Raw genomic sequence first — 138632 nt, forward strand, 5'->3', positions numbered from 1 at the left:
TAGGAACTAAGGCAGAATTCATACAATGAGAACCTATTTGTAAATTGTTCAGCACTATGCCTGGCAAATAGCAGACATTATATAAATGCTGATTCACTTCCCCTTCTCAGCTGTATTGTCATTCACCCATGGTTTTGCCAAAACTAAAAACTCAAGGTCCAGCTTCTCTTCTGATTTCACATTCTAATTCTGAGCCCTTATTGCCCAAACTCTCTTGTTAGAAGTGATCACTGTGAAACTGCCCCTTCCTAACTAAGGCTTAGAGGTACAGTAGCTTGTTGACTTACAAGAAGCTAAATTAGGGTCTCAAGTTAGGTCTCTTCTAAATCTAGTCCATTTTATACTATAATACTATTTGAACCTCATGGTACTAGGAATGGTCTTTTGTTTGGAATGTTTTTCCTTTTATAGTCCAGAAGAAAATGAACACATTGATCTTTACAATGTAAGGCAAGGTTTAGTCCTGACTCTACTCACACAGGGGAAACTGACAGGAATGCTTCCAATACTTTCTGCCTGAGAAGTACAACCACTGCCTATATAATCAATTCAGTTCTAGGATAGTGATTAATTCAATAAGCACCTAACATGTGAGAAGTCCTTTGGTAGAAAAGAGAAATGTCCCACCTTCCAGGGGCATATATCATGTATCTATAGTATAAACATCAATACAAAGTCTCTCTAGAGTGCTAATTTTGAGGGAGCAGTGGCTCAAAGAAGATCAGGAAAGATTGCTCATAGGAGGTAGTACTTGAGCTGTGCTTTAAAAGGGTGAAGAAGAAGGGAATAAGCATATAATATTTACATGCTTTGCAAAATCTCATCTGATGCTCACAATTCTAAACAAAGAAGTCCACTACTGAAAAAAGAAAAACTTGATGTTTTTCTTTAATCATCTTCTAAGAAAAAATTGCAGGCCCCTCTGTATTTAGTTAAATACTGCTGATTACTTCTCTGAATTAATATTTTCCCATCTGCTAATCATACAATAAGACCTGCAAGTTTCTATTTACACAGGTGAATATGTTTACTTTTCTCTTATGCTTTGACTTGGAAGGCTCTGGGTGAGCCATTTGCACAGTGGCAGTAAATTCTGCATTTACCCACAAAATCCTGAGCACTCAGTTTACAAAAGAAAGCACTTTCTCTTTCTCTTCCCCCCAGACTTAGCCTTCAGAGAGCATTCTTTGAGTCTTAACTATCAGTGCCTCTATTAATTCTTGTTGCTATTTGGCAAGACAAACAGTAGTGAGGTTTTCACTTCTGACCTATATCAGCTTATAAATCTTTTTTTCCTCTTTATGTGTTCATGTGACTCTTCCCACTATTAAAGAGAAAATTCTGGCTTAAGGCTGTACAGAATTCATTAAACTTAATGTGGTTAGGATTTCATTAACTCTCTGAAATGATAAGGTTCATATTTAAATTAGTGACACAAATCAAGGGTACCCAATTTCCTAGAACTATGGTTACTACTTGCTGAGGCCTTTCCCTTTTTGGCTACTCCCATCTCACCAATGCTAACTTTCCAAAGAGTGGACCTGCTGGGCACTCAGTCAGCTCCTCATCTCATACAGGTTGGCAAGTACTATGGGACAGCAGGTGGCTAAGTTATTCTTAGGTGTCTGCATCACAAGTTTAAATAGAACAGTGTTTTTAAACAACTAATGAATTCTTAGCATTTCCCTCCTACGTGCCTATTCCAAATTATAAAGACATCTGTATTTAACTGGAGAAATTCCTATCAGCCTTTTATTCCCCTCATTTTCAACTACACACATATTCTAATACTTCTAGGATTTGATATTTTCTTGGGGGAAGAGATATATTCCCATCACTGATGCTTATCAAAACCCTCTAAGCTTTAGTACTGTCTTTAAAAGATGAGACTCACCACACTAGAGGCCAACCTCTGAGTGATGACCCTCTCTGCAAGGCTGTCTTTGGACAAAAGACCCTAAAGATTATAGATCCTCAAAGTCTTCAGGACTTGGATGGCAATGTCTTTGAGAACACAGTCTCAGCTCTATGCCAATCCCAGCCCAAGGCCAGGATATAGGCTTGGAGTAAATACAGTTTGAGTGGAAGAGGCACACCTACCTGTAAATAAAGAGATGAGTTGGAGCCGTGAGACATTTTCTGCACCATGCCATCTTTTTGTAAAATGCATTCCTCCAAGTGAATCACATTGGGATGCTGGCTCTTGATACTGCTAAGGGCCCAGAATTCACGAAGAGCTAGCTCAACATTCTCAGGGGCATGGCATCGAATTTTCTTCACAGCTACTCGAGCAGAGGTCTTTCTGATGACTGCTTCATATACCACACCATAACTGCCTCGGCCAACCTCCCGTATTAGGTCGTACTTTGGCTGGCTACTCACCATCTTCAATGTCAAGGTTTCTGGAAAAAATCAACAGAGTTCTCATGAACTCAACATTTTCAGCCAGCTTTTCTTTTCTTTATTTAATCATAATATATAATCATACTATTATGTTTAAAAATATCAACATGCAGAAAATAAGAAAATATGTTTATATGGCATGTGTTTACAAAATACTTCATATATCATCTACATATTTTATCCTCACCAAATCTCTGAGTTTTAGCATTGTCATCACCATTTTATAGAAGGAGAAACTTTGGCCCAAAAAGGGATAAGTGGCTTGTCTAAGGTCACAGAACTAGTGTTAGTGTACCCAAGGCTCCAGAGTTCAAATTCATTGCTCTTTCTATAAATCTGAGGATACAGATTCATAGCAGCAAAAAAGAATACTAGTTAAGTACTGAGTAACATTAAGCTTAATTACTAATTGCCAAAAAAATAACTATTTCTTAAGACTCCTAAAAAGAATAATAATAGCTTACATTTCTAAAATGAAAAGTACTTTGAATAATTTTATTTGCTTTTCTAAAAACTTTCTAAGTATCATTATCCCCATTTTACAGATGAAGAAACTCGGGGTCAGAAACATGAAATGACTTGTCCAAGATATACAATAATAACTGGTGAAGCTGGGACACTGATCCAGTACTGTTTCTACTACACCATCTATTACTCAAGGAAGCTGTAATTTACTCCCTTGTTTCCCTCCCTCCTCTCCAAACCAGAAGTGTTAGAAGCACAATTAACTTTTGCTTCAGGGTCTGAAAGTGAAACTGACTATTCCAGGCATTGAAATTCAATTGTTTTCATTGTCCAGGAACAAAGATAGTAACTATGGAGTAGTCAATTTGATTTTCAGTTTTTCTTATATTTCTGGTGTAAGTCCTGCGCTTTAAAAAAAAAAAAAGAAAGAAAGAAAGAAAGAAAGAAAGAAAGAAAGAAAGAAAGAAAGAAAGAAAGAAAGAAAGAAAGAAAGAAAGAAAGAAAAGAAAAAGAAAATCTGCTTCTAAGAGAGGAGTGAGAGCCATTCCCCTATTCCCCTTTAAACTAAAAGTTGGCAACATGGGATCAATTCAAAATGAGAGGCTATAATAAATCTTTGGAATACTACTTGACCAATAATCTGAAGGCAAAAGCAGGAATTTGCCATTGAGATTCTTATGTGATGAAATAAGGAAAATACTATTTAAAAAATTAATTGCAGAAGTTACCAACAAACTTTAGGAACAGATGATGAGCAAATAAGTAACATAGATTTATACTTTCTCTGTTTAGCCTGTAGATACTTCACAGGAGATAACCCGTCATTGGAGAAAGGGCTCTAGGCCAATGTAGTTGTCCTAATTCACTATTTGCTATGTGATCTAAATTACTTTGTACCTCAGTTTCCTCATTATAAAATGAAGGTTTAAATATTAATGGATGCTAAAGTCCCCCTTCTAATTCAATCATCCTAAAAAATCCTATGAGAGTACTAAACAATCCCTGTAATTCGTATTTGTAATGTAATGTAATTTGAAAAGTGGGTATCAGACGACATGAATGTAAAGAAGATCAAGAAAGAAGCTGGAAATTATTGAGAACAAAGCTAAAATCTCGGAATTTAACTCTTGCCCATACCAATCTGATCTTCCATAAACCCTTCAAATTCTTATTTTTCCTTTCTAATTTAACCCCAAAGTCATCAGATATAGGATTTTCTTCTCATACTATAGTTTCTACTCCTCTTCCTGGATTACCTAGAAATCCACCTAGAACTAGCTTCTCTATTCATATGAAGATGTTAAACAGTCAACAAGCAATCCCCAAACCTTTGTTTGTTGGTATTGCCATGTCAAATGTTAACCTGTTACCCAGAATCATGAAAAGAACTCTGGCTTTGGTTTCAGAAGGGCTGGGTTGCAATTCCTGCTGGGCCACAAACCAGCCAGCAAGTTTCTTCCCTGCTCTGATCTTCAGTTTCTTCTTCTCTACATAGATTTAGAGCTACAAAGAATCTAATCATGTTTACACTTCTACCCAGGATAACAGGATTTAGAGATGTAAAGGACCTTAACCCAATCCTTCATTTTAAAGATGAAGAAACTCAGATTCCAAAAAGTCAAAGTAGCTTCTTCAAGGTGACAAGACAGTACAAATGAAGCCACCAGAATTGAAGTTGAGATATTCTGGAGTTATTTCCACTACACACTACACACACATTGTTAACAGTGAGTGTACAAGCACTTTATTACTACAAAAGGTAGCTGTTAGTATTTAGCATAAAGCTAACCAAGTGTTAAGATTTCTGCAATAAATAGCTATAGAATGCCTACCCACTTTATTATATGGCATCTCTTAATCAGTGCTAATAAACAGTTAACTGTAAAGTGCTATATAAATAGGTTTGTTATTAATCCTCACTTAATGGAATTAAAAAAAAAAACATTTATAACCCATGGTTATAAAATGCTTTCAGACAGTCCTCAAAATATTTATTGTTTACTAAATGCTGTGACCATAACCTAAAATACTCATATTTAACTCTAATTTATTTACCTGATCGTTAATTCAAGACAATTCAAGAATTTGTTATGCACCCAGAATGTGTTAATACAATTAACTATAATGTGCCGTGTGAATATAAGTTTATGATTAATATTCATTTACTGAAATAAAATACAATGGCTATAAAATGTATTCAGTAAGTTGCCAAAACATTTATTAAACTCCTACTATATGCTATCGACCACAATCTAAAATGTCCGTATTAACTGTGAATTGCCTTTATCCGATCATAATTAAGTCAGACAAACATTTATTAAGCACCTGCTATGTGATAATAAGCATTGGTGATACAAAGAAAGGCAAAAGCCAGCCCCCGCCCTCTAGGAGCTAACGAGTCTAATAGGGGAAGACAACATGCAAACAAGTATGTACAAATGAAGTAAAGTCGGGGTAAATGGGGGATCCCTAGCAGAGCGTATGCCCACAGAGGATAAACAGCTTTTACTAGTGTCTCTAGGATCTTCACGACCACCTGGGGCAGGGGGGTGGAGACAGGGTGCACGCAGGCACTTGGGATCCCCAACTTGCCCACGGAGGCGGTGGGTCCTGGGACTCGGGCTGCTCGGGATCCTGGCGCTGTCCTCGCGCGGCGGCCGCTGGTCAGAGCCTTGCCCAGCCGCCGGACAGGCGGGCAGACACCTGCCCGGACTGAGGACTGCGCTTCCGTACTCCGCCGACTCTGGGCCCCTCTCATTGGCTAACGCGCCCGGCCCTCCCCTCCCCTCCCCCTCATGCAACTCCAGTGACAGGAGGGGAAAGTCTGGGGTCCCGGCGCACCCCAGGGAGCGGGAAGGAGGTGAGAGAGCGTGGATTATCAGAGTTGAGGGAGAGAGCGCGGAGCACTGAATGCCGGGGCCAGCCGGGGGCCTCCGAACCGGGAATGTCAGTGCAAGGAGAACCCTAGGAACATACAGTAGGACTGAGAAATGGTGACGGGCCAGACCGACTCCCGAGTGCTGCTGCCGCCGCCCCCCTTCTAGACAGCCGGGGAAACTGAGGATCAAGGTCACGCGGGCCCCATAGAACCGCGGATGCTTCAGCTGCGGAGGGAGGAGTAGATGCACAGCGCTTCCCGGCCCGAGGCCGCCGGGCTGTCAGGTCCAGCACGGGGTAGGGGAGAGCCAGGGCCCTAGCTTCCCTCAGGCGGGCCGGGCCGGGACCGGGCAATGGGCCGCCTGAGGGGGGCCGGGCCGCCGTCCAGACCCCAGGACGTCCGAGTTCCGCCCAGGTAGGCGGACCCAGGAGGCAGAAGGCAAGGGCTCCCTCCCTAGTCCGAGAGGTTTCTTTACCTCAGGGTCGCCGCCGCCGCCTCTCCTTCTCCCGGGCTCTGCAGGCCGCCATTATCAGGCTCCTCGCGCCGCCGCCGCAGCCAGTCCGAGGCCGGCGCGCGTCCCCGCGTGCGGACACACCCCCTTTCCCAGCTCTAGGACCCAATCTCTCCTGCCCCCCAACCTCCCTCTTCGGCCGCACGAGCGCCTTCCCTCATTGGGTGAGCACATTCCTAGCGGTGTCACTTATTGGTCAGGCGCGCTCCCGGCGCCCTATCCCCGCCTTCCTTCTTCCTTTTGGTTCCAAAGAGCCCTCGCGGCAGTAGCACTCAGCTGGCGCGAGGCTCCGGCTTCCAGCTGGGCCTCGCAACCCGGAGACTGATTCTGTGCACGCGCTGAGGAACGCACCACTCGCGCCCTTCCCCACAGGGGTGGCTGGGCCCGGGCCGGAGGGGAGGAGAGGGAGGACACCCGCGGGGCTTTATCTCCTCATCTGCCCAGTGGCTATTTCCCGCCGGCATCCGGAGCCCAAAGGACCGCCCCTGGAGGACGGTCCGATCCGGGCTCGTCCGGCTCTGTAGCGGCTTGGACTCCGGCCTCATGCAGAACCCCGAGCAGAGCCGTCTCGCCCGTCCCCGCCCGGGCACCTACCGTGCGACTGACTTTTTTTCTGCCTTCACCCCACTTAAATGCCTTTTGCATTTTCCTCTTCGGCAAGGTGCTGGCGCCTGCGGGGCTCTGGAGGAGAGAGCGCCCGGAGAAGGCGCGGCCTGGATCGGGGAGAACCGGCATCCGCCTCGCGGGAGGAGAGCGCCCTTTGTGACTGGGGCACGCTCATACGCGCTTGTTGCCAGAGGCGGCGGCGGGAGGCCGGGGGCTGGGTGCGGGGTGCATTCCGTCTGGGAAAATCCGTTCCCCTGCTTCCCGTTCCTCCCCCGGCGGCGCGTTGGTATCTCCCTTAAAGAAGCAGGGGCCTCATTGTTCTCCCGGCTCAGGGGGCCCGGAGGAACCCTCTGCATTGCAGCGGGACTTCTGGGCTGACCCTGCTAGGCTTCCCTCTTCGCTGGAGCTGCACGTCTCGGGGGCGCCTTCGGGGAATGCAGGCTTGGCTCTGGAGCGGGCATCAGTCAGTCTGTTAACATTTACTAAAAGCCTACTACGTGCCAGGCAACGTGATCCACCCCAACTTTCAGCAGGCTGTATCGCCTACTGTGTGCGGTGACAATGTGCTAGGAATACAAAGAAAAGCAGAAAGCAAGTCGGTTCACCACCTTAGTGAGGGCCAACTTGCAACTATGTTACCAAAGTGAGATAGACTGGGTAATTGGATGATCCTTTGAGAGAAGGCTCCACTGTGAAGAAACATCTGGAAAAATTTCTCGGAGAAGATGGGATTTTAGCTGGGAAGTTGTTCCAACAGTCTTATAAGTCAGGGCCCAGCAAACTTAGCCGATAGCCATTCCGTCAGAAATAAATTGTCAGAGCCAATAGTCATTGTATTAATCACTTGATGAAACCTTTATGGAGCCAATAATCAATCCATTAGCCAATGTCCAACAGTAAGTCATTTCATTACCCAGGAACTAACAGTTAACAAGAGCTGTCAAGTCAATGAGCATTTATTAAGCTCTTACTATGTGTTAGGCACTGTGCTAACCTCTGAAAATAACAAAGACAAAATCAGTCTGCCCTCAAAGAGTTTATGGTATAAGGGGCAAATGACCTGGATACCTTGACATATATACAAAAGCTAGCTATGTTTATGTGGAAATAAAATTTTGGGTAAACTTGGAGGTGATTTCAGAGGGAAGGCCTTAAGGGGGACCAAGAAAAGCTTCTGAGATTTTACCTGAGACTTGAAGGAAGCCAGAGAAGAAAAGAGGATGAGAAGGGAGGAAATTCCAGGCATGAGAGAAAGCCAGAGAAAGTTCAGTTAGGGGGAGGAACTCTTATGGGAGGAACAGCACAGATGAAGTTTGTGTATAGGAGATCAAAATAAGTATAGAAGTGTAAAGTGTAAAATGGCAATCATTCAGTCCTTCAGAAATCAATAATCAATAAACAGAAACCAACATCTTGACTTCTCACAGACCCCAAAAGGTATTCAGTCACCCAAAGTATATAGAGGTCATTTCAAATTTACCTTATATGTTGTCTTATCTCCTCTGTTTGTCTTGTAAAGATATGCTTGTTCCTATTTCTTCCCCCAAGGATGGTTTTGTTTTTTATTTGTGGATTCCAGAATTTAGCTCAATGCCTGGCATCTAGTAAGTTTTTAAATAATTGTTGTTTGATTGATTGACATCAGCCCAAGGGAAATAGATTAAAATTTGCTGTAAGCAACAACAGTTAGCTTCAAAATTCCATTCTGAAGGATTTATGATGAAAAATGCCATCCTTTTTCAGAGAAAGAACCTATGAAATCTGAATGCAGATTGAAGCTTTTTTTTTTTAACTGTCTTTATTATACTTGTTGAGTTGGTTTTTTTGAGTCTTTGGCATGTGGATATACACATATAAAGTATATCAAATTGTCTTCTGAAGGGAGAAGGAAGGGAGGAAAATAATTTGGAACTCAAAATTTTAAAAAATCTTTAAAAGTTTTGTTTACATGTAATTGAGAAAAAAATAAAAATTAAATACTAAAAAACCCAAAAAAAACACAAAACTGCTGTCCTGAGAACTAGAGTTTCTGTTCATGATGAAGTCAGACACTAAAGCCATGCTCAGAGTGTTACCAGCAGTAGGCGGTGGCATAGTGCATAGAGTGCTGGGCCTGAAATCAAGATTTATCTTCTTAAATTCAAATCTAGCTAAGGCGCTAGCTGTGTGATCCTGAGCAAGTCATTTCAGCCTCTGTTTCCTCATCTGTAAAATGAGCTGGAGAAGGAAATAGGCAAACCACTTCAATATCTGCCAAGAAAATCCCAAATGGGATCTTGAAGAGTTGGCAACAAATGAAACAATTGAACATTAAAAATCTCAAATCTATCAAATTAGGTAACATGACAAGAGGAAAATGAGAAGTATTGGAGGGGATATGGGGAAATTGAGACACTAATAGATGTTGGAGGCATTGGAAACTGGTCTAACAATTCTAAAGAACACTTGGAACTATGCCCAAAGGTCCATAAAACTATGTGTATCTTTGATCCAGAAATACTGCTGCTAGGTATGTATCCTTTCGAAAAAAGGGAAAAGGACCTAGTTGTACAAAAAAAAATTTATACCATCTTTTTATAGTAGCAAAGAATTAGAAATTAAGGAGATGCCATCAACTGGGAAATGGCTAAATAAATTGTGGTATGTGATTTTGATAGAATACTATTATGCATAAGAAATGATAAGCATGATAGTTCTTAGAAAAATGTAGGAACTGATACAAAGTCAAGTGAGTAGAAGAGTATCTCACACAGAAATAGCAATCATGTACTGATGATCTGACAGTCAATGTGAAAGACTTGGCTACTCTGATCAACACAATGATCCAAGACAATCCCAAAAAACCTACAATGAAAAATGTTCTCCATCTCCAGAAAGAGAACTGACAAAATCTGAGCACAGATTGAAGCAGACCTTTCACTTTTTCTTGTCTTTTTGTTTTAAACAACATGACTAATATAGAACAATATCTTGTTTGTTTTCTCAAAGGGTAACAGAAATAAAAGAAGGGGAGAATTTGGAACTCATTTATTTTTTAAAATGAATGTTTAAATAAATAAAATTTAAAAATAGAGAAGTGGGGGGTTCTACCAATATAAAATATTACATTCCTTGAACTGAAATAATTTGTATTATTAGTTTTATTGACCTCTTTTACTTTCTCACCAGTAATCTAGAAAGTCTAAGAAAATCAATAAAACTAAAGAAAAAGAAAAGGAGCTAGCTTCTGATGCAGGTCCTCTCAGGTTCAGCTTTCCAGGTGGAGCACATGACTCTAGTTCCAGGTGGGAAAGACCATATCCATTTCTAATCTTGTATGATGACAACTCAGCCTCCTGTTCCTTAGTGGAGTGTAGCTTGCATGAGGCCCCAGGGGCCTTTATCATTTTTCTGTTTATTCTTTCCTGATTTTAGGTGAATGAGTATCCCAAGATGGTCCAGGTTCTTCAGGTCAGTATGAAAAGTCCAGAGTCCTTGGATTTGGATTGGAGTTGGTGGGTTGTGACAGGTGAAGGAGCAGTTGATTATGGAATTAACTGAGCACAAAGTTCAGGGAAGATTGTTTGAAGTGAAACTGAGGTAAAATGTAAATGTCTATTCAGCAATTTCACAAATTTCTTTCTTTATGAACTGATAAAAACATAAATATGATCTTGTCAATATATTGTACCAATGATTTTGCAAATTGGATTGTTGAATACTATTTTGCAAATTGAGTTGGATTCTATTAATTTATACTTGTGAGTTTTTTTTTGTTTTTTTTTTTTTTTTTTTTTTTTTAGTGTTTGACCTTTTTGTGCGTGGGTAAGAACATATTGCATGTCTCATACCTTATTCATATTATGTGTTGAGTACTTTTTTTTTCAATTTCTCCCTTTTGGGGAAATCCTAAACTTGTAAATCATAATCTAAATTACTATAATTAAATCATTCCAGGATGCTGGGAGGAAGAAGGGAGATTTAAGAGACAATGAATGTGAGAAAAGGGAGTGTCTTCCCATCAGAGACCAGGTTGCCCAAACCATATACTTGGTTTGAGAATAGGAAGAAGTTTCATACTCCAGGCCTTATTGGCCCAACTTTAGTACCTTAAAGCTTGATGTATTTCCAGGACAAATGGACAAAGGTTGTACTCAGAATTAAAAAAGAAAAGTCTTGGCTAGTCTCAGGAAATTGCAAAGCTCCATTAATGACCCCAAGCAATAACTAAAAACAAAGTCCTATCTTTTAAATAACCATATTTATTTTTTAATGTTTTAAAAATAGCGATATTTAATAATGATATTTTAATAACAAAATAATGTTTCTTTGCTGTAAGACTTGTAAGACAATAATGTCCAAAGTATTGAGAATGGATATCAGTCACACAGAGGGTTCTGGATAGTGGGTATGAACAAGATGCAACATATAATCGACAGTAAACTTCCAAAAACACACAGGACTAAGAGATACCATTAAGGAAATACATGAAAGGAAAGCCTGATGGACTGGTTAGCTGTCAAGAGTGAGAAATGATAAGTGAACCATTGAAGTGTTCCAATGCCATCTTTGTGATGTCAGGAAAAAGTAAGGAAAGAACTCTAGAATGTTGGGTGGATCCTCTGAGACAAATTTATGGCACAGGAATGGGTTGCCTTCTGCACCACTGGAAGGGACAAGATAAGATCACAGATGCATTTGAATATTTGAATATTTGACATGATAAAAACTGCAGGCTTAGGTGGATATCTTTCCTGGGACTAACAGAGTTTCATAAAAGAATTCCATGACACAGTCAATGTTGAAAGCAATGGGTTCCTTTATTTGGAATATTTATGAAAAAGCTCCCAATGAGTAGGCAATGTTTAAATGGGAACATAGTTAATCAAATGGGAGGTAGGAGCAACAAGGAAATACTAAGCCCACTGATATTCTCACACATCTCCCAATTTCCCTTCATGCTAGTACCTGTCTTTAAGATGATGGCCAATTTATCCTGCATATTTTCTTGCTTGTTATGTAGTTGTTTGTATGTTGTCTCCTCCATTAGCGTGTGAATTCCTTGAGGACTATCTTTTGCCTTTTTTTGTATCCCAGTACTTAGCATATATGGTACCCAACATATAGTGCATTCTTAATAAATGCTTGTTGACGTGACACTGGAGTTGGGAATAGCACTTCCAGAATGGTAAATATGAATGAATAATGATAAAAGACTAAACAAGAATAAACTTTTTACATTCAAATATTGGGGAGAAGATACATGGGTATCTCTGAACTCTATTATTACATAGGATCATAGAGTGATTCTAAATAGACAAGGTTTGAGAGTTATTTTTTTTAAATAACTTTTTATTGATAGAACCCATGCCAGGGTCCTAGATACAATATATGTGTGCAGAACTGAACAGTTCTCTTGTTGCACAGGGAGCATTGGATTCAGAAGGTAGAAATAACCCAGGAAGAAAAACAAAAATGCAAGTAGTTTATATTCATTTCCCAGTGTCCTTTCTCTGGATGTTGCTGCTTCTGTCCATCCTTAATCAATTGAAACTGAGTTAGATCTCTTTGTCGAAGAAATCCACTTCCATCTGAATACATCCTCATCCAGTATCGTTGTTGAGGTATATAATGGTCTCCTGATTCTGCTCATTTCACTTAGCATCAGTTCATGTAAGTCATTTGAGAGTTATTGTATTGTGTCTTCATTAACTTAAGAGAAAAACAGAGAGGGAAAGAGGAATATATTGGCGGATTGGGGAGAGAAAGGAAAATTAGGGTGATATTATCTCATACAACCTGGTGTCCAAATAAATATCTGAGACAAATGGAGGGGGGCAGTTGACATATCAACCTCACTCTTACCTTAACTGGCCTAAGTAGAGAGACAGACAGACAGAGTGAATGCTGGGTTCAGAAATACATTTTGCTCAACAGGGAACTAGGAAGGAAAGGAAAGAAGGAGGAGAGGGAATTAGAGAGAGGAGATTAAGGGAAGGATTAACTCTAAGCAAAATAGCTCTAAGGATGTACCAAAATATTTATAGCTCTTGTTGATGTGGCAAAGAATGGAAATCTGAGAGATTGCCCATAAACTGGAGAATGGCTGAACAAGTTATGCTCTAGGAATGTGATAGAATATTAGGAGAGAATTTCAGAAAACCTGGGAAGACTTGTATAAACTAATTCAAAGTGAAGTAAACAGAACTAGGAGAATTATTTATACAATTATAACAACATGCCAGAAGCAAACAACTTTGAAAGAATTAGGAATTCTGAGCAGTGTTAATGATTCAACCAAAATTCCAGGGGACTATATGCTACCTACCTCCTGAGAAAGAAGAAAGACTCAGTGCAGAATGAAGCATTTTTTAAAGGACATGGTCAATGTAGACATTTATTTTGGTTGACTATAGATGTTTATAAGTCAGCTAGGTCAGCTTGGTGGCACAGGGGATAGAGTGACAAGCCTGCAGGAATTCCTAACTCTTCCTCCTAAATTCAAATCTGGCTTCAGACACTTACTAGCTTTATGACCCTGAGCAAGTCACTTCACCCTATTTGCCTCAGTTTCCTCATCTGTAAAATGAGCTGGAGAAAGAAATGACAAACAACTTCAGTATCTCTGCCAAGAAAACCCCAGTTACTAAAAGTCAAATATGATTGAAAAAATGACAACAACTCCTCTAGGTCACAGAAATCAGATGCAAAATAACCCAATCCAAGACTCCTTTAGCCAACTTTGAGGATTCTCTCCTGGTTCCAAAGTGGGAGTAAGGAGAATCTTCTTTGGATCAGTCTTGTTTTGTTTTGTTTTATTTCAGAGACAAGAGAGAACAACTGAAAACAAAAAAAAAACTTAAGTACCATCAGCCTTCTGTGCCTTGAGTTTTTCATTTGTCAAATAGGTCTAATAACATCTACTTCACAGGCTGCTTGTGAGGCAAGTGCTTTGTCAAGTTTAAACAGTATGGAAATACAATCTATTATTACCACCACAGACAATCTCTTTTCTATCATGAAGTTCACAGTCTAGAATGGAGAGAGACCCAAGCACAGACAGTTTTGGTAGATATGACTATATGATATTTAAGAGGTACAAGCAAATCATTATATGAAGTATGAAGAGAGAAGGTTGTTCCTGATAATAGGGGAACTGACAAAGTCTTTCTGGAGAAACAGAGGAAGTATAGGGACAGAAATCCAGACTTGAGTGAATTGTGGAGTGTATGGAAGAAATAGTAGTCAATAAGACTGGCAACAGACTAGTGACAGATAATGGAAGGCTTTGAATGTCACACAACTATTTACCTAGTTGGCTATAGAAATTTTTGAGCAGAGGATTGACTGACAAAATCTATGCTTAACAATAATAGCTGAGAATTAAATAATACTTTAAGGTTTGCAAAAGGGCTTCACATGCATTTTCTGTCCTCACAATATCTCTGTGAGTAGGTTCTATTGTAATTCCCATTTTATAGATCAGGATTAAAATTGCTAACAAATCTCTATCGTTTGGCAAAAAAAAAAAAAAAAGCTAGATTTGGAATTATAGGACCTAGATTTGAGGACCTCTTTTGCTATGTGATTCTGAGCAATTTACCTGATCTCACTGGGCCGCAGTTTCCTTATCTTTAAAATGGAGAAAGGGCAGGGTTATGCTAGGTGACTTCTAGACTACATTCTAGCTATAAATCTATGGTTCTATGGTAAAGTGATCTTTCCTTCTTCTAATTTCTCATAGTTTTGTCTGGCTCTTTTCTAGACATTGTCACTTTATATATTATCATCCTATTATAGTTATTTTTGGATCGTCTTATCTCCACTTGTTAGTAAGCTCCTTAAAGGCATTTGAGTCACAAGTCCCCAATGCCCAGTCCAATGCTGTCCATGGTAATATTTGTTTTGTTTTTGTTTTTAACAATCTGTTTAATTACATAGAATTGAGCAGGAGTTAAGGAAACCTGCAGCCCTTCTAAGCCAGAGTATGGATAGCTAAATAAATGCATCTTGATGGTGTCCAGCAGGGGGCTCAACCTTTAGTAGCCTGTCCATCATGGACACCATAGTGTCCCATGGTAGACACCGGCATGAGGCAACACTGCCACCTAGTGGCATCCATTAATATAACTATTACTGTAGGAGCTGCCTTAACCAGAAAGACAGGGATAAGATTCTAATTTTGAAATGTGGGTGGGATTCTAGGATTAACACTTCCTAGCTGTGTGACCCTGGGCAAGTAAATTAACCCCAATTGCCTCAGCAAAATATATATATATATATATAAACTTTTCTTCTAAAAATATTATTTAAGCTCCTACTATATACTGGCCATTAAGCTCCAGGAATATAAAAGAGAATTTCTGCCCTGTAATAAACATGTATAATCTAATGGGGAGACAATAAACAAAGCAAGCTACATAGAGGAGAAATAGGAAATATGTATTTTTAAATTGCTAATTATACACCTAACAAACAGCAACTACAGTGAGCAATTCCATGCACATTATTTAACAGAAGATTACACAGGCAACTATTGAATCTATTTTTTAGGACTTACTTTTCATTTTTTTTAATTTTTAAATTTTTTTTAACTTTTCCTTTAAAGCATATAATAATTCCAACATATAATTTTCTTTTCCTTTTTTCCTTTTTTCTTTTTTACTAAAGCTTTTTATTTTTAAAACATACACATGGATAAATTTTCAACATTGACCCTTGTAAAACTTTGTGTTCCAAATTTTCCCCTCCTTCCCCCCACCCTATTCCCTAGATATACAACATATTACTTTCACAGATGTCCTGTCTCTCTATGACTCCTAGAAGAGATTTTAGAGGTCATCCATTCCTACCCCCTTATTTTACAGATAGAACAGTTGAGGTCCTGGTAGGCTGACTTGCTAAAAAATAGTTCCTTGGGAGAGGGAGGAGAGTATCCCCCATAGGAATCTTAAAGCAGATTTTTTTGTCAGGTAATTGAAATTAAATAACTTACCCGGGTCACACATCTAAGACGTGTTAGGTGTCCGAGGTTGAGCTCCTGACTTCAGGGCTGATGCTCTGTCCACTGTGCTAGCTTGATGCCCCTAAATGACTATTTTTGAAGGATGAAAATCCCTTCATGGGAGTTGGACTAGATGCCTTTCTTTTCCATTCTCTAGTTCTGTGATTCTGTAAAGTAACAAAGCCAGGATTCTATCATTTGTCCTCCACTTCAAAAGCCAATGCCCTTTCTATAATATGTCATCAGTCACCATGGTTTATGAACCTCAGGTTACTCACATCAACAAATGGATCAGTTGTAAAGGAGACAAAATTATCCTTAATTCAAGTGAATCCATGGGGAAAAGATCTAATCAGATTCAAAATCAGAAGGCCTGGATTTCAATAAAGATTAGGTGGGACATTGTGAATAGTGAATAAAAGGGGGCTGAATGTAGAGTTAAGGAAACCTAGGTTCAGATTCCACCTCTGATACTTTATGTGACCATCAGCAAGTTGCTTATCCACGTTGAGTTTCGGGATATAAGACTTAGTATCCAAAGGAACGGAAAAATTCCAGTTTTCATAAATGAAGGGAATTCCCAGCCTCACAAATTCCAGAGACTGTCATAGAACCTTGATAAATTGATATAGTGATAGGTCACATCTTGCCTGTGACCATGAACATTGCTGGTCTGAAACTTTCCTTATGTCTGAAATGGGGATAATAATACCAGTTGTACTAATTTCACATAGTTGTTGTGAGATTCACATGCACTGAAAGTCTGGAAAGTCTTCTATAGATCATATTTTTGCTAGGGAGATCGAGCACCAATCAACTTGATGAGATAAGAAGGCATGGACCTTTGGGGACAACCAACGGGTTTTTCTCATTGGAGGTGGATACACTGTTGAGAGGACTCGGGGAACTCCTCCCCAATGTATGGGGCTTCCTCAAAAATGATTGGAAACTGAAATTAGGCAAAGCTGGATTTCTGTAAGAAGGATTCTCCTTCCCTCCTGCCTTCTCCCATTTTTGATGCATAAAAGACAGCTAGCATTATCCTTCTGCTTTTTTCTTTCTCTTGACTTTCCAAACTAGGATCAGCAGAAAGGACCTGCATGGGAGACTGTTGATGGAGGGGATAGAAAAAATCTGTTCCTATGAATACTTTTCCTATCATATACTTAAAAGGAAAAGTAAGGTCATTTTGCAGATGAGGAAATTGAGGCAAACAGGGTTAAGTGATTTGTCCAGGATCACAATGTCTGAGACTGGATTTTACTCAGGTCTTTTGGTCTCCAGGATCTCATTATTATCCCCACTCTATAGATGAGGAAAGTGAGGTAGACAAAAATCAAATGATTTACCCAGGGTTGATTAGCTAGGAAGTATCTTTGAGTCAGCATTTGAATTAAAGACTTTCTGACTCTTTAAGTCTAATGTGTCACCCCGTGGCTGTGACTAGCTGCATACATAGAGGCAGGACTAGAACCTCGCTCCTCCTGACTCTAAGAATGGTCCTTTAACTGCCATGTAGCTTGTGTGTGCATACATGCATGTATGTGTGTCTACATGTATGTGTTACACATGTGTGCATGCATTTTGTGTTTGCATTGTGCGTTTGTGTGTCTGTGTATGTATGTGTGTCTATTTGTATGTGGGTGTATGTCTGTGGGTACTTTTGTATGTATGTGGGGATCTGCATGTATTTGTGCATTAAGTCCCAACTAAATTTTCTTCTTGTACTGAAAGCCTTCCCTAGCCTTTCATCATTCTAGTACCTTCTCTTTTTAAATTATTTCCTCTTTATCTTTTATGTAGATTATTTGTATATTTTTGTTTGCTATTGTCTCCCCTGTCAGATTTGAGCTTCCTGAAGGAAGGGAAGTCTTTGACCTCTTTGCGTCCTCAGGACTTAGGACAGTTCCCTGCATACAGTAGAGACTTAATAAATACTTATTGATTTCTCTTTCTTCTTCATCTTCATCATCCTCCTCTTCTTTCTTGTTCGCATTCTTGTTCTTGCTCTTGTTTTCCTCCTATTCCTCTATCTTCTTTCCACGTTAAGGTTTACAAAATGCTTCCACCACCATTAACCCTTGGGTTAGCTAGAGTACCCATTCCTAGGGTAGAGAGCTCAGATTTCAGGTCCTGGACTCTGCCCTCTCTTTTATTTCCTCAGACTACTAAGGGGACTCAAACAACTGATAGTTGACTTATTAGAGATTCTGAGAGGAACAAGTCTGCTCATGGCCTGGAGCTGTTCTCGTGTGCCCTGGACAATCTTGATTATTATGTCAGGGGATGATGATTTTCCAGGTGTCTCCCTAGGAAGGGTTGAGAATAGATTCAGCAACTGTTTCAAGACACCTTTGTATGTCCCTAAGAGGGCTACCCTTGTTCCAGGGGCTTCTTTATGTCAAAGAGACAAAACCATCTCAGAGCTTCTCAAATGAAGGCTCCCAGACTTGGCCAATGAGCTACCACATTCCTTTCCCCCACTCCCACCCCTACCTCCAAAACACCAAGAAACAAGGTCTCCCATGGACCTTCATCTTGCCCTCGTGCTCCTTCTCTGTGGTGAGTCACACAAAATGGCAAGCCCTCAGGGAGCTATTTAGGGTACTAGTCCTACTTTATCACAATGGCAGGCAGATCACATAGGCATCCCAGCCGGAAAGGCCAGCTTTGTCCAGCTTAACACCTTTCCTTCTAAACTGCTGCCCTTCCAGGCTAGTCAAATAATTTCTAATTTCCCCAATCCTGGAAGTTATTTTGAATTTGAGGGATGTGAAGAAAGTCCAGATGTGATGTGAGATTCTGAGCGGAGTGCGGCATATTTTAATTTTTTCATGTCAATCCATCAATAGGCAAGCATTTATGAGCATCTACAATTCACTAGGCACAATGCTAGGGTCTTCACCCTCATAAAAAGGAGATGATCTCTGCCCTCATGAAGCTTACATTGTAGCAGGGGAACACAAGGAGTATTGGCAGTAATGGCTTGGGAAAGCAGCTTTGGCCTAGGGTAGGGTTCTTAATCTTTATATCCTGAACCCCATTTGGTAGTCCGATGAAACCCATGGACATCTCAGAATGTTTTAAAATGAATAAGATGAAATATGTAGGATTATAAACAAAACTGATTATATTGAAATTGTCATCAAAATATTAGGAATAAAAATCCAGCCATTCACAAATTTCAAGTTAAGAATGTTTAATGGTATCTACTGGGATTATAAATGGAGATATGGGGAAATCAACTGTCACCCACTTTCAAAAAGCAATGTTAATTTTGGTTTGATTTCTCCAACAAGAAGTGAAAAGTGGGAATAAGGGATGGAAAAAGAGAGGAAGCTAATGTTTAAACCCAGAAAAGACAAGAAGCTAACCCAAGATTACATAGCTGGGAGTCAAACCCAGAAAGCTTCCCAAGTTAGGACCCTTTCCAACTCTTTCTGCTCCAGATACTCCCTAATCTTCAATCACCATGAGCACTTCTGCATCTGCTTTCCATTCCTCTGAGCCTTAGCAAGTGGTTTTCATGAATGGCTATGAATGATCATCCTCTGATGATAGATGAACCTCAATACATTGAGTTCACCTGGTTTCTGGATGACGGACACATTGCCCATAATAGGAAGTTATATGATTATAGGGTTAAAATAGGGATGGGCCTATTTAAGGGCTATTTAAAGGCTATCAAATCCTACTTCCTCATTTAATAGGGGGAGGGAATGGAGGCCCAGAAAGCTTAAATGGTTTGCTCAAGGTCACAAAACTAGTAAATGTCTGAAGCAGAATTTGAATCCAGGTCCTCCGGATTTCAAGACCAATACCCAATCTATTGGCTCTCTAGGATGAATGCCATAAAGCCTCAATCACTATTTTCTCCCATCTCCTCCAGGAGCTTGCCCCTTTTGGTCATTCTCTATATGTATCTGTCTCTATTTTTTTGTCTTTGTCTTTCTCTCTTTTCTTTATTCTCTTTCTCTATATATCTCATCAGTCTTTTTTTCCAAGTTGTGTCGGATTCTATGACTGCATTGGGAATTTTCTTGGAAGAGTTATTGGATTTGTCCCATCCTTCTCCAGCTCATTTTACAGAAGAGGAAACTGATTCAAACAGGATAAGTGACTTGTCCAGGATCATATGGCTAACAAGAATCTGAGGCCAGATTTGAACTCAGGAAGATGAGTCTTTCTGACTATAGGTCCAACACTCTTATCTCCTGCCTCAGTCTCTTTCTTACACACATCTGTAACCTGGTAGAATAAAAAGCTTTGGAACTGGAGGACCTGAGTTCAAATCTCATCCCTACCAGTAAGTGACCTTGGACCAATAACTTAATCCCTATGGCCTCAGTTTCCTCATCTATAAAAATTGAGGAGATTGAATTAAGGGTTGTTTAGACTTATTTTAAACCCAATTCTTAATCTCTGATCCTTTGTAGCAATGAGCCAGTCTCTCTGTAACTACCAGCTCCTGTGCCTACAAACCTATACTCCAGGAAAAAAGCAATTTACATTCATTGCCTACACTTTCTCACCTCTCCCTCATTTTCTAATCACTTGAGATTTGGCTTCTGAGTCCCACCACTTGACTGAAATGACTCTCTTTGAGGTTGCCAAACCATTTTTGGGGCCCAAATCTGATGGCCTTTTCTCAGTGCTCAGCCTTAACTGCTCTGTAATTTCTAATACTTTTTATTTATTTATTTAATTTTTTTTTTTAAACACACATTGCTTTATGAATTAAGTTGGGAGAGAAAAATCAGAGTAAAACAAAAAAAAAACCATGGGAGAGATTAAAAAACCAGAAATAAGAATATAATATAGCATGTGTTGATTTACATTCAGTCTCTTTAGCTCCTTCTGGATGCAGGTGACATTTTCTGTCCAAAGTCTATTGAGATTGCTTAGGATCACTGAACCACTGAGAAAAGAACCAAGTCCTTCATAGTTAATTATCACACATTCTTGTTATGTTGTGTACAATGTATTCCTGGTTCTGCTTGTTTTGCTCAGCATGTAATTTCTAACACTACTGACACCCCCAGCTTCCCTGTACTTTCTTCTCCCTTAGCTTTTCTGACAAGAAAAGCTGGGTGTCCTCCCACCTGTCTGACTTGTTCTTCTTAATTTTTTTTTGCTGAATTATCACTCATGTCCTGCTCCACTTGTGTGGAAATCCCCAAAATGCTTTCTTTTTTTCTCCACAGCTTCTCTTTTGATGATCTCATTAGCATTCATAGGTTCAATCTCATCTTTATGGAGATGACTTCCAAAGCTATGAACTCAACTAATCTGTCTCCTGAACTTCAGTCCCACATCACCATTTTATTCTCACAAAAATCTTTACGGTATAATTTATTATTAACCTCATTTTACAAATGAGGAAACTGAGGAAATAGAAGTGGCTTGCCAAGGTAAAGGCATGAGGTATAATAAGGCAGGATTTGAATTCAGGTCTTTTTGACTTCAAGACCAGGACTTTATCCACTGCACACTTTATAGCTACTAGAAAAGAAAGAGAGATCCCATGTCAATAGGAAAGCACATACAGAGGAATCACAGTCTGAATCACACAATTTTATGCTGCAAATACTAGAATAGCCACACACACACACACACACACACACACACACACACACACACAAAAAAAAAGGAATAGCACGAGAAATTCTTATCACAATGGGCCATCAATAAACCCTAGGAACTGGGCTTTGGTGGAGGTCACAGCAAGATGTTTACAGTATTTCTGGAAACTAAAATCAGGAAATGCAACAAGCTGTTGTGTAAAAGACCAGGCAGAGGCAGAGGCAGCGTGGGAAAGGTGCCCATCTTCTTGCTTTTATTCTGTCCTAGTTCCAGGAGATGGGACAGAGTGTCCAGACACTCAAGCCACTGTTGTTTCCTTCAAAAAGAATGAGTTGTGCAGTGGAAAGAGCCCTGATCCAGGAGCCAGATTCACAGAAATTCAGGGTTAGAAGGGTTCTCAGAGGCCTGTGTCTGAGCAGAAATCCTTTCTATTTCTAGTGAACATACAGCATCCATGGGAAGATCACCAGTGAGTCCCTCCCTTTTAAAGCAGCCTGTTCCTTTCTAGGACAACTCTAATTGTTGCTAGAAGTAGTTTATTTGTTTGTTTTCATATCAAGCTTAAATCTGCCAATCTGTAACTCCCTTCCTTTGCTCCTAGGACTAAACCCTGGGGTCAAGCAGAGCAAGCCTAATTCTTCTTTCACAAGCTACTCTTACAAATACATGAAGACAACCAGTCATATTTCCCCAGTCCTTCTCCCTTCTAAATTAAACTTCCTGATTCCTATAAATGATCCTCATGAGCTCTAGGCCTTTCACCATTCTGGTTGTTCTCCTCTGGATGCTTAATCAATCAATCAACAAGCGTTTATTAAGCAGCAATTAAGGGTCAGGCAATGGGCCTATAAAGGCAAAAACAAATAAATGGTCCTTGTTCTCTAGGAGTTTCTATTCTATTCTATTCTACATATTCCAGCTTATAAATAAATGTCTTTTCCTAAAAGACTGAGCACAGCACTCCAGATATGGACAATGTACGATGGAATCTCCTTTATCCTGGACATGGTGCCTCTCAGTACGGCCAAAAATCAAATGACCTTTCCCAGATGTTGGATCACACTGTCCACTCATGTGGAATCACTAAATACCCAGACACTTTTCACTTGAATTGTGGTCTGGCCTTGCCTTCTACATCCTCTTCTCATGCAGCTTGAGGTTTTGAATCCAAGGAGAGGAAGTCTAGCCAAACTGGAGGAATCCCCTTTCCAGCACATGCCCACTCTTTCCCAACTCCACCTTAGTGACTTTGTTTATAATGATTGCCAATGACTGGATCCCATTGCTCGCTTCACCTCCTGATGCAAAAATTCTATGTATCCTTAGAAGCTTATCATCAAAACCATCTCATTTAGACAGCTTTCTCTAATTCCCCCAAACCAGCCTTCCCTAGGGAGGATCACTTCCTCAAGACCTATACTACCCTTCTCTTGTCCACTTTGTCATAATCCATAAAGATGCAAGTAAATGCATTTCTTCAGAATTTTAAGGTCTGATGTCCCAAATGATCAAAAGATATAATCTGTACTCAAAGGACTATAAATTCAATGCATATCCTTTGACCTAACAATACCACTACTAGGCATGAATACTAAAAGAAATTCAAAAGAAAAGGAAAATGATCTATATGTACAAAAATATTCTTAGCAGCTCTCTTCTCAGGGCAAAAATATTGGAAATTGAGAGGATGCAGGATGCTCATCAATTAGAGAATGGCTCAATAAACTGTGACATATGTTTGTGATGGAATACTATTGTTTATAGGAAATGCTCTCAGGATGCTCTTAAAAAAATACAACAATCTGGAAAGTCCTCTATGAACTCAAGCAAAATGAAATGTACTGTATGCAAAGTAATAGCAATGTTCTGGGACGAAGGACTTGTGATGAGAAATCCTATCCATACCCAGAGAAGGAACTGATTGTGTCTGAATATGGATTGAAGCATTCTCTGTTTCTCCCTCTCTCTGTGTCGCTGTCTGTCTGTTTGTCTGTCTGTCTCTCTCTCTCTCTTAAACTTAATTTTTCTTGAGGGTTTTTGGGTGGGAGATCAACTTGACTTTTAAGGAAATGTTCTTCATTGTGTGATTTCTTAATTGGGGATGGAGATAAGGGAGAGAACCTAGAACTTAAAATTTTTAAAAACAAAAAAAATCATGTTTTGAATATAACTAGGGAAAATATTAAATAAATAAAATAAATTTTTAAAAAAGAATTTTAAGGTCTGCAAAACACTTTAACACCAATCCTGTGAGTTGGTATTATAATTGTCACTCCATAAAATCATATCCCTATTTAATATCAGAAGCAGAATTCACTCAAGTCTCTGCTTACTCCAAGCAGGGTTGGTTCTATTATCCCATGCATCACTGGGTACTGCAATTACCTTATTGCTTGGAACACTCCTTGCTAGACTAAATGCCCCCAAAGGGAAGGGAATATATCTTACCTAAACTTTTTGTCTACTCAACCTGCTCTCCTCTACCTCAAAACACAGGACTCTCTACATAGTAGATACCTAATAAATGTCTGTCAAAGTTGAAGGTGAAGATGTCCTTAGGCAATAATATTCTTTCTACATCTACTACTGAGGAATCATTTGGGAGAAAGGAAGGGAAAGGGGAAAAAAAAAAAACTAGAGAAAAGGATTAGATTTGAATTTAAAAGTCGGGCTTTGAGAAGAGCTGGGATGATATGATCAGACAATTGATCAGATTTATCAAGTACCTACTTTGTATTAGGTATTGGGGGATACAAAGAAAGTCGAAAAACTGTCCTCCATGAAATAACTTACAATCTAGTGGGGAAAAGAGAACACATAAAAGGAAGCTAAAAAGCTGGGGAGTTGGGAGCTACTCAGATTGGGCCATGATAAAGAAGTCCAGAGAAATATATGGGAAATGAAGGTGTCTTAAATGGAATTTTGGAAGGAGATTTTCTATCTCTGAGTGATGGAAGGCCTTCAGGAGTAGAGGTTCCAGCTATGAGTTCCAGGCCTTAAGTAGATACAGAATGAAAAGATTCCTAGGACATCAAGAAGTCTCAAAGAATGCAGCCAGGTTAGAAACAAAGAGATAGGACTGAGAGCAATTAGCCGGATCAGACTGAAAAATGAATCTTGGACGTCAACTGGTGGCGATAACAGGGTGCAATATGCAGATACTTAGCAGATCTGCTGCCAGAGCTTAGACAAGTTGCTCACCTTATCTGATTTGGTTTCCTTACCTGCAAAATGAAAAATTTGGAGTGAATGGTCTTTTAAGTTCTCTTCCAGCTCTGACATCCTGAGTTCTAAGGACCTTCCCAGCTCTGACATTCTCTGTTCTAAGGGTCCTCCCAGCACTGACATTCTCTGTTCTAAGACCCTCCCAGCTCTGACATCCTGGGTTCTAAGGGCCCTCCCAGCTCTGACCTCCTGTGTTCTAAGGGCCCTCCCAGCTCTAACCTCCCGTGTTCTAAGGGCCCTCCCAGCTCTAACCTCCCGTGTTCTAAGGGTCCTCCCAGCACTAACATTCCATGTTCTAAGGGCCCTCCCAGCTCTGACATCCTGTGCTCTAAAGGCCCTCCCTGCTCTGACATCCTGGGTTCTAAGGGCCCTCCCAGCACTAACATTCCATGTTCTAAGGGCCCTCCCGGCTCTGACCTCCTGGGTTCTAAGGGCCCTCTCAGCTCTGACCTCCTGGATTCTAAGAGCTCTCCCAGCTCTAACCTCCTGTGTTCTAAGGGCTCTCCCAGCACTGACATTCTCTGTTCTAAGACCCTCCCAGCTCTGACATCCTGGGTTCTAAGGGCCCTCCTAGCAATGACATTCTCTGTTTTAAGGCCTTTCTCAGCTCTGATATTCTGGATTCAAAGTCCTTTTCCAGCTCTGATATTCTGGGTTCTAAAATCCCTTCTAGCTCTGATAGTCTATGTGTTAAGATTCTAATTCTGAAATGATGTCACTTTTTTTAGGAGATGGGGGCAGGGGCACCATGTAGTTGGAGAAGGGAGCTACAGGTCCTCTTTTTAAACAGCAGCTGTGTTTTTCCCAGGCAGGAGCAGATGTTACTGTTACTTGATTCCCTCAGCCCTAGGAACCATGGGAGAGCCAAAGACTGAGCCAGGACCCCCCAGCAATATTGGCCTCTGGCCCTGCACCCCCAGGGGCCATCACGAGGCTCCAGGGAGCCAACAAGCAAGCTAGAGTCTCTCTGGAGCAGCAACTGGGTTCAACACTTCCAGGAAGCCCCCACCCATTGACCTTAACACCGTTCTTGGAAGCTCAAAAAACTGGGGCAGATCACTCATCTGGCAGGTCAGTGCAGAGTTTCTAGATTCTTTGTTTTTTTCCCAACTGGGAATTTTCCCTCAAGACTTTGACCCTTTCCTCTTCCTCTTCAGAGTTTCTAGAGGCCTTCCACTGGGGATTGGAGATTTGGAACTATAATGACACCTCCAAGACTCCTGGCTGTTAGGACAGAATTCCTTTCTTATCAACAGGGGCCGCAGAGCGTAGCTATTAATACCCAGTGGCCCCATTTTTCCTGAGTAGACAGACCCCCTTGCCTTGGATTAAACATTTCCAAAGGAGAACAAAGCAAAGTAAGATCCTCTGTTTAAAATCACAATGAATCCTGGGGAAAAATACTTGTGGGTTCAAGACCCCAGTGTCTGTGACTCTCTGTCTCTGCCTCTGTCTCTCTGTCTCTGCTTCTGTCTCTGTCTCTTTCTCCCCAGCCAAGCAGGGTATATGTGTCATTTCCCAGCAGCAGGAGGTCTGTAATCTTGGCCCCTCCCCAAGCCAGATGCCCTTGAAGCCCTGGGCCTGGGTACAGTGTGAAATTCCTCCCAGAAGCCATGGTCTAGTTAGCTCTATTCCTCATGCAACTTGCTTGAGATTCTTTAAGGATCTAGTACCTGGTCCCCTTTGACTGTCTTGAGAAGATGAATGTACTCATAAGTTCACAAAATTTTGGAACGAGGGAATTCTGGAGGCCATCCAATCCAGCCTATAGGGGGAGGAAACTGAATCCTAAGAAGTGATCTGTCCAGGCTCATAAAGTGAGTTTATGACAGGTCTGGGACCAAAATTTAGTTCTCCTACTTCCAGTTCAGATCAGTGGAAACATTATATCATAAAGTTTGTCAATTCAATTCACAAAGTATTTATTGAATTGACAACATGTGTCAGACATTTTTTTGAACTTTTCTATAATTTCATCTGGATAGGGAAGCCCTTGAAAGGAACTTTCCCTTCCAAAGCAGATCAACTTTCTTTCCCATAGTCAGAGAGCTGCCTGGGCCACTTAAACGTTGTGATTTGTTCCAGGTCACGTAGCCAATGTGTGTCAGAGAGAGGTCTTGAATCTACTCTCCATAAGTCTTACACCAGTTCACCATCCACTAACCCAGGATACCTAAATGGGTATTTTTTTTAAATTTATTTTATAGTACATTCTTTCAAGGAGTTAATGGTTTTTTATAGTAAAAGGACACTTACATATGTGAAATAATCATATATTAATATTGATTTTTTAAAAATCTAGAACAAAGATTTCTTCAGTGTAGGAAAGTCCTCTATATGGAAACTCTCTTTACCAATGCAGTTCAGCAACTGATCTCTAACAGCTTTTGTTTTATTTTATTTTGTCAATTAAGTATTTCTTTCTTTTTCCTCCTATTGTCTCCTTCCCTGCTCCCACTGAAAAGGAAAAGAAAAACAAAACCTTTATAACAGGTATACGTTGTCTGGCAAAACAAATTCCTACATTGGCCATATTTTAAAATGTACATTGAATCCTTCATCTTTGAATCAGGACATCGATCCTCTGGAATCATCATTGGTTGTTGCAATTGATTAGAACTCTTGAGTATTTTAAAGTTGTTTGTCTTTATAAAGTTGTTATTGTATAAATTATTTTCCTGATTCTATTCACTTCATTATGCATCAGTACATATAAGTTTTTTTCAGGTATCTCTGAAATCACTGATTTCATCATTTGTCAAGGTGCAATTGTATTTGATTTATATCCATAAATCATAATTTCTTTATCCATTCCCTAATTAATGGGTACCCCCTTAAATTTCCAGTTCTTTGCCTCTATAAAAAAAGCTACTAGAAATATTTTTGAATATGCAGATGCTTCCTCATCACCTCTTTTAAAAATCTCTTTGATATGGCTGGGTCAAAAGGTATTCACAAGTTAGTAATTGTTCCACATTGCTTTCCAGATTGGCTCAACTAATTCAGCTCTACCAACAGAGAATGTGTATCTTTTATCCCACAATCCCACCAACATTTGTCATTTTCCTTTTATCTTCATCTTTGCTGGATTGGGGGGTATAAGATAGAATTTCATCTATACCTTAGAGTCTTAGAAAGTTGTCTAGAAGCCCCAGTAAGTTAACTTACCCATGATCACACAGCTGTAAATAAAAAAAAAAGGGGGGGGACCCAAGAGTCTCCAACTCCAAGGCTGTCCCTCTCTCCACAGTGACACATTGCCTACCTTCATTAAAAGGAGAAAAACTAAATCTAAATCTTCGAACAAGCAAAGGTCCCAAAGGTGCATGTAACCCTCCCCCCAATCATTATAATTAACAGTCCTCAATCCCATTATACTTTGAGGTTTACAAGGCACTTTTCCCACAACAAATAGAAATGGGAGCTTTGTCACTATCATCTAGATCCTGGGCAAATCACTTTGTCTCTCTTGGCCTCAGTTTCTCCCTCTGAAAATGTGACTTCCAAGGTCTCTCTCAACTCTAAATCAATGATTTTGCATTCACTTCTCCCTGTACACATTGTATCCTCCCAGTAGACTGTAATCTCTTTGAGGGCAAGGACTGGCTTTATTTTTTTCCTTCATATCCCAGCATCACTTCTGCACATACAATTTGGTTCATGGAATTGAAGTGTCTACCCTCAGCTTATTATCAAGCAATTAGAGAGTAATCATAAAACCTTTTAGCTACTAAAATTCTCGTTCAGGACTTTACATATGATTTAACTCAGTATTCCAGGAGAAGAAAGGGCTAGCAGTTTCTGGGAGCCTGGAAAGGATTTCAGTATAGCCCAAGGACAGGCTGGATACTTTACATTCTGAGGACCAGATTAAAATCAGAGAGGCTCATCACCAACAGGTCAACCAGCAAACAAAGAATTGTAAGGCTATATCAGCTCCTGAGGGAGCTGATCCTTTGATCAGCATAAAGGAAATATCCACACCGACCATACCCAGATCCTTGATTCTTAACAACCCCTACACACACTCATACTTATTTGTTTATTCATTTATTTGCCTATTTATTTACACTGGCTGTGTGACCCTGGGTAAGTCACTTAATCTTTTTTGCCTCAGTTTCACCATCTGTAAAAGCTGGAAAAGGAAATGATGAATCATGTATTATTGTTAAGAAAACCCTAAATGGGATCACAGAGTCACATGACTGAAATCTTCAAGAAAAAAATCTGAGCAAACAACATGTATATACATACATATGTATATATGAATGTATGTAAATATATGCATATAATCATTTTAAAGTCTTGAAAATGCTTTCCTATAGATTATTTTATTTGAAACTCACAATAACCCAATGAAGTAGAAACTAAAGGGATTATTGAGCTTATTTTACAAATAAAGCCTGGAGAGAATAAATGAGTTGTTCAATGCCATATAGTTAGTAAGTGTCAAAGGTGGCATTTGAACTCAGGTCTTAACTGATCAGCTTTTCCCCATTCCCTCAAAGCTAAAGATCCGAAGATCTGTAGGTAAGGAGGAAATATGGTCCAGACATCCTTCTAATCCAGCTATGAAGTAGGTATGGTTGGTATCTGTTTGACAAATCTCTCCTTCTCTTGTGGAACTTACTTATATTCCCCCAGAAAGCTTTGAGGACTATAAGTAAAACCTCACAGAGTTATGACATAGTATTAGAGAAGATGAGTAGTGAGCCAGGGAGAGATAAGAAGAAAAGGTGATTTCAATGTTCAGAGGTCTGATGATCGTCCAATTACTGGGCCAAGGAGAAGCCATGACTCTCTCTATTACTCCTAAATTCCATGCCGCAGGGAAGCATCCGTGCTCTTTATAATGCTCCTGGTTCCTACGCCAGCACCCTTCTATGAATGATGCAATATATATATATATAGTACCAGTTGTGTTATGGAGGCAGAGTGGTTAATGGGGAACTGAGCAGCTCTCTCGAGGAGGTACAATGGCAGGTGGAGTGTTTAATTCATTATCCTTGATTTACCTCGCTACTCTATTTTCATTAAATAGTTTTTGCTGACGATTTCACTTGTCATAATAGTTTGGTCTGCATTCGAACACACTGGATGTGGACTCAAGCCAGAGAGGTCAAAAGGAACATGTTGAACCTAGAAGGTGTAGGGCCCCAGAATTGTATTGGGGGCCAGAGGTAATTTGTACTAGGACTATAAGACAGTATATTATAAAGCACTGAATTTGTTCCTTCCAGCTCTAAATCCTGTGAGCTTATTATTACCATAATTCCAGAGAGACTTGTGGTATATAAACAACAGGGCTGTGTTCAGTCAGAAAGGAGAAAAATCAGCATCAACTCCAGTTATCAGAAAAATCTTCTTAGAGGAAATGGGACCTGTAATAATAACACTTTACATTTCTATAGCCTTTTACATATATTTATCCATTCATTCAACCAGCATTTATCTAGTGCCTACTATAGGCCAGGGATTGAACCAGGCATCTGGGATATAGGGGGGGAAATGAGGAGCTTACATTTTCCTGGAGTTTACAACAGACAATGTTTCACTTCTGAAACACTCTGATTCAGCTATCGAAGTTTAAAACTGCACCAAGATTTCTGAAACACCCTACTTAATTTGAAGAAGGAAAGAATATTAACAACAGAAGGGAGGGGTTCTCCAAGAGATCAAACCAAGCCTTAGCAAGGAGAGCATTAAGAGTTGCAAAGTGCTTTAGAAATATTATCTCACTTTATCTTCATAACAGGTAGGTAAGTGTTATTATAATCCCCAGTTTTTACAGATGAAGAACTGAGGCAAACAAAGAATAAATAACTTATCCAGGTTCACATAGCTAGTAATAATAAAAATAGCTAATATTTATGTAATGCTTGCTATGTTCCAGGGACTTTGCTGAACATTTTACAAGTATTATCTCATTTGATATTCATAACAATCTTGTGAGGTAAAGAGTATTATTATTCCCATTTTTCAGATGAGTGAACTGAGAGAAACAGGGGTTAAGTGACTTGCCCAGGGTCACATGCTAGAAAGTGTCTGAGATCAGATTTCAACTCCTATCTTCCCAGACTCCAGGCCCAACACTACATTCACAGCATCACCTAGTTACCTAGAGAGAACATGGATGAAGCACTGAATGAGAAACTGCCATAGAAATGGAAAGTGTTGTTACAATGTCCTGTCTCCTCCAAGAAGTCTTCTCTGATAATTTAAAGGATTCTAAGAGCTATAGGTGAGAAGAAAGTACACGTTCTCTAGAGGGGGGGAATGACTAATATTTTATCTGTCTTACAGATCAGAAAACTAAGGAAGGAAGTTACAACCTGATATAGGTGGGACTACAACTGGGGACTCCCACAACTCTTCATGAAATTCTCCTACTGTCTAGAGCAGTAGTTAAAATCAGCTCACAGATTTCAAAAACACTTTCCTTACAACCACCTTTAGAGTCAGACCCTAACCTTGCTAGTAAAAATGCTTTGAGGGTAGATTATTTTATTTTTGCCTTTATAAACCCAGGGCTTACTTAGCACAGTAATTAACCCAGAGCAGGCGATTGAGAAATACTTATTGAATTGCCTTGTGTCAGAGAGAGTATTATCAAATCCCATGTCATGGAGAAGGGACCTGAAACTCTCCATCCTCTGGGTCTGGGTGGGATTCAAACTCACATCTTCTGGACTCCTAGTGCAGGAGAACCCTTTCCATTGTTGCCTTGCATCTGAATAGTGGTAGTAGTAGTCACTCAACCCTTGTTATCCTCAGTTTCCTCATCTGTAAAATGGGGAAAATAATAATAGTAGTAGGTAGTAGAAAGAGTAGTAGTTGTTGGTAATAGTAGTAGAAACAGGTAGTGATGGTCGTAGTCGTGGTTGAGATCATCATCTAAATCTTCAGGGAAGGCTTCCTGGAAGAGGAGAGAGGATCTAAGCGAGGGCTTGAATAATGAGAAGGACCTGGAAGGGTAGAAGAAAGTTGGGTGTTCCAATGGGGAGGGGGACGGGAACAGGATTGCAAAGATATGAAGGAACAAGTATTCTGCAGAATGCCTCAGGAGATGGACAGAGCCTGTTGGGAAGTACTGGAATGCCCAGAAAAAGCAGGCTCCCCCGTGAGATCAGAAGTGGGATACTCCCCCAACAGCTGAGGAGTTGGGTGAGTGGGTGTAGGGCTGTGGGGCAGGGGGCCAAGCCTCGATAATTCTCCTGTCTGCTCTTGGAATGCTTCCACTCCTCCTCCTCCCTCCTTCTCCCCCTTCTCCTCAAGCAGCAGCCCCATAAACACATGTTAATCTTTCAACGGGATGCTGACACTGAGTCAGGGACTATTTATAGGCCATCCTCCTCTCCTCTCACCTACTTTGCCAGTATTTACCAGGTTTGCTGCTGGCTCATGGCGGGTGACAAACAGTTTATCATGCAACTGCTCCCAGCCACATAAGCAAGTTGTTGGGACATCTTCAGAGGACTCTGGAAGGCTGCCCAGCTCCCCTCCCTCCCCTGGGAGAGGCAGCTTTCATTTTCTATCACAGCTGTCCCTTTAGCATCCTCTAAACACTCCCCTTTTGTCTTGGGCCCAAAGGAGGCTGAAGTTCCCACTTCCAAGCTGCTCTTCCCATTCTCCACTTCCCCTCCACTTTGTACTTCTCCCCTTCACACTCCAGGAGTAGTGAATCAACCATCTAGCCCAGGGACTGGGATCTGAGATGCTGCCTGTTCCTCAGTCTGCTTGCTGATACTTTTCACACTCTGGTGTTGGCTGTGACGGCTCCAGAGACCAAAACACTCACGTTTCTCTGGTCCCTTGTGGACTCAAATCCAGGTCCTTTGATTTCGAATCCTGTATTTTCTCAATGTACTGGGGTGCTTCCCGAATTAAAAGAAAGGGGGCTTCAGGGACTGAGTAGAGGGAGCTCTTGCTCTCATGGAGAACCAGTGTGGATAAAGGAACATTGGACTTAGAAGCTGGAAGACCTGAGTTCCAGAGCTATCTATGACTTAGTAACTTTGTGACTTTGGACAAGTCCCTTCCTTTCTCTGGGCTTCAGTTTCCTCCATTGTAAAATAAGGGGACTTGTACTAAATGGTTCTATTTCTAGCATCTTTATCTCAATAAAGATTTATTAAGTGATTACTAAGTGCAAGACATTGTGCTAATCATGGGGACTCAAAGATAAAAACACAATGATCTCTGTCCACAAGGAGCTTCCATTCTCCTAGAAGGAATTCAGCATGTACACAAGGAAATACACAACAATTTCAAGAGGGTGGAATTGCTAATAATTGGGAGGATCCGGTAAGTTATGATATGGGGATGGGGAGCTCTCTGTTACTTTACTCTCTGTTCTGTTCAATTGTTTTCAATTATATCCCTTTCATGACTATATATGGAGTTTTGGGGGGCAAAGGTACTGGACTGGTTTGCCATTTCCTTCTTCAATTCATTTTACTGATGAGGAAAGTAGGGTTAAATGACTTGAACAGAGTCACATGGCTAGTATATGTCTGAAGCCAGATTTGTACTAAGAATGCTGTCTTCCTGACTCCAAATCTGTCACTTTATCTACTGTGCTATCCAGCTGCCCGTACTAAGCTCTTTTATGAGTTATTTAAATAGTACAGATCTGATTTAAAAAAAAAAAAGTGGGAGGGGAAAAAGGAAGGTCCTGAAGATCCAATTTTGTTTGCTTTCTGGGAGAGTCCGACTATGGTTCAGAGAGAAACTGTATGGGACCCTGTAGGAGAGAGGGATTTCACCAGAATATCGGGGTATTGCCCTGCTTGCAACCCTAAGGTTTAGTTCTCTTCAGAGGGGATAAATGTGTTGATTGCTTCCAGGTTCCTGTGAGTGCTTTTTGTGTTTTCTCTTTATAAACTCCTGTGTTTCTTCAGTGGGGTGAAATAAAGCCTCTACTCAGAATGCATTTGTTACCACGAATACTTATAAGGGATCAATGGTCCTTGTTTATCTTTGTGAAAACCTAGTTTTTAACATAGTTGGAGAATTCCAAGAGGAAATTCTGAATAAAGGTATATGAAGCGTGTGTGTGTGTGTGTGTGTGTGTGTGTGTGTGTGTGTATGTGTGAATACTAAGGGTACCTTTCATCTCTACCATCCTCTGTCCTTTAAGCTTCCTTCTGACTCTGATATTCCCCATGTTCTAAGACCTCTTCCAGCTTCACATTCTACAATGCTATTTTGGACACGTCCAGCCCCCAGTTACCAGTCCGGGGTGGCACCTCTTGGTGTTGAGCTTACAGAAGAGTTGGGGCCGTTCTAAGCAGCTGTTCCCCTTGCTATGGGTCCAGATCCTGAGGCAGCTTCAGTTACCGGGCAGTAACTGCTTTTATTAACACCCTTGGTCTGGCCATGAACTCCCGAGACTAACTTTAATACAGAATCATTTATCTGCAGCTGGAAGGGATTTCAGAAACTGCTTAGTCTTCCTTTTTGATGAGAAACTGAAAAATTATCCATGCATATATTTTGAAAATAAAAAGCTTTCATAAAAAATTGAAAAAGAAACTGAGACTCAGGGAGGTAGTGACTTGCCCAAGATCACCAGGGTAGGTGAAATCAGTCAGAGCTGGAGATCATCCAGGAAGGGTGTACCCCACTAGAAGGAACCTCCCAACACTCAAAAATTCCAAGTTAGCCCAGGAATCCAGGCCTGATACAAAAAGAAAGCTCCCTCCCCCCCAATCTGGTCTACCTGTCGGTGTCCAGCTAGCTGGACAAAAACTTACTGTACTAGCAACTTTGGGGGTAGAGGCCCGCCTGCATCGGGACATCTGAGGCAAGATTTGAATTTTATTCCTGGAGCCCACGCTCTCTTCACTGTACCAAATTACCTCCCTTCCTTCCAGGTTTTAGAACCTCATGGAGGCCCCTTTCTGTTCTACCGTAAGGCACCTTAATGTCAAGTCTACCCCAATGCAAAATTTCCCTCTTCCAGGAAATCCTTACTGGTTGCTCTGGTATTTATGGACTTGGTTGACATTATACTGATGTGCATTTATCTCTATTTAGGTCTAATTTTCCCAACATTTACCTGCAGGATCCCTGGGGGCCTATATTGTGGCATAGATGAGGTCTCTGAAGGCCAGGTTGTGTCTGGTTCCATCAGACAAGGGTCCCCCGAGAGCAGTCTAGTGTCTAAGTCTAAGACTTAGAGTGGTAAGGAACCTTAGAGATCAACTCTCTCACCTTGCAGAAGAGGAAACTGAGGCTCAGAGGAGATAGACAATTTCCCCAAGATCACACAGCTAGTAAGTGGAAGAGCAAGGATTTGACCTGAGATCCAGACTCAATTCCAGCCTGTATTCCACTATATCATAGTTAGCTCCTCCAGTCCCTGACTTCTCCCTTCCCTTCGGATCCCTGTAGCATCCAGACTAGACACCGATTACAAGGAGACTTTCCTATCACTTATCCCTGGGGAACAAATTCTGCCCCCGTGTCATTCCCTCCCCCTCCTACTGTATTTCCAGCAGCTCTTGAATCATATGTCACCCAGGCAGCTCTCATTCCCCTGCCTTCATCACCTGATAATCGGCTAGTGCCTGGCCCTTCCAAGGTTCCAGACTTCCTCCAAGAATGATCCTGTGCTCACAAGAGGGAAGAGGGCTTGAAGTTCAGCTGTCTTCAGCAGACAGGAGACAGCTCTGCCCACGTTCTCTCTCACCGTGTCTCTCTGGCTCGCTACTGAGAACAATAATTGACATTGATATATGGATAATTTTCTTAAGTTTTTCAGAGGTTTTTATATATGTTCTTTTCTTCACCTCATCCAGTGAGCGAGGTCTTAACACTAGTATTATCCCCATTTTATAGAGGAGGAAACAGAGATATTTTTTCTTCACCTCACCTAGTGGGATAGATCTTACCAGTCTTATTATCCCCATTTTATAGATAAAATGTTTGTTTCTCACTCCATCTAATGGGGTAGGTCTTACCAGCCAGTATTATCCCCATTTTATAGATAAAGAAACTGAGGTAAAAGAGGAGATTCTTTGCCTCCATTGCTACCTAGTCTTAACCACTGAATGGGTGTTGCCTCAGTCAGACTGAGAGCTGTTGAAGACCTTAGCTTAAAAAGGCCCAGGTCTCCCACTGCTTCTAGGACCATCTCCAGTCCTCCTGATCTCTCTCTGGCCACTGGACCCCGATGGCTCTGGAAGGGAAAGTGAGGCAGGCGCCCTTGCTCAGCCCTCCCTCACTTCAATCCAATTTTACATGCTTGTCATGGCATCCTCTCCCTGATGTCAGGGTCCTCTTTGAGAAGGAAGGACAAACAAGAACAAACAACAACCACCACTACCTAGGGAGGGAAGTATTACAAGCCAGTATTGGCTCCATTTTATAGATGAGGAAACTGATGACGAAATGATAAGTGATTTGAGGAAGGGAAAAGGAATAAATGTTTATTAAGCACCTACTATTCTCCAGCCTAAGTGTTTTTTGACTTGGCAGAATCACAAAGTTTGATCCCAAGTCTCCCTGATTTCAAAACCATTACTGCCTCAAATCTGTCTAGATGTCTGTTCTTCTTTCCTTTCAACAGTTTGTTAGTTTCATTTATATAGTGTCTTTAAGACAAGCAAAGAACTTTAATATTATCTCATTTAATCTTGACAATAATCCTGGGAAGTAGATGCTATTTGGTCTCGATTTTACAGATAAGGAAACAGAGGTAAATAAGTCTTTCTTTCTGAACCTGTCCCAACATGTCCCTGTTCTGTTTATCTCTGCAATTGCTGTTGTTGTTATTCAGTCATTTCAGCCATGTACAACTCTTCCTTACCCCTCTTGGGGTTTTCTTGGCAGAGATGCTGGAGTGGATTGCCATTTCCTTCTCTGGCTCATTTTGCAGAAGAGGAAACCGAGGCAAAAAGGATTAAGTAATTTGCCCAAGATCACCCAGCTAGTAAGAGGTCAGAACTCAGGAAGAATTCAAGAGTTTTTTATTTTATTTTAAAATAATAATAGTTTGTCAGAACTGAATGCAGATCACAACATAGTAATTCACTTTTTTGTTGTTTGCTTGCTTGCCTTTTGTTTTCTTTCTCATCTTTTTCCTTTCTGATCTGATTTTTCTTGTGCTGCATGATAATATGGAAATATATATATAAGAATTGCACTTGTTTAACCTATATTAGATTGCTTGCTGTCTAGGAGAGGGATCGGGGAAAGAGAGGAGAAAAATTTGGAACACAAGGTTTTGCAAGAGTGAATTAAAAAACTATCTTTGCATATAGTTTGAAAATAAAAAGCAAAAAGGAAGTTTAAATAAAATAATAATGGCTTTTTATTTTTCAAAATACATACAAAGATAGTTTTCAACATTTACAACTTTGCAATACCTTGTGTTCCAAATTTGTCTCTTTCTCTCCCTCTCTCCCCTTCCTCAGATAGCAAGTAATCCAATATAGGTTACACATGTGCAATTCAGGAAAATGAATTTTACTAACTCCAGACCTGGCACTCTGTCTGCTGCACCACCTAGCTAGCTCCTTCTCTAACATAGCCCAAGCCTATATGGAAGGCCATCATTGGATTCTTCCCTGGCAAACTTGAAATTCCTCTCCTGCTCATGGCTGGAGGTCTTAGCAAGGATCGGCTGCTAGGGAAAGCTTCACCCTGGGTTCCTCCCTTTCCAACCTACCAAGGATTATAGATTTAGAGCTGGAAGGGACTTAGCCATTTAATACAACTCTTCTTTACACACTGGGAAACTGAGGGCCAGGATGGTGAAATGCTTTTCCGGAGGCCACACAGATAGCATCAGAGGCAAAATTGGAACCCAAGGGCTATGTGTCCAAAGCTAGAGCTCTTTCCATACTGCTCTAGGCTTTTCTAGATAAGTTTTCCTAGTCAGAGGAAGGCTGAAGGCTTTCCAGATGTCAAAAGGCAGAAGGAACATGGAATGCTCTCTATGAGACTGTACATTGTGGCAGAGCAGTGAGGGACATGTAGCCCAGAGCTACAGACAGGTCAAGGGAGGCATTTCAGGCTGTCTTGGCCTCTTCTCTGCTAATACAGGCTGTTAGGTTAAATATAGTTTGTTTTCTTTCCATCCACTTGTTTTCATTCCTTCATCCCTATGGGGAGGGATGGCAACCCCCCAAGCTCGGGCTAGAGAGGCAGAGAGCCAGGCAGGGCAGCTGGGACGCCATCCAGAGCCCCACCAGGGGAGAAACAGGAAGACAAACCTGGGTCAAAACTTTTCCTCTGGACTGTGGGATTCCCCATGGTGTCTTCCTTTCGGCCTTCTTCCAACTCAACCTGCCATAATTTTATGTCCCCTCTAATCTCCACTGTACAGACTTTCAGTAAAAGGTAAATTACTACAATAGAAAGAACAAAATACAAAATAAATCAAAACAACATATTGTCATTGATAGAAAAGCTCTTAAAACCTAGAATATGAGAGCAAAGAGTGAACTTAGAACATGGAATGTCAGATCGAAGCTTAGAACAGAAAAATATGAAAGCTGGAAGGTGGCTTAGCACATAGAATATCAGATCTGGAAAGGGGCTTAGAATAAGGAATCTCAGAGCTAAAAGGGAACTTAGAACACAGAAGGTCAGAGCTAGAAAGGGCTCAGAACAGAATGTCATAGATGGAAGGGGCTTAGAACATGAAAGGTCAGAACTAAGAGGGAACTCAGAACATGGAAGGTCAACTCTGAACAGAATGTCACAATTGGAAGCAGCTTTAGAACATGGAAGATCAGAGCTAGAAAGGGGCTTAAAAACATGGAATCCCAGAGCTAAAGGGGTATTTAGAACATAGCAGGTCAGAAGTAGAAGGGGACTTAGAACATGGAGTCTCAGAGCTAAAAGGGAACTTAGAGTATGGAAGGTCAACTCAAAACAGAATATCACAGATGGAAGGGGACTTAAAACATAGAAAAGATTAATGTCAAAGAATTATCCATGCATATGTTTTGAAAAAAATTAATAACTTTAATTAAAAAAAAAAGAATGGAAGGTCAGAATTGGAAGAGGCTTTAGATCAGAAAGAAAGAACTAAGAAACAATCTTATGGAGCAACTAGGTGATACAAAGGATAGAGTGCTAGACCTGGAATAAAGAAGACATTCTGTTCACATCCTGCCTCACATGCTTTTTAACTATATTACTCTGCATAAATAACCTATCTCAGTTTCCTTGTCTGTAAAATGCAGATAATAAGAACATCTACTTCCCAGGATTATTGTAAGAATCAGATGAGATAAATATAAAGTTTTGCAAATCTAAAAGTGCTGTATAAATATTAGCTCTTTTAGACCAAAATGTAAGATCTGAGAAACATCTCTGATTATCAAACATTGGAGCTGGAAAGGATCTTATAACTGAAAGCATTAAGAAAGTTGCTAGAAAATAACTGTTTGGACATATTATTGGACATATATTGTATTTAACATATACTTTAACATATTTGACATGTATTGGACTACCTGCCATCTGGGGGAGGGGGTGGAGGGAAGGAGGGGAAAAATTAGAACAGAAGGTTTTGCAATTGTCAATACTGAAAAATTACCCATGCATATATCTTGTAAATAAAAAAAATTTTTAAAAAGTTGCTAGAACTTAGACTATTAGAATGGAAGGAACCTTTGATCTCAGCCCAGTAATGGGATCTTAGAATATAGAATGTTAAAGCTGGAAAAGGCTTCAGAATGGAGAACATTAGTGGCTCCATATTGATTCCAGAATCAAATACAAAATGTTCTGTTTGGCATCCTAAACCCTTCCTAACTAGCCCCCTCCTGCCTTTGAGCCTTCTTATGCCTTTCTTATCAATGGGCACTTCTTAACCCAGAGTCACTGACCTCCTGGCTATTCCACCTTTCAGTTCTAGGCAATTTCTCTGGGTGTATCCCATGCCTACAATGCTTTTCTTTCTTCATTCTGACTATTCACATTCCTGGCTTCCATAAATCCCCCCCCTTTTTTTTTATGGGAAGCCTTCCCTAATCCTTCAATTCCAGTGCCTTCCCTCTGTTAACAAATTCCTATTTATCCTATATATATAGTTTGCTTTGCACAGTTTTGTTTGCATGTTGGCACACACTTTCCATTAGATTGTAAACTCCCTGAGAACAGGGACTGTATTTTTTATCCCTACTTAGCATAGTTCCAGGCACGTAGTAGGCTCTTCATAAATGTTTATTTGAAAGACCAACTTGGGCAACAACAAGATTATATGATGATCAATTCTGATGGACGTGGCTCTCTTCAACAATGAGATGTTCAAACTAGTGCCACTTGTTCAGTGATGAAGAGAGCCATCTACACCCAAAGAGAGGACTGTGGGAACAGAGTGTGGATCACAACATAGCATTTCCACTCTTTCTGTTGATGTTTGCTTGCATTTTGTTTGCTTTTTTTTCTTTCCCAGTTTTTCTTTTTCCTTCTTGATCTGATTTTTCTTGTGCAGTAAGATAACTATATAAATATGTACACATATATTTGGATCTAACATGTATTTCAACATATTTAACATGTATTGGACTACCTGCCAGATAGGGGAGGGTTTGGGGGGAAGGAGGGGAAATTTGGAACAAAAGGTTTTGCAACTGTCAATGTTGAAAAATTACCCACGCATATGCTTTGTAAATAAAAGGCTTTAATTAAAAAGAAAGAAAGAAAGAAAGACCAACTAGCCTAAACAACCCATTTTTTTTCCTAAACAACCCATTTTACAGATAAGGAGACTTACTTGAAAGTGAGAGGAGTTAGTGCACAGTTGGGGTCCACACCCAGAGTCCTCTTTTTACTTTGCTCTCTCTGACTCTGTCTCTGTCTTTGTCTATCTCTCTATCTCTCTGTCTCTGTCTCTCTATCTCTGTCTGTGTCTCTGAATACAGTCTGTCTCTGTCTTTCTCTGTCTCTGTCTTTTTCTGTATCTCTCTGTCTTTATCTTTCTCTATCTTTCTCACTGGCTGTCTCTGTCTCTGTCTGTCTCTGTCTCTGTCTCTGTCTCTGTCTCTCTCTCTCTCTCTCTCTTCCTTCAGAGGTAAAAAGATATTCCTTAATTTTCAGAATATTCACAGCTTCCAAATATACACTAGATTCCATGATCTCCAATATCTTTCTAAGCTCTCAAATTTTTGGATCCTATGACTATAAGGACAGAAGAATTACTATTAATCTATCACTATTCCAGGAGCCATAGAATCCCAATAAAGATAATAAATGACTGTGGTAGACACAGTACCTGCTCTGAAGGAGTTTACATTCTGCAAACGTAAAATAAATGTACACAAAATATATAATATATGCCATATATCACATCTTTTAGATATGGGTACTTCTCTGCACATATTTTGTAGTTCTCTAGAGCACATTAAATTTCTTGGGAAGCAATGTGGTCAAATGGGTAAAGAGATGCCTTAAAGCTGGAAGACACAGTTAAACAAGTCCTATCGCTGACACATCCTGGTTGTGACTGGACTAGTCCCTTCACCTCTCTTCAGAGAAGATGCTAATCTGCATCGGTAGAAGGAGTCTCCTCCCCTGGGATGTCCCTATATACCAATGAAATCACGAGTTCACAAGAGAACATTGAACATGGCAACACCAAAATTATGTAATGATCAACTATGATGGACGTGGCTCTTTTTAATGATGAGGTGATTCAGGCCAATTCCAATAGACTTGAGATGGAGAGAGCCACCTGCATCCAGAAGAAGGACTGAGGGGACTGAATTTTGGATCACAACATATTATTTTCACTCTTTTGTTGTTGTTTGTTTTTTCTTTCTCTTTTTTAAATCTGATTTTTCTTGTGCAGCATGATAAATGTGGAAATCTGTTTAGAAGAATTGAACATGTTTAATCTATATTGGATTACTTGCTGCTTATGGGAGGGAGAAAGAGGGAGGGAGAAGATTTTAAAACACAAGGTTTTGCAAAGGTGAATGTTGAAAACTATCTTTGCTTGTATTTTGAAAATAAAAAGCTATTATCAAAAAAGAAAAGAACAAAAAGAACAAAAAAAAAAGAAATCACAGGTTCAGTCTCTTTGCCTGTTTTCTTACAACATAGTAGATCTACACCTGGCTTTGCCATCCAAATGTCCTGGGTTCAAATCCCATTGTTCTCCAGGAACTCTCAAGTTCTCTCAAGACAATTGCAAATGATGAGAAGTAAATCTTTCACCAGAACTCCTTAAACAATAAAGTCACACATCCAATCTCCCAAAAATCAAAATATATGAGCTCTAAGTGAGTGATCCCTATCAGCCATGGTGAGAACCAGGCAGAAGGTCCCCTCCTCTCTCCAGTGGACTTCTGACCCACTACATGGGGTTCACATCCAGGTCACATGGGCCCTACCCAGTATCAGCTGCCCTGGCCACAGGAATGCCAGATAATGGATCCAGTGACCCAATAATTTGATCCTCTCTGATCAAGATGGATATTCCAAAGAGCATGACACAGAAGCAGGTGACTAATACCCCCAAAATGTGGGAGAAACTGTGACCCTCCTTGTAGACATCCCCTTGGTGGGGGCAGGGAAGGGTAGAGTAAGGTGGGGGAGGAGATCCTTATGAAGAAGAAACAGTTCCTGACTTCCCATTAGAAGACCTCAGTTTGATGGAAGAAGAGGAACCAGACATGTACATATGAATAAGGTCAAAGATGAGTCTTGACTGAGAAAACTGGTGTCAGCCCTGCAGTTTGGTGGAGCCCAAAAGGTGGGAACTCAGTCTCAGCTTTGCTGTTTACAATGGGTAGAAGGGGGAAAAGTCCCCAGATCAGGAGACAGGATCTTAATAGCCTCTAATTCTAGAGCGCAAGAAGGCTCTTAACCCCATAGCCAATCTGGAGGGGACTAACATCAGCAGCATTATTCCCATTTTAAAGATGATGAGACGGAGACAGAAAAAGGTTAAATGGTTTGTCCAGGACCACACTGCTGGTCAATGTCTGGATCTGAACCTGGGTCTCTTGACTGCAAATCTTAACATTTATTCTGTTTCATCATGTGATCAGATTCCTGACTTCTAGTTGCATCACTGCTGCTGACTTGCCTTAGGAACTTATTTCATTTCTCTGGGCTTCCAAGTTCTTTATCTATAAAATGAAGAGAAAATCTGAGATAGTCAGTAAGGTCCTCCCAGCTCTGACCTCCCGGGTTCTAAGAACCCTCCCAGCTCTGACCTCCTGGGTTCTAAGGGCCCTCCCAGCTCTGACCTCCCGGGTTCTAAGGGTCCTCCCAGCTCTGACCTCCTGGGTTCTAAGGGCCCTCCCAGCTCTGACCTCCTGGGTTCTAAGGGCCCTCCCAGCTCTGACCTCCTGGGTTCTAAGGGTCCTCCCAGCTCTGACCTCCTGGGTTCTAAGGGCCTTCCCAGCTCTGACATCCTGGGTTCTAAGGGCCCTCCCAGCTCTGACATCCTGGGTTCTAAGGGTCCTCCCAGCTCTGACATCCTGGGTTCTAAGGCCCCTCCCAGCTCTGACATCCCGGGTTCTAATGGCCCTCCCAGCTCTGACATCCTGGGTTCTAAGGGTCCTCCCAGCTCTGACATCGCGGGTTCTAAGGGCCCTCCCAGCTCTGACATCCTGGGTTCTAAGGGTCCTCCCAGCTCTGACATCCTGGGTTCTAAGGGCCCTCCCAGCTCTGACCTCTTGGGTTCTAAGGGCCCTCCCAGCTCTGACATCCTGGGTTCTAAGGGCCCTCCCAATTCTGACCTCCCCTCCCAGCTCTGACATCCCGGGTTCTAAGGGCCCTCCCAGCTCTGACCTCCTGGGTTCTAAGGGCCCTCCCAGCTCTGATATCCTCAGTTCTAAAAGCCTTCCTGTCTCTGACATTCTGGGTTCTAAGGGCCAAGTGAGTTAGTGCTTAAAGACAAGTCCCTTGCTCCATATTCTCTACCCTACACCATGTGCTACTTGTATGGTGTTTTAGATCAAGGAAGTTAAAGGATGAATCAACATGGCCTGGAAGAGGCTGCCTCAGATGATCTTAATCTCCCTAACCTTCCATGGAGGCGTTCCAGATGAGATTAGATGAGTATCTGTTACAAGTGATACATAGGGGAATTCTCAGCTACACATTTCATGAGACACTCTGAAATCTCAACTTTGAAATTCATAGTATTCTATGAATATGGGCTGGTTGATGCCACATGATCCTAGACCTAGAGCCAAAAGTAACTGCAGAGCCTGTCTGTACCAACGGTCCTTAATGTGGCCCCTCAAAGACTGAAGTAAAGATACATGCGAGTTCTCATTCATGAATGTGCATACATGTATATATGTGTATATACATACATATATATGAAGCACATCTTTATTTTAATATAACTGGTTTCCTTTGTAAATCTGTGTATTCATTCATTTAAGAGACAGGTATCAAAGCTCCATCAGTTGCCAAAAGGGTCTAGGATACACATACAAAAGATCTGGAATCTCTGATCAAGCTCACTCTTATTTTACAGATAAGAGAACTGAGGCACAGAGCAGTGAAGTGATTCGTTCTGGTTCATCTAGCTAGGAAGTTCGAGGTGGAATTTGCTTCCAGGTCTTCTTGATTCTTAATATTTTATCCAGAATGCCATGGCTGGTCCCCAGACTCATGTTCTCGAGGTCACGGGTGGAATTAACCCACTAAGCCGAGCTGCCAAGGAGGTGGGTCACGCCGCCAGTTCATGGTGCAGGTGAGCAGGGCATCTGATTTCCAAGTGAAATCCTGCCTCTGAATGGTCCCCGGACAGCCTGTCCTTGTTTATAACCCCCATCCCCTGAGAACAGCGATTGCTCACTCTGGCATGTGATAAGGCCGTTGCTTTGTGGGGAGGAAACTCAACTCTCCCGAAATCCACCCCTCCTCCCTTCCCTCCTCCCCCCACAGCCCCTTGGCCAATTTGGGCATCGGCGTGCCTGGTCAGTCCCCTCTCAAACCAGCTCATGTGACCCAGGGCTGGCTATAAATAGCCAAGGAACCGTGGACAAAGACAGAATCCCAGAGTTTGAGAAGAGCTCAGAGGAAAGGAGGTCGGTGTTCGGCAAGACAAGGGTCTTCAGCTCTTCAGGCCAGCGCGTGATCTGGAAGCCAGAAGCAGAATGGATTATAAGTCAGGTCTGATCCATGACTCGAACCCCATGGAAAACCTGGAGAAGCAGCTGATCTGCCCCATCTGTCTGGAGATGTTCACCAAGCCCGTGGTCATCCTGCCCTGCCAGCACAACCTGTGCCGAAAATGTGCCAACGATATCTTTCAGGTCAGTGCTCGGAGGGGCCCGAACGGCCCACCTGCCCAGATCCCCTCGCACAGCTGGCCCTGACTCGAGCTAGGCTCTGGGTCAGTGTATTCTTCTCTCAGGGGCAGCCTGGGACACCAGACCGGAGTCAAAGGGCCCAGGATTAGCGTCTCAGCTAGGGCCAGTCACAACTTCTCTGGGACTCAGTTTCCCCCTCTAGAAACCGAAGGAGTTGGACTGCATCATCTCGACAATTCTGTCTCCACCCCATGACCTCCCCTGTCCCTGCCACCTTCTCCACCTCGGCTCCTTCCCCAAAGCCTCCCGTGGGGCCTGGAAGGGGGTGGGGAGACAGTTGGCTGCCCCTGCCCTTCTCCATGACGCAAGGTTTTTTCCCACTAGTGCTGCCCCTAATCCTCTCATCCTCCTCGCTCTTTTGATAAGGTTGTTGACCAATGAGTTCCAAGAGGCAACTATCTTAGTAATCAAAGGGGGGTGAGGAGAGAAGAGAGAGAAACCAGACCCCTCCGGCCAGAGCCAGGGTGGCAGGGGGCCCAGAGCCCTGGGGTGGCAGTGGAGAAGGGGGAGGGGCTGGGCCAGGAGGCAGGTGATCAGGGAGGCAGTGTCTCCCCCAGCTAAGGGAGCACAGCTGTTCCTGAACGGGAGGGGAACCTTTCTCTAGAGAGGGAGGGGGTCTTGGGGTGGATGGATCAGGCGCTAGTCTGGGGGAGAAACCTCCAAATTAGAAGAAGGTAATATTCAGTAGCTGACAGTTATTAAATTCAAAGACACAAATATATTATCTCATTTGAGCTTCAAAACACACGAGGAGATAGGAGTCTAAGCCTGAGAAAGAGCTTGCCCAGGGCCATACAATGAAAAAGTGTCTTGGATGGGATTTATCCTGACTTTCAACAACATCAAAGCAATTTTGGTTGGTGACTCTGTGCTACAGTTGCACCATCTGTGAAATGGGTCCATCCTCATTAGAACTCGGGATCATAGATTTCAACATCTAGAATTAGGAAGGACCTTGTTAAAGCCCAAACCTCTTTTTAAAAATTTACAAATGAGTAAACTGAGGTCCAGGGAACTCAAGGTCATATAAGTTGTAAGCTTCAAAAGTAGGAGTATAAAGTTTCTATTGGTTGATTCCATGGAAGAAGGAGACTAGGAAACAGAGTGAATCTTGGTTGGGGAGTAGCAGAGGAAGGATACTTCTCTGACTCGATTTCTCCTTTATTCGTGGCGTCCACAGGCAGCCAACCCGTACTGGTCCAACCGGGGTGGCTCCATTTCAGGAGGCCGTTTCCGATGTCCTTCCTGCCGCCATGAGGTGATCATGGACAGACACGGGGTATACGGGCTTCAGAGGAACCTGCTGGTGGAGAACATCATTGACATCTATAAACAGGAGTGTTCAAGGTCAGTTCCTCCCGCACGTCCTCTGGGCTGCTGAGTGGAGGCAGAGGGGGAGTCCGTGGAGAGGACGGGGAGAGGTCTCTCTTCTCTCTGGCCAAGCTCTTGGAAGAAGGTTTGGATCCTAGACTCCATCCTGCCTTCTTACCCTCCCATCCTCCCCACAAAACCAGAGCCAGATTCTGCATCTGGCTAACCACCGCCAGAGCTCACTGTCCGTAGCTTCAAAGCCTTGATGGGTCTGATCTAGTAAGGCTTCCCTTGCCAGGAGCCCAAGGAATGGACACCAATTACCTTACACTCAGGCCCTAAGTATGTATGTATATATATAAATATATGATGGAAGAGATGGATGGATGATTGAACCACCTTCTGGGGTGGTGATAATAATACTAATATTATTAGCAATATTAGTAATATTTCATTAAAAGAATACCCAAGATTTACTTCAAAATCCTTTACAAATATTCTCATTTTTATTCTTGTGACAAACCTACGAAGTCGATGCTATTATTATCTCCATTTTATAGATGAGGAAACTGAGGTAGACAGGGTTAAGGATCACACAACTAGGCTGGATTTGAACTCAGACCTTAGAGACACCAGGTCCAACATGCCATCCACTGCACCCCACACTGCCAGTGCTAAAGAGTTTTGGAAAAGGGAAAAAAGATTAAAAAGTGGAGAAGAAATTTTAAAAACTGAAACTTTAGGATGGTGAGACCAATTTTGGGAATCTTCTTCAATGGAAAAAAGTAAGAACAGCCATAATATTGAGTAGTGACAGAATAATAATCAACATTAATTTATCATTATCATTAATTACATTTATCATTAATTTACACATAATTGGCTTTTTTGATCCTCCAGAACAACCTGTGAAGGAAGTAGTATAAGTATTATAGGATCCATTTTGTGGATAAGGAAACTGAGGTTCAGAGAAGGGAAATGGTCTGCTGGAGGTTACCCAGCTAATTGGCAGCTCACTGACCCTCAGGCAGAATTATGTGGTGCTCACTCCAGTGCTGGGGCCCAGAAGCTGTCAGGGAAGTAGCTGTGGTGGCCCATTTTCCTAAGTGCCCCTTCCCCTCCAGCTTCTCATCTAAACTCTTTACCAAGCACCATCAGGTCAGGGGAGCTGATTCAGGGAGCTTCCTAGTAGGACTTCTGTTTTCTGATGTAAAGTAGAGATAAGGAGACAAAGGACAAAAGGAAACAGGGGTTCCTGGAAAGACATTTTAAGAAAAAATACTGCCCCAATTTTTTAGATTATGAGAGGTAGAAGGGGCCTTCAGAATTGGGAGGGGACTTAGAACACAGAATTTCAGAGCTTAGAAGAACTTTACAACAGAGAATGTCAGAACTGGGAGAACCTTTAGAACAGAGAATGTCAGAACTGGGAAAATCAGAATGTCTGAGAGAGACCTTAGAACCCAGAATGTCACAACTGAGAATGGTCTTAGAACCTGGGATGTCAGAGCTGGGAGGGCCTTAGAACCCAGGAGGTCAGAGCTGGGAGGGCCCTTAGAACCCAGGAGGTCAGAGCTGGGAGGGTCCTTAGAACCCAGGAGGTCAGAGCTGGGAGGGCCTTAGAACCCAGGAGGTCAGAGCTGGGAGGGCCCTTAGAACACGGGATGTCAGAGCTGGGAGGAGTCACAGAGTGCTATACTTGAAAGTGGGAGAACCAGCTTCAAATCCTGTCCTTTCCCAGTGGGGTGACTTCTCTGGGCCTGCTTCCTCATCCATAAAATGAGGATAATACCTCCAGTCTCTCCCTTTCAGAGCTATTGTGGGGCTTAAATGAGATAATGTTTGTAAAGAGCTCTGCAAACCTTAAAATGCCGTGTAAATATCCCCTGCTTCATCAGCACAGGCACCTGCACAAACACACTCAGACACAGACACACACACAGAGACAAATACACAAGTGCACACACACACACACACACACATACACACGCACACACGCACACACACAATCAGAACTAGCAACTAAGATCCAGAGGATGATCTCAAACCACAGCATGAGCCAACGGTCCGAGTAGGAAGCCGAGTCTCCTGGCTCTCTCTTTCCACTCAGCCGTACCCCTTCTTGTTAATTATTAGTAATAATAATGTCATACTGCAACAATCAAAAATCAGCCTGCTGATAAGAACTGAAGGGAGGAGAGGTGTCAAACATATGTTTCAACAGCCACACACAGCCCACAACACTCCAGCATGTGGCCCGAACCAAGCTAAAATGTGATTGTGAAATGCTTAACAAAATTAATTAAAAAATTAGAAAGCCGGGTATGGGTTTTTTAGTTAACGTGCAGCTGGCAGACATGCTTATTACAGGTCACTTGACCCCATTTCCATTTGAGCTGATGGTGACATCGAGTCTGACCAGAAGAAAATAAATAAGGTGGGAAAAGAAAGAGGTGGGAAGTGTCTCTTGGTTGAGGAATTATGGCATCAGCCCTGGAAAGGATGTTAGAAGTCATCCAGAGGCCCAGAGAGGTGAAATGAGTTATCTCAGATCACAGGTAGCTCAGCAAGCTGAGACTAGAACCAGGTTTACAACCCAAGCCTGCATCTCGGGGCTGGCTTCTTTTGCTGCATTACACAGACTCAGGACGAAAATTGGAAGAAGGGGTGTATGACAAACACTAAGGGGATCGAGGAAAGGATGAAAGAAGGCGGGAAAGAATTTCGGAGGACCTGCGTTCAAATTTTAGTTCTACTATTTACTGCCTGTGTGAGAAATCCTTTCTCTGCCTCAGTTTCCAAATCTGTAAGATAAGAAGCTCCAACAACTCCATGAAAGTCAGTTGGAATGGTCAAAGAGGGCTTCCTGGAGGGAGGGAGTATCTGAAGCAGGTTTTGAAGGAGAGGAGAGGTATGAATTAGTGGAGAAAAAACAGGTGAAAATTAAGAGTTAAGAAATAGGGAAGGGCAAGCCCTGGTTTAGGAAGGGAATCTTTTCTGGGAAGACCCTTTCCCCACTTCCTCTGCTCATTCAGAATACCATTCCTTTCCTAGCTGTGTGACCCTGGGTAAATAACTTAATCGCTCTGTTTCTCATTTTCATCATCCATAAAATGAGGAGATTGGACTTGATGGCCTCTAATTCCAGCTCTGACTCTAGAACCCTATTTTGAGCCTCCTACATCTAACAAAAACCCCAAACTGGGCTAGCTGCCCTTTTCCCTGGGAACAGGAGCGGGCATTGGCTTATTTGGGATCAGAGTTCTGTTACCAGCCACATGGAGAACATGTTTGTTCCTGGGGCAGAGCTTTGGGGAGGGGATGGGGGTTGGGGGGAATCTCTGAAGTCTCCATTTGCTGCTCGGAGGCCCTGAGGACCAGAGCAGGGAGAGGGGTGGATGAGACTGTTAGCTCTTTCAGGGAGGGGCAGGACCCAGGGAGCGCTCCAATGACCCATGCTGGATTCCCCCCCTCAGCCGGCCCCTGCAGAAGGGTACCCACCCGATGTGTAAGGAGCACGAGGATGAGAAGATCAACATTTATTGCCTGACCTGCGAGGTGCCCACCTGCTCAATGTGCAAGGTGTTTGGGGCCCACAAGGCCTGTGAGGTGGCCCCCCTGCAGAATGTCTTCCAAGGCCAGAAGGTAAGGGAGAGCCTTGGCCGGGACCTGGGGAGGGCTGGCTTTACAATTCATGCTTCATGTTGCTGATTGGAGCTCAGGGGATGTGCTGATTTGGACCTTTCAGGAATAGCCTTGAAGGGACTTCCCGGGACGCTGGGAGAAGCTATCTCCCCCCCACCCCCAAATCTGAGGAGGGAGGCCTGAGGTCACTTGTTATATTTACTGTCACTTGAGAGATGTGGGGTGTGGCTCTAGGGAAAAGCCAGACCCCAAGGGATAGCGCCTCCTGCTTTGCCCCTCTCCCCATAGGCCATCTCAGGTCACAGGGCTATTCCTACAGTAGGGGGTAGAGAGGCTGTTTGCCTTCTAAATTATCTACAAATTCCTCCTCCAAACCTTTCCTACATTCCCCAGGATTTAAGAAAATCCCATTTTCTTATCCTTGGGACAAACTAGGTACAGTGAGGAGGGGGCTGAGAAGGGAGCCTCTACCCACTTTCCGCCAGTGATACCTTCTTTTTCTCTTCCTCTCTTACACAACCTCTCTTGGCCCCTTACATCTTTCCTTGTTATCAATCTTTTTCTCTTCTTTTCTATTCCCCCCCTCCAAATCTAGTCCTGGCTATGCTACTAACTACTCAGGAAGTCATTGTCACAGGATTTCAGAGCTGGAGGAGACCTCCATGGGCCTCAGTTTCCTCATCTGTAAAAATAGAGAGTATGAACTGGTTGGTTTTTGAGGTCCCGTTTAATTCTAAGATTCTGTGTTCTAAAATCCCTTTGAGCTTTTTAATGTTTCATATTATTATTTTTCCTCCTTTTTTAATTCTTAGTTTTAAGAAACAACTCTTTGGCAAAGTGGGAGGGATATAGCTAAGAATGAAGGTGATATAAAAAGCAAAATTTAAAAATAAAAACATCATATACTCCAAGAACTAAATGGCTCTAATCGAATATTCGATGATTCTGTGATTCCCTTTTCAAGCTAAAACCTGCCACTGGTCCCTAGATATAGAGAGATTCCCCAACCCTCCAGGGAAAGGAAAGGGGAGATCTGGAACAGAAATGTCTCTGTTTCTCTTTTCTCATGGGTCAGTAGAGGTTAAATCTATTTTGGTCCTCCTCTATCATTCTTATCCAGACCGAGCTGAGCAACTGCATCTCCATGCTGGTAGCTGGGAACGACAGAGTACAGACGATCATCACCCAGCTGGAAGACTCCTGTAGAGTTACCAAGGTGAGGAATGGGAGAAAGGGCCCAGCCTGGGGAAATTGGAACCACCCACTGTAACCCAACTCTCCCCCCTCCAACTCTAAATAGCCCCTAATGGCTCCTCCAGATGTCATGATTAGAGGCCCAGTGCCCAAGACTGGTGGGGCAGGTATGATGGATGGGAGTTCTGACTGGGAAGGAAAGAAACCATGAGACTTAAAGTTGGAAAAGAAGTCCTTATTTTCCAGATGCAAAAATTGAAACCCAAAATGGTTCAGCAATTTGTTCAAGATTACATAGGTAGTACTTCAAATTTTGGATTGAAACCTAGATCTTCTTTCCAGTCTAATATTCTATGATTTTGTGATTCCTTTCTCTCTGTCTACTGCTTCCTTGGGTATAGTCAGTTCTAGTAATGGTTTTTCTAAATGAAATTAAATTAGCTAACCAAAGGGAAAACAAAACAAAACATTAGTCCAGAAAGAATTTATAAATGATTAAAAAAATTAATATTTCTAGTACACAGATTATTCTCAAAATTAAAAAATACCAACAAATTCCTTTTATGAGATTCAATATAGTACTAATATTAATACTAGGGAAGAATAAAGCAAAGAAAGAGAACCATAGAACAATATCACTAATGAATATTGATTTTTAAAAAAAGTTTAATGAAATCTTTGCAAAACCATCACAGCAATATATATTTTTTTACATTATCCAATAAGAGGAAGCATTGTGGTTAACCAAAAAACTAGAAGACCTGTGGGATCAGGTTAAATTTATATCATAAGAGGCAGCTATGTGGCACTGTGGATAGAGCACCAGCCCTGAAGTCAGGAGGACCTCAGTTCAAATCTGGTCTCTGGCACTTAACACTTCCTTGCTGTGTGACTCTGGGCAAGTCACTTAATTGCCCAATTGCCTCAAAAAATGTTTGTATATCATAGATACAAGGATGGTTCGAAATCAGAGAAACTATTAGCATGATTTATTAAAAACAAAACTACCCCAATGCTTGTTTTTCTGAAATCCACAAGAGTAGAAATCCATATTGGAGAGGGAATTAGATTTTGACCTGTCCTAGAGTTCACACCCTGGATAGCAAGAGCTCTGAGTTAATTGATAGTTAATAATGATTAATTAATTAATAATAAATAGTTTTCAGAACACTTTCCTCAAAAAGCCCATTGGGGTAAGAAAAGTTCTTTCTGGCTATAAATCTAGTATCAAAAGACTATAGAAATGTGAGCTAAAAAGAGACAAAGAATATGTAGCAAGGGATTCTGGAATAAGGGAATCCAGTCCTCCAGAGGAGGTAACCCCGAATCTCTCTCTCTCTTTCTTCAGGAGAATAGCCACCAAGTAAAGGAGGAACTGAGCCAAAAGTTTGATGTTCTGTATGCCATCTTAGATGAGAAGAAGAGTGAGTTGCTACAGAGAATCACTCAGGAGCAAGAGGAGAAGATCAGCTTCATCGAGGCCCTGATACAGCAGTACCGGGAGCAGTTGGAAAAGGCCACCAAACTGGTGGAGACAGCCATCCAATCCATGGATGAGCCAGGAGGAGCCGCCTTCCTGATGGTGAGCAGCTAGACTTTTCAGTATCCCCAGCCAACCCTCCAAAGAATCATAGGATGTCAATGCAATCTTAGCATGTAGAATGGCAGAGAGAGGAGGGATCTTAGAACAAAGAATTCTGAAGCTGGGAGATGCCTAAGAATACAGAATACCAGAAATCCAAGGGAGCTTAGGACATAGAATGTCAGGGGTGGAAGGAACTTAGATACAGAATGTTAGAACTAGGAAGGCCTTTAGAGATTGTGTTGATCCATTCCTCACTGTAAGTCAGAGGAATAAAATGACTAGCTTAAAGTCACACCATGGATAAAGATAAGAACCAGTATGCAAAATCCAGTCTGCCAAGTCTCTACTACAAGGACTTATGTCTTTGAGGGAATCATGGAGGCAGGGGCTAGTCAAACTTCAGGAGTTCCCAACCCATTCCTCCAGGATTTGGTGAGATTAGGGACTTTGTAACAGGGCTTGGGGAGGGTGCCAGGGAAATGATTTTCGACCACAACTATGAGACTGGAAACGTTGTTGGGCAATAATGCCATAGCTGGACCATGGAAACCTAAGTGGCTAGGAAGTCTTTGACTCATGGGTACCCATCTTTGGAGCATCTGAGTGCCCAGTCCAATGGCTGAATCTCTGTCTTCTCTTTTTTCCCCACAGAATGCCAAGCCACTGATCAAAGCGTAAGTAATCTCTGAGGGAGGTAGAAGCTCAGGGGTTTGATGCTCCAATCCCCCAGCAACCTAAAGGGAATTCCCATTTTCTTTATCCTGACCTTTCCTGATGAATTCTGTCCTTGGGAAAGGTTCTGTAACTCTAAGGCCCCGAAATACTTTGCTTCCTTTCCCCTCTCCCCCTATCTCTAACTTTCTGCTTTATCTCCATTATAATCTCTGTGCAATGAAGGGGGAAGGTACTTTCCATAATGGAATGTGCAGAGCTGGGAAGGAAAACTTGTACAAAAAAAAAAGCCTCTGGAAAACAGAATGTCAGAGATTCATAGCACCTTAGAATTTAGAATGTTAAGGCAGAGAGGGGAATCAGTCAATCCTTCAACAATCATGAGGTCTTGAATCCTGCCACAGATTCTTACTAGCAGTTTAATACTGGGCAATCATTTAACCTTTCAACTTCAGTTTCTCTAATTATAAAATGGGAATAATAATGGCACTTATCTCAAAGGATTGTCATATGGACAAAGTACTATGTGACTGTATATTTAGATTAAGGAGCTTACATTCTAATATTAGGGTTTTGAATGTCAAAAATTGAAGGAACCCTCATGAATACCAAATCCAATGCTCCCATTTTTCAGTTAAAAAAACTGAGGCCCTTCAAGTCTGCCCTCAGATATTTAACACTTACTAGTTATATGACCTTGGGAAAGTTACTTAATTCCAACCCCCTCCCCCATAAATAAACAAACAAATGGATGAATAAATGAGTAAATAAATAATTGAGCAAGCAAGCAAACAAATAAATAAAAGAGAATTGAGGTCAACAAAGGTAAAGTCATTTATTTAAGATCACCAGCAAGTAAATAGAGTCAAGATTAGAACCTGGGGGCTCCTGATTTTCAGCCTTTGGGTGACTATTTTCAGGACTGCCTCACTCCCTTCCTGTAGGCATCCCTATGCCAGATCTCCTGTGGCATGGAACAGTACCCTCATCTGGAAGTGGAGTGAGAGGCTAAATAAAGAGGAACCAGTGAGAAACAGGGGGATAAGCAACTCTCAAAGTTGAGAGAATTCAAAGGGAGCTCCTTTCACTGGGCTCTGGAATGGCAAGAGATGAGATCTCAGCCCATCCTGTCTTCTTCTCTTTAGCATCGTGGAAGCATCCAAGGGCTGCCATCTGGGCAAGACAGAACAAGGCTTTGAGAACATGGATTATTTCACCTTGGACCTGGAACACATAGCAGACACCTTGAAAGCAATTGACTTCGGGTCAGGTAATATGGTTGTGAAGGACTGGATCTATTTCCCTACTCACCATAGCAATAGGAAACTGAGAGAAGAGGGAGAGACTTTCCATTACAAAGACATGCCTTTAATCAAGAATCAGGGAATCTTAAAAATGGAAGAGACTTTAGAAGTAATCTGGTTCAAATTTTGCTGACCGATATTCAGACTTTAAAACAGAATGGAAAAAAGCTCTGGATGGGGAGTCAGAAGGCCTCAGTTCTAGTTCAGGCTCATCCGCTAACTAGCCATGTGACTAAAAAAGTCACTTCCCTTCTCTGATCCTCACTTTCATGTCATGGTATCACCTCCTGATGCCATGGTCCTCTTCAAGAATGAAGAACAAATAACCACCTCTTCTGCTATAACATGAAGGAGTTGAGACTAAATGGTCTCTAAGGTCAGCTTTAACATTCCAGTTTAATAATAACATCTCATATTTCCAAAGGTCTTTAACATAAACAAAGAGATTTCCTCACAATGATCCTATGATTGCCATTTTATAGAGCGGAAACTGAGTTTTGCTAAAGTGTCTTTTTAAAAGCATTATCAATATTTGTATCTAAATGAATTAGAATATGATTTTAACAGTAAGAAAAGAACTATTCTATTGGTCAGCTTAAGAAAGGTGGTTTTGGATTTTGAAATATTCAAATGTGTCTGATGTTTAGCAAAATTAAATGACCATGGTCATAGAGTACAAATGTTAGAGCTGAAATTAAAGTTGCAATCTCCTGACAGGATCTAAGGCTCTGTTTACTATCACCCTATCTTTCTTCACTTTCCCCCATGCCTATTCGATTTTCTAAGATCTCTGCTAGTTGATAATCTGTATCTACATTACCCAGTTGTAAAATTCTAACTTTTATGTCCTGAAGCCACTCAAGATCTGACATACTATGGTTAAGGTCTATCCCAGCTCTGACATTCTGTGTTCTAAGGTCCCTCCCAGCTCTAAAATCCTGAATTCTAAGGTTTCCTTCTCCCCCTCCCCAGCTCTGACAGTCTCTGCTTTTCAGTCTCTCTCAGCTCAGACATTCTTCATTTTGAAGTCCCTTCAGCTCTAATAGTCTATAGTCAAAGGTTCCTTCTAGTTCTAACTGTCGGTGATTCCTTTCCTTCAGCTATCCTAGCTAATCTGTAACTTGAAGGCATTCAAAAGACCTCAATTACTTTAATTCATCTCTCCAATCCACTATTTAGGGCAAAGTCTTTATCCTTTAATTTGGAAATGTGCTAACTTCCTTACTGAATAATAAACTCCTGTTGGGAGGTCTGGTGCATTATTTACCTTGGGTTCCCCAAAGTACCTTTTAGTAAGATCTTGGATGACTCAGATTTAGTGTTAGAAGGGACCTCAGATTTTATTAAATCCAAGCTATTCATTTTATGTTGCACTGGGCTGGACACACAGTAAGCCCTTATTAAACTTTTTTTTTTTCATTCAATCTTTCACAAATGAGGAAAAGGAGGCCTTAAAATATTAAGTGGATTGTCAGGTTCATACAGGTAATAAACAATAGAGCTAGGATTGAACCTATAACTCAGTAGATTCTTTTATTTTATATAAATATATATATATATTTACATTGATAAAATTACCCTCAGGTTATAGAGGGTGTGTGTGTGTGTGTGTGTGTAAATAAAATTCATGTTTGTTTCCTTGAATTGGTAGAAGTGAATTCAGGCCTGTCCCGGGGGTAAACATTTTTCCAAACATTCAATCTGATTAATAAACAGGGTCCAGTTAAAGTCAAGGAAGATGATTATGGAGATTAGGGGATTTGTTCCCTGTCTTCAGATCCCAGGAGACAAACTCCCATCAAAGAAAAGAAACTGAGGAGGTGAAACAAATTAAGTGATCATGGAAACCAGAGTGGAAGCTGATCTTGGAAGGCATCTGGTTCAACTCCCCCTACCCTCCACCTTTTACAGATGAGAAAATGGAGGCTGAGAGAGGGGAAGGGATTTCCTAGTTACTTCTAAGCTGGCCCACCCAGGCTTTAAGCCTGGGAGAGCTGAGAAGCTAGTGCAAAAGTCCCCCACCCAGCTTCAAAGGAGTTACGAGAAGATAGAGTACAGAAGGTTGGAGGAACAGGGTGAGCAGCACAAGGCGTGCCAGGCAGGGAGAGGCCTCAAAGGCTTGGCTTCCAGGGCTGAGCCGAGACACACAGTTGAGTTTCCAGGGAGGACCTTGACCTCTGAGCCCAGAGAGCATTCTGCTTGCTGTTGCCAGACCACAGTTATCTCTCCTGTGCCTTTCAGGGAGATGCAGACAAATTGTGTCTTACCCAGAGTCCCTCCTTGAGGCCACAGCAAGATCAGGTGATAGGCAGCCTGTGGCTCTGAAACAAAGGAATGTCACTGTGTCAGCCAGGTTGGGGAGAGGGGGAAGGGAGAAAAAAGGGAAGGGACAAAGGGGGAAAAGGGAAGAGGTCATTCATTCTCCGGGGGAGCTAACACTTGCTGTTCCCCTTTGGCCTTACTCAGCAAACAAGAGGCTGGGAGCAGCTTCTCCATGCTTCAGGACTCCCCTCGGATGGATGAACAAGGGTGGACAGTCTCTGCTTGGGTACATGTGGGAGGTGAGGATGGATGGATGGAGCAAGGAGCCCCAGCTAAATGTTGTTTGCTTTTCATCTACAGATGAGGAAGAAGAAGAGTTCGTTGAGGCAGAGGGGAATGAGGAGGAAGAAGAGGAAGAAGATCCCTCTGGAGGGGAAGGTGGGAGGTGAGGAAGCCTATTTCTCCTTTTGGATCTGTGGGGATCAGATTGAAATGCAAAGTACAAGAGACAAGCTAGGTGATACACTGGATAGAACATTGGCCTGAGAGTCAGGAGGATCTGAGTTCAGATGTGACCTCAGAAACTTGCTTAGGTCAAAACAAAAAAGAAAATGAAAAACAGATTGGGAGAAACTCTGAAAGCAATTCAATGCTCCCAAAGGAAAGCATAGGATTTAAGAGCTCAAGAAAACTTAAAGCATGGGATTTAAGAGATCAAGAAAAGTTAAAGCCAGGATTTAAGAGTTCAAGAAAAGTTAAAGACCACTCCAGACAATTTTTCATTCAGTAAAGAATTCCTCATGTAGAATTGGCCAGGAATCCTGAAACAGGCAGCTGGTCAGCCCAACAAACTGAAGCAAAGTTAAAAGGAAGGTGATGGGATGGATGGATGAGAAGAACTCAAAACATTGTCCTATGGGAACTGCAGTCAAAGGAACCAGATGCCTAATAGGAACATTGGTTTTGGGTTGGAAGGGACATCAGTGATCCATAAATTGAACCCTTTCATTTTACAGATGAGGAAATTGAGGACTGATGGGTTAAGATGGTTTGGCCAAGGTCCCACAAGGCCAAGATTTGCACCCAGGGTCTGTGATTTTAATTCAAGCAAGCTTCCCAATACATCACACTGTTTGTTGAATAGTTAGATTTAGCCTGGAGAAGAGAAGAATAAAAGGAGGGTTATTTTCATCACTTCCTTCAAATATTTGCAAGTTGTCTCATAGTAAAAGGTCTATCAGAGGACTGCCCAATGGAAGTCCCTTGTTTTCAACAGGCAGAATATTTTGCCTGCTGCCATCCCTCCCAACAAGGCTATGCTTCAGTGAGTTAGCTCACTGCCCACCATAGCCCTCCATTATGCAGGTCTGGAATTACAATGGGTGAAAGTTGCAGAGAGGAAAGTTTCAACTTAATGTACTGGAAGAAAAGAAAAGAAAAAAGAAAAACTTCCTTATGATCAGAGCCCAGTGTGGAATAGCTGTTTCATGAGGCAAGAAGGTGTTTCTGAAGATGTTGATGACTGACAGTCAGGGATGTTTTTAAGGAGGGTTTCTTTGCTGGATGTTACTGCATGATCTTTGGGCAGCTAAGGGACATAGTGGACCAAACACTGGGCTTAGAATCAGGAAGACTCATCTTCATGAATCCAAATCTGACCTCAGATTAGCTGTGTGACTCTGACAGATCACTTTACCCTGCCTGCCTCAGTTTCCTCATCTGTAAAATGAACTGAAGTTGGAAATGGCAAACCACTCCAATATTTCAACCAAGAAAACCTCCAAATGGGGTCCATCACAAAGAGTTGGAAACAATTGAAATGCAACTTAACAAAAACATGATCTTTAAGACCCTTTCAGCTCTGACAGTCTGTATTCTAAGACCCCTTTCCTTCTGATATTCTATAATCTAAGGTACCTTCCACAGCTATTATTCTGTATTCCAAGTTTCTCCCTATGCTGTAACATGCCTAGGTTTATACCTCTTGAGGTCGCTTGTTTTATTGTTATAAACTTTTATCTGTTACATTTCTAATACTAAGCCAAAATCTGTTTCTTTGTAACATCCACATCTCTATTCTAGTCTTATTCTGGGAAAGTCTAATAATAATTTATTATTATCATTATTGCTGACAATTATGTATCATTACATGGTTACAAAGAAAGTCATGTTTGATTCCCCATGCCCTATGAGATGGGTAGTATAAACCTTGTCCTCATTTTTCAGCTAGGGAAACTGAAGCCCAGAATTAGGATGTGATTTGCTATATTGTCAGAGCCAGGATCCAAACCCAGGTGGTTTGCTTTTCTCTCTTACTATTTGAACCCAAGAAGATACCCAAAAAAGATCTTGAGAGTTTGTTGTAATAGAATGTAACCCATATATTTGGAGCTATATTATATCATATTTTTAAAAGGGCATAGGGAAAAGAAAGAATTTAAGGCACAAAGCATCATGGTAATAAAGCTGAGGAATATGAAGTCAGAGAACTTTCCAAATGTGAGAAAGTCCTCTGTTTCTTTCACTGTAAATGATGATCTCTGATCATCAGATTTGTGGAACTGATGACCTCTAAGATCTCTTTTGGATCTAGAGTAATCTTTACAGAGATTTCTTCCCATTTCCCACCCCGTTCACGAGTCTCTTGCTTTTTTTTTTTCTTGTAGGAGTACAGGAAGGAGGCAGGAAGAAGAAGAAGCCCTACAATGAGAAAACTCCCAAGAGAGAGAGACAGGGAAGAAAAGAGGCCTCTTCAGGAGGAGTCTCTGTGACAAACCCCGGGCTTAAAGGGATGGAAGATCTGTCTCTGCCAGGTTGCAGAGACTGGATACACCCCATGGCCTAACAAGTGGCCACTCAACCAGGCTTAGAGACTTGTTGAAACAAAAACACAGGACACTTTTCTACGTTGGTGCAAAATGAAATGTTTTGTACAATTTCTTTTTTAATGTTCTTTTTCTTTTTGTATATAACTGTAAATGTCTACAGATCTGGTGCTTTCCAGAAAAAGACTTTGCACATTGTGCAAGGGAGGGAAATCATTGTGTGGAATGGGTAGAAGTGGTCAGAGATGCTGAGGGATTGGGTACTTGGCAGCTGGCCGGGCCCCTCTCCACACCACTTTCTGGGCCTAGAAAGAGTGTACTGTATTTAATGCATATTCCTGTCACACAGGGTACTTACTGACTGAATTTATGTTGCACATTGTTCAAATAAAGGCACAATTCTATCAGATGTTCCTAAAATGGACATGGGGTAGAAGGTGTTCACTTTGTGTCCCTGAATGGTTTAGTGTAAACAGACGGGAGCCTATGGGAACAACCCATGATAGAAGACGGGGGGAGTGAAGGTGTGGGGGAGAGATAAGAGGGCCTGTTCATACAGCATTTTGCGTATTACACATTTCTTTGATGTAGTGGACAGAGTGTTGGCTTTGACATCAGAAAAACCTGCATTCAAATCCAGATTCTTATCCTAGCTTGTATGATCCCAGGGAAGTCACTTAATATCTACGTGCCTCACCCAACTATCCAAAATTTTATTTATTAAAGGAGGATCTAAAATCTATGAAATCTAGAGGCTGGGAAAAATTGTCATCTCGCTCCATCCTCACACACATTTCTTTAAAATTGGTAGCACTCATATCATTATCTCCTTCACAGCTGATGTAACTAAGGCTCCAAGACAAAAGACAAAGGGGGTCACCTGTCAAGATCAGAAGATTAGGAAACAACAGGTCTAATAATAATGTTATTAACAATAGATGACAATTATATGGTGCTTTAAGGTTAATATAGGGCTTTACTTTTCATAATCTAATCCAGCAAGCATTGTAATTGAATGTATCATGAAACAGTCTCCAAAGATATGAATTTGGAAATCACCCAGAGGTCATAGAGTGGGAGTACAGTAGTGGTGAGAACAGGCTGTATGTAATACATCATAAATAAGGGATTACATATGAGAAGGGGGCTAAAGAATGTTATGAAGGAATCCTTTGATGCACTTAATAATATTTTTTCTAATTACATGTAAAGACAGTTTTCAATATTCATTTTTGTGTGTTTTCACTCTTTCTTCTTTCCTCTCCCCTTACCAAGAGAGCAAACAATTTGATATTTGTTTCATATGTACAATTATGTTAAACATATTTCCACATCAGTAATGTTGTGAAAGAATCAGAAGAAAAGAAAAAACCACAAGAAAGAAAAAAACAAGAAATGAAAATAGTATGTTTTCATCTGCATCCTGACTCTATAGATGTCTGCATGTGGTCAGCATTTTTCTTCAGGGATTCCTTGGAATTGTCTTGGATCATTGCACTGCTGAGAAGAATTAAATCTATCATAGTTGATCATCATATAATCTTGCTGTTCATTCTAGATCTTGCACAACGTTCTCCTATTTCTACTCACTTCACTCAGCGTCAGTGCATATAAATCTTTGCAGGTTTTTCTGCTCATGATTTTTTATTACATTTAGTATTCCATTACATTCCTATTGCTTAGCCATTCCCCAATTGATGGGCATTCCCGCAATTTCCAATTATTTGCCACCACAAAAAGAGCTGCTACAAACACTTTTGCACTTGTGAATCCTTTTCCCTCTTTTATGATCAATTTTGGGATACAGATTTAGTAATGGTATTGTTGGCTCAAAGGGTATGCAGTTTTATAACTCTTTGGGCACAAGAAGAAATGCTATTATAGAAAAAGCTAAGTTGCTTGTGTTGATATCTTCAAGATGTTAGTAGAAAAGAATTATTAATTATCATCTTTACTCAACTGATTCTCAGGTCTATGTGTCCAGCCTTAACCTCTCTCCTTACGTCCAGTTTTGCATTTCCAACTGCCTAATAGAAATTTCCAATTGGATTTTCTGGAAACACCTTAAACTCAACCTACCCAAAATTGATCTCATCTTTTTCCCTTCCAGGGCACTATCATTCTCCAAGTCATTCAACTCCTTAGGTTTTTTGTTTTTTGTTTGTTTGTTTTTGGACAAGCTTTAATTTTTTTTTTACAATAGCTTTATAGTTTTCAAAATAAATACCAAGATAGTTTAACATTCATCCTTGCTAAACCTTGTGTTCCAAATTTTTCTCCCTCCATTCTTACCTTCTCCTTCCCCTAGAGAGCAAGTAATGCAATATAGGTTAAACATGTGCACTTTTTTAAATTAAAGCTTTTTATTTATAAAACATATGCATGGGTAATTTTTCAACATTGATCCTTGCAAAACCTTCTGTTCCAATTTTTCCCTTCCTTCCCCCCACTCCCTCTCCTAGATGGCAGGTAGTCTAATACATGTTATATATGTTAAAGCCAATATATATATACATAGTTATGCAATTATCTTGCTGCACAAGAAAAATCAGATCAAAATTCTGATGGACGTGGTCTTCAACAATGAGATGAACCAAATCAGTTCCAATGTAATGAATTGAACCAGCTACACCCAGTGAAAGAACTCTGGGAGATGACTATGAACCACTACATAGAATTCCCAATCCCTCTATTTTCGTCCGCCTGCATTTTTGATTTCTTTCATAGGTTAATTGTACATTATTTCAAAGTCCAATTCTTTTTGTACAGCAAAATAACTGTATGGACATATATACATATATTGTATTTAACTTATACTTTAACATATTTAACATGTTTTGGTCAACTTGCCATCTGGGGGAAGGGGTGGGAGGAAGGAAGGGGAAAGTTGGAACAGAAGCTTTTGCAATTGTCAATGCTGAAAATTTACCCATGCATATATCTTGTAAATAAAAAGCTATAATAAAAAAATAAATTAATTAATTAAAAGAAAAGAAAAGAAAAGAAAAATCGGATCAAGAAGGGAAAAAAACTGAGAAAGAAAACAAAATGCAAGCAAGCAACAATAGAAAGAGTGAAAATGCTATGTTGTGGTCTGGTGTAGATGGCTCTCTTCATCACTGAACAATTGGAACTGGTTTGAATCATCTCATTGATTGAAGAGAGCCCGTCCATCAGAAATGATCATCATATAGTCTTCTTGTTGTCAGGTATAATGATCTCCTGGTCTGCTCATTTCACTTAGCATTATCAACTCCTTGGTTTTGAGACGTCATTCTCAAATCCTTACTTTCTCATCCCCTTAATCCAAGCCAAATCCTGCTCATTCTGCCTTCCTAACATCTCTTATATATTTTTCCTTCTCTCCTAACACTTTTGCTAGCCCGGTAGGGGCCCTCCTTACCTCATATGTGAATAACTCGTTAGCCTTCTTATCAGTTTTCATGCCTCAAATTTCTCTCCACTCCAATCCATCTTCCACTCCATCTGTCAAATGAATCTTCCCAGATTGCAAATCTGACCTCACTGCACCCCTATTCAACAAACTTCAGTGGCTCCTTATCAACACCAGAATTAACGAGAAAATCTTCCCATTTGATTGACTTCCCGAGGGATGGAAAGGCAGGCAGGTATCATGAACACAGTATGACAACATCAACATGATGAGAAATTCAGCCTGTACCACAAGATTTTCAGGTTGACAAGGAGATGTCCCAATGCTGCATGCTATCAGAGACAAGCAGTATATTTTAAAGAAAGCCAGAATGTTATACTAAAACTTATGCATTCAGAACTAATTAAACAATATATAGGTGAATGCACAGAAAGAATCAAAATAGGATTATATTATCAGATCCCATATCCAAGACCAATTCATTTGCCTTTATTGGCCTTCACTTTTCTAGAAAGTCACGAGCTTCAAACCCAGAAGAACCTAAGGAAATTTTCCAAATCATATCTCAAGTCTCACAATAAAATTTCTTAATCTAAGAAATGTGAGCCAGGCAGAGCCTGAACACAAATTAAATGATCATTCTTTTCTCCTTGACTTAAGTCCAGTCAGAGAAAGGAAAGACAAAAAAAAATAGAGTCTTTGCTCTAATTTTCCTTAAACATTCAAAGATTTTGATCCTTAATAACACATTTCTATATCACTGAATATGCTACCCCCAAATAATCTTTGATCTTCATAATAATCATGATCTTCATAACACTTTAGATGAAAGTCTGAACACAGCAAGAATTGGGTTTAAGTTAAATACAAATGCAAATTAAATTAAATACAAATTGGAAAAAAATCTAGATTAAAAGGAGAAAGGAATGTACCTTTGTGATAAAACCCCACTGAGCCACTGTATATCTGTGTTTTATTTTGTGTTCAGAGATGATTAAAATCTTCAAAAAATGTTCATAAAATCCTCCATTTGGTGTTTAAAGCCCTTTTTAACCTGATCCCTTTCTATATTTCTAATTTTTTATCTCCTACATCTCCACATACTCTAAAACTCAGTGCCACTGGGCTCCTTTGCCATTCCTCTTAATCTCCTGAATCTTAGCATATTCTTGGGCCAAACCCCCATGCCTGGAATTCTCTCTCTCCTCACCTCTACCTCCCATTTTCCTTTAAATCTTACCTAAAAACCTATTTTCTGCAAGAAGCTTTTCCTGGCTTTCCCCAATCTTGTTGCCTTTTCTTTTTTACTGTCTCCAATTTACCTTGTATGTCTATGTATATATATATAATATGTTTATATGGTGAGAGGGAGGGGGCAGAGTGAGGAAAAAAGGTATGAAGGAGAAGGAGAAGAAAAAGAAGGAAGAAGAGGAAAAAGCAGAGAGACAGAAGATAAAAGAAATCAAAAGAGAGAATGAGAATAGAGAATAAAAGAAACAGAAAGAGAGAGAGAGAGAGGAGGAGGAGGAGGAGAGATGGAGAAAGAGAAAAAAAGAGAGAGAGAGGAGGAGGAAGAGAAGAAAAAGAAAAGGATGAGGAAGAGGATGAAAGAGAAATGGAGGAAGAAAAGAAAGAAGCAAAGAGAGAAGATAAAAGAAACCAAAAGAATAAGAAATAGAGAATGAAAGAAAGAGAAAGAGGGAAAAAGGGAAGAAGGGAGACAGGGAGAAGAGAGGGGAGAGAGGAGAAAGAGAAAAAGGTATGAAGAAGGAGGTAGAAAAGAAGAAAAAGAGAAGGAGGGGAAAGAGGAAGAGGAAGAGAAGGAAAAGGAGGAAGCAGATAGGATAAAAGAAACCAAGAGAGAGAATGAAAAATAGAGAATAAAAGAAACAGAGGGAGAAAGGGAGAGGGGGATAGAGAGACAGAGTACATGGTTATTTACATGTTGTCTTCTCCATTAGACTTTGAGCTCCCTTAGAACATGACACCCCCTTTCTTGCCTTTTTTGGGTATCCCTTGTGATCCACATCCCATAGTGCATACTTAATAAATGCTTGTTGACTTAACTGTCTGCTCACCATAAGTCTGGTTGGACAGACAAGAACAAGCATGTATGAAATCTCTGAGCACTGTACCCGGTACTACAGATACAACAAAACTGAGGCAGTTGCAACTGCCCAGGAGAGGAATCACAACAGTGCTTTGTGCAGCAGATGTCCCATCGAGGGACCCTGACTGAGTATCTGACTTTCTTTAGAGTAAATCCCCAGGCCTGCATTTTGTCACACCTGTCCTCGATTAAAGGAAATCCGGCTCATCAATTCACTGGGCACCTGATGCAAAGGAGGGCAATATAGCCACAGCCCTGGCTCTCAACTGAAGCCCAGCTCCCTTGTCTACAACACTAAAAGATTTACAAAATGCTTTCCTTATAACAATTCTGTGAAGGAGAGTGTGTAAAGATGCTATTTTCATTTCCCTTTGACTGACTGGGGAAATTGGTGCTGGGAAAGAGAAGGTGACTTGCTCAGGGTCATACAACTAGTAAATGTCAGAGGGCAGAACTTGAATCCAGGTCTTTCATTTGAAGCCTCCAGCTTCTGGATCTCCAGAGAGATCAGACTGAGAGCAGCTTTAATTTCTGGCATCCTCCGTGCAGGTTTCTAATATCCATGTATTTATGCTTCCATTGATCTTCACTCAAACAACACAGAGGAATGTCATTGCTATAGAGAAAAAAGTGTCCACACTGGCAGGGACCTAAACTTTTGCTTGTCTCTGATGCTTATTACCTGGGCAACTTTGGCAAGTCACTAAACTTTTATGGGACTTGGTTTCCTCCTTTATAAAATGAGGTCTCTTAGGTCACTTGTGATCCTACAAACAAAAGTTCCTGTGACAATATCCCTTTCAAGTGATATTTTGTTTGTTTGACAGAATTTACCTAGGTGACTCATTCTATGTTTTCGCAGCTCTGATGGTTAGGAATAATAGCTAAGGTTTACAACCTATTTTATAGATAGTATTTCTTTTGATCCTTACAAGATCTTATGAGATAAGCACTATTATCATTATGCCCATTTTACAGGAAATTGACACTGAGTAGTTAAGAGACTCATTCAAGGACACACAATCAGATTCAGGACCCGATTTCCCTCCCTCCGTCTGTCTCTCTGTCTTCTCCCTCTCTGTCCCTTTGTGTGTGTTCTTGTCTTTGTCCCTCTCTCTGTCTCTCATTGTCTTTGTCTTTTGGCAACCAGGGCAAATGACTTACCCAGAGTCAGTCAGTATCTAAGGTCCTATTTGACTCTCATCCTTCTGACTCCATCCACAGCACCTCTAAGCTGCCCCTCAAGTTCAATCTTCTTAACTACTGCTCAACTCCACTCCTCCCACCCTTATATGAATTGACCTGAACTCTGCCTCTCAGCAATTTTCAGGCCCCTCTGGGGCCAGGAAAAACAAATTTAATCTTTCTTCCACATGACAGCTCTGTAGATAATAATTTATATTTCCATTTTAAGATTTGCAAGGTACTTTTCTCACAACACTCAAGATAGGCAATATTACTATCATTATCTCCCATTTTACAGGAGGAAATTGAGGCCAGAGAGATTAAGGACTTATCCATCACGTTCCTATAGCTCCTGCAAATCAAAGCCAATTCAAATTCAGGAATTACAGGATCATAAATGAATAAATAAAAGGAACTTTAGAGGTAAAAAATTCCAAACTCTTCAATTTGCAGATTGCAGAAGATTGAAATTTTAACTGAGAAGGTCACACCAGTGGATTTGAACCCAGATCCTCAGACCCAATTCAACAGCTTTTCCACTAGAACCACATTGTGTTCCCAAGTCTTCAGATTTTAGCACTTTTTCTCCTGAAGCCAGTATGGGGTCTAGCCCCTGGAGTTAAGGAGACCTGGGTCAAATTTCTTCCTAGCTATGTAATCATGGATGTGTCACTCAGCTGATCTGAGCTTTTTCATTTTTGAAATGGGAATAATGATAATTGTACTATCTCTTCCTCCCACATTATTGTGAATATAGCATTTGATTTTTAAAATAAATGCTACTGATATCTTTGAGGGTTTTTTTGCACCATCATACTTTCAAAGTATTCCTCCCCATTCTCAAAGAGCTATCCCATACAAATATAGAATTAGACAAACTTCAACATCTTAAAAATTCAAGAAATTGGGGCAGCTAGATGGTGAAGTGGATAGACAACTGGCCCTGAAGTTAGGAGGACCCGAGTTCAAATTTGACCTCAGACACTTAACACTTCCTAGCTATGTGACCCTGGGCAAGTTACTTAACTCCAATTGCCTCAGAAAAAAAAAAAAAGGCAAGAAATTCCTACAACATACTGCTTATTAAACAAAACTATCTCTGATCAATGAGGATAATTGTCCATATCTCTTTTACTGTTTGCAAAAGTTTTCCCTCAAAATAGTACTAATAAATAGAACTATTGTGAGAACAATGTTTATATTTAGGTACCACAGGTATCATAATTCTTCTTTTGCTGTTGTTCAGTTGTGTCCCAGTCTTCATGCCTCCATTTGGGGTTTTCTTGGCAGATACTGAAGTGGTTTGCCATTTCCTTTTCCAGCTCATTTCACAGATGAGGAAACTAAGGCAAAAAAGAGTTAAGTGACTTGCCCAGGGTCACATAGCTAGTTCTGAGGCTAAATTTGAACTCAAATCTTTCTCCAAACCCAGCCTTCTATTCACACTGATACCTAGTACCTGAACCTTAAGGGACTTGCCTTTTTATAAGTGTAAGGGGCAGAATTTGAACCTAGAGTCTTTTTGACTCCCCATCCCAACACTCTGTCACACTGAATGGCTTGATATAGATTCAAGGTATTGGATTTAAAGGGATCCTCCCAATAATCACACATCACTTAGTATCAGTTAGAAACCCTGAGAATATGGAATCCTTCAAACTTCCATTATGTCTTTGGAGGAGAGAGAAGAAAAGTTGGGAGAAAAGTAAGAAAAAATGGAGGGAATAAAATGGTCCAAGGAGACCTCCTCTTACTGTCTCAAATCGTTGTATATAGGCCTGTACCTCTTTCCCTCTCCCCCTGCAGCTCTGTCTTTTGGCGGTCTCAACTGGTGGAAGACAGAAAAATGCCAGTAATACTGATGCTGAATGCCCAGGTGTACCACAGTAGAGTAGGTCAGGGCCTGGGGCCCTTTCCATACTGAGCAGGAGGGTACTATCCCCTAATCACTAAGATTGTCAATATTTTCTTCTCTTCCAGTCTCATCTTCTTTGGAACATTTGCTTAGAAGATTGCAGCCAGGAGCTCAGTCCATTAGACTGGAAGTTCCTAGAGGACCAAGACTGTAGCTTTTTTTCTTTCCTGCTCTCTAGAGCATTTGACTCCCAGGGTTTGGCCCTCAAGTGTTTGTGGACAAGCTGGCTGAGCTCCTCAGCTGGGTCCCGACACTCCCAGTTCCGCACGTCCTTGCAGTGTTTTTTGTCCAGTCCGCCTCTCCTACACCTAACTCCCCCATAAACTCACTTCTTCGGAACTCATGGAAAGCAGCGGAGGGCCTGATGTGGTCCCTTCTTTAGGTGCTGTGCCTGATGAACTTACTAAGAGGTAGGAGATCATATCTGCGATCTTAAATTCCCACATGGGGCACTAAAAGGAAGGAGCTACCAACTCCAAAGCAGATGCCTGGGCTGCTAAGCCAGTCCTACTCTTCTCGTATTTAATGTCCCCGGGGAACAAGATTCTATCCCAGGAGATAGATGTAGCTAGGTACGAAGGGCAGAAGAGACAGTTTGCGGTAGGATTTAGCAAGGGTGGGAGCAACTGATCTAAGCAGGGAGATCCAGCTCCTGTTCTTATCTGATCGGGGTGACTTGGGCTCCTCTACCCCCGAGTTTGAGCCTTTCGAAGAATTGCCAGTCTGAATTCTACCAAAAAAAAAAAATCAAAACCAAAAAACAACAGTAGAAACAACAACAAAAAACTCAGTGTACTTTTTTGGTGGATCCATCTAGAGTAAGGGCAGAGCAGCATCCGTTGAACAGGACTTGTCTTGGGCAGGACGCAGCAGAATTGTGCCATTGCTTTCCCAGGCCTTCCTCTAAGACGTCCCAAGAGTCCTAGGGCGCGGAAACTCCCTAATCCCTCTCTTATCCCCCACCAGAGACTTTCCCTACCGCCTCCCCTCCAGGCACCTGGGACAACCTTCCCTAAAGCTGTGGTTCTAGCTGTCTCTCGCTCATTGCAGCCCAGTTCTCGGCTAAGTGAAGTTGGGCGACGCTCACTCCCTTCTCCACCCAATAACTCTTCCCCCTCTGCGCGTTCCCCTCTTCCCCCCACCCCCTTCCCCCGTTGTGTCCGGGGCTGCAGGTACTAGCCCTGGAGTAGTGCACACGGCGGTCCAGGGGCGGTCAGGGCTCTCTTTGCAGCCAGTCCCCCTACACCTCACGTCCCCCACCCCACCCTACACACCACTCCTCCCCGCGGGTCTTTGCACACGACGCGCCGGCTGCAGAGGTTTCGCGAGTAATAGCCCGCTGGGGATAAAGCGCAGCGGGCGCGGGACGCGGGAGGCAGCTGTCGAGACGCTGGGAGTGTCCTGAGCGAACTGGCCCACTCGGGATCCGGCCCGGGGGGCCAGGAGCACACACACACGCACGCGGCGAACTTTCCCTGTGGGGCTTCTAGGGGGCACGAGCGGGGCTCCAAGGGCGCATGGAACCCACGGAGAAGCGGTACCTGTTGGACGTCAAAACTGGAGCCCGGTAAATCAGGAGCAGAGGCGCGCCCTGGGTGGGAGGGGTGGGGGGAGGACGCGGTCTCCCCACCTCTCCTCCGGCTGCATCTCATCTTGCCCGAGCCCGCCTCTTGGACCTCAGCTGACCTACAGTCAAGGTTTTTCAGCTGGTGTCAGGTGTCACGGCTTAGGGGAGATCTGCGCTGCACCATCCGCACGCGCCCCGGGTTCTTTTTCCCCCAGTGGGAGAGGCGCGGGCAGCTCTAAGACAGAAAGAGACCAAAAACTTCCAGAAGGACTGGGAAGAGCGAGTGGGGCAGGTTCGGAAAGAGGTTGGAGAGCGAGAACGAGAGAGCGAGAGGGAGAGAGAACGAGGGAGGGAGAGACGGAGTGGAGGCAGGGGAGAGACAGGATGTAGATGCTGCACCCTTCCCTTCACTCCCCCACCTAAGGATGAGGGGGAGGTTGTAGGAGCCCCACCCCCATCTGCACTCTGGCCTTCCCGCTTCAGTGCCTCGGTCTGCTCTGCCTTCAAGTCAGCAGATGTCTGGAGTGGGGGGTGGGGTGGGGAAAGGCGGCTGGGGGAGAACCACCCGGCAGGCCCGTACCTTTCCGGGTGGGTGGCAGCTGGGCGGGAGAAAGCAGCAGTGGCTTCATCCCCAGAGAGCTCTAACTTTGGGGGCAGAACTCTGTTAATACTGGAGAGAAAGGGCACCGCACTCTTACTTCCACCATAAAGGAGGAAGCCCAGCCAATTAGTCCTCCCCTATTTTCCCCCATGTCTCCAATCCCAGAATCCCAGAACCATAAATTTCAGCCAGGACTAACCCTTAAAAATGCAGAATGTCAAAGTCGGAAGAAATTTTAGAAATCACCTAACAATCTCTCTGTTTTTCTGTCTTTCTTTTTCCCCCTATGTCATTTTACAAAGGAGTAAACTGAGGACAAAGACAGGGGACTAGACTTGGTTGCACAGGACCATCTGGATGATGATAGAGTGTAACAGAAACCTGAATTCTGTTTTTTTCCCTCTGTCTTGACTTCTTTCTTTGAACTAGACAATCGACCCTTAAAGTTCCTTCCACCATTGTCAATTTGTGCTTCTAAGCCTCTCTCCTTCCCAGCACAAAGCCACCCTTACGTAGTCTCCCCACTCCATCCTTAGGCCTAACCTTTGAGGATGGAAAAGAATGGAGGTCTTCTTCTCTACCCAGGTCATACTCAGGATCTCCTTGGCAGAATGGGGCCAGTCCAACATCCTTGCCTGAGCCTGGGTTGGACCTGCAGGTCATTGGAATAGACTCTCAGAGCAATCAGCATTGCCATGCCCAGCAGGGCCCCAGTGATCCTTATAAATGTCAGAAGGAAAGGGCCCAGCGCCAGTTGTATGTAGCAGCCACCATCTGCTTTGTCTTCATAATCGGAGAAGTTGTGGGTAAGGAACAAAGTGGGCTTCTTGGATAGGTTCTGTCATCTGTGCTAATGGAAGAGAGCTGTGGGGTGGGGGCAGAATAAGCCTGATGGGCAGACAGTCCATTACACTGGACTTCACCCAAGCTCCATTTTAACAGGAACTGTGTAACAAACCACTCAAAAATAGCAGGAAGGGAGTTACTATCAAAGGTTCTAGGCATTCAGGCCCAACGAAGGGTCCCCTCAATCCCCATTCCTCTGGTCCTGCAGGGGGTTACCTAGCCCACAGCTTGGCCGTCATGACGGACGCGGCGCACCTGCTTACCGACTTTGCCAGCATGCTCATCAGCCTCTTCTCTCTCTGGATGTCCTCTCGGCCGGCAACCAAGACCATGAACTTTGGCTGGCATCGAGCAGGTGAGGGACCATCATGTTGGGGCTTTAGCACTGGTTAGCCTATCCACTCCCAGGGCATTCCCTGTGGGCAGAGCTTTGTGCTGAGTCTAGGGGAGAGACCAGGGTGGGTAGGAATGGGATCCAGAGGAAGGAAGGAATCATAGAAGCATAGAACAGTCTAGTTTGAATAAGGAGTCTTAGAACACAGACTGTAAGATCAAAGCTGGAAGTCACTTTAAAAAAAGAGGATGTTAAGAGCAGAGGCCTGTTAAGGGGGTGTGAATCACCCACAGCCAAATAGCAGACTTGACCTTTACCCTCAGGGAGTCTCTTCTGACAAGGAAGATGAACTCTTCCATCAGGAAACACAGTGACCAACAAGACCAGATGAATATGTGATTAACTGTGTTTCTGCATATTTAAGGGGAAGTATCAGAGTTCAAAGCCAGGTAGGGAATTTGCTCAGAGACTTATTAACATGTCTTAGATTTGATCTCTTGGGGAGCTGCTATTTCTCTCTTTGGCTCTAGGTATTCTTCCTCATTTGGTAAATTAATTCACCAGTTCCCACAGTGGCTCTGATTTAACAAAGTATCTATTTCCCCATCTATAAAATCATGGAGTTCCCCTTCCAGCTCCAACATTCTGTGTTCTAATGTTCCTTATATTCATGTTCTAACATTCTAGATCCCCAAAGTCCCTTTCAACTTTGAGAGTCTATGTTCTAGTCTAAGATGAATAGTAAAGTTTGAAAATCCCTCCTAGCACTAAATTTGATATATCCTCTATAAGCAGTGTGAGGCGATAGAGGCTTTTTTCCTGGTGGTCATTCTCTGCCAGTAGGGCCCGTTTTAAACTATATTGTTTTAAAGTAACCCATTCCCTACCTCTAACAAACATCTGTGGAATTGTTCATTAAATGTTAGTGTTTGGGTTGGGGTTTGCTTTTCAGAGATCTTGGGAGCTCTGCTGTCGGTGCTGTCCATCTGGGTGGTGACAGGAGTCCTAGTCTACCTGGCCGTGCAGCGACTAATCTCTGGAGACTATGAGATTGAAGGAGGGGCTATGCTGATCACTTCAGGCTGTGCTGTAGCAGTGAATATCATGTGAGTCTGGGGCCTGCCACTCCACAGCCCACCCCATCCAATTAGTCACTACTACCTGCTTCCCTGGGAGGAAGGAATGGAAGAGGGGGAACTGGATTACATATTGAAGAGATAAATTCCTCTCACTTTGTGTGCTGGATCTTTCTAGGAAAAAAAAGGGCCATATATTGGATTTGCATATATTTTTACCATGTTTAACATATATTGGATTACTTTGCCATCTAGGGGAGGACGTGGGAGAAGAGGGAGAAATTGGAACACAAGGTTTTGCAAGGGTCAATGGTGAAAAATTATCCTTGCATATGTTTTGAAAATAAAAAGCTTCATAAAAAATGGGCCAGCAATTCCAAAGGACTTGTAATGGAGAGAGCCGTCTGCATTCAAGAGACTGAATGTGGATTACAACATAGTGTTTTCACTTTTTTGTTGTTGTTTGCTTGCTTGATTTTTTTTCTTTCATTTTTTTTTCCTTTTTGATCTGATTTTTCTTGTGTAGCCTGATAAACGTGGAAATATGTTTATAAGAATTGCACATGTTTAACCTAAAAAAAAAGTGGCCAAGCTTTATCTGTGAACTCTGGACTTTCTGTATGGGAGTGATTTTTCAGCTCTGTACTCTTCTGCATCTGACTGTGAACCTTTCCATTCCTGGGAATTTCTTTCTTTCTTATAGACCCCATTCATAACTTGGGGCCACTGGACAAGTCCACCCTTTGTTAAAATACAGGGAATGCATTTCAGGTAGGATTTACCTTCTCTAGGCTCCCTCCTATACTTCTAGCCAGCAGCCTTTTCACAAAGGATTGCCTGGATGAGTAGTGGTATTAGTCAGCTCTGTGGAGAAGAGAGCATTCTATCTGAGAACGGTGTATTATGATGAAAAAAATCCAGCATCTGAAGGCAGAAGCCTGAACTTCTAATTCCCAGAGTGATTTTGGCCATGTCATTTCACTTCCCTGAGCCTCAGTTGCCTCAATATATAATTGAATTAGGTAGTCTTTGAGCCTCCTTTGAGTTCTAGATCTACTCTATTTTTCAGGCTATGGGGCAAGAATTGATTTTTCTTAGTGTCTGAATATTTTTAAAACGTAATCCCAGGCAGATGGCATGTTATTTAGAGCACTGACCCTGAAATCAAGAGAATCTGAGTTCAAATCCAGCCTCAGACACTTACTAGTTATGTGACCTTTGCTAAATCACTTAATCCCAGTTGCCTACAAAAAAGAATCTAATCCCCAATTTTAATAATAATCATAATAACAATAGCTCACATTTATTTAGAGCTTTAAGGTTTACAAAGCTCTTTACATATACTTTACTTGCTTTGATCTGGGGTAGATAACACTGGTCTCATCCCTTCAACAAACATTAATACCTGCTGTTCTAAGGGAGAACATATAGTTTTCGTAAGGAATGATTCTGGTTCTCCCATAGTTAATAGAAAGCAGACAGAAATAAAGACCAAGGTTCAAAAGACCTAGATTCCAGATGCAGCTCTGCCATTAACTCAATGGTGACCTTCTCAAATAATTTCCCCCTATCTTGCCTCAGTTTCCTCTTTTGTAAAATGACCCAGTTGGTCTAGATAGATCTCTAGAGCCTCTTCCAGATGGGTGGCCTGGGGCAAATGTCAGACTTGGAATTAGGAGACTGAATACAAGTCCCGCCTCAGACACTTATTCAATGGGGTCACCTGGGCCATGGAATCTGATGAAGACCACAATAGCACCCTACTCCCTGGGTGTAAGAGGGCCTGCCAACCTCCTGCCAACCTTGGACATCACACAGGGCACGGCTCAGGTAATCTGAGGGTAGCCTTTAAGGGTGAACAAGACAGCGCTGGGAGGAAGGGGGTCCCACCCAAAGGAGCAACATGGCAGCTCCCAGGGGAGCCATGCCGGACCTTAGAGGGGAGTACTTTGAATATCCTTATCAGGAAAGGAATGCACACAACATATCTATGTGTAGCTTCTTTAGAGAATCATGTACCTACTATAGTCTAGAATGTGATTATGTATGGAGTAGTAACTAGAAACAAACACCAAGATGATAAAAGGACCTGCAATCTTTGTAATAAATGGAGTCTCACACCATCCTGGCTCTCACCCTTCATTGCCCACAGTCTTTACCATTTCAGGTGGACAGGTAGTGCTGGTCACATAAAGCCTGTCCACTGGGGAATTGGTGCCGTGACCCCCTAACACCTGGGTGATCGTGAAGATAATCTATGGAAAGTGTTTTGCAAATATTAAAGCTCTGGATAAATGCTAGTTATTTATTATTATTCCAATTCTAAAGCTTAATGATTGATTCGATGAAAACTATGATTCAACAATTCAGTGTTGACTGAGTAGCCACACTGTGCTAGGTGCTAGAAATACAAAGAGGAAAAAGAATATTACCTGCCCTGGGAACAGGGTCTGGTTCTCTCTGTCTCTCCCTCTCCCTCTCCCTCTCCGTTTTCATCCTCTCTATTCTTTTTTTCCCCCTTCTTCTTTCTCTAGCCTTTTTTTCCTTTTCCCCTTCTTTTTTTTTCTTCTTTTTTTCTCCCTCTCTCCTCCCTCCCTTTTCCCTTTCTCTATTCTTTTAAAAATAGATACATTTTATTATTTTCTAACCAGTATCCAAACACCACAGCTCATCACATTCCCCAATACAGTACCCCCCTCCAAAGAGTTAAGCAATACATCCTGATTGCAACTGCTAATAAGTGTCGCTTTTCACTTTTATGGTTTACTGATTTAACAGAAAGGAAGTTATGTGTCTTTTAACTTTAATGATATTGTGACAACATTGCTCTTTGTAGCTGACCTGAGGTCAATTGTGTTTCAAAGCCATCTTTATTGACATTGTTGTAGCCCTTACATATATATTACTCTTCTGGCTCTTTCTTCCTTCTGCATCACTTCAATCAAGTTTTCCTATATTTTTCTGAATTATAATCCTCATCTACCGATCTAGTCTGTTCTAACTTTCTTCAGTTGATAGAACCATATTTTGTTAGTAGCTTTTTGTTATCCAAAATAATGCTTTTCTTGCTCATTACCTTTTTTGGAGGGGGTGTCTGTGGAATCCATCCCAGGAGAGGTATTTCTGGGTCAAAGAATAAGAACAATCCAGTGACTTTCCATGTATAATTTCACATTATTTTCTGTGATGTGTAAATCAATCCACAGATCTAATGATAAAGAAAAAAACATGAGCAGTTTCCCTTTGTCCCTTCAAAATCCATTTTTCCTATGTTGTTTATATTGATTAGATTCTAGAATAGTTTGATTCTTGGGTTCCCTGAAAGGGAAATCCTGATGGTAGAACAGGCGAGGGCAGTGAACCTGGTACCTTCTTTGTTCTACCAAACTATTGAATTAGCTCTCCAGATCTAATTTGATACAGGCTGTGCTTGAGAAATCACTTCTCTGGGCTTTTGAGCCACGATCCCCCCAAGTTCCCACCCTACCTTTCTCAGAGGTTTCTACAGAGTTTAGGGGTCTAAGGCAATTCTGAAGATAAGGACGCTAACACTGGTACCCAGGGCTCTGCCTGATTCTCTCTTCTCTTTGCTAGAATGGGATTTACTCTTCACCAGTCTGACCATGGTCACGGGCACAGCCATGGACACAGTCATGGGACCAATGTGAAAAAGGAGGAGCAGAACCCCAGTGTCCGAGCAGCCTTTATCCATGTGGTTGGGGATCTGTTGCAGAGCCTGGGGGTCTTAGTGGCTGCCTATGTCCTCTACTACAAGGTAAGGTAGCCCATGATGGGAAGGGATGCCTTGTCTGAGCTGAAAATAGAAGATGTGGGTAGAAACTCCAGCTCTACCATTTAACTAGCTGTGAGCCTAACCAAGTTTCTTAACTTCTCTGCACTTAGTTTCCTCTTCTGTAAAATGGGCACAACAATAATTTACCCTATCTTCCTCTTAGGGATATGGGCAGGCAAGGTCAAGGGAAATCACAGGCAGGGAAAGTTCTTTAAAGAACTGTCTTTGTGAAAAGGATTATTCTTCAGGAATAAAGCTTTGAGAAGAGGTGTTGACTGGATTTCCCAAGGTACTGCTATTTCTCAGCTCCAGAAACTTAGAATTAAGACCCTGCTCCAAGGGCACCCACTAACTTCTGGAGAGGAGTGAACTGGGCAGAATAGGCAAAGCTGTCATAGGTGATACACAAAATGGGCATACTGTACCCAAAGAGAGGAAAGTGACTTTTCCAAGGTCAAATGATTTTCATATCATAAAATACCAGGGCAAGAGGGGTCCTTACAAGCCATCTAGTCCATGTCTGTTAAGTTTGCAGAGTTTCAAGACTGGGAAAGATTTTACCTGTTGGTGCCTTACAAAATCCTCATCTTTCTTTAAGGCTTATTTCAGTTGCCACCTCCTCCATGAAGCCTTCTCTGTTTCTCAATATTAAACAGAATACTGAACTTGAACAGAACAAGACCTGTATTCTAAGTATCCTGTCTTGGATACTTATTAGCTGGGCACAGTATCTGCACTAAGTGCACAGGAGTGTGGGTGAGTCTTAGATGATATTTATAAAATGCTTTGCCGTCTTTGAACACTGTAAGTGGCAATTACTATGAATAATTTCCCTCCATTCCTCCCTCCCCCGAACATTTTTTTTATTGATCAGTTGTTTTCAGTCATGTCTCACTCTTCATGACCCCATCTGAGTTTTTTTGTTTGTTTTTGGCAGAGATACTGAAATGGTTTGCCATTTCCTTCTGCAGCTTATTTTACAGATGAGGAAACTGAGGCAAACAGGGTTAGGTGATTTATCCAGGATCACACAACTAGCTAACAGTAATAAGTGTCTGACCATATTAGAAGTCAGAAAGAGCAAATCTTTTGGACTCCAGGCTCTGTGCCCGATGGTGCCCCCTAGTTACCCCCAAGAGAACTTGAGATCTTTTTATTCCATGTACGACTCCCTTTTGTTTTATTTACCTGTGAATAGGGCATAGTCTGTATTATCCGGTAGAAGATAAGCGGTTTGAGGGCAGGGACTCAGCACTGCGCCTTACACAGAGGAAGAATTGAATACATTTTGAGCTGAATTGAGAAAAGCAGGGGCGGAAGTGACCTATCCAAGGTCTAGTAAATAGTAGAGCCAGGATTTGAATCCTGCTTTTCTACCTTCTAATCCAGAGGTCTTTCCCTCCTGTCCCAGTGTTCCTGACATTTCTGTGCCAAGTAACTTTTTATTCCCCTTAAAGTCACTTCCTCAGGGTATATGGCCCAAAATAGAGGCAGTGTGGTATGATGATAGGTCTGTAGTTCATACCATCTCTGACTCAATAAATAAGTCCTAGGAAATTGCTTGAAAATTAGCAATCATTTTACAAAACATTTCTCACACAAATAAAATCAGATCTAAACAACTGGGAGAATGTCAATTGCTCATGGGGAGGTTGAACTTAAATAATAAAAATGACAATTTTGCCTAAATTGGTCTACTTGTTCAGTTCAGTGAGTTTTTACTGGCAAAAAAAAAATATTTTATAAAGCTAGAAAAGTAGCAATCATTTGATTCAATAAGCAGTTTTTAAAATTGTTGTATGTCAGGCACTCTCTGTGGTGCTGGTGATAGACAAAAATAAAACAGTCTCTGCTCTCAAGAAGCTTTCATTCTATAGGAGGGGAACAACATATGTAAGTATATACACACATACACATATAATACATTATATATACATGTATGTATATACATGTATATATAAAATGTGGGGAAGTGTATGCAATATATTATATATACATATGTGTGTGTGATGAATTAATGGGAACAAGGGAGTAGAGAGGGTCTAGCAGCTGTAGGAGATCAGGAAGGTTTGATGGTGTCCAGGGACACTTAGCTCATACAAATGCCAGAGATGAAATCAGAACTTGAATCTTCCTGACTAATCCCAATATTCTTGTTTCCTCCACCTCCACAGCCTCTCTTTATGGCTGCATAGTCTGAGAAAGTGATCTTAAGGAAACTAAGGCATATTTGGCACTGATGTGTTCATGACCTATGTAGAAGAGAGCAAAGAGCCCTGAATTAGGATTGATGGGACTTGGGTTCAAGACACATCCACTTGTACTTTCTAATACTAATGAAGTCATGGATTCTTCAGATATTCCTATAGATGCATCCCAGAGTAGAAAAAGATATGAATGGCTCCATAATTACTGTTACATGTATAAGATTGCTCTTCCAAAGCTTGGACTCATTGACTCTGGCCCTGGCCAATAGTGACTGATTATGTCTGCTTATTCAAAATTCATTCATTCATATGCTGGTTCAGTAAGGAGGGCCATTGTTTGGGAATTGAAGTTGGGAATGAGCTCCTAATAGAACTCTGGGATCTCAAACTTGAGAGGGACCCCAGGGATCACCTTAGTCAACCCACATCAGAGCCCTTTCTAATATAATAGACAAGGAATTACCCATTCCCTTCCTCCAGTGATAGAGAATATTTCCTGAGGCAGCCCTTTTTATTTTGGGGAAGATCAAATTCATATAAAGTTTCCCCTTTATCAGAAGCTGAAATCTTTTTCTGTAGAACAAGGGTGAGGAACATCCGGCCTGCAAGCTAAATAAGGCCTGCAAAATCTTTTGCTAAGACAATAGCAGGCAATGATGATTTGAAAGCTAGGTACAATAATTTCCCACTGTTTGAATTCTATAAGTTGGTAATTTTGTACAGTCTGCAAATGAGTTATAAAATCCAAGTGGCCCTTGGTAGAAAAAAAGATTTCTTACCTTTATTCTAGAGCATCCTTCCGCTCCTAACTCTCCTAGACTGCAGCTACTATGGTAGAAAGAATGCTGGTCCTAGGGTTAGGTGACCTAGATTGGCTCAGAAACTGGTTCAAATTCTACTTTAAACAGTTATTAGCTTGTGGTATGGACAATTCACTTGATTTCTCTGAATTGTAATGTCCTTACCCGATTAAGAGCATAGATTTAGAGCTGAAAGGGTCTCAGAAGCCATTTGTTCCAAATTAAATGACTTGATTATATTTGGCCTTTTAAAATAAGCACTTCACACAATGCTTGGCATTATTAGATAAATGCTTATACTCTTCCTTTGTCTTTCTTCTCATCCATGATCACATAGGTAGGCACCAAATAGCAACAAAAAAAAGTAGTTCTCTGACTCTGGGCTCTTCTCTGACCACTGGATCATCCTGTCATACCCCCAAAATGTGGGATATGCCTGAATTCTTTCCCAGGCCTCTTTGTCTTTTCTCTATATATGATCTTGGTGATCATATTAGCTCTTCAGGTTCAATAATCATCTCTTATGTAATAATCGTCTCTTATGACACTGATTCCTAGATCTATTTGCCCAATCCTAAGCTCTGGTCCTTCTGAAATGTCTAAATGGCATTTCACATTCAGAACATCGTTAGTAGGATTTGGTTATCTCTTCTGCTCCCCAACCTAGCTCTCTTTTTTTCCTTTTCTTTTTTTTTCCCCTGAGGCAATTGGGATTAAGTGACTTGCCCAGGGTCACACAGATACGAAGTGTTTGTTAAGAATCTGAGGCCAAATTTGAACTCGGGTCCTTTTGATTTCAGGGCTGGTGCTCTACCCTCTGCATCACTTACCTGTCTCCCATCCCCCTTTTCAATTATCCCATCCTCTTTGCCAGTAGTTACCCATGTCCATAGCCATGGACTCATTCTCCTTTTCAGTCAGCCCACAAAGTTAATCAGTTGCCAAATCTTGACATTTCTACCCCTTCAACATCTCTTAGATAAGTCCCTTCCACTGAATCACACTGTTATCACTCCAGTGCAGGCCCATGTTGATGATGATGATTTATAACATTTAAATAGTGTTTACCATGTACCAGTCATTAAGTTAAATATCTTACAATTATAATCTTGACATTATAATTATATTACAAATAGTTACAATTATTATCACAACCATTCTGGGAGGTAATATTGCTGTAGTTGTTTAATCATGTCTAATTCTTTGTGATTTAAAGTTTTCTTGGCTGAGAACCATCATTTCCTTCTCCAGCTCATTTTACAGATGAGAAAACTGAAGCAAAAAGGGTTAAGGGGCTTGCCCAGGGTCTGATGCCGGATTTGAACTCATTAAGATGAGACTTTCTGACTCCAGGTCTGGTGCTATAACTACCCACAATCACACAGCTGTTATCCCTATTTTACAGATGAGGAAACTGAGGCAGGTAAAAGTTGATTGATTTTACCTGTATCTCCTCACACCTGAATTACTGAACTAGCTTCCTGATTGATCTCCTTAGGTCTCTCCCCACTCCAACCCTTTCTCCATGGCGCTACCAAAATGTTTTCCAAGTGTAGATCTAACTATGTCAATCTCACTCTCTTCCCCACAATAAACTCTAGTGGCTTCCTGTTACCTCTGGTATCAAATATACAAAATCCGTTTGGAGTTTACATTATTTAACTTTTCTATCTTTTTTTCCTTCTTACCCTTTTTCCTCTCTCCAATTCTGTCATCCAATCACACTGATCCAGTCACTGTATCTTGCACATGATGTCTCTTAGCCTGTCTGTCTCTCTTTGCACTGGCTGTCCTTCAACTCTGAAATTCCCTCAATCCTCATCTCCATCTCCTGGCTTCCTCCAAATCCCAGCTAAAATCCCTCCTACAAGAACCTTTATCAGTCCCTCCTAATACTAGCGACCCTCCAGCTTGGGGGTCTCCAGTTGGTTTTGTCCACAGCTGACTGTGCAGAGTTATTTGCATATTATCTCCTCTATTGGATGGTGAGCTCTGGGAGAGCAGGGACTGCCTTTTCCTCTTTTTAATGTGTGGTACGGTATCTGGCACATAACCAGCTCTTTAAAAATGCTTGTTTACGTGGCTTAACTTTCCTAGGCTCTCCCCTCCCCCCCAATTTCTTGAGCTTTTCCTCCTAATGGTGTCCATGAACATTTTTTTTAATTTAGATAGCTGTATTTCAATATAATTGGGTTTTTTGGTAATCCTACACATTTTATTTTGTATATTTTAAAAATTATTTAGAGGAGGAGTTCATAGACTCCATTTTTCAACCCAAAGGGCCCCTGACACTCCTAAAAAGGCTGAATCCTTGCTCTAAGGTAACTTTGTATGTAATTTATATATAGGTGTCCATGTTGTCTCTCCCAATAAAATGTAACTTCCTTGAGGGCGGGGACTCATTTTGTTCTTTCTTGGTATCCCCACACTTAAGTTATTGCCAGCACAAAGAAGGCACTTAATAAGTGTTTCTTGATTGAGTGACTTCACCTCTGGTGCCTTACTACTGCTCTGGGGCCCTTGTACCAGATTTGGAGTCTATTTCCCTAGCCTGCATCCTCAAAAGAATCTGGCTCCTATGTCAAAGCAAAATGAAATTCCTTCAAATGAAAGGAGGAAAGAAAGAAGCACGTATTGAGTGCCAGTGCTTTAAGAACACAGTCTTACTTGATCTTAACAACAATCCTGAGAGGTCACTGCTGTTATTTTCCCCATTTTACAGCTGAAGAAACTGAAGCAGGTAAAGATTGGTTGATTTACCCACAATCACACAGCTGCTATCCCTATTTTACAGCTGAGGAAACTGAGGCAGGTAAAGGTTGATTGATTTTTATCACACAGCTGTTATCTCCATGAGGCAGGTAAAGGTTCAGGGACTTGCCAGTTTGAGTTTGAGACTGGGTCTGAATCCCTATCTTCTTGACTCCAGGTCTCGGGCTCTTTCCAAAAGAGCCTGGAAGTCTCAATCTTGGCCCAGATTAGTATCTGCTTTAACCAGACCTTACTCCAAGAAGGGCCTGCTTTCTTGCTTTCTTTCTTTCTTTCTTTCTTTCTTTCTTTCTTTCTTTCTTTCTTTCTTTCTTTCTTTCTTTCTTTCTTTCTTTCTTTTTCTCTTTCTCTCTCTCTCTCTTTCTCTCTCTCTCCTTTTCTCTCTCTCTCTTTCTCTCTCCCTTTCTCTCCTTTCTTTCTTTCTTTCTCTTTCTCTCTCTCTCTTTCTCTTTTTCTCTTTCTTTCTCTCTCTCTCTTTCTCTCTCTCTCTTTCTCTCTCTCTCTCTTTCTCTTTTTCTCTTTCTTTCTCTCTCTCTTTCTCTCTCTCTTTTTCTCTTTCTTTCTTTCTCTCTCTCTTTTTCACTTTCTTTCCTTTTTTGTTATTATTGCTTTTTATTGACAGAACATATGCATGAGTAATTTTTCAACATTAACCCTTGCAAAAACTTCTTTCCAACTTTTCCCCTCCTTTCCTCCACCCCCTTCCCTAGATGGCAGGCAGTCTTACACATGTTAAACATGTTAAAGTATATGTTAAATATAATATATGTGTACATATTTACACAATTCTCTTGTTGCAATAGAAAAATTGGATTTAGAAAGGTAAAAATAACCTGGGAAGAAAAACAAAAATGCCAGCAAACAGCAACAGAGTGTAAATGCTATGTTGTGGTCCACACTCATTTCCCAGTGTTCTTTCGCTGGGTGTAGCTGGTTCTGTTCATCAAGGGCCTGTTTTCTAGGCCAATTGCCATAAAAGTATTTTGACAGCCTTAAAGTGCTATAAAACTACTGGAGTATTCTTCTAATAGCTAGTTCAGCCCTGGGGCGAGGGAGATAGAACAGAGCAGGAGTGTCTTCCGGGTGACATCCTTTCCAAATGCTTGGAAACAGGTGGAGGTAGGAGGGGCCTGAGCCCTTTCTCCTCTAGGCCAAAAATAGTCCCTGTCTTAGCTGAGGTGAGTCGACCCTTGAGCTAGCCAGGGGGAAAGGCTCTTCAAAATAGTCCTTCTTTTATCTGTCTCTCAGTGACAGGGAGGGCTGCGAGGATTGGAGCAAGTGGGGCAGATGGCCAGAATATGTATTTACAAGGCTAGTTGAAGGTGACGCCTTAGCTAGGCTCAGCTACTGCCTAAAGATAAGGTGCTGGCTAGGGAGCCACAAGAGCTCTGTGTCACCCTCCATAGACTTCAGTTGCCTATAACAGGAGAAGGTTGATTAGATGGCCACTGGAGTCCCTTTAAATTTATGACTTTTTTCCTCCACCAGCCCGAGTATAAGTATGTGGATCCCATCTGTACCTTCCTCTTCTCCATCTTAGTTCTGGGTACAACTCTGACCATCTTGAGGGATGTGATTCTCGTGCTGATGGAAGGTAAACTCCTTTCCCCTAACCCGGAGAGCGGGGCCCTTTGCGTCACAACCTGAGGTCATGGGGAAGTGAGAGCAAGGAAGGAGCTGCCATGATGGCTTTGACCAAGAAGCCAGCGTCCGGGCCCATGGCCTGAGAGGAGCCCTTGTCTAGCAGGCTGGAGACACCCCATTCTATATGGAGACTCATCACTCAGTCAGGTCTTGCTCTTTGTAACTCTGCAGACCATCCCGGGCTATTACTTTCCATGGAGTTTTCTTGGCAAAGATACTAGCTTGCCATTTTCTTCTCTTGTGGATTAAGGCAAATTCAACTAATAAGTACCTGAGGGCTCATTTGAACTCAAGTTTTCCTGACTTCAGGCTCCTTGCTGTATCCCCTGAGCTACCCAGCTACCATATGGAGGCTTAGCTCGGCCACAAATTCACTTTGTGCCCTGGGTTTTGAGCCTCAGATGCCTTATCTGCACTTTGAGGAAACTGGACTTTGTGATGTAAAAAGTTTCTTCCAGCTGATAATTGTGTTAAGGTCCCTTCTAGCCTTGCACCTCTATAGGTTGCTTATGTTCACCCAAAGAGGAGGGGTCTTCAGCTAAGGGCCAGGGGAGATCAGGGCTCCTTGCAAACTTGTGCTGGTGGCCAGAGTCGGGGTGGGGGTGGGTGCCCGGGGCCCTGGCTGAGCTGACCTTGGAGGCCCTGGCTCTCTCCTTTTTCTAAGCCCCAAGCCCCACCCCAGCCCCGCTGAGTACCAGCCAGCAAGGGCAGTTCCTGGAACTGGTGTCTGCCCGCCATCCCCCACCCTCCACTCTCATTGTGCTGTTCTCTTCCCTGCCAAAGGAAGACTTCCTCCCTTATTCTGAGCTGGGGGAGAGTTGGGCTGGCTTCAGAAACTCCCTCCCCCACTTTCACCTCCCCTCCTGGGAGAGAGAAGGGCAAGTGTTATACTTCCCATTGTATAAATGGGCAGAGACCACACAGCAAGTCAGGCAAAATTCAGGGGACGAATCTGGGCATCTCTCCCTGCCCGGTGCCCTTCCTCCCACATTACAGGTGACATGCCAGCCTCGCTCCCTGTCAGTGGGTCACTGACATTGAGCTGTTTTCCCAGAGATGAGAAGTGATTGCCTGTAAAGCATTTTTGTTTGAACGAAGTTAACTGACTGAAGCAATGAATGGGCAGAGGACCAAAGAGTACTTTGAACAAATGACTTCCTCCTTCTGGGCCCTGTTCACTTGTTTTCAGTCCTGTCTGACTTTTATGGAGTTTTCTTGGCAGAGATACTTGGGGAAGGTGTTGGCCATCTCCTTCTCCAGTTCATTTTACATATGGGGAAACTGAGGCAAGCAGAAGGAAGGGAAGTATCTGTGGCCAGATTTGAACTCTGAATCTTCCTGAGTCCTTACTTGGCAAACTACCCGCTTCCAGACCCAGTTGCCCCTAGATTCTGCATCCTTGAGATGGTGGGAGGGGAGCCCCAGGGACTCTGACAATCCATGAGCCCTAGTCTGGAAGCAGCTTTGAGCTCTGGCCCCAGGGATGTTGTGCTCTAACCACCGGACCCTCCTTCCTCTTCACCCAGACATGGACCCTCTCATTTTGGCCCACATGGCCCGGTGGGAAGTAAATTCTCAGACCTGCCAGGTCCTCCTCTCTTGAATTATGCTCCCCTTTCCAGAAGACTGGGGTGGGATAGGAGAGAAATAAGTCTTTTCTCCACCTCTTTGCCCTCCTGTCCTCAGCAACCCCCAAGGGAGTGGATTTCACCGCCGTCCGAGACCTGCTGCTCTCTGTGGAAGGAGTGGCCGGCCTACACAGCCTGCACATCTGGGCTCTGACAGTGGCCCAGCCGGTGCTCTCCGTCCACATCGCCATTGGTGAGAAGCCTCCATAGCTAGAAATGGGACTTTTTATCCTGTAACCCCGGGGGTAGGAGTGAGGGGAGATGGGCACAGCATTGCCATAGGTACAGAGTCTGGGGTCCAGCTGAGTAGTCCTGGAGGGGGACGCAGGGCTCGAGCTGGGGGCTGATGGCCGTGGCTAGAAAGGGGCACGGTGGGAGTGGGAGTTCAGATGAAAGGCTGGCTCCCTCGCTGTAATGTGAGGCCTTGGGGGTAGGGATGGGTGCTAAAGGCCAGTAAATGACCCATCTTCTCTCCATGGCTCTGTAGCCCAGGAGGCAGACGCCCAGGCTGTGCTGAAGGAGGCCAGATCCCGGCTGCAGGGGATGTTCCATTTCCACACCACCACCATCCAGATAGAGGATTATTCGGAGGACATGAGAGATTGCCAGGAGTGCCAAGGCCCCTCTGACTGAGTCTCCTACATCCCCTGAGCTGCTGCTGCCCGTCCCAGAACTGCTTGGGACTTCAGTGATGAGAAGTGTGTGGGACCGGGGGTGGGGAGAAGGAGGGGAACATGTCTTGTGCTTTTTCAGACCTCCCAGGGACCCTCATCAAGACTCAGCCCACTCCCACATTCCCTTTTTATATATAAATTCGACATCCCGGACCCCTTTTTGGGCCTTTGGACCATATTGGATTGATTGTCCGAGCTGAGCCGAGCCAGCTCCTCCCTCAGGACCCCCTCTGCCAACAAGCTCCCAGTTGGCTCCCCTTGGCTCACTCTAAGTACCGGCGTGGGACTCTGATTAATTTATAATATATGATGACTTCTTTCTTTCACCTATGATGCTCCAAATTCTTCATGTTGTCAAATAGGGCAGGGTGAAGATACCTGGGCCCCATATATGGGCTGATGACCCTTTGTCCGAGACGGGTTCCAGATCCATTTGTGCCCCCACACTGGCATGGGGGGAGGGTCTCCTCTTCTCTTGTCTCAGGTGGAAGGTGGAAAGAATTAGTCAGATGTTCCTAGAATAGAGTTGAGGCCCTATACTAACAGTCTGACTTGGCTGTTAGGGCTGAGTGCTGAGGCTGAAGTGAAAGGGGAGGGGAGGGAAGGGGCTTGTCTCTGGCTTCTCTCACCTGCCTGCTGCTGAGTCCCAGGGGTATCTCATAATTTTCTGTATGAAGCCATTCCTGTAACAATTTTCCTCAATTTCTTGTTTTTTAATTTTCTTTATTTCACTCTCAAAAGTCAAGCTATATTTTAAAAAGATCTAATGGGGAATAATGAATACCCATTCACAGAACCTGGAGGGACAACCAAAGAAGCTTTTTTTTTAGATCAGAGCCTTCAGATTTCTGAGCCTCTGAGGGCAGCTCAAGGAGCCTTTCTGTGCCTCAGTTTCTCCCGCTGTAGACCTATTCATTGAATTAGACCATCTAAGAGACCAAATAATCCTACCCTTTGATCTGACAGAAAGCCCAGAGCTCAGAAGGGACACTCTCAGAGCCACCCATATATGTGAGTTGTAAGGCCCTCGGAGGCTATCTGGTCCAGACCCATTTACAGGCAGGGGAGTCACGGGCCAGAGCAGGGACCTGCCCAGAACACATAAGCTGCCTCCAGGGGCAGATCTGGGGCTCAGACTGAGGCCATTTCTCGGCACTTCTTTTGGCAAGGGGGTGGGGGTCACTTCTGAGAAGGGAAGTCTCCTGGGGTTTTCCTCCTTCCTCCCTTTCTGCATACTTCCCTCTTTAGGAAAGTATGCAGGTGGCCCTGAATAGCACATCAGGCCTGCCCCCCAAGGTCTCACACTATAGTGAGGGAGTCACTAAACTCCCCCCCAACACCTTTAGTGTGACAGATCATCTAACCTCTGCCTCAGTGAACTCATCTGTAAAGTAGGATAATAATGGCACCTCCCTCCCAGGGTTATTTGTAAGGATCAAGGGAGATCATATTTTTAAAGTATTTCATAAACCTTGAAATGCTAGATAAATGTTATCATGGTCATCATTAAGGGCAGTTAAGTAGCACAGCAGATAGAGAGCTCTAGGCCTGGATTAGGAAGACTTGATTTCAAATTCAACCTCAGATGATTCCTAACGTGGGTGACCCTGGGAAAGTCCCTTTACCTTGTTTGCCTCAGTTTCCTCATCTGTAAAATGAGCCAGAGCAGGAAATGACAAACCACTCCAGTATTTTTGCCAAGAAAAACCCAATGGGGTCATAAAGAATAAGCTATAACTAGAACGACTGAATAACAAATTATTATTATTAATTAACCTTAGTATCTGTGTCAATAATCAGGAAGTCCCCCTCGACAATGGCCCCAGTGGAGTGGTCCTAGAGTAAGGAATAGAGGGGGACCCAGCCTAGGACCAGAGCATTTTTCAGGGCTCTGACTCCTAGGCTAATGTTCTTTCCACACAATGGCGTTAAGGAAGTGTTTTAAAGTTTTCAAAGCACCTTCCTTACATTATCTCATTGTAGCCAATGAGGATCTCTCCATTTTGCAGATACAAAAACTGAGGCTCAGGGAAGTTATGACTTGTCACACAGCAGGTCTCCAAAGTGGGCTTTGAACCCAAGTTTTTGGCACTTCTTGTCTAATGCTGCTAGCCTATGCAACACGTACCCTCCAAAAAACAACCCCAACAAAACCCCCCAAATCAAAGCATCGAGGCTCCCAGGCTTTGGAGCGGCCCAACCCCCACTCTCTCCCAGCAGTACCACTGCCCTGTGTGGTCAGATGTTGTCCACAGACATCGGCCAAGAAGAACTCTGTAAACAATCCCAGAGCATTTCATAAACACGGCGTGGGGTCAAGCTTGCGGTGGGACACAGACCCAGCTCCTGTAGACCCGCCCCAGGGGACTGCGAGCTTTGGAAAATGTACCTGCTCGCCCCTGCCAGGAGAACTCTACCTCCCCAGAGGGAGGGCAAGGCCAGGGCACTGAGACAGTCCCGAAGTTGGAAGTGTCCAGAAGCTCAGCCGGCCCAGCTCTTCCAACAGCTCTGCCCAGGATGTGGCCACCATTGCCTTCCTCTGGAGACTGTTTTGGGGCAGCTGGATCACTCCTGCCAGGCCAGAGTCAGGGAAACCGGGCGTAAATCCGGCCTCGGACACTTGTTAGCTTTGTGATTCTGCTGTTTGCCTCAGTTTCCCCAGCTGTGAATGGGGAGGGTAATAATGGCCCTTACTCTCAGGATTGTCACCAGCTATTATTTGTGGAGGGCTTGGCACTTGGGAGGTACGAATATAATTTGATTTTTTAAGGTCTCATGGGAAGGTGGGTAAGGTTGGTCTCCAGACTCAGGAGGACCCTGAATGTGGTGTTCTTCCCACCGTGCCATGCTCCTGACAGTCATGGAGCAGGGAAAGCACAGAGAGGGAGCACAACGCTTGTGTTCTGGGCCAACTGGGGCCGCTTGCTGGGTGGCCCTCGTGCTAGATTCTGTTTCAGTGTGGACATGTGATGTCCCTGAAGTGACCATAGGACACTAGCCCCCGTTGCTCTAGAACACGTAACGGTTTGCAATTCAAAGTTATGTGAGCCCATAGTGGATGGAGCTCAAAGGCCTGAATCCAAAGCTGGCCATAAGACTGGCTTAAAGTCACTTAAACTGGCTTGCCTCAGTTTCCTCATCTGTAAAATGAACTGAAGAAGGAAATGGCCAAACCATTCCAGTACCTCTTCCAAGAAAACCCCAGATGGAGTCAGGAAGCACTGGACAGGCTGAAAAACAATAAGTCCATTATACAGGTATAGAGGTTCTTGGTATGATGGTGGATGAAGCAGGGCAGGAAATTGTAGTTTGGAGGAGCCTAACTCTGGAGAGAGTTCTATCACACTCTAGCCTTGTGACCTTGACCAAGACCTTATTTCTTTTCCTTTTTTTTTCCCTGAGGCAATTGGGGTTAAGTGACTTGCCCAGAGTCACACAGCTGAAAAGTGTTAAAGACACTTATTTCTAAACTTTAGTTTCCTTACCCATAAAGTAAAAGGCTGGGAACAAATAATCTCCAAGAGCCCTTCCAGGCCGATATTCCATTTAGGTAACTATTAACATTGTTACTACAACCACAATCACCTGTACCATTAGTACCACTACAGTTACTGTTACTACTACCATTGCTGCTCATACTGTTGTTATTGTTACTACTACTATTAATTAGATTGAGCCTTGGAGCTACCCTTGGTGGTAGGTATTATTGTTGTCTCATTTTATACATGAGGAAACTGAGGCAGGGATTAAAACATTTACTCAGGTTCCCATAGCTAATGTGTCCAAAGCTGGATTTGAATTTGTTTTCCCAACTCCAGGTCTAGCTCTCTATCACTTTTCCCTAGCTGCCCTAGATAAAAGCAAATGTTTATAAAGCCAAGGTTTGCAAGATGCTTTATCTATATAATTTCATGTGATCATCATAACAATGCTCTGTGAGATAGATATTATTATTTACTCCATTTTTCAGATGAGGAAATAGGGTGAGTGACTTTCCTAGCGTGGCAGAGGCAGGATTCGAATTCAGATCTTGAAGCTTCTCTGCTCTGTGATGTTCTACCTTTGCTTCTATCCCCCTGCTCCCCCTCGTTGCCCAGGTGCTTTTTGCCCGAAGTGATTCTGTAGAATGGCCAAGTAAACCTTTTCCTGGGTTACATTCGTCAGCTCTGAATTGTTCTTGACTTTCATCCAGGCTACCTGAGCCAGAGCTCTTGAGCTCTGGACCTTTTTCTGGGTGGGGGGAGGGATTCCTCCCTGAGTGTCCCCAGTGGTTGCTTCCTCCCCCACTCTGGGGAGAGACACGAGTCATCCTGTCCCAAGTGAATCAGGAGGCAGCCTAGGGGACAGCGCGTTCTTCTAGAGTGGGTCACTGGGGGTTTCCAAAGCCCTGATTCCATCCAAACACCTGGTGCCCTGGGCTTTGAGAAAGGGCCGCCCTCTTCCTCCATTTCCCCCTCCAGCACCCCCAGCAGGACTGGCCAGGCCTGCCCCCCCTGCACACCCCCTCCTCCAAGTTCATGGGCTTCTGCTAGCGAGTGCAGCTGCTAGAGACAGATATTTATAGCTAGGCAAGAAGAGGCAGAGCCCTGGATTTCCAAAGTGACTGCAGCAGCCCCACCCCCACTGTGATGAGGTGTCCCGGGATGTGAAATTTGAGGAGGAAGTTTAAGCTCATCCCTCCCTGGACTAGGTCAAGGCTAGACTGAATAGGCCGGGGCTCAGGCTTTGGGGACCAGCAGCCGATCGGGGTCAGGGAGACATTAATCGGACGCCAATGGCTGACCCAAACAAGAGTGTCCCTCTAGCTTGCTTAAATGTCACCAGACAGGAAGATGGGAGTCCTGAATGAAGACTTCTGTGGCTCCTTTATGAGATCACTTTTAGCACCCTGGGATCTAGAACTGTTTAGGACTCAGAGACACATGAGTGTCTCCCCTCTGCATTCCCCTTCCCCACTTGTGTTTAACAGATGAGGAAATGTAAGCCCAAGAGTAAAAGGTTGTGTCTTGGAGGCAATTAGTGGGTCAGAATTCGAATCCAGTTCTTCTGACTTTGCTACCTCTCTCCTTCCCTGAACTCAGTTTCCTCATAAATTAAAATGAGAGGCTGGGTTCAGATGATCTCCAAAGTTTTTCCCAGATCTAGGGGAGAGCTGGTCTGTAATAGAAGAAATAGGAAGGTTTTCACCTACAGGTCCAAGTCACTACACCTCTTGGAGCTTCAGATTTCACCACACAAAATGGGAGTATTCACCCACTATCTGCCTTAGAGTCGTAAAGGAATGGTTTTGCAAACTGGAGACAGGGATGTGGAGTGGTCACCATCAAGGCAAATGGGACTTTGTCTCAGAGTGACTATTTTCCCCACAATCTGCTTCATAATACTCCAATGGCATGGGGTGCAAAGGTTCTCAACAACCATCTCTAAGGAGCCCCCCACCAGGGCTCATGTCCCAAAGAGACCAAGACCCCATTGGGGCTGTCCTCAGTGCTTCTGGGTATTCTCTGCATACCCACATCCATCTCTCTCTCGCTCTCTCTCTGTGTCTGTCTCACTCTGTCTCTGTCTTTCTCTTTCTCTGTCTCTCTCTTTTCTCTCTCTCTCTCTCCTCTCTCTCTCTCTCTCTCTCTCTCTCTCTCTCTCTCTCTCCTCTCTCTCTCTCTCTCTCTCTCTCTCTCTGTCTGTCTCTGTCTTTTCTCCCTCTCTCTGTCTCTGTCTTTCTGTCTCTCTCTGTCTGTCTCTCTCTGTCTTCCTCTCTCTCTCTCTCTCTCTCTCTCTCTCTCTCCTCTCTCTCTCTCTCTCTGTCTTTTCTCCCTCTCTGTGTCTCTGTCTTTCTGTCTCTGTCTTCCTCTCTCTCTCTCTGTCTCTGTCTTTTCTCCCTCTCTCTGTCTCTGTCTGTCTGTCTCTGACATACACACACACACACACACACACACATACACATATCTGAATTTGCCCCAGAAAGTTTGAGCTAGTTACAACTCAGCATATAGATAATACAGACTGATTTTCTTAAGGGGGACCTTGACGCTCTCCAGCCCCGGCAGACCGATTGTGTGTCCCGAATCCTCTCCCAGCTCTGATTTAGCTGGGCCCATTTCTGGTGGGGCAGGGGGGAAAACCCCACCCTCCTGATTATCCCTGGCTCCAGCTACCCCAACTAAACAAGGAGCCCAGGCCAGAGAAAGCGGCGGATCACAGCTGGCTTGGTGCTGCCCTCTAATGGTTCCAAGAAGGACTGTAGGGAGGGTGTTAGCCTGGGGAGCTCCGGCCGTGGTGAGGGTCCTCTGAGCCAGAGATCAGCCTCTGTGAGCTGGGTATCGGCGCAGGAGGTCCTGGGAGTCTCCCCAAGCAGGGGTCAGGTGTCTCTGGAGCTGGGAGCTCAGCCGGCACAGGCTAAGCAATAATAAGCAGCTGTCCTGGAAGCACAAAGGTCTTAAATCGTATCTAGTCCAACCCCCTTATTTTATTTCCCTGTCCAGAAAACGGACCCAGAGAGGTAAGTGATTTGCTCGGCAGCAAGCAGAAGAGGAATACTTTTAAACTCCAGCGTCTCATCCATACCATGACCTCTGCAGCCCTGTCAGAAGTGGCCGGTTTTCCACCCTGCTTTGGGAAGCTCAGCCCAGGGTGCTGTCCCAGGTCCTAAAGCCGCTCCAATTGCCGGTACTTCTTCCGGAGCACAGACACCTGGTCTTTGAAGAGCACGGGGTCCAGGCGGAACTGTGAATGCACCAGAGGCATGTGGCCAAACCAGGAGGCAAACCTGTTGATGCAGCCCTTGGATCGCTGTTCAGCTCTGGGACTCAGGAACGACTAGGGAAAGAGCAGGGTTAAAACACTATAGGGTCCTCGTCTCCCACACTTTCCTCCCAACCAACCCTTTAACGGAAGGGGTTTCTAGTGAATATCAAACTTCTCGGAAAAAGGTAGATGGGAGCAGGAGGTAAAGATGTCTTCCTGGGGGGGGTATTTAAACAGAATCACACAATTTCATAGTTGGAAGAGATCTCTAGTCCAATTCTCATCAAAAAAGTGAAGGTTTACCATAACATGCAGGACACGGGGTCTCCTAGGTCTGTCTGAAACCCCTGCCTCCCAAGAGGGGAATTCTACCCCCATCCATAGGCAGCCCATTCTCTTTATAGGTGGCTCTCATCATTAATCAGTTTAATTTAATTAATTAATTTAATAAGTTTATGACTTTCCCCCATTGCATTGTTCTTGGTCCTTCCCAGTTTGTCTGGGAACTGAACATAATACTCCAGGAGTGGCCAATCATTGTGAGATGTAGCTGGACTGTCCACTTTTTGGTCTTCTCTTAATGCAGCCCAGTGACATGTGGAGCCAGAAGACCTGGGATCGAATTGCTTGTGTGGCCTTGGCAAGTCACTTAATTGAGCCTCAGTTTCCCTATCTGTATAATGAGGGACTTTCACTATTCAACCTATAAATCTATGATCTTACAATCTTGCCTTTGGCTCACATGGAGTTTATGGATTACCAAAATCCAAAGATCTTATCTAACCATGTCTCCCTCCATTTTGTACTTGGGAAATTGATTTTTTTAGAGCCTCATTATAAGCCTTTCTATTTATTGCTATTACATTTCATCTAATTAAATTCAAGCTAATACTCTAACCTGAACGGTATCATCTAGTGCTTTAGCAATCCATCCAGCTTTGTGTCACCTCTAAAATTTAATAAACATACCATATCTGTGTCAACAAAGTCACTGATTAAAATGTTATCAGAGCAGAAGGCTGATTCACACATATTCTAGTGCCTGGAAACAGGAGATAATCTTCCCAAGTCCAGAGAATTCTGGTGAAGCAAGATCCCCAGCTGCCCCTCCTGTACAGCCTCTTTTAATGAATGGGTACCTCTCCTGCTTTTCCAAATCTTTCCAAAGGGAAGGTCATAATTATCCTCTCTTACTTGGGTTTCCTGACTTTTAAGCTAGGATATTCATTTTATAGTCTAATCTCTAATTCCCTTTTTTAGGTTTCCCCAATTTCCCCTTCCACAGTTTTCTCTCCCATCATCAGGGCCCTCAACAGTATCCTCCTCAATGTTCCCCACCTTTGGAGAGGGTACCTCCAGGAGCTGCTTCCTCTGTGGTACTTTGATGGGGGGAAGCTTGGTGACTTCAGCCACAAGAAAATTCATCAAGATGTCTTCACAGGCCGAGAGCTCATCTACAAGGTCCCTTAGTGGGGCAGGCAGAGAGTGGGTGAAGAGGTTATGGTAATACCTGGCCAGGAGAAGAGACCAAAGCCATAGTGTCAGAATCATGGGGATTCTTAAAACATAAAATGTCAGATCTGAAAGAAAGCATGGAATATAGGATGTTATAACTGGGAGGGCCTTAGAACCCAGGAAGTCAGAGCTGGGAGGGCCTTAGAACCCAGGAGGTCATGTATGTGCCAAAATGTTTGTGGCAGCCCTCTTTGTAGTGGCCAGAAACTGGAAATTGAATGGATGCCCATCAATTGGAGAATGGCTGGGTAAATTGTGGTATATGAATGTTATGGAATATTATTGTTCTGTAAGAAACGACCAGCAGGATGAATATAGAGAGGCTTGGAGAGACTTACATGAACTGATGCTAAGTGAAATGAGCAGAATCGGGAGATCATTATACACTTCGACAATGATACTGTATGAGGATGTATTCTGATGGAAGTGGATTTCTTCGACAAAGAGACCTAACTCCGTTTCAATTGATCAAGGATGGACAGAAGCAGCTATATCCAAAGAAAGAACACTGGGAAATGAATGTAAACTATTTGCATTTTTGTTTTTCTTCCAGGGTTTTTACCTTCTGAATCCAATTCTCCCTGTGCAACAAGAGAACTGTTCGGTTCTGCAAACATATATTGTATCTAGGATATACTGCAACGTATCTAACATATATAGGACTGCTTGCCATTTGGGGGAGGGGGTGGAGGGAGGAAGGAGAAAAATTGGAACAGAAGAGAGTGCAAGGGATAATGTTGTAAAAAAATTACCCTGGCATGGGTTCTGTCAATGAAAAGTTATTATAAAATAAAATTAAAAAAAAAAAAGGATCAATCCATCCCCAAGGCTTCATACATTCAGAGGGGTAAGACCAGTTACTTAAATATAAAAATCCTACATTATTAGTAGTCTGAACTCCTTGGGCTTGAATTCCTCACTAGTTGAGTATCAACATACTCTCCTAACTAGATATCTCTCTAAGAACTATGTCCACCTGAATCAATGTTGCCTCTTGCTAAATATATTTTTTGGAATATTGTTAAATAAACTTCATTAAACATTTAAAAAAAAAAGAACCCAGGAGGTCAGAGCTGGAAGGGCCCTTAGAGACTCTCTATCCATCCTCCTAAACTTCCCAAGTGGGTTGTAAGCCGAATTTCTGGATTCTGAAGCCCCAGCCATTTGAGCATCGTTCCCAGTGCTTCCCCACCAGTCTCCAGAAGATGTCGCTTCTGAGGGCCAGCTCTGCAGCCACATAACTGGGCTCTGGCTGGTGCGGGGCCTGGAAGCCTTCCAGCTCGCTGCTTCATTAGGTAAGCTAATGGGATGTGACTCTTAGGGCGTGCCTCACTCTATGCAAACCTGGTATGTAAAACTCCAGATTTATACAAAAGGGAAACTGGGGGCACCCCTTCCCTCTATGATTCACCACAGAACTCCCTTATACATTTAAAACAGCGTTCAGTTTGTACACAGAGCTCTCTGAGCACTCCCTCCTGCATCAAATAACTGTGGCCGACAGGGAGCGGCTGCAGCTGCTGGAAATTTCTTTCTGCCCCCTAAAAGAGCCCCGAAGAACTCTCCCGGGTCCTCCTCTGGCACCCAGCCACCCCTTCCAGTCGGTCACTCAGCCTGGGGCTGGGGCCACACTAGGCATGCCCTCGCACGGTCCTACTCCTCCTCCCCCTTTCCTTCGAAATCCATTCCCTGAGAAAAACCCAATGGTCCAAAAAACAAAACCTTCCTGGCTGAGTGTCTCCATAGCAACTGAGGCAGTAGACAGCCTGAATCCTCTGAAAAACAGGTCGAAAGAATGAGAGCTGGAAGCCACCTTAGAGCAAGCAGCCCAACCCGCTCATTGTGCAGATGAGGAAACTGAGGCCCGGCATAGAGAGCTATTTGTCCAAGGTCACAATTTAGTAAATATCAGTGACAGGATTTGAATCCATCAGCACCACATCAAAGCCAACACTTTATATTTATCATAAGAACAGAATTGTCTCTCTTGCTCCCTCTTTCTCCTCCTTTTCATTCTCTGTCTGTCTCTTTGTCCCTCTCTCTCTTTCTGTGTCTCTGTCTCCCTCTCTGTCTCTCTATGTGTCTCTTATCTTTCTGTGTCTCTGTCTCCCTCCCTCTCTCTCTCTTTCTCTCTCTCTGTCTCTCTCTGTATCTCTTATCTTTCTGTGTCTCTGTCTTTGTCTTTATCTCTCTCTTTCTCTCTCCTCTTTTTTTTCTCCCATTCCCCAAGAGATTTTCATCTTCATTATTTTGCCCCTTAGGACAGAGCTTCTGACCAAATATAAGCACTGCCATTTCCAACTCCTGGGATCTTGGACAAATTCCTTAACCTCACTAAGCCTCACTTTACTCATCTATAAAATGACCTCTCCCTTCCAGCTCTGCCATTATGTTGCACCCAATACTCCATGGTCCTTTCTGGCTCTGAATGCCATGAGCCTGGGGTCCCTTAGATTTTATCAGGTCTCACGGGGACGCCCTAGTGCCTCCTGGGAGGCGGCTCCAGAGCCCATGTGTCTCCTGGGGCAGTACCTGTGGTAGAAAGCAGCCGCAGTGAGGACCACCGAGAACTCATTGGGCCTCTGGTCTGTGTAGCCCCAGGAGCCCTTGGTTTCATCCCAGAAGTGGCTCCAGGTCTGGAAACCCACAATTCGTTCTGGGAAGCTCTTCCACACCACAAAGGCGAAGTCCACCTAGGGGAGGAATTGCTGTGAGACTCTCAAAAGGACTTCCCCAGCGGGAGCTCCCTGGGAGGTACCAAGGCAGGCAGCAAGAAAAGTAAATTCCCAAAGAACTTTCAGAGCCGTTAATATCAAGTCAAGTCATCAAATATTTATTAAAGTGACTATTATATGCCTGGCACTATGCTAAGCTCTGGGGATCAGGCAAAAAGAAAGAAAGGCAAAAAACAAATAAAACACCCAAACAATCTCTTCTCTCAAGGAGCCCGCAGTATAATGGAGGAGCCAGCCCCCAGGCAATTATGTGCAATCTAGAAGCAGAATGTTTTATCGAGAGAGAGAGTCCAACATCTCCTTTTTCTGGAAATTTTAAACTGAAGAAGCTGATAAATCAGGAACAGTGTTGGAGGCAAGGGAGTAGATTATATGACTTCTTCAGGTCTTTTAGAACTAGATGCTGTTTGTGAGATCTATAAGGGACCTTAAACACAGAACTTCAAAGGAGAAGGATTCTCATAACAGGAGACTGTCAGAGCTGAGAGGGCCTTTAGAACATAGAATATCAGAGCTGGGAAGGCCCTTAGAACAAGGGATGTCAGAGCTGGAAGGGCCCTTAGAACCCGGAATGTCAGAACTGGGAGGGCCCTTAGAACCTAGAAGGTCAGAGCTGGGAGGGCCTTAGAACCCAGGAGGTCAGAGCTGGGAAGATCCTTAGAACACATTATGTCAGATCTGGGAGGGCCCTTAGAACACAATATCAGAGCTGGGAGGGGCCTTAGAACCTGGGATGTCAGAGCTGGGAGGGGCCTTAGAATATGGAATATCAGAACACTGAACCTTGAAGGGACTTTGGAGCTCCTCATCTAGTCTCTCCCCTTCCTCCCTCCCACCCCCAATCCAGTCCCTCTTACACAGATAACAAGCTGATCTCTCAGTGACCAGGGGCTGAGCTAAGACTAGGACCAGGTCCCCAGATTTCCTGTCCAGTATTTTCCCTTCTCCATCTCACGACCTCCCCTCTCTAGCATCCCCTGGTCCCCAGGGCCACTGAGCACGATGGGGTTGCTAAGTATGGCCTGGGACCCACCAGCCTCTCCTGGACCTTACCTCACTGGTTGAAAGGCTGCTGTGGGCATCCAGGCTGAGGACGGCATCAGTGCCGATGGTGCCGTAAGGGAAGAAGCGGTCACTCTTCTGCAGCAGGAAGAGAACAGCAGTTACTCCCCTGTGAGTAGAGGCAGGAGTGGGAAGCTCCCTTAGCAAAATTGCTTCCTCCCTGTCCCAGCCCCTTTCTGATCACCTTCCTTCCCTCCAACATGATTTGGACAATTTCTGAAAGGTACTTTATGGGATCACAGAGCAATAGATTATGGATTCAGAGCTGGGAGGGACCTCAGGGGCCATCAGCTCCAATCCCCTCATTTGGCAGATAGGGAAACTGAGGCCTGGAGAAGTTAATAGATTTTCCCAAAATGGAATAGGTAGTAAGCATCAGAGGTGGAATTCTTCCAATTCCAAATCCAGTATTCTTTTCACGGTACCATAATGCCTCACACATAGGCCATCCCTCCATTTTTCATGTAGAAAGCGCCCAGGCTGCCTAAGGACTTGCTAGAAGTCACACAGCTAATATCAGAGCTGGTCCCGGACCCCAGGTACCCCCTGCCAGAGCGGCGCTCTTCCCATGAGGCCGTGCTGAACACATGAGGCTATTCTCTCCCAGAACACTTTGCCACCTCTCTTCCCAGAATTCATACAATCTGTTATTCCCAACACCTTGGACTTCACTAACTCCGCCACCCTGGATTTCTTCAGGCCCAAGTGTGCTCCTTCAGGTGTCAGGGAACACCGGGCGGGCCCTCCCTGAATAATCTCCTGCTAGCGACACTCCCTGCCTTGTGCTTCTCCCCATTCCAGTCCATCCTTCACTTAACTGTCAAAGGTCTCCATCAAAGATCTGACCCCCGGCTCCTAACGGTAAACTTGGCCTGTGCGCTCAAAGTAAACATTGCCTCCGAGATCAATACAAAGTCCTTTTGGTTTGGCTTTTAGCCAACCTAGCTCCTCCCTGCCTTTCCAGTCTTCCTACACCTTCCTCTCCTTCATGGCCTCTGTGATCCAGGGATACTGAGCTCCTAGTGGCTCCGGGTGGCTCCTAATAGTGTCTAATGGCTCCTGGTAGCTCCTGATAGCTCCTGATGCTTCCATCTAGCTCTTGGTGGCTCCTGGTGGTTCCTGATGGTTCCTGAAAGCTTTTGGTGGCTCCTGATGGATCATGGTAACTCCGGGTGGCTCGTGGTGGTTCCTGAAAGCTTATGATGACTCCTGATGATTCCATTAGCTCTTGGTGGCTCCTGGTGGCTCCTGATGGGTCCTGGAATCTCTGTTAGCTCCTGATGGTTCCTGGTGACTCCTGATGGTTCCATCTAGCTCTCAGTGGCTTCTGTGGTTCCCAATGGTTCCTGAAGGCTCCTGGTGGCTCCTGATAGTTTCTGAAAGCTTCTGGTGGCTCCTGATGGGTCTTGGTAACTCCTGGTGGCTGTTGATGGACCCTGGAAGCTCCTGTTAACTTCTGATATTTCCATCTAGCTCTTGGTGGCTCCTATGGTTCCCAACAGCTCCTGATGGCTCCTGGTGGCTTCTGATGACTTTTGATGGCTTCTGAGGGTGGAACTTTTGATGAGTCCTGGTAACTCCTTAGGGTTCTTTATAGTTCCTGGAAGCTCCTGATGGGTCTTGGTGACTCCTGATAACTTCTGAGAGTTCCTGATGGCTCCTGGTGGCTCTTGTCAAATCTATCTCCTGACTCCGGATTTTTTAACTTCACTGTTTCCTTGCCTGAAATGCTCTCCCTCCTCATTTCAGCCTCCTGGATTCCATGGTTCTTTCAAGCTTCAACTCAAATGCCACCTTCTACAGGAAGTTCTCTTTGTGCCTCTCAATGCTGGTACCTTCCTTCTGCAAATGCCCTCTCCCCATTTATGCTGTGGTTGTTTGTATGTTGTATGGAAACTGAGCTCCAATAGGTCAGGGAAAGTTTCTTATTTATTTATTCCCTTAAGGGCTAGTTACAGGCCCACTAACCCCCTGATGCTTAAGAGATGCTGAATGAATGAATATACTTAGTAGGTAGCTAGACAGCTGGTTGGCATAATGGATGCCCAGCCTGCAGTCAGGGAGACTCATTTTCCTGAGTTCAAATCCAGCCTCAGACGCTTACTAGGTGTATGACCCTGGGCAAGTATCTTCATCCTGTTTGCCTCAGTTTCCCTATCTATAAAATCAGCTGGAGAAGGAAATGGCCAATTACTCCGGTATCTCTGCCAGAAAAACTCCAAATGGGGTCAGGAAGAGTCAGACATGACTGAAATGACTAAACTACAATCTAGGTGTCATGGAATAGAACCCTGAGACAGGAGTCAGGAAGACCTGAATTCAAATCCAGCCTCAGACACTTACTAGTTGGGTGATCCTGGGTCACTCTGTTTGTCTCACTCTTCTAAAGTATAAAATGAGGGATAATAAGAGCACCTCCTTCCCAGGATTGTGGTGTGAATCAAATGAGATATTTGCAAAGCACTTAGCATAATTATTACTTGGCACACAGTAGGTGCTATCTAATGCTTTTTCCCTTCCTTGGGCATTAATAAGTGTTGAATCAGAGATATGTGTAAGACACTTAGCATAATTATTACTTGGCACACAGTAGGTGCTATCTAAATGCTTTTTCTCTTCCCTGGGCATTAATAGGTGTTGAATCAATAAATAAACAAACTGGTTGAAGGCAGGAGTTAGAAGGAGAGTCCCCCTTCTAGTTCCTTTGTCTTCCATCCCCCTTTTACCTTCTTCCTCCCTTCAATGATCACCAAGGGCACTGCAGTCTGCGGCCACTTCCCCTGGGCTGGAGGAGGATTGTCACTGCTCCAGAGGACCAGAATCTATGAGAAAAGGAAGGATGGTGAGGGGGAGAAAAGGAACTGAGAATGGGACAGGAGGAGTTCGGAGCCTCTCAGAGATATGGAAGGCAGATGGGAAGGAGCTGTTATTATTATTATTAAATAATAATAATAATAATAATAATTATTATTATTATTATTGAATGAGTGAGCTTGCTGGTTAGTTGACTCATAAGAGCAGTTCTTTACCCACTGGCCTACTAACTAACTAGAAATGGATTTGAAATTTGATGATATGATATCTGGAAGCAACTGATACTAGTAAACTACTCTCATTTCCACCAGTTGCCCCATTTCTGTTTTCAACCCCATTTCCCCCACTTGCTATTAACAATTTAATTTTTTACATCATCATTTTCTTCCACAGTTGCAGAAACACAGATGTCAGAGCTGGAGGGATCTTGGAATGCAAAATATTAATTTCCAGAAGAAACCCCAGAACATGAAATGTTGGCGTTGAGAGGAATCTAGATAAAGTATTAGCGCTAAAGAAGACCTGGAACACCGGAGTGCTGGAGCTGGGAAGGACCTCAACGATAATATTCTGACTCTAAAACAGATCTAAAACATGGAATGCTGGCACTGAGAAGGCCTTAGGCTATAAAACACTATAGCTAGACTAAATCTAGAACATGGAATACTGGGGTTGGCAGGACCTCAACAATAAAACACCAGTACTAGAACAGATCTAGGACATGGAATACTATCATCAAGAGGACCTTAAATTATGAAACACCGTGGTGAGAATGCATCTAGAACATGGACTGCTGGGGTTGAGAAGGACCTCAATGATAAAATTCTGATGCTAGAACAGATCTAGGACATGGAATACTGTCATCAAGAGGACCTTAGATTATGAAACACCTTGGTGAGAATGCATCTAGAACATGGACTGCTAGAGTTGAGAAGGACCTCAATGATAAAATTCTGATGTTAGAACAGATCTAGGCTATGGATTACTGGCACTGATAAGAACCTAGATTAGATAATAGTGGAGTTGAAAGGGAATTTACAACAAAGGACATGACTATCAGAGTAGAAGGAACCATTTAATCCAAATTATTTCCCTGTCTTTTCTCCCACAATGAAAAGCAGAGGTTTTTCATATTTCCCCAGAAGGAAGGATGGAGGAAAAGAGAAGCCCTACTCCACTGAATAAGAGTTGAAATTGAGAACAGAACTGGGGTATCCTGAATCTTAGCATCACAAAGTAGCCATGCTATTTTTACTTATTAAAATCCAATTTTAGTGGGTTAGCGAGGTGGTGCTGTGAATAGAGCACTGATTCTGGAGTCAAGAGGATCTGATTCAAATCTGACTGCAACACTGTGTGACCCTGGGCAAGTCATTTACCCCAAACTGCCTCAAAAACAGACAAATCCTACTTGGCCTTCAAGGCCCAGTTCAAATATTTCTTCTAAGAAGACAGATCTCTGGAGCCTTTCTCACCAGTCATGTGATCCCTCCTTCTTCTGAATGCCTTTACTGTACCTACCATTCACCAACCCCAAGCCTTGAGATACCCCAGAGTCCCCATTCTATTCTTACTCTTGAGACTATTCCCTGCTTCCCCAGATAGTGGGTCTCAGCCCCCATTCAGCCCCATTGGCTTTAATGCAGATATGGCCAATCACATTGATTCTACGAGGAGTTACCAACAATAATCCTTTCAGGCTATATCATCTGCCCTTGTCTGATCAACTGTGTGATGCATCCTAAAGAGCCCTCTCTCCTAATTAAAATCTAAGTCTCTAGAGGAGAAAGATTCTTTTTTTTGTCCTATTTGTTTCTCCAGTGATTAGCCCATAGTAAATACTTAAGAAATAATTTTGCCTTCATACTGTTTTATAAACATGTATTCTTTCTTTTTTTTAATTTTATTTTTTAAAATTATAATAACTTTTTATTGACAGAACCCATGCCATGGTAATTTTTTTACAACATTATCCCTTGCACTCGCTTCTGTTCCGATTTTCCCCTCTCTCCTTCCACCCCCTCCCCTAGATGGCAAGCAGTCCTATATATGCTAAATAAAACATGTATTCTTTCTAATAGATTATGAGCTTCAGGAGAAAAGTACCTGATTCATCTCTGGCCCTGGACATAATATGTATGTACCAAAACCTGAATCGATATTCCTAACCCAGACATAGTATATTCTCCATAGCAGCTGGGGAAGGTGGGTCTTTATAATTGCCTTGCCTCCATCAGGCTTCTTACTCTAGCCATTCCAATCTCATCTATCCTTTCCCTCCTAAAGCTTCTGGGTGGGATATCCCTTTCCAAAGTTGCCAAGCTAATTCCTGCATAAGGGGAAGAACTTGGTGAGAACAGTTTTTTTTTTAATTATTAAAAAAGATCTTGGGTTCTTAGTGGACTTCATGCTTAATGACTGAACAAGGTGACATGATATCCAATGAAATATTAATAATAATGAGAGCTGAGAGGGATCTTACAACAAAGAACATCCATTTTCAGGCCTAGAAGGAACTATTTAGTCTAACTTAATTCCCTATCTCTTCTCCTTTAGTGAGAAGCATGATGAGATACTGAGATATCCCAATGACTCCACTGTATTTTGTTAGATTAAGTTGTGACACGTTTTAGAAGTTGACAAACTGGAATACTTAGAAGGAAGAGAGAAAGGTTGTTTCTTTAAAAAAGAAACACTTCCTGACACTTAGAGTTGTCTCAGGGAAGGATGGGAGGAAGTGAGTTCCCTGTCACTGCCCTCTGGGAATGGCAACTGAAGACCAGTTGTGGGGGATGACAAAGAAGGACCTCCTGCTCGGGTCCAGGTGAAGGCAAGATGCCCTCCAAGTCCTTTCCAACTCTGACATTCTGGAAGTTAGGAGTGTGTGAAATACTCAGAGGCAAGGGCTGCTTGGAGCTTTAAAGTTTCACCTTCCTCCCCCACCCAGAAGGAGTCAGGACCTCCTTGGGGGTTACGTCTGGGCTCCTCTAAGCTGAGGGAACCACCTGCCTCCTTCCAGCCTCCCTCTCCCCTCCAAGGGCCCGGCTAGGGCAGAGGCAGACCTGAGCACAATGCTGGGAGCCTGCCACCTCCTGGATCAGCTTCAGGGGGGGCTGGTCTAGGGGCCCCACCCAGATCAGGGCACTGAATCTGCCAGAGGGCCGGGAGCCTGTGGAGTGGAATGGAGATGGAGACATGTCGTTAGGGGAAGGGATGGCAGGGCTGGCGGGGAGCGGATGAGGTACCAGAAAGGCAGAGGCGGTTTTCATGGCAATGAGCAAAGTAGCTGATGACTCTGATCAGCTGAGAAAGTCTCGGAGGGCCTTGGGAGACAGTTCCCCTAAGGGAACATTGGGGCATAGACTGCTCGAGAGATTACTCAGTGGATTAGTTTGGAGGCAGGGTCCTCAGTCTCAGTGTGGAGAGGGGGAAGGGAAGAGAGGGTTCAGAGCTAGGAAAAAGTCAAATCTAACCCCATAACATACTCTAAAAAGCCCTGGGTGAACAGAGGGAGAGACCAGGGCTAAATCCTGCTCCAGAAACTTACTGGCTGCCATCCTGAACTAACTGCTTCCCTTCTCTGCTCCTCCTCTTTATCAATGAAATGAGCTGTAACTACTTATGGGGTTATGAGGATCAAGTAGATAGAATGTAAGCATAATGAAAGTCTTAAAGTTTCATAAATGTTAGCTATTATTATTATTAGGAAATGACTTGTATAAGGTCGCCCAGATTAGGATGGTCTTTGTTGGGGAGGGGGGTGGAATATGTGTGTGTGTGAGTGTGATTGTGAGTGTGATTGTGAGTATGATTGTGAGTGTGTATGTTTGTGTGTGTGAGTCCTGGGGATTAGATACCAGGTGACTGGCTGCCCCTATAGGAATGCCCTCTCTGGGATTCTGGTTTCTACAAAGTTTCCTCTATAACATACTGATCATCATAAAAATAATGATCATATGAGGTCTGTCTTGGTGAGGAAAGCATTTTCTATAATCTCGGGGTCCTATAGAATAATAATAACTATTCCACATTTACACGACCCTCTAAGGTTTTTGTAAAATCATGGTATTTGAGTTTCATAACCAGCCTGTGAGGTGAGAGCCAGGACTAACCTCATTTGACAGATGAGGAAACCAATTCAGGGAGGGGACTGATCTGTAAGTGCTAGTAAGTGTGTGAAGCAGGATCCAAACTAAGGTCTCCCTGACTCCAAGTATATTCATCTAGATAGAAATCTTCATTATTATTGTTATTATCGCTGTTTCTAGGAAGGTGGTTCCTAGGGTAGAAAGAATCATGGAATTTAAGATTTAGAATTGGAAGTCATTTTGAAGATCGTCTGGTCCCCAGCTTCTTTAACTATAGTTTGTAACCCCCTATGGGATCTCATAACTGAATATGGGGACTGAGGAAATTATAATTTATTATTCATAAATGTTTGATTTGTTTACCTATTTTATATATCTATATACCCTGGGTCACAGAAAAATTTCCTGGAAGAAAAGGGGTTAAGAGTGGAAAAAAGCTTAAGAAGCCCTGATCTAGTCCAACCTCCCCACCTTCCATTTTAGATGAGAAAATTGAGCTTATAGAAAGGTGTCTTGCCCAAGATCCCCTATAGAGTAATTGGAAGAGTCGGGATTTTGATATAAATAATCTGACTCATTAATCTCCATACTTCCCTCTTTCCCACCATGGTTTTGGGGTTTGTGAACATTGTTGGGACACGGGAACTGTGGAGTCCTTACATTTGGATCTAAGCTTCTGATTAGGGCAGGGAGGGTTGACAAGGGTCTAGTGCCCAGGGGCAACATACCATGTTGTGAATAGTAGAAGGGGAAGTCTCCCAAATGTGTGGAGAAGGTGGGCAGGGCCAGGAGCCCCCCAGGAGGAGCGTTCCATAGCAGCCAGGGCCGGGAGGCTGCTCTAAAGATCCGGTCTCTGATGATCTGTGGAGGAAGTCATGAGTACATTCATCTCTTTAGAACCATGAAGCTTCCAAAGTGCCCCCTCCAGACCACCTTGTGAGAGGCAGATGGTGAGCACCAGACCCCTCCTTTTAAACACAAGAAATTGGAACTTCAGAAAGCTTGAGTAATTTTCCCAAAGTAATGCAGCTAGCAATTGTCAGAGTCTGCCTGAGAAAGGATTTTAAATTCTGGCTCTGCTGCTGACCACCCATGGGGTTTTGGGTTCCATTTTTTATTTTTAACTAGATCTGTGATTTTATCAGTAAAGGAACTGGCTAGTGAGAAAACTCGCAGGCCCAGTACAGATGAACACTACATAGGCTGGATAATCTCAGGGCACCAAGAAGCTATAAGACTTGCCATGTGTCAGAGTCTCATTGCTCTTTTCCCTAAGAAGAGATAACAGATTCAAGGCAATTCCAATAGATTTCTGATAGAGCCATCTGCACCCAGAAGAAGACTGAATGTGGATCACAGCATAGTATTTTCACCTTTTTTGTTGTTGCTTTTATTTGCTTGCTTTTTTCTCATTTTTTCCCCTTTTGATCTGATTTTTCTTATGCAGCATGATAAATGTGGAAATGTTTAGAAAAATTATACATATAACTATATTGGATTATTTGCTTCTAGGGGAGGGGAGAGAGGGAAGGCAGGGAGAAAAATGTGGAACAAAAGATTTTGCAAGGGTGAATGTTGAAAATTATCTTTGCATGTATTTTGAAAAAAAAAACTATTATTGTTTTTTTAAAAAGGAGAGACATCAGAGGAAAAAAACTGGCCTAAAAGAACAGATCATTCATTAGTTATGATAATGTTTAGATGATAACTTCTTATAATAATCTAAAGCTGAACATTTTCGAACAATCCCATTGGTGCCCCTGCAGCCTAAGAAGGGGGTGAAATCTGTGTTCCCCCAAACCACTGTCAGGCTAAAAGAGGGAGGGCTACAGGACAGGAATCTCCTCACCCCCAACCTGCCCCATCCCCTTCAGGCCCGGCCTCACCTCGAGTGTGCTGTGGACAATCTTCTCCACCGAAGAGAAGTAGGCGTCCCACAAGAACTGGGTTTGCTGGCGGAGGGCAAGGACCCGGGCCGGGGGCAGCCCCTGGAGGACTGACCTGATCTGAGGGACCACACAGAGAAATTCAAGGAAGGACAGGCCAGGATCTAGGCTGGAATCTAGGCCCAGCTCCATCACTTTGTCACAATTCGCTGCTCTCTGGCAGGGGGAAGGAGGCATCTGGGGACTAGCGCTCACTTGTCTCCACACTCTACGAGCCAACTCCGAGACTCGGCCCTCCCAACTTTCTCCAGCCCATTCTTAGATTCCTCCTAACTCCTGTGCATCATCTCAGCCAGAACTGGGGAAAACCAACACATATTAATAATGGCCTTCAGTTTCCATAAGCACGAAATTTACTAATGATTTTAAAGGCCCTTTCCAGCTCTAAAAATCTGTAATATTATAAACAATAACAATGGCTCCCTTTTCTATATAAGCTTAAGGTATGCAAAGTAGTTTCCTTAAAATGCCTCTTGACATAGGAAAGACAAGTATTATTATTCCCATTTTACAAATGAGAAAACTGAGGGCCAGAGAGCTAAGTGATTTTCCTAAGATCATACAGCTAGTGAATGTCAGAAGTAGAACCCAAAGTTCCTGATTCCAGGTCTGTATTCTCCAGTTCAGACAAGCTGTGTTCTAAGGACTTTCCCAGCTCTGACCTCCTGGGTTCTAAGGGCCCTCCCAGCTCTGACCTCCTGGGTTCTAAGGACCCTCCAAGCTCTGACATCCTGGGTTCTAAGGGCCCTCCCAGCTCTGACATCCTGGGTTCTAAGGGCCCTCCCAACTCTGACATCCTGGGTTCTAAGGGCCCTCCCAGCTCTGACCTCCTGGGTTCTAAGGGCCCTCCCAGCTCTGACCTCCTGGGTTCTAAGGGCCCTCCAAGCTCTGACATCCTGGGTTCTAAGGGCCCTCCCAGCTCTGACATCCTGGGTTCTAAGGGCCCTCCCAACTCTGACATCCTGGGTTCTAAGGGCCCTCCCAGCTCTGACATCCTGGGTTCTAAGGGCCCTCCCGGCTCTGACCTCCTGAGTTCTAAGGGTCCTCCCAGCTCTGACATCCTGGGTTCTAAGGGCCCTCCCGGCTCTGACCTCCTGAGTTCTAAGGGCCCTCCCAGCTCTGACCTCCTGGGTTCTAAGGGCCCTCCCAGCTCTGACCTGCTGAGTTCTAAGGGCCCTCCCAGCTCTGACATCCTGGGTCTAAGGGCCCTCCCAGCTCTGACATCCTGGGTTCTAAGGGCCCTCCCAGCTCTGACATCCTGGGTTCTAAGGGCCCTCCCAGCTCTGACATCCTGGGTTCAAGGGCCCTCCAAGCTCTGACATCCTGGGTTCTAAGGGCCCTCCAAGCTCTGACATCCTGGGTTCTAAGGGCCCTCCAAGCTCTGACCTCCTGAGTTCTAAGGGCTCTCCAGCCCTGACATCCTGTGTTCTAAAGGCCCTCCCAGCTCTGACCTCCTGGTTCTAAGGGCCCTCCCAGCTCTGACCTCCTGGTTCTAAGGGCCCTCCCAGCTCTGACCTCCTGGGTTCTAAGGGCCCTCCCAGCTCTGACCTCCTGGGTTCTAAGGCCCTCCCAGCTCTGACCTCCCGGGTTCTAAGGGCCTTCCCAGCTCTGACCTCCTGGGTTCTAAGGGCCCTCCCAGCTCTGACCTCCTGGGTTCTAAGGGCCCTCCCAGCTCTGATCTCCTGAGTCATTGTGGATTCTAAGGACCCTTCCAACTCTTATATCCTGTGTTCTAAGGTCTCTCCTAGCTCTAACAGTGTTCTATGACACCCAGGTCTAGACATCTAGATCTGTTGTCCAAATGGTCCCATTTCCAATTCAATCTTCAAAATAATGATCATCTGCTAAGTGAGATGAGCAGAACCAGGAGATTATTATACACTTCGACAACGATATTGTATGAGGATGTATTCTGATGGAAGTGGATTTCTCTGACAAAGAGACTTAACTGAGTTTCATTGGAGAAATGATGGACAGAAACAGCTACACCCAAAGAAGGAATACTGGGAAATGAATGTGAACTATTTGCATTTTTGATTTTCTTCCCGAGTTATTTTTACCTTCTGAATCCAATTCTCCCTGTGCAGCAGGAGAACTGTTCGGTTCTGCAAATATGTATTGTATCTAGGATATACTGCAACATATTTAACATATATAGGACTGCTTGCCATCCTGGGGGGGGGAGGGAGGAGGGAGGGAGGGGAAAAAACGAAACATAAGTGATTGCAAGGGATAATGTCGTGTAAAAATTATCCTGGCATGGATTCTGTCAATACAAAGTTACTATTAAATAAAATAAAATTTAAAAAAAAAAATAATGATCATCTAGGATTCCCTTTTATCCATTCCTTCATGTTCTTCCTCTGGCACATACCACTGAGAAGTAGCTTACTACATTAGCTTAGACTTGGAACCTTGGCTCTCATTTACTCCAATTGTCTCTCTTCAGAGATGAGGAAACTGTCGATAAGGGGAAGGAAAATAACCTGTCCAGCGTTAAACACATTCCCAGCACCTAACAGGTGGCCAGTCTAACCAGAGAATCCCTCCTACAACCTCCCTTATGGTTGCCCTTCCACTTTGGCTTGAAGACTGTCAGTGGGGAGAAAAGAGACTGCCTTGGAAAGACCTTCATCCTACTGTGGGGCTGCTCTGAATTTGAGAAAGGTTTTTGAGCTTCAGCTTATCTCTCTGACCCTTCTGCCCCTTGCTCTGGGCTCCTTTTCCATATCATGACCCTTTAAATCTCATGTATTCCAAGTTTTCTCTAATCTGTAAGTCTGGGCTGAGCATGGATCTAGTTCTTCTACCCATCCTCAACTGGCCTGATCTTGTGACTCTTTCCTTTTCCAGAAATTCTCTAGCTGATCATCACCTTCCTAAAATGTATTGCCCAGAATGAAACATAGCACAGCTTGATAATGGGCTATTGGACCAGGGCCACCCTAGTTCTGGATTTTATGTCTCTCTCATGAAGTCTTGAGGGGCAGTTGAACTGAAGAACTGGAGTTAGGAACACCCGAGTTCAACTCCAGCCTCTCATACTTATTAACTGTATGAGCTTGGTCAGATCCCTTTATCCTGTTTGCCTCAGTTTCCTCATCTGTAAAATGACCTGGAGAAGGAAATGGCAACCATTCCAGTATCTTTGCCAAGAAAACCCCAAATGGGGTCATGAAAAGTTGGACAGGACTGAACAACACAATGAAGTCCAACCTCACATTAGTTTTTATTAGCTGCTACATCCCTCAGCTGATTTATATTAACCTTACCACCCACTCAGCCCCCTAGATCTTTTTTTAACTGCTCTCTAGTTAAACCTCTGCTAGCTAATTAACATTTACGAATTTTGTTTTGTGAACCCTACTCTAAGACTTCACGTTTATCCCAACTAGGTGATACAGTGAATAGAACTGGAATCAGGAACTCCTAAGTTCAAATGCAGCTTTAGTCACTGGAAAAATCACTTAGATGCTTTCAGCCTCAGTTTCCCCATATGTAAAGTGAAGGTAATAATAGCACCTACTACCTCCCAGGGTTGTTGTGAGGATAAAATGAGATAATATTTGTAAGGATCTTTGGAAACCTTAAAATACCATATAAATGCTAGCTATTATCCTAATTAAATTTAATCATATCATCTCTGACCCCCTATTTTAGCCTGTCTCTGTCATCTAGTGCATTCCCTCTAATTCTTAATTAGAGGCAGAGTCAGTATAAGAACCCAGGTGTTCTGATTCCAGGTCAGAGCTCTTTTTGGCTTCTTCATGCCCTCAAGATTCAAGATATCCCACAAGTAGCACTCCTAAGCAGTCTGGGCCAGATTAAAATGTAACTGAGAAATATTTGATAAAATAATAATTTAATACAATATTGAATAATGTTAAGTAAAATATTTAACTTGTCTAATAAATAGTGAATGAAGCAATTAATAAAACACAATAGAACATAGGTAATGTTAATACATGATTTTCTAAATCAATCTGCAGCAGGCAGATTGACCCCATTTTTATTTGGCTTCGCCCCTGGGCTAACTGACTCTGTCTCTGTCCTTTCATGTCCAAGCGTTTGATCCCAGTGGTGCTCTGCGGAAAGGAGGGAGCTCCAATAGCTGCTGCCCTTAAAAGATAATTATGGGTCATCGGTCTCCCGTGTCTCTGGGAAAGCAGCCTCTCCTAGTCGCCCTTACCTGAAGCAGGTGCCTCTCATCGATGATGATGGCTGCGGTACCCCAGTCAATGACCTCAGCGAAGGGGAGCTCCCAGCCCCTCCTCAGCAGCACAGGGACACATCCTGCCTGGAAGGAGAGCAGGAAAGGGGGAGGTCATCAGAGGAGGCCCCAGACTCTCCTCCTGTCACTGGTGGTGGAATGGGACAGCTCATGCAGAGTTCACTGATTGGAGGACAAGGATGTGCGAGAATGCTCCAGTCTCCTGTAGTTCTAATGCCCCGAGACAAGAGGGAGGGTGGTCAGTGCCTGCAGGAGGCCAGTTCTTCCCAGGGCTCGGGATTTCTCAGGTATAGCCTCAGCCAGACACTCCAAATACAGATTAGAAGGCACTTAGTGGGCCCCCTTCTAGAAACAAGACTACTCTACAGAGTCTAGGCAAGGGGAAAGAACAGAGAGTCTGGCATCTGGATTCTAGTTTGGCCACTGAGTCTGGGGTCTCGGTTTCCCATCTGTTAAAGGCCGGGCTTGGCTGTATCATCTCTAAGTCATGCTTGGCGAGCTCAGACGATGGGGAACTCGCTGCCCCTGCGAAGGCAGCCCTAGCTGTCAGCCAGCTTTTTTCTGTTGATGGAGGTGAGCTCGGAATCTTCCACCCCAGCATCCTCTCCCTGTCTCCCTAGTTCTGCCTGCCGGGGCCGGACAGAACAGCTCTCCTCCCCCTCACCCTTCAGCTCCTCGGGGCCTTCTCTTTGGCCGAACTTCCCGAGCCCCCTCGTGAGACCCTCACAGAGCACATTTGCCATCCTCTCCTCTGAAGGACGGTCTGTGCAGCCTGAAACCCGGCCCTCGGAACCCAACGCTCCGGACGTGCTCTGGCCCAAGCAGGACTGAGTCCCTGAGACCGGACGCTGCTTTTATTACCCCGTAGCACTATAGCTTTGGGAGATACCAGGTCACTGGCCGGTTCCTACTGAGCACGTGATGCCCTGAAGCCTCCAACTCTGGAAGCTGCTGGCGTGGGGGATGGGGAGAAGCTGGGGAAAGGGAACACTGTGGTACCTTCAGGGCCTGCAGGAGACGGAAGGAGCCCACGTGGCAGTTCGGGGGGATGAAACAGAAGGTAGAGTTGTGCAGGCCGTTTCGCTCCTCAGACCTAAGGGACAGACATTGAGCCTTGCTGAGGTGATCTTTCTCCTCCCCCTCTCCCCAGCCCTGGGGAGACCCCAGGAGAGCCACACACAGAGGACCCTCTGTCTCCCTGAAGCCGTGGGAATGCTTGGGAAAGAGCTTGTTGACTTGACCTCTGAACTCTACTCCTCATCGCCCCCCCCTCCACACACACAGGCCCCCCACCTGAGTAATCAGTCCTGATCCCCAAGTCCAGCCCGAGCCCCCCCCACTCCTCAGTGGCCCACACTATGAAAGGCCTTTCTGTACACGTTGAGGACACACTCCCCTCAGCCCTCGACTATCCCTAACTTCCCCCTCCCCCGGCTCAGCAACCACACAGGCAGCCTGTGTTGCCTACACAGGCCCACTCTGTTCCCTGGGACAAGGTATATGGGTGTGAGGGGGGGGGCTCATGCGTCTGTTAAGGGGCCCAGCAACCTCACCCAGAGCCTGCCCTCCCCTGGGCTCATCATCCCCAAGCGAGGACGCCTGAGATGAGCACTTCGATAAGGACACAGGGAAGTCCCAGAGGCACCAGAGCCCCTCTGGCCACGGGGATCTCAGGAATGGGGGTGGGGGGACCTGCCTAGGCTTCAGCCATCCCCAAAGACCTGAGGACCTGGGTCCTGCCGACAGAATTCCTTTGGGAGAGTCCTAGGGACAAGCGCTCTCCAACCTCACCCTGCACACAGCTGCGTGTGGAAATCAACCATGAACTCCAACCTTCTCTCCCAATTTTCCAATAATGATAGAAAATGACTATTTTTATACAGCTCTTTAAGGCTTAGAACATGATATTTTCTCAATACCATTGTGAAGCAGGCATTTCAAGAACTATTATTCCCATTTTATAGATGAGGAAACTGAGGTTCAGAGAGAAGTAGTCCAAAATCACACAGCTGGCAAAGGCCAGATCATAGAATTTGGGTTGGGAAGAATCTTGGAGATTATCTTCTTTTTTCACTTTTTTTTACATATTTTTATTTATTTATATATTTTTTGTTTTATAGGGAAGTAGATGCAGTACCAGTAACTTACCCAAGTTACCTAGCTGGCACATTGCCTAGGATTTGAACTCAGATTCTCTAACTAAAGCCAGTGTTCTTATACTATAGCAGGAAGAGAGAGGGACGGTACAGAACCCTCACATCAAAGAGAACAGGGCGTGTGAGAGGTGGAAAAAATGGGTCACCCAATTTCTGGCCCCATGGCTACCAGCAGTTCTAGCCCAACCAGCGACGAGCAGGGTGGGGGAGAGGAAGGAGATTTGTGAGGGGAGTGGGGGGCCTCAGGGAAAGAGTCTGGTCTTCCAGCCCCACCCTCTGGAGAAAAACCTGTTTTGGCAGCCTTGACTGGTCCCTTCAGAGGCTGGGAAACAGGAACGGGAGCTTGCTACCAGCTCCTCCCAAGAGCTCTATGACCCACCAAGCCTACGGCTGAGTGGTTGGGCTGGGCTGGGGGAAGAGGAAGGAGGAGGGGGCTGGGAATTGGCTCTTTCTCTGGCTAAGCTTATTTACCTGGAGCTCAGAAGAATTCCATTCGGAGTATATGGCTTCTCTGTTGATCTCTGGTCTGTTGCCTCTGGCTTGAGGGAAACTGAGGCAAAGACCACCCATGTCATCACAAAGCCAATCCAAAGCAAAACCAAACTGGGAGGTTTCTCTTGAAATTTGGAGGGAAATAAAAAGGTCCTGGCCAAAGGCTGCATCACTGAATTCCTCGTAGAGAACAACTCCTCTGTCACTTTGAGTTTGAAAGAATTATCTGGGGCATTGAAAGGGGACCTGTCTAGGGTCATACAATCAATATGTAAGAGATGGATCTTGAACTCAATTCTTCCTGATTCCAATTCTGGCCTTCAACTACTCTATTATAATGTCATATTTGAAATAAATCTATAACCTATCCAGCTCTGACCTCCTGGGTTCTAAGGCCCTCCTAGCTCTGACCTCCTGGGTTCTAAGGGCCCCCCCAGCTCCGACACTGAGTTCTAAGGGCCCTCCCAACTCTGACACTGTGTTCTAAGAGCCCTCCCAGCTCTGACATCTTTCCCTTTGATACTCTTGTAATTCTTGTAAGCATCAAAAGATCTGAGTTCAAATCCCATTTTTGAAAACTTCCTACTTGTTTGGGAAGTCATTTAACCTCCCTGGGTCTCAGTTTCCTGATCTCTAAAAGGAAAGGAAGAGACTAAATGGCCTTGAATATCCTTGTCAGCATTAGACCTAGTTCCTTGTTCTCAAGCCCTTCCCAGTTCTGGACTCTAGATGCTGGGATACCCTTCAGTTCTGACATTGTGACCTCTAGGGGCCCTCTAGGTGGCAAAATTAATAGAGATCTGGCCTTGGAGTCGGGAAAACCTGAGTTCAAATCCAGCTTCAGGAATTCAGGAGTTGGCCAGGGCAACCAACCACTGTCTGCCTCAGTTTCCTCAACTGTAAAAAAAGGAATAATAATAGCCCTTACCCCCAAGGTTGTTGTGGGGATCAAATGAAAGAAAATTTATAAAGCACTTAATGCTTGGCACATGGTAGGTGCCTAATAAATGCTTGTTTCCTTCTCAACTCTAACATTCTATGTCCTAAACCTATGTTGTTGACTTTACTCAGAGGGGAACAAACTGATCTAACTTCTTACCCACGGACACTTCAATAACAGCTAAGTTATATTTATGGATAGAACTATAACAGGTTAGTAAATACAGCTGAAGCTATTTGGGAGTGTCCTAACCACTAAGCATGATAACCACATTTTGTACCCAAACTCTCCCCCATAACCCCATCCGAGACAGGCAGGTACGTGCCCCAGGACAATGACCCTGACTGTTCTTTGGAATGAGTTGGGCAGACTTCCTGGAGGAGGTGGGATTTCTGGAACCACGAACTCCCCTTTCCTCCATCTAGAGGGGATCAGGGCTCTTTAACAGAACCTGATCCTAAATAACCCCAGAGCCCTGTGGGTACTTGGCCCCATGGTGAATTCCTGGGAGAGAGATGGGGAGCCCAGAATAGCTGGCCTCCATTACTTTGACAGAGAGAGGGGTAGGGAGGACAAGGGAGGGAGGAAAGAGGGAGTACTTGAGGTTTGCCAGGTTCCAGTTGGCCTAGTCCTGGGGGAAAGCCACTATCCCCAGAGTCCTTGAGTGACCCCAGGGAGGCATGAATTTAACCATTCCCCTACAAGTCAGCTGTAGGAGGCTCTAAGGACTGACTAGTCAGCCTCCTCCTGCTCCAGCCAGGAATGGTCATCTCTCTCCTTCCAAGTAAAGTGGAGGCCTCTCTTTTCTGCAAAAATTACCAGTCTGCAAAGCTCCTCAAGGAAGGAATTCTTTCAAGTCTAACCCTGAGGGTCTTAACTCTTTGTGTTTCACAGACTCCTTTCAGCAATCCATTGAAGGTTATAGACTCCTTCTCAGCGTGCTTTTAAATGTTTAAAATAAAATGCAAGGGACATCTAGGTGGCACAGTGAATAGAGAACAGAGCTGGGGTCAGGAGGGCCTGATTTCAAATCCAGCCTCAAACATTTACCATCTAGATGGCCCTAAACAAGTCACTTCAACCTGTTTGCCTCAGTTTCCCCATCTGTAAAATGAGCTGGAAAAGGAAATGGCAAACCACTCCAGTATTCTGCCAAGAAAACCCCAAATGGAGTTACAAAGGGTTGAATAGGACTAAACAAGAATGTTGTTGAGGAACTAGAAAGCATATCAGATGGAGCACCAAGCCTGAGTTAGGAAATTCTGAGTTCAAATCTGACTTTAGACACTTACTAGCTGTGTGATCCAGATTGCCTCCAATAAATAAATAAGATGCATGGGATTGCAAGAATTATTTTGAAATACTAAAACCATTTTTAAAGTTCACATTCCAAATTAAGAACTCCTGAATTCCAATCCAAACTTTTCATTTTATAAAAGAGTTTCAGGGAAATTAAGTGATTCGCCCATCATTTCACACTTAGGAGTCAGAAGTAGAATCCGAATCCCTTCCTGACTTTAAATAGAGCATTTCTTCTAATACTTGAGGCCTGATTTCGCTCTTTTCTTGACTTCTCTAATAACAAACCATTTAGTTTTCCTCCAACTTCTCTGACCATCCCTTCTTGGCCTTTCACTGGTTCTTCCATCTCCTCCAATAGGAATATCATAAATGTGGATATTCCTAAGGATATATCTGTCCTTGAACTCTGTCTTTCAATCTCATACAACCTCAGAGCTGGATGGTGCCCCAGAAAGCACCCCAAAAGGAGTCCCTATTTAAAACACATTCGGAAAAATGCTCCTTCAACCTCTCCTTGGAGCCTTATTGCCTTCTTGAAGCAGCCCATACCCCTCTGAGAAAGTTTTAATTGTTAGAAAGTTTTCTTCTAGAACTTAACATATATTGAACTACTTAGTGTTTAGGGGAGGTTGTGGGGGAAGGAGAGGGAGAAAAAAATTTTGGAACACATGGTTTTGCAAGTGTAAATGTTGAAAACTATTTATATATGTGTTTTGAAAATAAAATTTTTTATTAAAAAAAGTGTTCTTTCACACATTAAGATCAAAATCTGCCTTTCTATAAGTTCCTTTCCTTACTTCTAGTTCTGCCCTAGAACAAATCTAATCCCCCATATGATGGTCCTACTCAATAGTTTTTCCAATACAGCTTATTTTCATTTTAATTGAGTTCCACCATGAATAAAGCTGAGTTCCAGCTCTGACCTCTCTCATTTAGCTATAAAAAGGCAAATTATTACCATTACTATTATTCCAGATCCACATGTTCAGCTGCCTACTGGACAGCTCCACCTAGATGTCCCTTGGGCACATTAAATTCAATATGTCCTAAACTGGACTAAATTATCTTTCATTCCCCAAAATAACTTCCTCCTCCTAGCTTTGCTACTCTGGCCATTCTCCCAGGCTCCCACCCTGTCATCTTTAATCGCTTTTGCTTCCTCTTCAGCCTTTATCTGAGTCTTCCCTTCTCCAAACTAAGCATTCCCAATTCATTAAACTGATCTTTAAATCGACTGAACTCATGGCCTCTCAACATCAAGGTTGCCCTGCTTTGAACACTCTTTAGGTTATCATTGTCCTTCTTAAATTGTGCCAAAAACTGAACACAGTACTCCAAATGTTGTTTGATGAGGACAGAGAACAGAGAGACCATCATCTTCCTATTCCTAGAAACCCTACCTCTCCTTACAAAGTCCAAAATTCAAATGACTTTTTTTGACACCTCATCATACTGCTGACTAGTATAGAGCTTACACTCCATTAAAACTCCCAGATCTATTTAATTTTTCATGTCTTATACTTTTCTGCACCCTGTAGAGGCTGGCAAAGAGCCTGGTACATAATATGTGCTAGGTCACATCAACAACTCCATATTTTTATAGCCATCTGCAATTTACAAAACTATTTTTCTCACCTTCCTATTGAATAACACAAATATTATTATCATGCCCATTTTACAAATGAGACAATTGAAGTAAAGTTTTTTTTTGTGTGTGTGTGTCCAGGATCACACAGCTAGAAAGTGTTAGAACAGAAATTCAAGCCTAGATCTCCTGATTCCAAATTTTTTGCTCTTCCCATGACACTGGTCCACACTTGTTGACCAGTTGTTGATTTTTGATTGGTTGCAAGTGATTCTGAGGCTCATAGAATTAAAAAAAAAACTTTAGGAATTGGAAGTGACCCTCTGGTCCAATCTATACCTGAAAAAAAAGAATACTGTCTATAATAAGTGATCATCCAGTCACTTAGAGACCTCCAATGGAAGAAAAGATTACTTTAGCATTTTCCAAAGCCATTCATTCATTCCTTCAATGAAAACATCTTCCAGTTGGCACGTGGACATCAGTGAAATCGAAGAATTCTCTCTGGAGAGTTATTCAGGTCCTTCTCTGATAGCTGGGACAGGAATGGACTGGATTGGGAAGACCCTTCCCTCCCCTCACTTTCACCTATCCCCAAAGTTGGACTAAGGGTCAGTTTTAGTGGAGAATTTGATGAAGGAAAGGACACTAGGCTTGGGATGAAAGAATTCCAAAGGCCTTGGGTTCAAATTCTTAATCTGCCACATCTGGGCCTTAGTTTTCTAATATATAAAATGAGAGAACTTAACTTAGATTAAGATTTTTTCTAGTTAGAAGGAAACACTCTTCCTTCCTTAAAATGCTTGGGGATATTTTCATTCCCAAGCATGTTACTTTTGCTTTTCATACTTCACTTTCCTCTGGTGAAGGAAGGGAAGATGATCACTGTGGTCATTCTTATACCCCTTGGAGGAGGAGGAGGTCTGCTTGGAGTCCCCCATTCCTCAGTAGGGAGGAGTGGGGACAGGATCTGACTGTCACAGCTTTTGATGCCTAAAAGAGTTCAAGACTAAACATTTTAATATGATTTTTCAGAGGCCACCCCACACATTCCCTTGCCTATTTTATATGTAAATCTGAGGAATTGAGGTATTGGGGTGGGGGAAGAGGGGTAGGAATCTAAAGTAGGAATAAAGCAATCATTTCCCTTGTTTTTAAAGTTCGGGGAGAAAAACTGTAAGCTTTATAAGTTCTCTCTAAGAGAACTATTCATCTTTGTATCTCCCTTAGTTCTTAGCCCTGCAGGCCATAAACAGTGGTGCCTTATTAAATATTTGTTGAATTGAATTGACAGAGAGTCTACAATCTGTTCTTTTGGCCACACCTTTTGAGGTCTCACTGCCTGGATTGAAATTTTCCCTAAACTCTACAAATCATAGGATCATAGAACTGAGAGTGGGAAAAAGATTTTGAAGAACCTCTAATTCAGTTATTTTATAGCTGGGAAAATTGAAGCCCAGAGGGGCAACTGATTTGCCCAAAGTCACACAGCTAAAAAGTTACCAATTTGGGATTCCACCACTGGTTCCTTGACAAATTCAGATTTTGGTGTTCCCCCCTCCCCCCGCCCCATTACTCCCTGATATCCTTCAGTACTATTCGGATTAATTTCTCTTGTAAGATCCTCTTCTCCTAGTCCCATCTCCCTGTCTCCCTCCAATCTCCCCTTTTTTGTCTGTGGCTACTCAGCGTATTCAAGAAGTATGTGGGAAGTAAAAGGAGAGGCAGGACTTACTGTTCCATGGCGTGGTCCTGCTTACATGGCCCGTCCCTGTAGCCTTTGATGGTCTCGCCATGGTGATCACTGGGGTTCAAGATAGCATTCTGGTCCCGTTGGATGGAAGAGCCAGTGCCCCACATGTCTAACTGGCCTTCAAAGGCCAAGAGGTCCTCTCCAGGAGGGGGGATAAGATGGACCAGTTGGCTTCGACTCCCACCCCTCTGTGGGTAGCTCTGGGGGAGGAAGGGGAGGGAGACATCAAAGCCAAGCCTGAAGGTCTCTGGTGTGGGGCTGGCTCTGGCCACCATGGCCTGCCCGGGATCAAAGTCCAGTCCAGGCCAAGAGTCAGGGTGGAGCTGAAAAATGAGATGATTCCGCCCTCCATTCCACAGCGGGAGCAGCTGGGGATCCAGGGCATCCCCTGGGAGGACAAAAAGGCAAGCTTCCTCAGGGTTGGCTGTGTGGTAGTGGGAGCCCTCAATGGAAGCCAGAACTTTATGATGAAGTTCGGAGATGGGCTGGGTCAGCCCAGTGGGGTACACAAACACCTTGAAGTCTTGACTCTGGCACCTGGAAGTATCAAAACATGTCTCCATGAGGCAGCCAAGCTTCTGGCTCCGCCATTGATGGGTGCTACAGGAGGGTGGGCAGGTTCTTTGCTCAGCTCCTCAGGCCCCACAAAACTCGGTAGAAGCCCCTGATCTAGCCACTGGGGCCAGTTGGTCAGCGTCCTGGGTCTGAGGCCAGGGAGGATGGCAAGCTTTCGGAATCGAGGAGCCCCTAAGAGGAGAAGGAGCAGCCAGGAGGCTGAAAGTATCAGCCAAAGATATTTCCTCCTCCTGGACTGCATATGTCCATTAGATTACCTGGGATCAGGTGGGAAGGTATGCAAGAGGGAGGGATGCTGTGCAGTAAGGGGGTTTCACAGAGGCGGAAGGTAGGAAAAAAAAAAAAGCAATGTCCATTTAGTTCCCCTCCTCTACCTGAAAGGGCCTGCTCCAATCCAGTCCTCCATCTTTCTCTCCCTGCTCTCTATGGCACAGGACGCTGCTGCCTTGGTCACAGAGATTGAGCCAAATGCCTTTTGTCTCATCTACCTCCCAGGTCCCAGGGCACCTGCCCGATCTGATGCAACTCGGAACCAGGTCAGTGCCGGGGAGAATTACGGGATGGGCAGAGAGCAGAGACAAGTCTTCACTTCATGAGTGAGTATACAGGGGCAACTGTCACAGTTCTCCACTCTCAAAGAATCCAAATAAACGAAAGACTCGGTGATCTAACCTAGCCTTCTTATTGTGAAGACGAGCGGGGAAAGAGAGAGATTCAGCGGCTTGCCTAGGGTCAGGCAGTAACTTACTGACTGAGCTGGGACTTTAACCCTTTGATTTCCTTCACTTAGAGAGGTTTCCTTTTAGCCCGTGGAGAACTGGAGGTCTCCCCCAACAGGGAGTAGAACCCCCTTCCAGAACAGGCTCTAGCCAGGACTCCCAAGTCCAGGGCGCTAAGTGGGGTGAAGAGCCCCGGCTCTGATCTCCTCCTCCGTGACCGCCGGGTCCACGGGGACCTGCCCCAGCAGGAGCGACGCTCACGCTTCCCCGTGGTTCCAGGAATGCCGCCTTAGGGATGAACCTCTGGACCACGGCACCGCCACGAAGAAACTATCTCCCGGGGGGGCAGTGTCAGTGACCCCCTCCGCCCGACTGCTCGCACCCCTGCCCCCGACCCCGGCCCGGGCCCTTCTTTTTCTGTCTACAGGGAGCGCCCTTCTCTCGCGGGCAGCGGGCTGCCTCCCGCCGCCTGAGTTCGCCTCCGCCGCCTCGGTTCTCTCCGGCAGGTTCGGTCACCACCTCCGCTGTCCCTCCGCAGGCTGCTGGAATCTCGGGCTCCCAGGGCCCCCAGATGCTCGCGCTAGAGCGGCCCCTCCGGAGCCGCTGCCGCCGCCTGCCCGCGTCCAGCTGCCCGCCCGCCCGCCCGCTCCCCGGCTCCGGCTGCTGCTCGGACGTCGGCTCCGGCTCCCAGCCCCTCCGACCGCCGGGCAGCTGCGCTTCCTCTAAAACGCACCCCCTCTCGGAGCGCCCACCCAGCTCCTCCTGCGGGCCCTGATTGGCTCTGCATCCAGAGAGGCGGAGCCTCCGAGTAACCCCTTCGCAGCCAGCCTCTGACCCCCGCGGAGAGCGCTGTCCGCCCGGGGCTGCCCACAGACGGCCTGCGCTCCCCTCGTCCTCGCCCCGGATCCTCCCGGTCCCAGCCTTCCTGCTCGTACGAGCAAAGAACTGAGAGTGGAAGAGGCTTTAGGGGTGACATCAGACGCTCATTTTGTGAAGGAGGAAACTGGGGTTCAACGAGTTTAACAGACTTTGCCGCGCGTCTTCCTCGGGACCTCGCGCAGCCATCCCCTCTGCCCCTGGTTGGAATCCTTATGTCTCTGAAATCCCGAGCTCAGGCTCAGGGCCAATAGGTTTCTCCTCTGATTTCCTCTCCTTCCCAGCTGTTAGTGCCCTTCTCCAAACCTCTCTCTCTCGCTCTCTCTCTCTCTCGCTCTCTCTCTCTCTCTCTCACACACTGTCCAAAATGGACATTATGACCTTCCCCTCCCCACCTTCCCTATTACACTAAAGGGCAATACCATCCTCCCAGTCCCTCAGGCTCAAAACCCAGGCGACTATTGCACTAAACCACGTCGAATCTCCTTCCCTCCACTCCAATCCATCCTTCATTCAGGGACTAAAGCCCAGGTTCGATCCTGTCATTTTATGATATTCCCGCCTTCCCCCAGCCCCCAATTTAACTCCGGGGGCTCCCTCTTGCAAAACAAAACCGCTTAGCCCCCAAAGCTCTTCATCACCTAGCCACTCCTGCATTGCCGGTCTTCGGACACCTTACTTCCTACTATGTTCTCCATTCCAGTGACTTTGGCCTCCTGGATGTTCCAAGGACAAAAGCCGCGCCATATTCCTCAGCTCGGAGCATTTTCTCTGGCTGACTCCCAGCCTGAAACACTCTCTTCCACTCTGGCCACGGACATTCCCTGGTTTCCTTTAAGTCACAACTCTAGCCTTCTGTAGGAAGCCTTCCCCAACTTCTCTAAATCCTGGTGCCTTCCCTCTGTTGTTTCCTATTTTCCTGTATATAGCTTGTTTGGGCACATCTGTTTGCACATTATCTCTCCCATTAAACTGTGAGCTTCTTGGGGATAGAGATTGTCTTTTGCTTCTTTGAATCCACAGCACTGGCACAGAGTTAGCTCTTAATAAATGTTTATTGATGCTTCCTTTTCCCTTCTGTCTTTGAGAGCAGGGACTTTTTCATTTTTGTCATTGTAAACGCATTGTTGAGTGGTTGACCTGATCATCACATAAGACGGTCTTCTCACTTCCCAATACTCAGATCAACTAAAGGGAAGTATGTCCTTATCATTCAGCTGGCTGGGGAACAGGAAAGCATCATGGTATTGGTGGTGAGGGCCCTGGTCTGGGAGTCAGAAAACAAGGTTTTCTAGTCTTTGCTCAGTCTGCTATCAATATACGAGTGTTCTCTTTGGGTTTTCTTTCTCAAACCTCAGATTTTGAGGAGGGAAACAGCATCCTTGCTCTCAGGGAACCCCTGCTCCACAATGTGTATGTAATGGAACAGACGCCTTATTACTGCATATTATAAAATGCATAGAATTCAAAACATAGAATTACAAAAGAAATTAATTACATGGAAATTCAGCTAACAAAATTAAAGGGGGAAAAGGCCCAAAAAAGACCCAATAACTTCACAAAGCTCAGGTTAAGAATCTTGGATACTAAGACATGGTTTCTGGCCTCCAGGAGCCCAAGGTATCACTGGGGGATAAGAGATACATGGGCAGGATAAAGGAGTCAGACCCAAGAACTCTCATAAAAAACAAATCTCAACCAACACGAATAAATTTAGGGCCAAGAAAGTCCATTAACACGAAGAAATGTGGGGAGATAAGAGTAGGCTAGTTTAGTCAGTTTTAAAAAAGGAGTGTGGTCAAGGACCAAAAAAAGAAGAGAAAGATGAGAGAGACCCTGGATGGCTTCCCATTTCCACATCGATTTAAGGCTTGCAAAACCTCACAATATTCCACAGGAAGGCATTTTCCTCCTTTTGCAGAAGGGTAAATTGAGACTCAGAGACTAAGTGATTTAGGATTACTGACTCAAAGCCAGAAGAGACAACTTCCTTTTTGCAGAACAGAAAACAGATCTGAAATGTTACTCGGGGTCACACTGCTAATAAATACCCAAGGTGAAATTCAAACCCAAGTTTTCCTGACTTCAAGTTCAATGCTCTATTCAATATATGCCATAATCACTATAGAAGCCAGAGCCCTAAATGAGTCTAAATTCTAGTTCCCTGCACTCTCCTGGCCAGTTCCGGAACAGTCCCCTCTCCCCTTCCCCAACAACGTTTTCTCTTTCTGGGTTATGTCCGGTCCTGCCTTCCTGTCTAATCTCACTCCACATCGTCACCTGCCTCCAGGCCCCACTCCCAGTGGGGAGCCTGGGTGTCTCTCAGCCTAGCTGATACCTTGACTTGTTAGAACTGAGTTGGAAAGTGTTTCCCTTGGGGCCTGAATGGGGAAGGTGAGATGCCATCAGGAGATGGTGCTGATTTGGGCAGCGCCCAGAACCCTCCTAAAAACAGCTGTTGACAGCTGATGGGCTGATTTCATCAGGACCCTCTCTACCATATCCTGCCTCCCGGGCCTGAGCACCTCTGCCTCATTTTAGAGTCCACAGAATACACAAAGAAGCTTTCCTTATCCTCTTGGTTGTTTGGAATCTCACCTTCAGTAATAGGACGGCAAACATTTATCAGGTACCTATTGTGTGCCCAGCATTGTGCTAAACTCTGGAGATATAAAGAAGGACAAAAGGCAGTCTTGTCCTCAAGGAACTTACAGTCTGATGGGAGAGATGAGGGGCAAACAGCCATGTTCTAGCAATTGGCAGGATAAATTGGAGGCAATCATCAGAGCAAAGACACTACCATTAAGGGGGAGTGGGAAAGGCTTCTCATGGAAGGTGAGATTTAAGCTGAGACTTAAAAGAAAGCCAGAAGCCAGAACTAATTCCAGGTGTGAGAGATAACCAGTGAAAGTACCTGAGTAAAGAGATAGAATGCTGTGCCTCAGGAAGAGACAAGAGGCCAGTCAGTGTCACTGGAAAGCAGGGGAGTAAAGAGGAGAAAACTGTGAGAAGACTGGAAAAGTAAGAGGGGCAGCTTTGAGAGGCTCCTCCTCATAAGCTCAGTTGCACTTTAGGGATTCCACTCCAGCTTACACAGGAGGAGAAAAAAGTTCCTTACTTTGCACATACTGTCAGAATTGGTTGATGTGTTTGTTAGTTTGCTGAATTGCATATTTTTTCCTCCATTTTTTTTGTTATTAGTTGCAAAGGATAGCTTTCAGCCCACTAGAATGGAAATATATACTTATACCTATATTTATATATATGTACATATATATATATACATATATACACCTAGATATCTATCTATATCTAAACATATATATCTATATACATATCTAAATATATGTAAATAAATATATACTGTACTATATATACTATATACATTTATATGTGTGTATAGGTACAAAGATATATATGAAAACAAAAAATGTATATCTGGAAAAATATATCATAAAGATAAAAGATCCACTTTTTAAAAATGTTTAAAGAGAATGCAAATTTCTTTTTTTTTTAATATAGATTTAGAGCTGAAGAGATCTTAGAGTTCACCTAATGAACCTCCATCCTTTCCTCCCACCTCCTGTTCTTTTAAGGATGTGCCCCATTTAGACTTCAGCGAAGTTGAAGGTCATAAAAGGAAAAAAGCAGAGACAATGAAATCAAAGTGTGATGCTCTTTCAGGTGTAAATGTAGCTGCTCCAAGCTTTCCATTTCATAAATGACAAACTTGGAGGGGGTGACTCCATGTCCCTCATTTTAGTGATCCATATCAGAACAACAACAAAAAATGTTACAGGGCAAAGTGTCCTTAGAACTGGAGGACCCTTTGACCAGAATGTTTGATCTGGGAGGGGCCTCAGAACTATGTCTAATTCAACTCTCTCATTTATAAAGAAGCATCAAAAGATGCCCAAAGTCACAATCATAAGAAAGTGATAAAACCAGGATTAAAATCAGAGTTTCCAATTCCCAGTTCTCTCTCTGTCTCTCTCTGTCTGTCTCTCTCTGTCTGTCTCTGTCTCTATCTCTCTGTCTCTCTCTCTCTCTCTCTCTCTCTCTCTCTCTCTCTCTCTCTCTCTCTCTCTCTCTCTCTCTCTCTATCTATCTATCTCTGTATGTTTGTGTTGTTACAACACATTGCAGTAGGTATGTCTCCCATCTTTGACAAATCTTTCTTTTGATGGAAGAGACATAGTTCCTGCATAATATAATAGCATTTATTAAGCATCTACTTAGACTTGAATTTAAATCTTGCCTTAGACATTTTTTAGCTGTGTAACCCTGGGCATGTCATTGAACCACTGTTAATTTAGATTAATAATTAGCACCCAAGATTAGGGTGAGGATCAAATGAGGTAATTTTTAGAAAAGCCTGGCAATAGTAAATGCTTAATAAATGCCTATTTTCTTCTTTCCAGAGAATTAGAACCTTCATGGAACTTATACTCTAGTTAGGGAAATGCACAAATAGCTTTCATACACATTATGAGAATGCAACTACATTAGAGATGTGGTGAGAGATTGCTACCTTCCCTAAGAGTCTGTTCTGAGAGTAAATAGCTAATTCTGCCCCTCCCTTTTGGACTCTAAAATCACTTTGGAGTGATTTGCATGACCAGGTCTAGCTGCCCCAGAGGAATGCAGGAGATGGAAAGATAAAATAATGGGACCAAGAGTCTCCTGGGAAGTCTGATGCAAATACCTGGAAGATAAGGAGGAGAGCTGTAAAAAGCTTGACCTGAGCTAACATGGGTGAACATCCCTAGAAAGATGAATCCCCACAGTTACCTGAAGAGGCTCTTTGTATTGAGGGTGGGGCAGTAGGATCTGATTGCTTTTAAATAAGCCCGTTGAATCAGAGGAAGGAAAAAACTATAGTCCTGTCAGCTGAGCTTCTGTATAATTGGTCCATTGTACTTGGAGAGGAGGTAACCAGCACCCTCTGGATGGAAGAGAGCTAAATAGCAGGATGCAGGGAATTGGACTGGTAGAGGGAATTTCCTTATCCTGAAGTTCTCAATGCCAATGGAATCACAAGTCTGATCTATCCCCTTATTTTATATGTATTTATAATATACATTTCCCTTTTATAGAATATAAACTTCATGAAGGTAGGCTTTGTTTCATTTTTGTCCCTCTATCTTCAGTGTCTTAGCACAGGGCTTGGCACATAATCAGACCTTAATAAATGCTTATTGATTGATTTAGAGATGGGTCTTTAAAGCTCATCTAGTCTAGGTCTTTCATTTTACAGAGGAAATAAGAGGAAATGTCTCACACAAAGTCACAGAGTTAGTAGGAAGTATTGTCAAGATAGGGACTCAAATCTTCTGACTCTGAATTCCCCACCTTTTCCTCTATCTAGGGATTCTTAAATTTTTGTCATAGTGTGGAGTCTGGTAAAGCTTATGGAGCCCTTCTAAGAATAAGATTTTAAAATTCATAAAATCAAATGCATAGATATGATTACAAAGGAAATCACATTATAATTCAATAATTAAAAAATAATTGCAGACTCCATAGTGGAATATTATTGTATATAAGAAATGACAAGCAGGGTAATTTCATAAAAACCTGGAAAGATTTACATGAATTGATGCATAGTGAAGTGAACAGAACCAAGAGAACATATACAATATCAGCAACATTCTATGGTGAGGAATTTAAATGACTTAGCTATTCTCAGCAATACAATGATTCAAGTCAACCCCCAAGGACTAAGGATGAAACATTATCTGCCTACAGAGAATGAACTGATATTTATTTAATACAGACTGAACTATGCTATTTTTCACTCTTTTCTTTTATTCATCTCTTTGTACAAAATGACTAATATGGAAATGTTTTACATAATTGCACATGTACAACTTATATCTGATTGCTGTCTTAGTGAGGAGAGAGGGGAAAGAGGGATAGAATTTGAAACTCAACATTTTAAATAAAAAAGCCCAATAGATCTTAAAAAATAAAAAGAAAGATATACTCCCACTCTGTAATTGTATCCATAACTTCTTTAAAAGAAAACTTGGTGATATAATAGGGAAGATGGAAATAATTGTGCTGCTATTCCATTGTATGAATAGAATAATCTTAAGATCAAGCCAAATTTAGGGTTGGTATCAGTAAAAAGATTCCTACCAATGGAAATATATATACATATATATGTATAAATTATAAATCCCAAATTTAAAAAACCTTTCCTATGGTATGCAAATATGGTCCTTTAACAAATAGTTAATTTTCAGACTCCTATAGTGTGACTAGAAAAATCCAGAAGAAAATCATGGGACCTCAGAAGTGGAAGGAACCTGAAACACTATCTAGTCCAACCCCTATCTGGACAAGGTTGGTATTTACAATATTCCTAACTACTGGTCACCCAGCATCTGCTTGAAGACCTCTTAGTATGGAGAAAGCCTATAACTTCACACATAATCCATTCTATTTTCAGATAGCTATAATTGTTAGGAATTTTCCTGACATAAAATCTAACTCTGCCTCTTTGAGATTTTCTGCCCTTCTTCCTTGATTCTTCCTTCTGGGACAAGACAGAACACATTTAATCCCTTTTCCACAAGTTCCGTGCTTAGAATAGCTTTTTATCCACTTTAAAACACATTGATCAGTGGCAGGAAACTTAAGAAAATGCCCAAGACTTCTATTATAGAGAGAAGAATCCTGGTTAACCCACAGTAAGAACTTCCTCAACATGAAATTAAGGAAGTTTTGAAATAGACCCTGATAATCTGGGTTCGGGGTGAGGGTTGGAAGAAAAAGATGTGATGTGATAACCACCATGAAGAGGAGAGAAGGTGCTTTGGGTTCCAAAGATGATCACCATGGAAATACACAGGCTGGCTGTTAAGCTACCCTTTGGCTGTTGATGTTTTCTCTTTTGACCACTGAGCGTCTGGGTGTCTCCCCACATCCTCCACCACAAAATAAACACTTACACATGTAGGGAGCAGCGGAAACACAGTTTTTCAGCAGGAGAAAGAGAGCCCTGGAGTTCCAGACAGAAATATAGACAGTGTCCGATTTTCTGCCCCAAAGAACTCTGTGGAGGGATAATCCCAGAACTCTGATCATTTTAATCTCCAAATTATTCTTGTGGGCTAATATTGAAATCATTCCTCATTAGCTTTGGAAGGCATTGTTTATAGATTCAACACTTACCTCTCTAATCCTATCTAGCTCCTGCTGATTCAAAAGAATCTGCCTTCCATGAACTCATTCATCTCTGACTGGTGTCAGGGGAAGGAAGCCAAAATTGATTAATAATAGTTGACATGTAGTACGGAGGAAGCATAATGAAGGGGAGATCCTGAGTTCAATTTAGAGATTCAACATTTACCTCTCTGATCCTATCTAGCTCCTGCTGATGTTCAAAAGAATCTGTCTTCCTTGAACTCATCTGTGACTGATGTTTAGGGGAAGGAAGCCAAAATTTATTAATAATAATTGACATGTAGTGTAGAGGAAATATAATTCAGGGGAGATCCTGAGTTCAACTGGTCTCTGCCACTTACTATCCAAGCAAGTCACCAAATCTCTGTAGCCCTCAGCATCCTCACCCATGAAACGAGGGAATTGGATTAGAATATCTTTGACATCCTTTGCACAGATTGGAAGCTGTGAATCTGAATATGTATATCTTTTTAAGATTTTCAAGAGAGTTTACACATGATAACTCATTTGACCCTCATCACAATCATTGTGGGGTAATTGACATTATTATCCCCATTCCACAGATGATAAAATTAAGACTGAAAGAGGTGACATGTTTTGCTCAGGGTGACACACCTAGTAAACATCTGTGGCAGAATTTGACCATGGGTTTTCCAGGCTCCAAGTCTAGAATTCTATCTACTCTGCCAGGCTACCTCTATAACAATAACCATAGCCAGCCATTTATATTGTTCTTTAAAGTTTTGCAAAACACATTACAAATTTCATCCCGCCTGATACTCACAATAACTTAGGGATGGAAGTGGTGAGATGATATTATTTCCCCATTTTACAGATGAGGAAATTGAGACTAGGGGAGATGGTCAGAGATTTGTTCAAGATCACTTAGCTAGGGAAAGTCTTTTTTTTTTTAAATAACTTTTTACTGACAGAACCCATGCTAGGGTAATTTTTTACAGCATTATCCCTTGCACTCACTTCTGTTCCGATTTTTCCCCTCCCTCCCTTCACCCCCTCCCTCAGATGGCAAGCAGTCCTTTACATGTTAAATAGGTTACAGTATATCCTGGATACAATATATGTGTGCAGAACTGAACAGTTCTCTTTTTGCACAGGGAGAATTGGATTCAGAAGGTATAAATAACCCGGGAAGAAAAACAAAAATGCAAGCAGTTTATATTCATTTCCCAGTGTTCTTTTTTTGGGTGTAACTGCTTCTGTCCATCCTTGATCAGTTAAAATTGAATTAGCTCTCTTTATGGAAGAGATCCACTTCCATCAGAATACATCCTCATACATCCTCATCGTTGTTGAGATATATAATGATCTCCTGGTTCTGCTCATTTCACTTAGCCACTAGGGAAAGTCTAAGGTAAGATTTGAACTCAGATTTTACTGGCTTCAGTATTCTATAGTAGTTATGGTTAGAATTTATATAGTGCTTTAAGGTTTATAAAGCACTTTATGTGTATTTTCATTTGATCTTTCAGAACAACACTGTGATTCAGGTAGAATTATCCCCATTCTACAGAAGAGGAAGCAGAGGTTTAGGAAGAGGGTAAGTGATTTGCCTAAGGCCACACAGCTGTTTATGGTAAAATTTGAATCCAGGTCTTCTGGGCTCTGAGTCCAGGACTCCATGCACTATTCAATATTACTTCTTCACCCAAATTCAGACAGCCTATTTTTGAGACTCAATACCTATGCAATCCTGGACAAGTCACTTAATCTCTGCCTCCTGAGACTATTGTAAGAAAAAAAGTTTATAGATTTTAAATCTCTACAAGAATTTGATTTTATTGTTGATCGTGGATCATTCATAGGCTTAGATTTAGAAGAAATATTCCTTTCAACAACCTTATTTTACAGATGAGGATACTAAGGCACTAAGAGATTGAGTGGTAGAAATAAAAGAACTGACAGACCAGCTCAATCTCTTCTGGGTACTTCTTTTATTTTTGCCAAGGCGCTAGGTGATGCAATAGTGCAGAAAGCACTGGACCTTAAGTCAAGAAGACATTAATTCAAATCCATTTTTGGATACTTATCAGTTGTGTGCCTCAGCTTCCTTACCTGTAAAATGGGGATCATAGTAATAACCACCTATAAGGGAGCTGTGAGAAATAAATGAGATATTATAAATAAAACACTTAATACCATGCCTGACACATACTAGTTATTTAATAAGTGCTTATTTCTTTTCTTCTTCTCCATCTTCCAACTCAGATCTTCTGTCTTCTCATATGTCTTTGCACTTTACTTCATTGATTTTTCTTTCAATCTATTCAGCACATAATCTATTCAGCTATCCTGTTTGTCTGTGCTTCCTTTTGGCCTTCTATTCTCTCTCTCTCTGTCTCTATCTCTGTCTCTGTCTCTCTCTTTCTCTCTCTCTGTCTCTCCCTCTCTCTGTCTCTCTCTCTGTCTGTCTCTGTCTCTGTCTCTCTCTCTCTCTGTGTGTCTCTGTCTCTGTCTCTTTCTCTGTCTCTCTCTCTCTCTCTCTCTCTCTCTCTCTCTCTCTCTCTCTCACACACACACACACACACACACACACACACACACACTTCATCCTTGCTTCTCCTCTTCCTCTCAACTGCTACTTGCCATTTAAAAAATAAAATTTGTGCAATAAATATGAACAATCAAGCAAAGCAAATTTCTATACTGCCTGTGTCTACAACTCATTCAGCATGACCTCTCTGTCAGTGGGTAGACACCTTCATTTTCTGTCCTCTGGACTCAGAGATGATCATTACATTGATCAAAGAGTCTCTAAATCTCTCAAAATGTTTTTTTTATGTTATAGTTGTGTATATTATTCTCGTGGTTCAGCTAATTTCACTCTGCGTCCAAGTCTTCCCAAGTTTCATTGGAATCATTCCTTTTTATAGACTAAGAGTATTCCATCACATTCCTATGTCATAATTTGGTCAGCCATTCCCCTTAGCTTCCATTTCTTTGCCACAAAAAAATAGCTTCTATACATATTTTCGTACTTTGAATTTCTTTTTTCTTCCTTTGATGGCTTCAAGGTTTAAGAAAGAGGCTTGGGTATCTTGTAAAGATCCATCAGTGCTTCCCTTCTTTCTTCCCTATTCTTTTTCTCATGGAAATGGAGAAAAGAGGAGAGAGGAATGTAACAGATTTGATCCTAAGAACCAAACATTTACTTGGCTCTGGTGAACCTAAGGGAAAGCCATGGATCATAGATTTAAATCTAGAAGGAACTCAGAGATATAGTCCAATTTTCCATTTTCTAGTAGAACATAAGCTCCTTAAGGCCAGGTATTGTTTCATTTTTATCTTGGATCCCCAGCAAATAGTTCATACTGATGCTTGTTGAATATATCAAGTCTAGATTAGAAAATCAAGGCCCAGAAAACTAGTTATTTCCCCAAAGACACACAGGTAATAAATAATCAGAGTTCAGTTTTGAGCCCCATTCCTCTGATTCTAAATCTAGCTCCCTTTCTACTACACCACAATGCTTTTCCTTTCAGTTCCAAGGTCACTACATAGAAATTTGGTTCTCTTGCTTTCTGATGCCAGAGTTATGGAAGCCTCTTTTTTTCTCTCTCTGCTCTTATTCTGACCTCATGCAGTTCTTTTCCTCTCTTTCTGTTCCTTCCTGGTTTTACAGTCAGTCCTGATCCAAGCCCCAGCAATCGTTCTACTGCACCAAGTATACATGATGTCCCCTCCATTTTGTTCTTTGTCTATATACACAGGTTGTTGGGCTGCCCAAATGGTTATTGAGAGAAAACTCAGGTATTTTATTTGTAAAGGTGAGGTCAAAATCACCTCACTCCACTTAGCCTTAACACATTTATCAGGTAAAAACATATCAGGCTTTCACAAGATATGAAAAAAAAACCTGGAAACCTCCTCAGAGATGACAGAAAGTCCATTTGGATCAACTGAGGAACTTGGTCATCACCCTCCTGGGCCTATATAAAAGTAGGCTGCTCATTGGAAGAAGTGACTGTGGGCTTCGAGGCAGGACAGATAGTTCTAGCCAGCTCCCTAAGCAGGAACCACAGGGGAATGGAAAGAAAAGCACTTTGGGCTTCATCTCAACCTCTTCCCCATCTTCCCTTGGTCAGAGCAAGACTGAATGTTGAGAGGATTTTAAACTTCTCATCTTCTCACTGGTATCCCAGCATTGTCCCTGGAATAGCTGCAGCTGGGTCTGCACAGGGAGTCAGGGATATATTGAATGCAGTTTTGACCAAAAACCAAAGTTTTAGTCTTTGTAAAAAGACCAACATTTTCAGGGAATGGTTTGGGGTTTGGGGGGAACAACTACATTATACCTACAGGAAATTTTTGAGAAAATAAATTTTAGGAGTTACCTCTTCTTTGCTACATTTGTTCTAAGCTTGAGTCAATTTATTCTGGATTCTGTATGGACTTATGAAAGACTATGTCACAGATGTTCCCAGAGATGCTTTTGACAACGATTCTCTTTATACTATCTTAGCAAATACTTTAGTAAAATCCAATCAGATCTGGCTGACTAGTTTGATATGAAGGTAAGCACACTGGTCGGGGCTCATGAGCCAAAGCGTTAAAAAAGAAACTCAATCCTTCTCAAACTCCACCTTTAATAACTCTTCAGGAATATGGTCCTGTTCCTTATACTTTCATGCTCTGATAGTCCGAAATTCTGCAATTTCTTCCAGGTCTTGCTTTTAGTGTTCTAAGGTCCATCCAACTTTGACATTCTGTCTACTAAGATTCTCTTTTACATTGAATTTCCCTTCTCTGACAATCTTTGTTCCTTTTGAGTTCTAGATTCTATGTCTTAAGGTCCCTCCAAGTTCTAAATTATGAGTTCTAAACATCTTCCAGCTCTGATATTCCAAGTTTTAATATTCTTTCCCGCTCTTTTATTCTATATTTTCAGGCCTTTTCTAAAACTGGCATTCTAGGATCTAAAATTCCACTGATTTCCTCCAAAGTTTCTTCCCAATTCTAACATGTGAAAGTTCCCAGTTCTGAGTTTCCACCTCCTCTTTCTTGGATTGATTCTTTAAATGTACCTGTCCAGGGACTGGTCTTCCAGCTTTATAGAATTGCTTTGCTCTGATCAAAGGACTCAGTGAGCTCTAAAATGCCAGACAAATAAATATGATTGTTCCCTCCCTCATACGGACACTTTCAGAGAAGGAGGGGGAAAGTCCTATCTAGAAGAATTTTTTTTTTACAGTTTTCAAAAGTCTATCTCCCTCCCACATCATTCAGCTGTGCCCACAGTAGACACACCTTTGGTGTGGTCCCTGGGGCCCACCATCCCCTCAGATCCTTGGCAATGCTTGGTTTTTATGTGTGTGGGGGGGTAGCGCTTGATTGTGGGTGGGGGTGCTGCCTGTATTGGGGGGTCAGTCTCAGTGCATCTCAAACCTTTGATTGGAGAGGGATGGGGGCAGGGAATCTCTCGGTCAGAGGGTCCCTAAGATCCTAGCCCTAAAACAGGAAAGTACCTCAAAGGCCATCCAATCCACTGCCCTCGTTTGAGGGCCTCCTTCTGCTCCCTGGAAGTAGGGGAGATGGCAGACCCAGAGGTGCCAGGCAGTCTGAGAGCTGGGTTCAGCACAGTAGCTGGAGTCTGAGTCCACAGGCTGGAGTCTCTTGCCAGCTCCTGAACACAGGCAGCCCATTCACAAATGGGGCAGCCAACGTGGGAAGCCTGGATGGGCCCTCCTAGCCCCAGCTCCTCCCTGCCCAGCTCCCCCGGTGTGACCCCCGGTTCTGCCGGAGGGAATGAGTGACATCCAGGAAGCCTCCCGGAGGAAGGCACTCTGGCCAGCATTTCCTGGCTCCTTGTCTCCCTGCTTCCATGACCCACTGATGCTCATGAAGGGTTTATAGAATACTAATTCCATAGGATTTGGAGCTGGAAAGGACCTCAACCCCCTCATTATACAAGGCCCAGGGAGAGGGTTTGATTTGCTCAAGATCACCCAAGTAGTAAGTCGCAAAGCCAGAATTTGCTTCCCAGAAAGCAAATGTCCCAACTCTTAGCTGATTTGATGCATTTTACAATCCAGTCCTTTCCCAAACCTCATTTTTCCCTCCCAGAGACTCCCGCAGGCTTCTGGGATCTTCAAGCGCATTACACAAAGGGGCCAATTGGTGCTCTCCACTTGCCTAAGTAGATATGGGAGACAGAGGGTTAACCAGTTAAGTCGGCTCCATAAAAAGTTTTCCCTGCTGGCGGGTAGTGAACCACAGGTAATTAAAAGCCTGTTTTCCAAAGCAAGAGCAGCTAGATTTAGCCTCCCCCAGGAGCCTTGGGGCTTTCGTTAGTAAACACGCCTTTCTGGTGCTTCTTTGTGGAGGTGCCTTGAGCCCAGTGGGAGAGAGAGCTGGTGGAGGAACCCCGTCTGCATAAGGGGGAAGTGGAGGAGCCTGGGGGGGGGAGCGGGCAGAAGCAGAGGGAGTAAGGTGAGCAGGAAAGGAGCTGGACAGTTCCTGCACTGGGGAATGCTTTCTTGCCAGCTATATTTTTAGCATCTGAAGGACTGTTGGGGGAGAGAGAGTCTGGCCCTGTTTTCTTGGCCCCCACGGGCAGAGCTAGGAATTATGGGTGTAGAAGCAAGTTGGTTTGGAGGAAAAACTTCCTAACAATGGGAGCTATTTCAAAGTGGAAAGTGCTATATTTGCTGATGGTGGAACCTCTCCTCCTCTGCCCCCTCCCTGCTGGAAGTCTCTGAGCAGAGGACAGGGATGTCCATTTATTAGAAATATCATTGAGGGCATTCTTGCAATGTGTTGCATAGACTCCATGGCTTCTGAGGTCCTTCTCAAGGCTGAGATTCCATGATTCTGGTTTCCTTGGTCCCATTACCAATTTTGGCCACAACCCCTTGAACCCAGCCCTGCCTCTGGGAATTATCCCCTCCTCCCCATCCCTTCAAAAGCTGGTTCCCTATTGGTCTGGTTGCTGTCTTTGTTGACCTTTTTCTAGGTCCTACCCCTTTTAGCTCACCTTCTTGCTCTGAATCTCCAGAGCTATCTCTGGCATCTTAGGACAGAGTGTTAGGAACCTCGCGGTCCCTGGGCCTGGCTTATTTGTGGCACTGGGCCTGACTGCACTAGCACTTCCAGCTTCCTTTCTGACTACTCTGGGGCTTTCTTGGGGAAAATCCCCACTCTTGAGGCCTCTGGACGTACCACTTACAGACCACACATGACTCATCTTTGGTCACAATGGCTGTTCATTGATGGAAGGGTCCCCTTTCTATTGCCTGTCAGCTTTTGGCTGGCTCAGTTCTGGAGAAGAAGTCACTATAATTTCTCATTGGATTTCTTGATGATTATTCAGTCTGGTGCAAACTTGAGAGTTTTAATGAAGCAGGTATATGGGAGATGGCTGGTTTGTCACATCTCCAGGAAGGATTTTAGCAGGAAGACTTTGGATTCCTGTTGGAATTGAAGGGAATTTTCTGATCCCAAATCAGAAAATAAACTGATGTCAAATAAAAACTGACGTTCCAAAAATGACTTATTGCCCAAGAGCTTTTCTGATTCACTATAGCTTGGGTCTGAATAATAAAAAGTCAGTTAATTAATCAATAACCTTTTATTAGGGCCTACTATGTGATACTGAGCATTGCTAAGATTAGCCGCTTGATCCATTGGCAAAAAGATCTATTAGACACCTCCCACCATGGAAAAAGAACGCTGAAGATCAAGAACAACCAGCAGAGAGCAGAGTAGCTCCTTTTCCCCTATTGGGCAGCTCCAGTATCTCTTCCAGCTGGTAGTTTGAGCAGCAATAAGCAGAGGTGAAGAGGTGGGTTCCATCTGGGACATGGCTCTCAAAACATAAGTTGCTTTGACAGAGCATGTGCTTACATACATGTCCTATCCCTCAATTGTTCCCTGGTCATTTTAGTTCCTGATGTATATTCTGCCTACGTCCAATGGGATGAGGATCTATGGGAGAGTGTGTTCTTAGGTGTAGGGAAGAGATTTGTCTTAACATTTATTTAATTTTTTTAATTTAAAAAATAGTTTCAATAAACAAAGGTGTTCATCAATTGAGGAAGAGCTGTATACCTAGAGAACCCCAGAGATTCTACTAAAAAGCTATTAGAAATAATTCATAATTTTAGCAAAGTAGCAGCATACAAAATAAATCCCCATAAATCCTCAGCATTTTTATACACCACCAACAAAATCCAAGAGCAAGAGATAACAAGAGGAATTCCATTCAAAATAACTGTTGATAGCATAAAATATTTGAGAATCTACCTACCAAAGGAAAGTCAGGAATTATTTGAGCAAAATTACAAAAAAGTTTCCACACAAATAAAGTCAGACTTAAATAATTGGAAAAATATTAAGTGCTCTTGGATAGGCCGAGCGAATATAATAAAGATGACAATACTCCCTAAACTAATCTATTTATTTAGTGCTATACCAATCAGACTTCCAAGAAAATATTTTAATGATTTAGAAAAAATAACAACAAAATTCATATGGAACAATAAAAAGTCGAGAATCTCAAGGGAATTAATGGAAAAAAAATCAAATGAAGGTGGTCTAGCTGTACCTGATCTAAAATTATATTATAAAGCAGCAGTCACCAAAACCATTTGGTATTGACTAAGAAATAGATTAGTGGATCAGTGGAAAAGGTTAGGTTCACAAGACAGAATAGTCAACTATAGCAATCTAGTGTTTGACAAACCCAAAGATTCTAACTTTTGGGATAAGATTTCATTATTTGATAAAAACTGCTGGGATAACTGGAAATTAGTATGGCAGAAATTAGGCATGGACCCACACTTAACACCATATACCAAGATAAGATCAAAATGGGTCCATGACCTAGGCATAAAGAACGAGATTATAAATAAATTAGAGGAACATAGGATAGTTTATCTCTCAGACTTGTGGAGGAGAAATAAATTTGTGACCAAAGATGAACTAGAGACCATTACTGATCACAAAATAGAAAATTTTGATTATATCAAATTAAAAAGCTTTTGTACAAACAGAACGAATGCAAACAAGATTAGTAGGGAAGCAACAAACTGGGAAAACATCTTTACAATTAAAGGTTCTGATAAAGGCCTCATTTCCAAAATATATAGAGAACTGACTCAAATTTATAAGAAATCAAGCCATTCTCCAATTGATAAATGGTCAAAGGATATGAACAGACAATTTTCAGATGATGAAATTGAAACTATTACCACTCACATGAAAGAGTGTTCCAAATCACTATTGATCAGAGAAATGCAAATTAAGACAACTCTGAGATACCACTACACACCTGTCAGATTGGCTAAGATGACAGGAAAAAATAATGATGAATGTTGGAGGGGATGCGGGAAAATGGGGACACTGATGCATTGTTGGTGGAGTTGTGAACGAATCCAACCATTCTGGAGAGCAATCTGGAATTATGCCCAAAAAGTTATCAAACTGTGCATATCCTTTGATCCAGCAGTGTTTCTATTGGGCTTATACCCCAAAGAGATACTAAAAAAGAGAAAGGGACCTGTATATGCCAAAATGTTTGTAGCACCCCTGTTTGTAGTGGCTAGAAGCTGGAAAATGAATGGATGCCCATCAATTGGAGAATGGCTGGGTAAATTG

At 43.1% G+C, this 138632-nt stretch overlaps 4 protein-coding genes and 1 long non-coding RNA gene across 7 annotated transcripts in view; 3 read left to right on the forward strand and 2 right to left on the reverse strand.

Annotated features, from left to right (window-relative positions):
- Positions 1–10612, reverse strand: part of PDIK1L (PDLIM1 interacting kinase 1 like) — a 15798-nt gene extending 5186 nt beyond the window's left edge. The window contains exons 1-2 of one of the 2 annotated variants that reach the window (XM_051988161.1): positions 6852–10612; positions 2101–2402 (exon numbers count right to left, since the gene is read on the reverse strand). In XM_051988161.1, the coding sequence (XP_051844121.1) occupies positions 2101–2385 (285 nt within the window). In that variant the 5' untranslated portion in view covers positions 2386–2402; positions 6852–10612. Of the gene's footprint in view, positions 1–2100; positions 2403–6221 lie in introns of both variants that reach the window. The other variant, XM_051988160.1, reaches the window with a different exon arrangement.
- Positions 10613–21465: 10853 nt separating this feature from the next.
- On the forward strand, positions 21466–27327 carry LOC127555660 (uncharacterized). Its single transcript, XR_007952253.1, has 2 exons — positions 21466–25725; positions 25812–27327. It is a non-coding gene; the product is annotated as an uncharacterized LOC127555660 (long non-coding RNA).
- Positions 27328–44544: 17217 nt separating this feature from the next.
- TRIM63 (tripartite motif containing 63) lies at positions 44545–60196 on the forward strand. The gene is made up of 9 exons (XM_051988164.1): positions 44545–44897; positions 46135–46301; positions 49742–49910; positions 51031–51126; positions 52453–52686; positions 53341–53363; positions 54507–54631; positions 57288–57372; positions 59594–60196. Exons 1-9 carry the CDS (start codon positions 44739–44741, stop codon positions 59634–59636), a joined length of 1101 nt encoding a protein of 366 aa, XP_051844124.1. The 5' UTR covers positions 44545–44738; the 3' UTR covers positions 59637–60196.
- An 8248-nt stretch (positions 60197–68444) lies between these two features.
- SLC30A2 (solute carrier family 30 member 2) lies at positions 68445–86625 on the forward strand. Of its 2 annotated transcripts, none has more exons than XM_051988162.1 (8): positions 68445–68766; positions 71110–71330; positions 71579–71725; positions 72657–72810; positions 76375–76555; positions 83838–83943; positions 85680–85814; positions 86109–86625. In XM_051988162.1, exons 1-8 carry the CDS (start codon positions 68699–68701, stop codon positions 86252–86254), a joined length of 1158 nt encoding a protein of 385 aa, XP_051844122.1. In that variant the 5' UTR covers positions 68445–68698; the 3' UTR covers positions 86255–86625. The 2 variants fall into 2 exon arrangements, with proteins under 2 accessions (XP_051844122.1, XP_051844123.1); XM_051988163.1 differs by lacking the exon at positions 68445–68766 and adding an exon at positions 69678–69923.
- A 6116-nt stretch (positions 86626–92741) lies between these two features.
- Positions 92742–121585, reverse strand: EXTL1 (exostosin like glycosyltransferase 1). The gene is given in 12 exon segments (XM_051988165.1): positions 92742–93111; positions 94393–94549; positions 97087–97247; positions 98343–98429; positions 101078–101173; positions 104228–104334; positions 105982–106114; positions 107140–107259; positions 111389–111496; positions 112430–112523; positions 119641–120227; positions 120230–121585. Coding segments are annotated over 12 exon segments (2067 nt in total). The 5' UTR covers positions 120476–121585; the 3' UTR covers positions 92742–92940.
- Between the last annotated feature and the right edge of the window lie 17047 nt (positions 121586–138632).

This window comes from Antechinus flavipes, chromosome 3, assembly GCF_016432865.1.
Source record: "Antechinus flavipes isolate AdamAnt ecotype Samford, QLD, Australia chromosome 3, AdamAnt_v2, whole genome shotgun sequence".
NCBI classification, from domain to species: Eukaryota; Metazoa; Chordata; class Mammalia; order Dasyuromorphia; family Dasyuridae; genus Antechinus; species Antechinus flavipes.

Excerpts from the sequence above, each read along its gene's own strand:
- TRIM63 (XM_051988164.1), top strand. The coding sequence starts at position 44,739 with ATGGATTATAAGTCAGGTCTGATCCATGACTCGAACCCCATGGAAAAC. Across the intron at positions 52,687-53,340 it reads GAGGAGCCGCCTTCCTGATG|AATGCCAAGCCACTGATCAA; the intron begins GTGAGCAGCTAG and ends TTTTCCCCACAG. Across the intron at positions 57,373-59,593 it reads TCTGGAGGGGAAGGTGGGAG|GAGTACAGGAAGGAGGCAGG; the intron begins GTGAGGAAGCCT and ends TTTTTCTTGTAG.
- SLC30A2 (XM_051988162.1), top strand. The coding sequence starts at position 68,699 with ATGGAAAGCAGCGGAGGGCCTGATGTGGTCCCTTCTTTAGGTGCTGTG. Across the intron at positions 68,767-71,109 it reads CCTGATGAACTTACTAAGAG|GTCATACTCAGGATCTCCTT; the intron begins GTAGGAGATCAT and ends TTCTCTACCCAG. Across the intron at positions 71,726-72,656 it reads CTTTGGCTGGCATCGAGCAG|AGATCTTGGGAGCTCTGCTG; the intron begins GTGAGGGACCAT and ends TTTGCTTTTCAG.